Here is a 144,179-nt window from a genome sequence, read left to right on the forward strand (position 1 = left end):
TTGGACTAGATTGGAACGACACATTTGGCTTATCTGAGCAGGATTTAGCAGCACTACATCAAGATCATCACAATCGTGCAGATATTTCACTCCAGGAATATTAGTTTTTGCTAGAAATTACAGTGGACAACCAAAATGGTTAGCAGAGGCTATTGTTGGCAAATTGGGTGTTATGCTATAGGCATTGAAAACTGATGGAGGAATCTGGAAGCGCCATGCTAATCAATTACAGATGAGAATAAATGCACCTGATGTTGTATCTCCACCAACTCCTGTTCAATCAGACCATCTATCAAATACGCTTGCTAAATTGCTGACAGTTTGTAAATACCCGCAACGTGTTAGACACAGCCCTGAGTTTTATACAAGCTCATAAACAACAAATGCTAAGCAAGTAGTAGGTTAAAACTATTGAGGAAGAAGTTGGTATGCACTATCACGAGAGTTCTGTTTTATTCCTGCCCAGACATGTGCAGCTAGTGCTCTATAAATAGCTTATGATGAGTCATCTCCTATCTTTTGCTTACCTACTAGCTGGCCTTGTTAAGTGTAGAGTTGGCTTGTGTTAACTGTGGTTCAGTTGCTAATAAAGCTGTCTAATTAAAATGTTAAATTTGCTTATTGCTTCTCACTACAAGATTTAACAAGTATGAGTGTCGTAAGATAGAAAAAGCCAAGCGCTATGAGATTGTTTTCGACCTCTATCTTACATCCGAATGGCAGTGAATCTTTAAGCCATCCACTAGCTTATCCATACTTAGGACTAACAGTAGGAAATTATGAGCAATCCCCTGTTACTTTACTCAGCAGTTCTATTCGATAAGCTATTAGTCTTGCTGCAATTAAAAAACCACAAATGTTCTGTAAAGAGATCTGAGTGTTTTTAATGATGAAAGAGCAGCAAATAGTTAAAAACTTACCAGTCAGGAAGAATAGGAACCTTGTCTTTGGTATTCCATTAAAAGTGAGCTGCACCACCTCCGTCATTTTCTCCATGGCTATAGCTATGAGTTCTGCATAAGAAATTAATCCAAAAGAGCTACCTTCTATATTGAAACAAGTTTAATTTCTAATAATTAAGAACTAGGCTGAGGTAATCGCCACGTAAATACAATAGTGAGTGTAATATTTATAAATTACTGAACTAAACTACTCAAATCATCAACATTTCAACTGCACTATTTGTCTATAACTGCTTGAAAGCACTTTAATCAAATGTGTATGAGTGAAGCAGCTAAACAAAATACGTTTTCATCTTAATAAACATCAGCGCAAAAATCTGTCTTGTAATGTTACAATATAATAATAATGTACCTACTTTGTATCAAATTTTCAATATCCTGCAGAAGCTCATGCATGTCGGAAACATCTTTAGAGTTGCTAACTTCAACTTGAATGTTGCGACGATCATCTACAAACACAAACTAGAGTGATGCATGAATGAGAGGATTCCTTAAAGGTAAACCAGAAGCTTTGTGGAGCAACGGTAAACCAAGTTACAAAAGATATCTTCAGGAATACGCTATAACAATTGTTAAAATACAGTAACACCAGGTTGTGTGTATAATTCCTTTTTGGTAATTTTTGTTAGAATATTAATGATGAATAAATGCACTGTCCTATTGTTTCTTTTGAGTGTAAATACTAAATAGGTCTGTGGTTCTATGTGTAATGTTAGACTCTGGACCTTGACTTTAATTTCTCCCAAGACAAATTTTGATCATAGACAAAGTGGTACTTTTGCCCCACAAAAATCAGACTGTTGCTATAAAGCAAAATTGAACCAACAAATCAATGCAGATGGGCACTATTATAATTTTCCTTGCAATTTGTTTTGACAGTGTTGCACTTTTGACAATAATAAACCAAAGTATCAATGCTCACAACAAGCAGTGTTAGGATTTCGAGACCTTGAACTTTCTGTAGGTGATTATCTTACAATCGCCAATAACCGCCAGTGGTTTTTTTCCAAGTGTCTGTGAGCTCTATTATCTTTAAAAAGTCAAAATTACAATTTTTTTGGCAATGCTTACTAGCTAAAGCAAAAATAACAATTTGCACCGTAACTCAACTTGTGCACAACTCAAAGTGGACATTATGCGCGTCATGGAAACATAGTGATTATGCTTATATATTTAGCCCTATTTGTTGTGGCTTGTCAAAGTTGAATAAGTGTGTGTCTACTAGGAATATAGTGATAGCTCTTTTTATTAGCTGGGGGCTGAATAAACTCTTCTCTCAGGATTTTAGGGCTTCCTGGCTTGCTACCTGTTTCTGTGAAATGTGTCAGCTGTGAACTTTCTTCCATATGAGTTGATCCTCTGCAAACTGTTTGCTACAAGCTCTTTGGCTATCTTGGACTTGTATTACTCTTCCCTGTATTGGCTTCTGTCTATCTGCCCATCCCCTCTGCGCTTGCTTTGTTGCTCCTACCTCGCTGGCTTGCTGGTCCGGTGTCCTTCTCATTGATTTTGCTCCTCTTTCATACTTGTCCTTGAGTCATTGCCAAATGCCATTAGCCAGTTGTGTTTGACTTGCGGTTCTTGTATCATTATTTGTGTACTATGTATTTTACGATTACTACGGTGAGCTAACATTTCTCACTGATGTTGGAAAACTAAGGCGACATGCAACAATTATTTCAAGTCCAGCTATAAATTGTACAAAACTGGCTATAACTAAAAAACTATTTGCAGTAACATTGTGAAAAATAATTTTGCAGTAAACCTCATCTTAGGACACTGCTAGTTACCTAACTTACACAAGGCAAGAAGAATATTTTTACTCCACACCACTTTTATTACAACTATGTCGTCATTATTTCTCATAAATACGATATCTGAGTTCATGAATCATTCTTATATTTTTCTGCTGCTATTCAGTACAACATTGTCTAGAAAAAAATGATGTTATAAGCTATATCTAAAATATACTAAATAAAATGTTGTAAACAATAGTTTCGCTGATGACTAGTAGCTGATCAATTTTTTATTAAACTTTTATTTTAATAGCGGTAAAGCAGGCTTATATTAACAAAAGCAATTTTCTTTCCTCAAAAGACGAATATTGCATTCGTTAAACACACGTTTCTCAAAAGTTTCTATCAGTACTAGCTTTGTGTATTAGCTGTATTAGTGTATTATTTGTGTAAATCTTTAAAGTTGTTTTTAGTTAGAATGACAAATGTTGTTTTATGTTAAATAAAAATCAATTTTCTGTCCACAGACTTTTGGCACTTTTTTTATTACCTGGGCAACGCCGGTTGTACAGCTAAGTATATTTATTAGCTTACAGTTCTTTCCTTGTAAACCAATTAGTAATTCGTGATTAATTTCACATTTTACAACAAATATTTGTAAGATTACTGTAATATTATTTGTTAGATTATCTGTAAGATTTATCAAGTAAGATTACAAGTGTCAGTTACTCCTTGCTTTCTTCCATTTACATACATTTACATACTTTGAAATATATACAGTCAAACATGGATAACTCGAACTTCACGGGATTGAGCAAAAGTGTTTGAGTAGATATATGGGAAATTTCTAAATAAATTATAATAAATGACTTTAAAAATGTCTATCAAAAAGATTTTATGCATTTAAAATAACAACTCAATTACTTTTTGTGATAACCTATGCACTTTGCTACTCTCAACTCAATGGGGTTGTATAGCCTGCCGTTTTACATTAAACGACTGTAGCGTCCATCTATAAGTCCTCTTCTCTCCATCCACACCATTGGCAAAGCTCACGAGTGCTGCTAAGTTGTGTTGTTTTTTATTCAACATAGTAACACCATTCATTTATGTAATAGCCGCTAATCTACTTCAATTTTACTTGAGCTAATAGAGTTTATTAGACAACTACAGTGACTATATATAAGCAATATTGAAATACGACCATCAGAATCCAAAATCAGCAAAATCCTATAGGTAGCTGAGCGTTCTAAGGATTTCACAGACTGTATGAAGGTCTTTGCCAGTCTTTCTGACCTAATTTCCAGTTCCACTGCATTCTTGCTATTCACACATATTTGTATGGTCGATTGCCTGCATTGATTTTTACAGCTAGTCGTATTACCACTAAATTTCACCATCTTACTTCTATTCGTCAGAGATTACTATCGCCTACACTATACAATGGAAACTACTTCCAAAGGGGTAATAGGGAAATAATTTCTTTCGAAGTTTCTGAAAAACCTTTTTTGGCAACAGGAGCAGCGGTTGCTACGGCAGAAGTCACTACGCCAAACTGGCCGGTGACACCTACAGACCAACAAGAAGTTGTAACACCATGATGAGATGTGCGAATTAAGCCATTTTGGTTTGCTTTTATACAATGTCTGTTGACTCAATAGAGTTCTATGTGTGCATGTATGTATGTGTGTGTGCGTGCGTGTCCTATTTTGTTCGTTGTTGCAACGACGTCAAACTGTTAATGGTGATCTTCCGCTGAAGCATTTGCAATACCTTTACCCTGTGCTATTTAGATATGCCGATATAAGTGATTTCGAATACATATAAATGAATACATGGTGCTTTGGATAAAAGTGCTTAAATACAAGTGCTTACGTGACACTTTCATCCCCCCTTCCTCTCATCGTACATCCGCAACTACAGAGTAAACTATACGAGTACCGCAACTAGTTTCCTCAAGTGCGACTACATGAAATGTGATTTGTTAATTCATGTGTAGTTTTGTTCTTCTGTGCAGCTACCATTTTCTATAGATGTTCTTAAGATTTTTTCATTGCTCCATTTGATCCTTGGCTATTTTGCTTCATTGCCATCCTTGATTAATGCCCCGACAAAATGGATTTTAAGGATCTTAGGAAGATGGTCAATAACAAATAGACTAATTTCCAATAGGATAAACGAGGTGTTCTCCCACCCACAAAAACACCATCGATCCTGAGGCTCCATCACCAACTGTCCACTTTGTACTACTTATGGTACTTGCCAGTGTTCTTGTCAAGCTGTTGACTTTGTGAGCCCTTCTCCTCCTCTTGCGATACTAACTTGGGTTTCTCATCATTTGGAGTTTCTATTAAATGGACAACATTGTTATCATTGCTTTAAAAGAAATAGAGATTGTGAGAAGTGCCCCTCTATTACAAAAAGTTTGTGAATAACTACTGTTTGTTAATTCAGAATCATAATTTACAAAGGTATATGTGTTCTTAAGCCGAGTTGACAATCACTTTCACATCACTTCTTGAAAATGAAAATGGCATGAGAGTTTTTATTGAAAGTAGTAGTGTTTATGGTAGTTTCGCACGCAACTCATTACTGAAAATGTGCCATGCTTGTGAAAATATACAGGCATATCTAGTTTTATATGTATCTAAATAATAAGAAAAAACTGTTTGAAGCAATCTAAAATGGCTGTGAATTCAAATAATTATTTTAAAAACTAAAAATATTTTAATAATACATTTTTTGCATACATTTTTGAAATATCAAACATGCATTATAAAGGTAAATTCCGATTTCTTACATGCAGCCAGCATAGTAGGTATAAAAAGTAACTACAATGTGCTGGTGATGGTTACAACAGTTATGGAGGCCAACTCATACCTAAAAGCTTGTAATTATTCTTTACAAAAGGCTTTCTGTAATGAACATTTGAGACTGTAATAAGCTTATTACTTATACATAAGACTTATTGCTTTATTGATTGTTGGATGACCATAAATGAAGTTATTAACAACATATTGAGCATTTACTAAACATGCTTGTTATATGTATCATGCAGGCTTGGGGCCACTAGTGAGAATTGAGCGCACTGCACTATTTGCTGGCTAGACGACAGTAAGGTGCACTAGGCACTGCACTAGCACTAGTGCATGGCATAGTAATAATATAAAATGCACTAGGCACTGCACTAGCAGAAATTCTTGGGCACTAAGCACTGCACTAGCACTAGTGCATGGCATAGTAATAATATAAAATGCACTAGGCACTGCACTAGCAGAAATTCTTGTGCACTAGGCACTGCACTAGCACTAGTGCATCGAAAAGTGAAGTCAAAAATGCACTAGGCACTGCAACAGCATAAATTCTTGTGCACTAGACATTGCACTAGCACTAGTGCAGTGTAAAATCATAAATGCACTAGGCACTTCACTATTAAACTTTACTAGGCACTAGACCAATGCGCTTTTTTGCTATAGCAGCTGCAAGAATTGTTTGCTAATCAACAGATATCTACTGCTATCCACTGCAATAGTACGATTATAGCCGTGCAAAGGATGTCAGCCATGTATTTGTCAAATAAACTAGCCTCACCTAAAATTTCAAACAAACCATAGACCTACAATAATGCTCAATATTAAATAGTGCAGATGACAACAGATATCAAATAGTGCAATGTATTACAATTACAATAACTAAGTATACTAAGCAAGCATGGAATGGAAGAATTCACATCTTATTACATAAATGTTCTATGTACAACAAGAAAATCTACCCTTGGATAAACCAGTATCATGTAAAGAGTAAGTCATATTGATGGCAAAATTGATAAGCAATATTGTTCAGAGAAGATGTTTATTAGGCCGAAGTAACATTAGCCTTTCAAAGTTGCCGCCAGTCAGTTTAGATCTAGTTTAGACTTGTGCATACTATGTCGCACTAGGCACTGCACTTGCACTAGTGCATTTATGAAAAAGTTTCCAATCCGCACTAGGCATTGCACTAGAGCATTTTATGTTGCACTGTGCACTGCACTTGCACTAGTGCTTTTATGGGAATTTTCTAATCTGCACTAGGCAGTGCACTAGTACATACCATGTCACACTAAGCACTGCACTTGCACTAGTGCACCCAGGGACTCATGTCAAATTTGCACTAGCATTGCACTAGACATTTCTATTTTTAAATTGCACTGCACTATGCACTGCACGAGTGCAGTGCATTAGTGCAGTGCGCATTGCACTGCTAGTGGCCCCAAGCCTGCGTGTAGGTATATGCAACTCGATGCTTCTTCGATTTTTTTCGTTAAGGCAAATTTGTTCCGCCCCACTATTTCAACAATAATTTATCTCGAACTTAAAATTTGGCAATTTGTGTACGGATTATCGACTTTATTAAAATATATACGTCGCTGAACTCGCCATTCGTATCCAGTTATCCGTATTTGTTTTTCAGTATTTCCGGTATCCGTTATAATAAAAATGATTTGCAAACGGATAAATAATAAAATTTTTGTTAAAAGTTTGAAGTTACAATACATACCAACACTTCCTTCAAATATGTGTTTAGTAAACTAAATTCATTTAAATTAGATTCAGTGATTATGTTACACATTTATCTCAAAGGTAAGATCTCTCCACGTAGTACATTATAGTGTTATATTATCTCGCATATCATAACCACAAAATGCACTTAAGTCATTGTAGGTATACTTATACTTACCAAGGTTAACATAGTATTTTGGTACTAATTTTAATGATGATGATTTTTACCAGGAGGTGATTGCCTTAGATAATGACTATGGGTTTTTATACCACTCTGTGTACGTCTATAAATAGTCTACAATATTTTCGCATGCCAACACTGGTATGCGTAAATTGGCATGCCAATTTTGTAATGCTAATAGTAATCATAGCGAAATAGACTATATTTAGCCATTACTCTCTAAGGATTTCACATTTACATTTAAACACCTTTACATTTTTATTCTTTCCTTCTAATTTATTTCAACAAAATACTTATTTCAAGTTATCAAATTTTGAACTGACAGTTGTTTGAAAACCTTTACAGTTGTTTTATTTATTTTTAAATCAGTTGTCCTGCACGAAACCATTTCCTCATGATATGAAATTTGAAAGTTACAGTTGTTTGAAAAATTTTGAAGACCTTTACAGTTGCTTTTATTTTCTCTTTTAATTTATTTCAACTACACAAAACACTTCTCTCATAAAGCGCTTTACAGTGCCTCGCATTCCGTGTTCACAACTCGAGTTGTGAACACGGAATGCGAGTTTGTAAAAGTAAGACACAATATATTGGTATTACGGTAGCATAACCGTAGATCTGGTTATATTAACAATGGTACATCAGTAGGCACCCGTTAGCTAATAGAAATTAAACTATGTATGTACTGTAAAACTGTTAAACTATGTATGTACTGGGACACTATAATTTGCTGATAGCAAATTATAGTGTCCCAAGTTTGCAACTCGAGTTGTACAACTCGAGTTATATTTACAAACTCAAGTTGGTAAATATAACTCGAGTTGTACAAATCGAGTTACACAACTTGAGTTCATCAAAAATCCAGACCGAGTTCTTTCAACAGCAACTCAAGTTCAACATCTCAGCTTGAGAACATGGAACGCGAAGCACTGCAAGGCACCATACTAAACAACTCATCATTTCATTTTCTCTAGCTATATTTTTATATGGAATTTTTTGGTGCATCATTAAACATCGTTGACATAATTTCTATGTTTGCTCATTTTCGGTGTTCATTCAGTTTTTTGTCAGGTTCTAGAAAAAGAATCCTTTTTTCATTTGAAAAATAAATGGCCCGGCCCCTACATAGATTGTTTTTAGTTTGCTTTTTACATTCTAGAATTGTTTTTGTCTCTTTATACTTATACAAATAAATATGCGCAAATATCGCCAATACATATAATTTAAATATATGTTTAAATTATTATTATTGTTCAATTATTAAATTTTATATAATATGCGCAAGTGCAGTTCTGTAAATGAGACACCCCAATTAGTCACTTTGCTTTTTTACAAACCCCGCGTTAGTTTTGCGTAACACAACTCGAGTTCATCAAAAACCCAGGTCGAGTTCTTTGAACAGCAACTCGAGTTGCAAACACGCAACGCGAGGCACTGTAAGGCGCCATATCTCTCATGATATTTACATGTAGTTTGAAAGTTAGAATGGCAAATGTTGTTATATGTTAAATACAAATCAGTTTTCTGTCTACAGACTTTTTTATCACCTTGACAACGCCGGGTAGCACCGCGAGTATGTATATATAAAATCAAGTGTTTTTGTCGTATGTTCAGTTAATAGCGATTGGTTATCATGTGTCAATTGCTAAAAGTCTATTGGTTACTAAAATATTGTTTCGGCATTGTAGCAGTACGGCGTATCGGAGTTGTATTACTACTTTTACTTCTAGCTGCGAAAGCATTTTGCAAGCTAAGTGTGGAATTGTGATTTATTTTCATCAACAAAAGTAGTTAAACAAAAGAAAAAAGCTGGAAGAGTGATGACGCCCATAATACGGCATAGCATAGCTAATCATGGCGTTGGGCTTGTCGTCATCATGTAATCAACACCAATTTTTATGGGTAATTACGTTTTATTCATTTATTAAAATATGTAATTTAAGTTTTTTCATGTATTGTACCGTTTGGTACTTTGTGTATATATTTTATTATTATTCTTAGCAGTATTATTCTCGCATATTATCTTGTACTTTATTCCTTTTAAAAATCGTATTGCCAAAATTTAATACTAGTTTTTATTCATTATCAATTATATTTTATAGGTGGTGGCTAACTTTTTACTTTCTACTAACGATCTAGGTGGGTGGGCTAAAACAAGCTCGTTTTTAGACATCGCCTTATAGGAAAAATACAAACTTATATAGCGAAGGAAGAACAGAAACTAAGCTACCCAATGGTACCAAGGACATCGAAATTAGACTGACGGCCGCCGAGTTACAGACGTTTGAAGATTGCCATTATAACTCTATATATTAGTAACTAATGGGTAGCCGCATTGTGTACTTGTTACTAACCCAAAGCGCCACCTATATTTCCTGTTTAAGAATGAACTGCATCCTGTTTTGGGCATACTCCTGATTGGCTGTTTTTAGAAATATTGAATTCTGATTAGTCAATACTGCATCTGTTTTCTTGTTTTCTAATTGGCTATCGTTTGATGATGCAGTCCAGCCAATCAGAGTAAAATGTGATTTATATAACCAGCTGCTTTTTGTAAAATAGAATCAGAATATGTGTAGACCTCATACAATTCACAACTCTCTCCCTGCTTAGAAGGTTAGATTGAATTGGCTTTGCACTGCTCTATGTACATGGTCTAGAGTTGGACCAAACAGATTCTAAATTATCATAGGACTAGGTTAGTAAAAGTACTGGCCAGGATCTAGGCTGTACTCCTGCAGTGGGAATAACCCCATGATCAGTGGACGGATTGCCTCTCATCCCCAACACTAGTTTTATTGAGCAGCGGGCAGGCACGCCCCACTCAATAATTGGCAAACCGTGGCTAGAGAGGCCCCTTTGCTATAGCACTTAGTGCTAGACCGTGGCTGGAGTAACACACCTGGTAACAAGTATAGTGGGCAGGATCTAGCCCCTTGCTTGTAGGCAAAACTCTGGCAAGACTGGATTAGGTCTACCAAGAGACTGTGGTTAAGTAAACTAGAGACAAAGTTACAAATTTAGCTATAGACCAAGACTCTGCTCGAATTCCCGAGTACATATTCTACCTGTTGTGAACGAGCCTGTGATCTATAACAGTATTTCAAAATAATGTATGTTTTGTTAATAATTAATATTAGTTATTGCACATGTTTTTCTTTTTGAAAGTATCTAAAAGCCCTTCATTTAGTACCTATTTTTTAAATTTGTCATTTTCAAATGTGTCGTTTCAATTTATACGCCTTCAATTTCCAGTTCGGCTTTTATTTGCTTTGATAAGTCGTAAGGTCAATTAATACAAAATGTTGGCATATACCTTTTAGCCCTTTGATCATTGATCTTAGCACCTCAAAGATATTTGTTTACCCTAAAGCGCTTCAATGATGCATTTAATTCCGATATTTCATTTTTACCTTTGTACTAGTATCGATGTAATCAAAATTTTGATGGATAGCTAGCTTCTTCTGGAGCAGTAACCTATGTTATACACACTTCTATGTATTTATTGTTAGTATTAATTCAACCTACTCATGATTTTATTTTTCTTCAGCTTATAATACCTGTATAAGTCTCAAATCATTTTCATTGCTATCACTGTAGTTATACAAATTTTATGTAGCTAGTATTTGCTAATCATTCCACATTTAAACACTTTTAGTGTTGTTTTATTTCTTCTCTAAACTTATTTGAACTGCACAACATACACTTTTCTTATGATATGAAGTTTTAGAGGATTTGCATTTTCTTCCAATGAACTTGCGTTGCAACAATAAAATTTCTGGCTATTACGCATCTATATGTATATCACTCAAAGTTTGTCATCTGTCGTCTTTTTTCTGTCGACCTTCGTTATGTCCAGCTACAACTATTAAAATTTTGAAATTAAAATTTTGACGAATATTGCAAAGGCAGCCTTGTAATCCAGCACTTTAACCACAAGACCTCAAAAGCTCTTACAATTGATTGCTCTTACTGCATAACGTATACAGACAGTTCCCTGCTTACGAACGAGTTACGTTCCGGATGATCGTTCGTAAGGTGACTTTGTTAGTAAGTTGCTTCAGTACTATATTTTGTATTATAATATATGTTTAAGGCCTATATAAGTATATTGAAGGTTTATATAAGTATGTTTAAGGCTTATATAAGTAACCTGTATTAGTTTGTTCTGAAAAGAAAATTTAATAAAATAGAGAGAATACTGTGGTGAACGCCGGGCCATGACACTGCATTTCTTATTTATTGTATGTGTTGTCCTCTTTTATTATTTCGTTGTTTAATCATTATGCTATCACTTATCGTTGTTGTCGTTTTTTGTATGTGTTGTCCTTTTATTGTATCGTTGTTTCACTCGTTATGCTATTGTTATATCGGATATCCCGCCATAACACTGTCACATATCATCACTTATATTGTTGTCATACTAACGCGCTAGCGGTCCTATTTATTCACCTTGTTAGCCGGTGTTCTTGCCGTTAGCCGGAACGGTTGATATTATTGTATATAAAGAAGCGCGCTCATTTAGTTGAGCAGAGCAGATAGCTGTACGCTCCTCGGCTAGTGAAATTTCCTTCACTACTAAAAAGCTGAATGAAACTACACGCACTCTCTTCTCTTTATTTATTAGTCTAGATCATGCCAAGTAAAGGCTGGCAAATCCCTTTACAATACGTACAGTAAAAATAAAAAACTTCTTTGCGCACTGGAGATACGTTCACGCATTTATGCACTGCAACGAACTGGGCAGAGGAAGGTGAATGCTGGGTGGTGCTTCTGAGTAGTGCCTCTTTCTGCCGCTAATACGTCAGTAATACCGTCCGTATTACCGGCAGACATACGCGCAGACCTGTTCGTATGTACCGTTGTTCATAACTCGAATGTTCGTAAGTAAGGACCGTCTGTACATCCTTTTCTGTTTTCACACCCAAAATGACGTATTAATTGAAACTATGAATTCTACCAACTTTATGAAATACAATGCTTTTTCGTCTTTGCTGTACTAAGGCTAATTTGTTTTCCGCAAAACGACATCAAGAATAATTTTTCTTGAAATTAAAATTTGGCGATTATATCTCAGTTCAGCATCATCCATTATATTTAAAACGGATTCGAAAACAGATAATTGACAAATCTTTGGTTAAAAGGTTACTAAAATCCAAACGTAAACTTTTTTCATGTTTGTTTTTAGTAAGTTAAATTCATATAAGTTAGATTCAGTGTTTATGTTACATTTATTTATTTATTTGTTTATTGTCTTGAAGGTTAGAACTCAGCACGTAGTACATTGTAATGTTACATTTTTTGCAGATCATAACAACAAAATTTACTAAAGTTATTGTAAGTAACTACAAGTACTAAGGTTAACATAATGTTCTGTTACTATTTTTTAATGATGATGATTTGTAACAGGCAGTGACTGCATTAGATAATTACTATGGATTTCTATACCACTATATACGTCTATACGATATTTTCGCCTTATGATGCCAACACTAAAACGAACTTAAATCATAAAATCCTGTACCAAGTAATTTTTCATTGAAGTCGCAGCAGAACAGACTATATTTAGCCATAACTTGCTAACGATTTCACATTTAAATTCAAACACCTTTACAATTTTATTTTCCCTCCTAATTTATTTCAACAAAACACCTCTTTCATGATATGAAATTTAAAAGTTGTAGTTGTTTGAAAAAGTTTGAAAACCTTTACAGTCGTTTCCATTTTTTATCTTAATTCATTTGAATTGCACAAAAATATTTTCTCATGATATGAAGTTTAAAAGTTAGAATGGTAAATGTTGTATACGGCTCAATAAAAATAAATTTTCTGTTCAGACTTTTTTATTACTCCAGCAACGCCGGGTAGTATAGCTAGTTTCTATTTAAATTAGAATCATTGGAATGATGCAAGAATTGGCGTCGCACCATGCCAATTTTTGCATGCTAACACTGAAATGAACTAAAATCATATAATTGTATACCAAACCATTTTTTATTTTAATTGTAGCAAAACAAACTATATTTAGCCATTGCTAATGATTTCACATTTAAACACTAACATTGTTATTTTTCTTCCTAATTTTGTTCAACGAAACACTTATTTTAAGTTATTAAACTTGAAACTTACAGTTATTTGAAAAAGCTTGAAAACCTTTACAGTTGTTTTATTTTTTCTGCTAATTTATTTGAACTGCCGAAAAATGCTTTTCTTATGGTATGAAGTTCAAAAGTTAGAATGGTAAATGTTGTACATGTTAAATACAAACAAATTTACTGCCCAAAGATTTTTTTTATTACCCGGGCAACGCTGGGTAATACAGCCAGTATATGTATAAATCTGTGTTTATTTGTCTTGCCTTGGTTTTTTGCTGGTTTGTTTATCTGTTGTCCCTGTGTCCAGTTATAGCAATTAAAATTTAGAAATTAAAAATCTGCATGGCACTGCAATTCAACTCGCTACTTTCAAATAGTAAGTCCACAAACAAACGTGCCGGAAGTCGGCAAACTACGGCTGGCTGGTCAGATCCGGCATGTTGTTCTTTTTAACTTTTTTAAAAATTAGTACAGATTAAGGTTTGATGTGAAAGATTGTCTTCATTTTAACCCTTAGCATACCAATCAGAACTTACTCTTTGATAGACGTGTCTAAAATCTTTCAATTTATATAGAAATTTGTATGATAAGCTGTACACAAACACAACCTGTACTACTATTTTAAAGCTATTATTCAAGCTGAGCACACATGAGCAAGCTCTACAGGCTGATAAAGCTTGCGTTTTGGGAAAGTAATGAAAAGTATTCATAAAAGCTACATAAGGCGTAAGAAAATTTCTGCTTTCATTAAAAATTCGTTTGGATGCTTATTTTCACTAATGCAGCAGCGAAAAAAAATATTTTAGGACAGAAGACACTTGAGAAGAACTTCAGAAATAAAATGAAGCTGAAATGTCAAAGTAGAAGCAGCAGTCAGATTGCAGCGGGTCGCTTATTTATGGTTTTAAAAATCTAGTTTTTACCGCAAATTGAAACAAACAAATGAATTACTGCAATGAGCTTTTATGAGAATTTTGTTAGCTATATTTTCGGAGTCCAAAATCCGGTAAAATACAGATTAAAAATAAAAAAATATACTTATACATGAACTTTCAAAAATATGCAACTCGCATTGTAAGATATTCATATATGTGAGCTGCAAGCAAAATATATTAGCTAATAGAAAAATTTCTCAGGTTTTTGATGCATATTTATTTCATGCTCTATGGCATTTTAAGTGGGATGTGCCGATTTTCTTATACCGTTTCATATCTCAGACGCCATTATCTGAACTGGGCTTACAATGGATCGAGGCTCATATCTCTTTTTCTATTGCATCTAGACAGCCAGATTTTGCGGCAAACTGTAGCAAACACAACTATATGTGCAAAGGGTTTCTATACAACATTGTTGATCATATTTGATCTTTTTTTAAGTTACCGTAAAACCTGTATTTGAACGTCACCTTTATTTGAAAACCACCTTTATTTGACTGCTGCTGGGAGAAGGGTTAAAAATATCCCTTTGACATTTTGAATCTTTTCGAGTCTATGATAGCAAGAGATCAGTACAAAAGTGTGTACAAAACTGTACTAATTATGACTCGATTACATCAATAACAATTAATTCTTTCATAGTTTCTGTTTGTATCAAAGTCCGCTGTTCAACTCCAAGTCTAGGTTTTTTGTTCAAAACTTTGATCGCAATACTATAGAAATAATTAGTAACTGTAGCAGAGTGTTAGTAAATACTTTTTTAATGTGGTCGTGATATTTCGATGTATGTGGGGAAAAGTTTTTGCATTTATGATGGAAAATGTGCTACCATGTTTTGAAGCTAAAACTTTGAGGCTATTTTGATTACACGCGGTTTCTCTTTATTTGCGCTAGAAGTTTCTATTCAAAATGGCATCGCATAAAGGTTTAGATCTGCTAAAAAATTGTTTGAACACTAATATCGACTAGCTCAACTGTTTAAAAAATGAGTTGAAGTCAGAGGACATTGTGGAAGGTATTGAACAGTCAGAAAAAAACATGAAATGGTTTCAAACAGAAGCAACAATAAGAACGCAACTGGCCGAGCAAACGATGCTAATAGTTTTGTTTTAAAAGTGTTAATATTTGTTGATGCATGTATTATAATTATGTTTTGTTTATCTCTCTTGTTTTGGAATATATACTTGTAGCGTTTAATAATTATTATTATAAAGCTTATAAAATTTGCAGATTTATAGCATATTATTTGATAGCATAACTGTGGTAATTTGAACTCAGCTTACAATGAATCATCACTCATTACGCCTGTTCTATTGCACATAAAAAGCCAGTTTTGGCTGCAAACTGTAGCAAACATATATTTATAAGTGCAATGAGCTTTTATGCATATGTTAAATCTATATATATATTTTTCGAAGTATGTCCATGTGTCCTGTATCGAATATCTGCCGGTTTTCCGGCTATAGATTTTAAAATCTTGGTTTCCGCATTCTGATGGATTGGAACTCAAGATGGTAGTTTAATTGACGAGCGTTTAATCCGGATGTTCTACCACTGAGCTAGAACGCCATAGTCATTAGATACGTTTTCGTATAAAATACGTAGCACGCGCGTGCTACGTATTTTAGCTTTTGGTTTTTCACCAAAGGTTTTGAGATTTGTTAGCCTCAGAGCTCAAACACAGATTCGGCTCTTGACTAAACTGAAGCATGCGCATTGCAATTAGCAAAGCTTCGGAAACGCTTGGAAATGGATAAGCATTTTGCGCTCCATAAATTCTTTACAAAAAGTGAGGAACCATGCGGGATGACGCCTCCTCTACCGAACAAATTTGCTAGGGAGTTAACCCTTCCGGTCGAGTTACTCTAAATTGTTTTGGAGGATGAGTCTCATGTAAAGATTTAAAGTAAACAGGCCATTGCTATTTATATTTTCTTTGATTTTTGATTTAAGTATCTGTTGCATTTCTTTGCTCTTTCATTATCTATTTTTGCAATTTTTAGTATTGTATTTTAACCTTTAATGCTTTAGATGTTGTAAAAGCCAGACGTACGAAATGTTTACTTTTACTTTCTTTTTCCATCATCATAAATATAAAACATTTTATTAAAATTAAAAACGAACTATATATATCCGTTTCTATTAATATTATGCAGTATACAGTACAGCTTATGGTGTAAAATGTTGAAAACATACTTTACCGAAGTATATCACCGAATTTACCCTAGTTTTCCTCATCTTGGAACGGATTAAAATCTACATAATTTTATTTTAGTGGGAAAAGTTGTTTCAGATCTCGAAAAACTTGATTAGCAACGCTAGAACAACCTAACACAACCTAACGGGTAACACATAACAACCTTTTAGACGAATTATGTTTGAGAACCGAGGTTCCACTGTACGTTACTAAAAGCTATATGTCGCTGAAAGTTATGAACTTTTTAATTTACAGTGGTTTAAAAACATTTACAGTTGTTTTATTTATTTTTAAATTAGTTGTCCTGCACAAAACCTTTTCCTCATGTTATGAAGTTTGAAAGTTACAGTTGTTAAGTAAAAATGTAAAGTTGTTAAGTTAAAGATGTAAAGTAAACAGGCCATTGCTGTTTATATTTTCTTTTTCTTACGATTTTTGATGCAGCTATCTGTTGCATTTTATGCTGTTTCATTATCTATTTTTGCAATTTTTAGTATTGTATTTGAACCGTTAATGCTTTGGATGCTTTAAAAGCCAAGCGTACAAAATGTTTACTTCTGCTTTCTTTTGCCATCATCATAAATATAAAACATTTTATTAAAATTAAACACGATCTACATATACCCGTTTCTATTTATAGTATGCAGTATACAGTACAGCTTATGGTGAAAAATGTTGAAAAAAATACTGTACCGAGGTATATCTCCGAATTTACTCAAGTTTTTCTCATTTTGAAACGAATTAAAATCTACATAATTTTATTTTAATGGGAAAAATTGTTTCGGATCCCGAAAAACTCGGTGAGCAATGCTAGAACAGTTCCGCTAGAATAGGTTGAACTGTACATTATTAAAAGCTATACGTCGCTGAAAGTTATGAACTTTTAAATTTACAGTGGTTTGAAAACCTTTTCCTCATGATATGAAGCTTTAAAATTTTTATATAGGCCGTAATAAATGTTATCACTCGTAAAACGCGTTGTCCGTGATCTCAACTTTAGGGATTTTACTCTATTATTAAATCGCATAGACATCGATATTTGGACTAAATTAATTAACATCATTACTTTAATGAATTACTCGATCGACACGTACGTTTTATTGGCGAACAACATAATTGTAAAAATTGCCGTGATGTTACTGCGAAGGTCACTCCGAGTTTTCTTGGCATCAGGTAGTTAAAGTTCTACGGAGGAAGATCGGAGAATGGAGGTAAATTAATCTTTTACTTTGAGTCTCCTATAGAGTTTCCTGTTGAGTTTACATTCAGATTATATTTCCCTGTTTGAGGCTAAAATGTAATTTTCTGCGCGTGCGAGATACGTATGTACAGTGAGTTCTTGACGGCTTCTTTTTAATATTTAGCATCTAGCAATACAATGGCTTAGATTGATGAATATACTAAAGTTAATATTTTATAACTCATTAATACATGTACTAATTAATAAAATTATAACTTTTTGCTATCACTAATCATCGTTTTAGATGTTTTTATCAGTTCACCTATAGCTACATTTGCTTCAAATTTTCTGTGGAAGTTTTATCTAGTAAATTAGGTTTATGATTTGACTTTGGATGTTCACTTTTCACTTGTAGAAAGTGAAGAAAATCGATGGATCAATCCAAATCATTAACTTCCAGAACCAAAGCTTCGAATCGTTGGCTTGGCGTACTTGTGCCTTTGTTAAACATTTATTCGTTTTTAAAATTACACTCGCAATCTATCAAACTCCCAATTTAAAAGCTTTCAGTAGATACGCTTTAGAATGACATAATCTATGAATGACATATTTTTATTGCATTCGTTTTACTGATTACAGGATGTTTATGTGGTGCCACCCGCCGAAGCAGCTTTGTCAGTGTGGAAACTGCCATAAAGGGGAAAGAGAGACTTAAATGTGTCCTGCATAAACCATGATGTTTTGTTTGAGTTTGTTGCAGTAGATGAATTTGTCTTATTGTATCAGCTAAAACTATGTGAGTGGCCACGACTTGGTGAATATATTTAATAAAAGCTTAATGCCGAGATGAAAATCTTTTTGCTTGTAAAAATTATATAATAAAAAAATATTGTTGAAGATAATGCAAAACATGGTTTGCAGAATATTGTAGTGAATTGGATACGGTATATGGATGTCCGCAGAACTGGAGAATGTGAGTTCAAATCCAGTTTGCAGCAGACTTCTCATCCTTAAAACTCTATCCCTATGTATATTCTTTTCAAAGATGCAGCTTGCTCATTTTACTTACGATAGTAAGAAACTAGTTTTCAGTGTGGGTAATGACATACAGCCCCGTTCCAAGGATAGGCGACGGACATAATGTGGGTGGGGCCTTTGAGAGGCTGTACATATATCGTTAGTGCAGGTAGCGGCGGAACTGTGCTGATACAAAGACCTTATTCTACATAGTTTGCTTGACAGAATTACCATAGACCGGAGGAATTGGTAGTCGGTACTCAAATGTTTACACAGCATTTGGAGAAAGTGAGTAAGAACAAATTTTCAATTTTCATTATATGAGGCGTTTGAGACATTGGTAATAATGTATCTGTAGCTGGATTTAAAATTTTATTCTAGCCAACACGAGCAAATACAGATAAAATATATGCCAATAGAGCCGCGTAGGACTAGACTTTTATCGCAAATAGCCGATGTGAATACGAGATATATAGACAGGTTGTATCACGCGTGACATCATTTTGGGCAAGTCTGGGCATGGTTTTTTGGCCTGAGCATTTTTACTGTGATCAGATTTTTTCGATTTTAATCTTCAAATATCTTGGCAATGAGATCGCCTAACACAACAAACAACATATCAACTGATAGAGAAAAAAAAGGCTCTCTTTTAAGATCAACTCAAATTTGACGCAACCACATCTTTAAAGATATGTTGCGTCAAACAGGTCGATTTAATGAAATTAAAACCAATAAAAGGCTAAAACATCAGCTACAACTTTATGCCATTTTTTTCTTTGTAGACTAACCCTGTCTAGAGATATATGCGTTTGAATGAGGCCATCTGTTAAAAAGCTCAGATTCTAGCGGGTGCTTCATTCGTGACGTAACGAGTGATACATCCGAAAAGAGTCCACGAGTGATAAATATGAGATCTCTTCATTAGCCAATCATCAGCACAAAATTGTTATTTAGGTCATATTAAATATTATCGCTTGTAAAACGGGTTGTCTGTGATTTTGAAGATTCTGGTTATTAGGGATCTTACTCTATTACTAGTTAGTCACGCGCATTGACTTGTAGTAGATTCTACTAGCTACGTGCATCAACATCGATATTTATTTGACATCGTTAATTTACTGAATTACTGCACTAACACGTTTTATTGACAAACAACAGAATTGTAACAATGCGAAGGTGACTCAAAATTTGCTGAGCGTCAGGTGATTAAAGATTGGGGCAGACCGGTTATGGTTAGAGCTGACAGGCATCAACAGCGTTTTGCTTCAGAGAAAGATAGGAGAATGGAGGTAATCTAATTTTCAACTATGAGTATCCTTTGCATATATTCTAAACTAACGGTAATAATTTTATTACTCATGAATACATCAACTAATAAGTAAAATTATAACTTTTTGCCAACACTAATCATTGTTTCACAACTTTTTATCGTTTCATTTTTGTCATTTTTAGCTAGTAAATTGGATTTATGATTTGACTTTAGATGTTCACTTCTCACTTGTAGAAAGTGAAAAAATTGATTGATCAATGCACATCTTTAACTTACAGAACCAAAGCTTTGAATCGTTGGCTTGGCGTACTTACGCTTTTGTTAAACGTTTATTCATTTTTTAAAATTACACTCGCAATCTATTTAACTCCCAATTTGAAAGCTTTCAGTAGATACGCGTTAGAATGACATATCTATGAATGACATATATTTATTGCATTTATGTTTTACAAGATGTTCATGTGGTCCCACCAGCCGAAGCAGCTTTGTCAGTCTGGAAACTATTGTTTATGTAGTTTTTTATGGAAATCCCAATATCATGGACACAGTTTGAAGTTGTTTCCTCATGTGAACCAAAGGAGAGGCAACTCCCGATAATACTCTTGTTTAATCTGTGCAAACCTCTTTTACTTTTCTGTTTCCTGTTCTCTCTGTATTTAACTGTTTGGACGAATGCAAAACTATGACAGCCTAATCTTAATTAACTAGTAACTTTCTACAGAAACTGCCATAAATGGGAAAGAGCGACTTGAATGTGTGCTGCGTAAACCATGATGTATTGTTTGAGTTTGCTGCAGTAGATGAATTTGTCCTATAGTATGAGCTGAAACTATGTGAGTGGTCACGACTTGGATGGATATTTTTAATAAGCTATACGCCGAGATGAAAATTTTTTGCTTGTAAAACTTATATAATAAAATAATATTGTTGAAGATAATGCAAAACATGATTTGCAGAATATTGAATACATCATAGCCCCGTTGACCCTGTACTGAAATCTTGTCTAATATATGGATTTATGAAGTGCAATCAGAGATGCATAAACAGGCACTTTTGCATAGCTCGACTATTCGTTTAGTACTTGAATCAACTAATCAAATGTAACCAGTGAATTTTTTTCTACAAATTGATACAAATAATGATGTAGTTGGTTTCGCCACATATTCTTTTCAAAGACGCAGCTTGCTTATTTTACATAGTAAGAAACTAGTTTTTGGTGTGGGCAATGATATACAGCCCCCTCCCCCCCCCCAGAATAGGCGGCGGGCATCATGTGGGCGGGACTTTGGGGAGCTGTATATCATTAGTGTGGGTAGTGACGGAACTGTGCCGATACAAAGACCTTATTCTACGTAGTTTGTTTGACATAATTACCGATGACCGGCAGAATTGGTAGTTAGTACTGAGATGCTTACACAGCATTTAGAAGAAGCTAACATGACAAGTTTTTAATTTTCCTTGTTTGAGGCGTTTGAGACATTGGTAATAATGTATCTGTAGCTGGATTTAACAGTTTATTTTATCCAACATGAGCGTATACAAGATAAAATATATGCCAATAGAGCCGCGTAGGACTAGACTTTTATCGCAATAGCCGATGTGAATACGAGAGATAGAGACAGGTTGTATCACGCGTTACATCATTTTGGGCAAGTCTGGGCATGTTTTTTCGCCTGAGCGTTTTTACCGCAATCAAATTTTTTCGATTTTAATCTTCAAATATCTTGACAATGAGATCGCCTAACACAACAAACAACATATCAACTGATAGACAAAGAGAAATACTTTCTTTTAAAATCAACTCAAATTTGAGGCAACCGCATCTTTAGGCCTTTTGGTTTTTCTTTATCCGATGTCTGTTGACTCAATAGAATTATACGCCTGTTGCTTTTTAGTAAATGACTGTAGCGATTGCGTGCATGTATGTGGGTGGATGTGCGCGTGTGGATGTGAGTGTGCGTATCATTTTTGTCGTTGTAGCAACGGCGTCCAACCGTTAACGGCGTTCTTCCATTGAGCCATTTGTAATACCTGTACCCTGTGTTATTTAGATATGCCGATAGAAGTGATTTCGAGTACATGCAAATGTATACAGGTGCTTTGGATACAAAAGCTTGAATACAAATGCTTACATGACGCTTTCAATTTCCCTCCTTTTTCATCGTACATCCACAACTACAGAGTAAATTATAGGAGTACCGCAACTAGTTTCCTCAAGTGCGACCACATGAAATGTGATTTGTTAATTCATGTGAAGTTTTGTTCTCCTGTGCAACTACCGTTTTTTATAGATGTTCTTAAGATTTTTTCATTGCTCCATTTGATCCTTCGCTAATTTGCTTCATTGCCATCCTTGACTAACGCCCCAACAAAATGGGTTTTAAGGATCTTAGGAAGATGGTCAATAACAAATAGGCTAATTTCCAGTAGAATAAACGAGGTGCTTTCCCACCCACAAAAACACCGCCAATCCTGAGGCTCCATCACCAACCGCCCACTTTGTACTACTTATGGTACTTGCCAGTGTTCTTGTCAAGCTGTTGACTTTGTGAGCCCTTCTCCTCCTCTTGCGATACTGACTGGGGTTTCTCATCATTTGGAGTCTCTATTAAATGGACAACATTGTTATCATTGCTTTAAAAGAAATAGAGATTGTGAGAAGTATCCCTCTATTACAAACAGTTTGTGAATAACTACTGTTTGTTAATTCAGAATCATAATTTACTAGGGTATATGTGTTCTTAAGCCGTGTTGACAATCACTTTAACTTATGAAAGGTAAAAAATTGTTCATGAAAATTAAGACTGCATGAGAGTTTTTATTGAAAGTAGTTTTTATTAATGGTAGTTTTGCATGCAACTCATTATTAAAAATGTGCCATGTTTGTGAAAATGTGCCATGCTTGTGAAAATATGCAAGCATATCTAGTCTAATGTTTATCTAACTGATCAGAAAAAATTGCTTAAAAGCAATCTAAGATGGCTGTTAAATTCTTTGTGTCTGAAATCAAATAATATATTTTAAAAACTAAAAACATTTCAATAATACATTTCTTACATACATTTTTTGCAATGTAAACATGTTTTGTAAAGGTAAACTCAGATGACTTACATGTAGCCAGCAAAGTAGGTGTGAAAAATAAATATCATGTGCTGGTGATGGTTTGAACAATTATGAAGGCCAGTGGGTAGCTAAAAGTCTGCAGTGACTCTCTAGAAAACGCTGTCCGTGATAAACAATCGAGACTGTATAAGTACTGTAGTTGCTTTATTGATTGTGGGATGATCATAAATGAAGTTGTTAACAACATATTGAGCATTTACTAATCATGCTTGTTATATGCATGACAAGGGGTTATAACAGCCAACACATAAAGATGAAATATGTCAAAGATTTCCAGTCATGTTTTTGAAAATACAGTGTGGTAGCCTCTGCAACTAAGCTAGCGTATGTGATTGCTTACCTAATCGTTGCAAAACTATACTAGTCTCTCAGACATAGGAAATCTCAAAACACTTGAAATCTGAAATAAGAGTTAACACCTCAACATCGTACTCCTGCTAGCGACAACGAAGTTTTATCTATCTTGTGAAATACCAATATTTTTTAATCCAATCAGCTGTATTCTTGTTTAAATGCGTGTTAAAGATGTAGTTGCATCAAAAAGGTCGACTTAATGAAATAAGACTAACAAAAGGCAAAAACATCAGCTACAATTTGATGCCATTTTTGTCTTTTTAGACTAACCCTGTCCAGAGATATATGCGTTTGAATGGGTCCATCTTTTAAAAAGCTCAGACTCGAGCGGGGTGCTTCATTCGTGACGTAACGAGTTATACATCTGAAAAGAGTCCATGAGCGATAAATATAAGATTATTTCATTAGCCAATCATTCGCACAAAATTTTTATATAGGTCATATTACATGTTATCGCTCGCAAAACGGTTTGTCTCTGATTTCGAAAATTCTTGTTGTTAGGGATTTTACTCTATTACTAGTTAGTTACGCGCATCAACTAATAGTAGATTCTAGTAGCTACGTGCATTGACATCGATATTTAATTTACTGATTTAATTTACATCGTTATTTTACTGAATTACTGCACCGACACTTTTTATTGACTAAAAACAGAATGGTAACAATGCTCAGTTCAGCGAAGGTGACTCAAAGTTTTCTGAGTGTCAAGTGATTAAAGATTGGGGCAGACAGGTTAGGGTTAGAGCTGACAGGCGTCAGCAGTGTATGCTGCAGAGAAAGATAGGAGAATGGAAGTAAATTTATCTTCAACTTTAAATATAATTTACATATATTTTAAACTAACAGTAATAATTTTAGTCCTCATGAATACATCAGATAATAAGTAAAATTATAACTTGTTGCTATCACAAATCATCGTTTCATAACTTTTTAATCGTTTGACAACTTTTTATCGTTTCACCTAGCTATAACGTTTGCTGAAAAGTTTCTTTCGCATTTCTAGCTAGTAAATTAGATTCATGATTAGAATTTGTTTATTTCTCACCTGTAGAATGTGAGGAACATCGATTGATCAATGCTCATATTCAACTCTCAGAAATAAAGCTTCGAACTGCTGGCTTTGCATTTTTATGCTTTTGTTAAATATTTATTCATTTTGCAAATTACACTCGCATTCTATCTAAATCTCAAATTGAAAGCTCTCAGTAAATACGCGCTTGAGCGACATATATATGAATGACATTTATTACATTTGTTTTTTGTTACAGGATGTTTACAGCAGTCGAGTCGGTTTGGAAACTGCCATAAATGGGATAGAGAGACACGAATGTGTGCTGCACCAACCATAATATGTTTTGTTTGAGTTTGCTGCAGTAGATTAATTTGTCCTATTATATGAGCTGAAACTATGTGAATGGCCACGACTTGGATGGATGTTTTTAATAAAAACCGTATGCTGAGATGAAAATTTTTTGGCTTGTAAAAATTATATAATAAAATAATATTGTTGAAGACAATGCAAAACATGATTTGCATAACATATTGAATACATCATAGCCCTGTTGCCATCTGTGCTGAAATCATCTCTGATATATGGATTTATGAAGTGTAATCAGAGCTGTATTGGCAGATACTTCTGCATAGCTTGACTCAATTGCAACAGACCAAATACTAGCTTCAACAAATTTTATGCTCCACCCTACTAAGTGAAAACAGGTGAGTCCACAAACCGCCAACCAGGTGCAAGAATGGCTTTAGCAATCCTTTGCCGGAATCATTGGGTTAATTCATTTCAATGAAATTGATGTTGTTTTGCATTCACTATTTCGGTCAACTCATAAAACCATTTGTTTTGTACTTGAATTAACTAATCGAATGTGACCAGTAAATTTTTTCTACTAACTGATACGATACTGATAATGACTAGATAACAATGACTATACATGACTTTTTGGGATGCAGTTGGTTTCGCCATATATTCGAACATATTATTTTCAAAGATGGCGGCGTGCTTATCTTGTTTAGTAGCTAGTTTCCAGTGTGGGTAGCATCTGAGAACATAACTGATACAAAGGCCGCAATGTAATAAGTTAACTTGACGACCTAATTACCGTAGACCTAATTACCGTACTCAGATGTTTACACAGCATTTAGAAGCTAATATGACAAGTTTTTAATTTTCCTTGTTTGAGGCGTTTGAGACATTGGTAATAATGTAACTGTAGCTGGATTTAAAATTTTATTCTAGCCAACATGAGCAAATACAAAATAAAATATATGCCAATAGAGCCGCGTAGGGCTATACTTTTATTCGAATACGAGAGATAGAGACAGGTTGTATCAATCGTTACATCATTTTGGGCCAGTTTTTTTGGCCTGAGCGTTTTTCCAGCAACCAATTTTCTTTCAATTTTAATTTTCAAATATCTTGACAATGATATCGCCTAACACAACAAACAACATATCAACTGAAAGACAAAAAAATGCTTCCATTTGAAATCAACTAAAATTTGACGGAATCGCATCTTTAAGGTCACAAGCAACAACCAAAGATCGCAAACAAATGCAAATGTTCGCTATATATATTACTTTGCTATGTTACGGTTACCTTTTGGCAGAATCGAGTTGATATTTCAGTGCAGATTTTTTTTCAGGAGCAATATATTTTACAGGATCAATGCAAGGGCAATATATAAATGTAGGTTACTGCAGCTGATACCAGTCTAAGAATATAGCATTATAGAACTCTTAAATCTACATATTTAAGAAAAAGTGTTTTATGGAAGAAAATGCTACTTTTTCACTCACCTTCAACTGGTTGTTGAGAAGGCCCTCCCTCAGTCACTAACAATAAATGAAAAATAGCACATAGTGTAAGCCTGGCTATGGTAAGATCAGAATAGTAATTAAATAGCAAAACAAGAGGAAAAAAACTTTTGCTGTCACTAAAAATAAAATGTTGCTCATTCACTGGTGATTCATTAAAATTTACAAAGCTGTTTACAATACTGGGTCGTGTTCTGTAATAACAATTGTAAACCAAATAAAATAAGAAATAACTTGTACAATAACCAGAAACCAAGGACTGTTGACAAGTCGGGTCAGCAGAAACCATCTTCCACCACTGCGAGCCTAGTTCGGGCGGCCACCTAAACAGGCTAAGAGAGCCGACTCAGCACGCCATGGTGGAGCCATAAGCTGCTACTGCAAGAAAATGCTATGGAGGTGGAACGGTTGGTTCGTATTGCATATTAAAACCAGCCCGATACACACCCAGCCCACATGATGGTGGAAATCTGATGCAACTCACTCAACAACCCTCTACAGCGTACAGTATATTTTGTGCGCATATAAATACGAGAGATCAGTTATTTAAAAATATGTATACCTATATATGTTCTTAATATACACAATATAATCTTTCAATAACTGAATTTTCAATTATTGCAGTAAAAAACATTTTTGGAAGTTAAATTATGTTGATAATTTGTACCACATGGAAGGGATGTTTGCTGTTTATTACATGATTCAGTCATTATAACCAATTTTTTTAGCTCCTTTTGTAGAAGAAATAAAGTGCATCAGCAACATGGCTCTAATGTGACCTAATTTGCTAACTTACATTTGGTGATGTGGCCCAACATGCTGACACGTATTTTGTACAAAAAAGTAACTTATGACTGAGCAGTATATTTCACATTCTTCTGCAACAAAGTAAAAATGGATTGTTTCTATATATCTTTCTTGACAGTGATTGTTACTTGTTGTTACGTGGTTGTTACTGAACTTGTTGCTGTAATTTTCATTGTTAACAGAAAACAAATCAATAATATGCTTTCAAAAAAGGGAAATTCGTGATAAAGTGATAAACATTCCCAATGTTCTCCCGAGAGGTTAAAAAATCTTATAGCTTCTACCTACCTTCAACAGTGGTTGATGATTTTTTGCCAGAAATGCCATCCTCATTGTCCGCCATGTTTGTCTCCAGTCAATAAAATTGATGAGGATTAGTCTGGAGACTGTTAATTTTTGTCTTGACCAACCTGTATAGTGTCAAATATAAACTAAACACATAAAATTTAACAATGTGAAGTGGATTTGCATTAGAAGGAAATCATCGCTAAATGATGCTACAATAACTAGATGACAATTAACATCGCGTCAAGGTGGTAAATCATAATCTCACTTTCCTTTAATGAGCTGCAAACAATGAAGACATATTATAACTAGAAATTCCCCTGTCATACAGCCCACGACCAAAGTGATAATGGAAAAAGATAGGGTACTGCTGGTTGAGAAATGCAATATTAGCAGTCAAATGGCACTGCAGTGCAATAGGAGAACTGCAATGGTAGATGTAATGTACTGGGTGCTATTATGTACAACAAACAGCAATAATGAAAGGAAAAGATTATATGTTTATATCTCTTCCCTGCAATAGGAGAAATGCAATATTAGAAGTAAAATGGCAAGCTGCTGTATAATATACACAGGCTGGGGGGCTGTATATCATTAGTCATAGCAACCAATATCAAGAAGTTGTGATATTTATCTAAATTTCTGTATTTGTATCTAAAAATTATGCTGAATTTAAAAATCTAAACAGATTTTAGCTGGTTGTCATAGAAATAGATGTATATCTATAAGAAAATGTAGGCATATTACTTAATTTTGCAGATATTAAAAACGGCTTGCAGTGCCGCGATATTGGGCACAACCGCAGTATCATCAACAAAATCTTTAGAAAAATAATAACAGTAACATATTGCACACCGTCGGTCACTATATACTTTGATCTTGTAAATTCAAATGGTTATTCTTATAATTAAATCTTTTAATAAACTTATAAAATCGAATAATTATTCTTATAATTAAATATTGTAATAATCTTATACATGTAAGAATCATTGGAAAAATATCATCGTCATTTCCTTCACTTTCACTGCTTTAGACATCAGTTGGAATACCAAAGTATTTATTTGAAATGTCCAAAATGTCAGAGTCCGGTAGAGTCGGCAAAAAAGAAACGATTACTTTTCAGTACTTCTACGTTAATTACAGAAACCTTCGGCAATTGGACAATGCCATAGACTGGTGAAATGTACATGTTTTTCTCGTGAAATGCACACGACTTAATGGTTCTACTCTCTGTCACACGGCCTCATCGGTGTTTTGTTGGCCGGTCTTAATTTTGATTAAAAAAGACTTCTCAAGTTCTTATTGTGATTTTAGGCCAAATTAATCTGTCTATTTATGTATAATCCGATCAGATGGGTTAGTTTTAGGATATTGCGTCAACTTTTCAAAGACTTGGTAACATATTTAAATAGGTTTAGATGTGTTTTGTATCATTATTATACTTAAACGACTTTACACAAAAATGGTTAAATTTTTTGATGGGATTTCGGTACAAGGGTTTGGTAACGGGATGGGTAAGGGTTTTTCGGGAGTTGTGTGCGCATATGCATTTATCATAAAGCTCCCAAACAATCGCTTCGCTCATGTTTGGTCGTGGGATTACATTTATAGAATTCGTAAGTGGTGGACTATTTGCTGTGTACAATCATGTTAGTGCCAACAGCATTCAGTTGACAAGCGTAGGATAACAACCAGTCAAAGGGCAACTGACGTCAATTGGCCCATACTTGCCAAGTAGTTGAGAAAAAAAGCGTGAGATTGACGGTAAATGTAGTAGTTGAATCTGAAGCCTAGATTTCTTTCTGAAGTTCTTTTTTCTTCATTAGTACAGTATGTACCTACGTAGGAGGCCCTTCCACGATTTTATTCAATGTTTAGGTACTCTACTATCAATGTGAGGTCATGGTCGCTTGCCAACGATATGTCACAGTTCCATGTATAATCTTTGTTTATTGATGAAAAACTGTGAAGCAAATCGTTAGACATCAATGTTGCTAAATCTAAATAGCCCAGGTTTTATGGCAAACATACGGTTTAATTGCGATCTGTTTCATTGTTGCTAACTTTGTATGATGATGAGGGCTCAAAACTAGTAAACAAAGGGAAAACGACAAGTAGAAAAATTAAACCACTACCTTTATTGAAAAAGCTGGAGGAAAACGGGAGACTTTGTGCAAAATGGAGACTGACTTAAAAAAACTGGAGGGTCCCGACCAAACCGGGAGACTTAGTATGGATTGGCCTGTATCGACAATTGGCTTAAAAAGTTGATAATGATACCAATTCTTAATTGCACAGTATCTTTCAGTACTCACCCTTATGTTACCTTGCTGCTCCTTTCTAGATCCTCTCTGTAGTGCTCTCGCTGTCTCCTGGACGCTGTAGTCAACTGCCTTCTCTCTAACAATTGTTTCTATTTGTCTTGATCTCTTTTTTGTCTATCATAGTTACTTTAGTTGAACTCTTTGTTTGAGCTTTCGTAACTTTTTACTTTTAATTGTGTTGTTCAGCAGCATCTATGGGTGAAAATAATTTGGCTAATGAAAGGCTGTTTTGTACCTAAAAATGTCAAATAACACATTTGTTATGTATATCAATAATTCTATTGTAAGCATTTGAAGAGTGCTAATTCAGTTTATAATACCCTGCAGGGCTGCATTACTCAATCTCAGCAATCTATTGGTGAGGTTGTCACAGGTACCCCTCGCTATACCACCTACTTCTTTCCACTATGTATATATAGGCTGCCATGACCACCAATGCAACAGATTCACAAACCTTTAGGAGTTACCTATTGCTAGCCTTTGATTGTCAACTTTGGTAATTTGTGGTAAATCTGATAAATTGACCTAAACTAGGGATTTTATCATCCAACTCAATATGTTAAAAAATCTCACACCTTTTTCATTAGGAACTATCTTGAGCCATACTAACTTTATTGTAAACCTGAAATGTGATTTCAATGAGGAAAGATGTGAGCAAAGAGGCTACTTATTTTATAGTGTGTCTGATTTTACTGAGCAGTCGTCTTTCGAAGCGATGAATTTACTAACCAAAAAACAGAAATGTATTTATAAATTTAGGAAACTTACTTCATAAAACTTCACTTGTTTAAGCTAATTGAAATACTCAAAGACAACAATACGCTAATTATGAAGTTAATAAAACAACTAGAGCTACTTACGAGGAACCCATTGGCTGTCAGAGTTAACAAGTGCAGGCAGGGTATGTGTAAATGTAAATGCGGTTGGCATAAAGCTTCTTCAAGCATCGCAGCATTATACATCATTCCTCTGCATACTCATGCAGTTATCTGCATACTGCATAATATAAAACAGTACTTAATATTTTTCTCCTTTTAGTTTTAGAAACAAAGATAAAAAAAATAGAATGAAGCGGTAATAATGACAACAGCAGAAAAATAATGCTTTTCTTGAAATTAAAACAAAAAACAGAACAACTGTGGATGGTTTCCAGAGCACTCATAGTGACACCTTCACTTTTAATTACCTGAGCTTAAAGATTTCTGGCATGTGACATTAAATATGGCTAAATATTAGTTTTTGTCTTATAAGTAATTGCTAACATCTGAAGTATCATAGTATCTGAAGTTACAAACCAGTTTTGTAAATCAGTACATATGTAGGCAATTCTTCACATAATTTGGTTATACGGGCTCAAGTAATGGTAGGCAGCGCTTCATATTTCCTTTATTTGGTTTTAAAATGGTGGATTCAAAGCAGAATAGTATGGCTGACAGGAATTGTAAAAAAAATCACAAGACGTTACTTTTATTCTCTGGTTTATTATTAAACTAAATTCATATGTTTTAATTCTCAGAAAACATTGTTGCTTCCTTAAGTAGTAGTATAGCAAACTATGTCTTGCAAAATCTTCACTGATGCACATATTGACTTTTATTTTATCCTAACTGTGATCATGAAACTGTCAAGACTAAAAACAATTACCGTATGTTCAACAATTTGCAAATGAGCAACTTGTAAGTAAGCATAAAATACAATTGAAACCCACAAAGCAAAGTTACATGCATATACACAAATGCAGCAAGTAACACTAGAAAGCATTAAGAGACAATAGGGGTAACTCGGCAAAGGATAGAAGAGGAGAATAAAATAAAACATACTTGTTGGTTTCCTCAAATCAACAAGTATGTTTTACTACACAATGTAGTTAAATATGGCCTAACTCTACCAAATCCCATCACGAACTGAGCATCAGCGTCTGCTTACAAAAGACGTTACTTAAGCCAACGAAGAGTGTCAGTGAGTGAAGTTGCAGCTGTACTTTAGCCAGCAGGTCAAGTAAAATACATGTTTAAGTGTTCGTTTGTAATTGTACCACACTTAGTAATACAGTAGGCCTCCTACAACGTAAATAAACCATTCTAGGAACGTTTAGCTATAAAGATTTCATGTTATATAAACAGTAAAAAACATGTAAATTGCATATTCCGTTCCAAGATTTTTCCAAACTCATCCCTATTGCTATGCAAAAATGAAAAACTTGACTTAACCCTTTTAATTTGTGGGCTGTACTGTAACTGCAGTATTATTGGTTTGCATCGACAACTATTCTCCTTTTTCTGATCAAGCTCTCTGCTTTTATAGACCTTTGATTGCGGCAATTTTCACAATAAGTTGATAGGGAGCATGAGAATATGAGAATAAACATGAGAATATCTCTGATATTCATTTACAACGATTTGCTTATTTTTCTTAGCAAAATTGCTTATTTTTTCTTTATTAGCAAAGTCTTTTACTAAAGTAAAACTAATAACAAATATTTTATATGTCTACAATAGCGTAAAACAACAAAATATGTGTACTGTAAAAAGTAGTACTATCTGTCCGCTGTCTATCTGTATCCAGGGGTCAAGGTTAAAATAAAAGAGAACTTTTGACGATATTCCAACTCGTTGCTTTCAGATTGGTGGACAGACGTTTTAACATCTGCACCAATAGATCGTCTTTGTATGAACAATTGCGTGACTATCCTATTCTTTTTTCTGTCGACACATCTGACGATCTATCACAACAAACTAGCATGTCAGGAAAGTTGTATATATATTAGTTATAACGCTTTACGCGTGTCATTATTTCTTTCGCAAATGTGGGGAGATAAAGTAACATTCAAATCAAATTTGAAAACTCGCCCAACTTGACACTACGCTATATGAAATTTTTTATGTAGTATGAAGCAAAAACTTCACATAAATTCTTTACGTTATCTGGAAATTATGTTATAGGAAGTATACATTATAAGAGCAACTACTGTATCTAGCATTCTACATTGATGACGGGCTCACTGGTTGGCCCACTGGGTGTACACGTAATATTGTAAGTCTATGAAACTTTTTGCGTTACCTTTCGTATTGATCATTTCCTTTCAGTCATCGCCTCCAACTCTTGCTGAACCACCTACTGCTGTGCCTGATGATGTAAAAGAGATGGTCCAGGCTGTGACAGGTGCAGTAGCGGAAGAACCTATTGCAGAAAAAGAAGAAAGATAGAAGATAAGATAGCTCTGTTGACCCTCTGCCAGCTGTTTCTCGACGCGGGAAAAGGAACACAACTATAAGTAGATTAAGCCATCAAGTCTTTGGAACTGAATGTGCAAGTGACCAACAGGTCTGTAGTAGTTGGGAGAGTTGTGTCGGTCTCCCTGTTTTGCAGAAATTTCTTTCACGCAGGGTTAACCATTTATTGTTTAATAGTTAGCCTCATGACCTACTTGAACACACTGAAGGGGTATATGTCCATGTGTTTGTCTCAAATAAACTGGCTGTAAAAAACTCATTTGCCAAATATATTGTGCCAGTTGTTTGTAGAAAGAAGAGAAAGTCTCTCCACATGTGCAGAAAGACTGCCAAGAGGTTTTCCTCGTATCGAGACTAAGAGAAGCTATTTAAAAAATAATGGTTGATGGGAGCTCACAGTGGTCAATAGAGCTGAAATTCTGTGTCAGGGTTTACAGTGTTAGTTTACACAAATTATATTTACATAGAGGAGTAATTTAAAAGAGTAATTTAAAAGAGTAAAATAAACCAATAGTAATGATAGAAACAGAATATTACATTAGATTGTGAAACAAACTCTGATCACACGTCTTCTACACAACTCTTTCAATTCAATAAAAGCCTTGCACAGATGTGTGAATGTATATGAGTTGACTAACGATATGCTCCTCTACAATATCCACAAAAACACTGCTTAAACACTTGGCAGACATTAATGGAGACAATTTCGGGAATTTTCTTTAATGTAAAATAAAAGACTAGCCTTAGGCCCGACTATGCGCGAGCAGACGGGAAGCAGAAAATGTTACAGGATTCCTTTTTAAAAGTTAATATTTATTAACTTCTGCTAAATTTGTTTTTAAATAACTTATCTTGAGTTGCTTTGTTATTTTAAACAATTTACATTTTTATTATGAATTGAATCATATGTTGTTAGGGCTTGCAGATTTATTTTCAGCAATCAGCAAATCACAGCTAAGGTATAGGCATAACTCTCAAGCACTGTTATTACAAGCCGAATGTTTACCATTTAAGTGTTTCATAAAAGACAGAAAGCTATAATAACAATAAGGCTCAGATCAGCAAGCAACAGCTCAGCCAAGTCAACAAGTGGGAGTCGCCTCCTGGCACATGAAAGCTTTCGCTAGGCTAGTGTTTGAGAGTGAGTTAATGAAAATAAGGTTGCATACCTTTGTGAGGCGCCTTACACACTGTGAAGATTTGTCAAAATAAGAACTATTGTAATATTTGACCTCAGCCGAATCAAATTGCCAAGCAGCCTAAAATGAAAATCACAATGTAAACATTCTGACTAGCTAATGAATGCATTAGCAATATTGTGACAGCTTTTACTTAATCTCAGCTCACTTAAAACATTCAAGGTTTTTGCATCTCGCGTAAAAAGTTGTCAATGCAAATATCAAATTAAAAGGTCTACAGCCCAATATTATATAAAGATCTTGTTATGGAAATGTCACAATTCATAACTATGTGTTATATATGCGTCTATGCACATTATAGGTTCCGAGGCTACGAGGGGCTCGCTAAAACCCTAATAAGGATTACAACATCACAGGACGTAAAAGGGAAGTCTTACTATATATATACTGCGAGACCAGACGTTTCTTTACATGCGATTCTTCTTATTGGTAAATGACCAGTAGGAATCCAACACTATAAACTATGTACAAGTAATGTCAACAGTTGTTATGGAATACCAGCTACAAACAGCTAGGATAACTAAACAAATGAGCTAATCAATGATATAACAATACACCTAAAAAAAGATTATTGCTGCATTCAAAAGTTTTATCAAAATGCTTATGATTCAAAATTTTAGTTCATTCCAAGTCAAATTACAAATTCTGAACAAAAACACATTTTAAAAAGTCTTTCTCTGTGACTCAGACTCCGTATTACATGCTTTATTTGTGAAAATAGCAAGCTATGAAAGTTATAAAACAAGACTCCCGTTATGGTCAATCCTATGAAGCCAAAATCTGTGTCTGAATGGCGTTCTCTATTAAACAAACATATCTATTGATTATTCTCTGATGTCCTCAACTTAAGTAAGTTAGACTATTTTTTAGGTATGAGTCTCTCTACGTAATAACTCCCCTTCAGATCAGTTAACTGCAAAATATTCATAATGTAAAAATTGAATGACCTATCTTTTATAAGTTGTACTCCTGATTTTATAATGTAAGTGAACCTATGCTTAGCACTTAAAGATCTGGTTGCGTCAAAAAGGTCAATTTAATGAAATTAATACCAATAAAAGACTAAAACATCAGCCACAATCTGATGTCATTTTTGTCTTTGTAGATTAACCTTGTCCAGAGATATATGGGTTTGAATGAGGCCATCTTTTAAAATGCCCAGATTCCAGCGGGTGCTTTATTCATGACGTAACGAGTATAATACATGTGAAAAGAATCCACGAGCGATAAATATAAGATCTCTTCTTTTTATATAGGTCAAAATTTTTATATAGGTCATGTTAAATGTTATCGCTCATAAACTGGTTTGTCTGTGATGTCGAGGATTCTCGATGTTAGGGAGATTACTCTATTACTAGTTAGCCTAGTTACACTAGTAGACAGTGTACTAGTTGTACTACTAGTTACACTAGTAGTTACACTAGTTACTACTAGTAGATTCTACTAGCAGATTCTAGTAGCTACATGCATCGACATATTTATTTTACATTAACCATCAGACAGGTTATGCTTAGAGCTGACAGGCATCAGTAGCGTTATGCTGCAGAGGAAGATAGGAGAAGGGAGGTAAATTTATCTTCAACTTTGAGTATCCTATACATATATTCTATGCTAACGGTAATAATTTTAGTACTCATGAATACATCTACTAATAAGTAAAATTATAACTTTTTGCTATCACGAATCATCGTTGCATAACTTTTTAATCGTTTCGCAACTTTTTATCATTTCACCTAGCTATAAAATTTTCTTTGGCATTTTCAGCTGATAAATTAGATTTATGATTAGAATTTATGTTCAGTGTGTAAAAAGTGAGAAAAATTGATTGATCAATGCTCATCTTCAACTCTCAGAAACAAAGCTTCAAATTGTTGGCTTGGCGCATTTATGCTTTTGTTAAACATTTATTCGTTTTGAAAATTACACTCGCAATTTATCTAACTCTCAAATTGAAAGCTTTCAGTAGATACACGTTAGAACGACATATAATATGAATGACATTTATTACATTTGTTTTAACGTAGCAGGATGTTTATGTTTACAGGGTCACTAGAGGAGCAGTCGTGTCGGTCTGGAAACTGCCATAAATGGGAAAGAGAGACATGAATGTGTGTTGCACCAACCATAATGTTTTGTTTCAGTTTGCTGCAGTAGATTAATTTGTCCTATTATACGACTTGGATGAATGTTTTTAATAAAAACGTTGTGCTGTGATGAAAATTTTTTGGCTTGTAAAAATTATATAATAAAACAATATTGTTGAAGACAATGCAAAACTTGATTTGCAGAACATATTGAATACATTATAGCAATGTTAACATCTGTGCTAAAATCTTCTCTGATATATGGATTTATGAAGTGTAATCCGAGCTGTATTGGCAGGTGCTTCTGCATAGCTTGACTCAATTTCAACGGACCAAATACGTATTGTGTTCAAAAGAATTTATGCTCCACCCTATTAAGTGAAAACAGGTGAGTCCACAAACCGCCAACCAGGTGCAAGAATGGCTTTAGTAATCCTTTGCCAGAATAAGTGGGGTAATTGATTTCAACGAACTTCACGTTGTTTTGCGTTCACTATTTCGGTCAACTCATAAAACCATTTGTTTTGTACTTGAATTAACTAAACGAATAGACCAGTAAAATCTTCTACAAATTGATACTAATAATGACTACATAACGTAGACTATGACTTTTTAGGATGCAGTTGGTTTTGCCATATATTTGAACATATTATTTCCAAAAATGGCGACGTGCCTATTTTATTTAGTAGCTAGTTTCCGGTGTGCATGTAGCGACTGAGAACTTAGCTGATACAAAGGCCATGATGAAATAAGCTAACTCAATGACCTAATTACCGTAGACTGGTAGAACTGGTAGTCGGTACTCAAATGTTTACACAGCATTTAGAGGAAGTTAATATGAAAAGTTTTCAATTTCCCTTATGTGAGGCATTGGAAACATTCATAATAATGTATCTGTAGCTGGATTTAAAATTTTATTTTAGCCAACATAAGCAAATACAAAATAAAATATATGCCAATAGAGCCGTGTAGGACTAGACTTTTATCGCATTAGCCGATGAGAATACAAGAGATAGAAACAGGTTGTATCACGCGTTACATCATTTTAGGCAAGTCTGGGCATGTTTTTTTGGCCTGAGCATTTTTACCGCGATCAATTTTTTCAATTTTAATCTTCAAATATCTTGACAATGAGATCGCCTAACACAACAAACAACATATCAACTGATAGACAAAAAAAATGCTTTAATTTAAAATCAACTCAAATTTGACGCAACCACATCTTTAAAACTGCAAATAGCGTAAGCAATATGTTGAACATAGCATAATACAGCATATGATTAGAACACTAGATACTGGTGCATTAGATATGTGTTGATGTGAAATTTGTGTACATGGTAAAACACCACTAGCAAGCATTAAAGTACAAATACATAGTGTTATAGTACCAAAATAGTTTCAAAGAATTATACCATTGTGAATAACACTTTTGTCAGGAACTTTTTCTTTGCAAATTAAATAGGTGAATCATTAATTTGCAAATACTGTAAGAAAACACAACTCCGCATAGCTTGGCCAGCGAGGTGGGGAAATTCAGAAGCAATAGTTGCGCTAACTCGCAGCTAAAACTCTAAATTTGCAATTTAAGTTAAATTTGCAATCATAGCAAACTTATGCCTGAAATGAAACCATGCGAAAGTGCAAATCATTTTCTTTTCCAGTTAGCTAGCGCATACGCTATAAATCCTAGTTAGATTTTTACTTTCCTCCTTGAGTGCTGTAGCCTATATATAGTTATTTTGTCATACTAAAATATCATCAAGGCAAACTGTCTAGATATACATCTTGTTTTATATTAAATCAGGCAGTTTTCTACTGCAATAACAGTTATGACAGTAGTTAAACTTTGAGATCATGTAACACTATAATTAACGGCAAGCAAACTGGAGAAAGGTTTTATAAGGTCATTAGTCAATTTCATGAAATAGATGGAATTGAATGGCTGAGATAGAATGCACTTAGAAAATACTTTAAAGACATGCTGAAAACTACTTATTTTGTGTGCTTTTGTAGCCTCCACCCATAAAACAACCTGATTAAATGTTACTCTTTGCCTGTAATAATTCGGAAAAAGTATAAGAGTCAAATACCTATGGTTAACATGAAAATATATTACTGTATCACCCTGCATTTTGACGCTTAACCTAGTTAATTTTGTCAGTCTCATTGGGCCAAGAAAAAGCAACTCCAGTCTTACAGTTTGGAGTTTATTTGGCTCAGATTTTTATGGCCAAGCAGTCTGCAACTGGTAGTATTAAATTTATTCTAATCTTTGGAATTAAAGCTGACGAGTGTAATCAGATTCATAGTGTATTCAATGAATCAGATTGACATGCACACTCGCAAATTCTTTTTACATTTTGAGTAAAGAGAAGTAGCAAATGATGGTAAAAAGCTTGATAAAGACTTCCGTTAGCTGAGACTACAACGGATGTTGAACCATGCATACACATACGTAAACTGCGCCACCCAGATGACAGTCTAAAATTTCGCTACCCCGATTTTAAATGGTTCCATTTTAGATTAATCTTTGACTTTTTACGCTACTAGAAAACAGACCATTTTCATAAGGTGTTACATCGAGATAGTTTGAGGGAAGTGTGAAGAAGGTGTGATGACGGCAAAGTTTATACATTTTGCAAAACTGGTTACGATAAGGGCAACTTTATTTCATTCCGGAGAAACTTTCTCATGCATTGACTTCTCGTTGTTCATTAAGCATGCTCATAAGCCCAGGTTGCAAGGTTTTTTGTGGAGTGGTAAATACCATTGGGACAAATATGGTTTTACCATCCGCCCTGAATAACCTGAAATGTATGGGGAAAAAATTCAAAGGTTGAACTGGAGCAATAAATTCGTACTATAATGCTTTTTACTGTTTCTCTATGGTCTAAAGTATTTCCACTGAAACTAAAAGCTTTGAAAGCATTTTAGCAAGCTAGCAGATGTCTTTCACAGTTCCACTAGCCATAGTCAAAGACTTTTTTCAAATTGAGTAAACCTCGATGCATGACACCAAAGCAAGAGTGAAGCAAGACGCAATTCCAGGCAAATGGTGACAAAGACTGTCCTCTTCCCAGAACTTTTATAGCCAAGTTATATACGTTTGTAGTTATTAATCAAATAATTAATTAGGCATTTCACTTTGAAGTTATTATCAGTAGCTAGAAATAGTACTATCAAAGGATTATCACTTTATTACAGATCATGACTAGGCATCCTGTGAGCATTAAATTGTAAGAGCTTTCATTCGAGTAAAATTCTTTTCAACTGATATTTAAATTGAGCGAAATACTTTAGCAAAGTACAGGATGATTGTAACAATAAATCTAATCCTTGTTATCTAGATTGATAAGATGAGCTAAACTTTCAATACAGAATGAGCGTTGGTTCTTGGCTATTCTAAGTTGTTAAACATGTGTTACTTGGTGGGATAGAACTAACAAAAGTTCATCAATTTGTTAATTATTTGCAGTTTAGATTCCTGAAAGGTTGATAAACAACACAAACCCACATTTTTTTGTAAAACTTTAAAATTTGCCATGTTTTTTATAAAAATACAATTTACCACTTTGTCCTATTTTTCCCACTGTATCTACCGGTAACTACCAATTCTTCCCAATTGTCAGAAATGAAATCAATAATTCCCGGGAAAAATCCAATCCTGACGCAAGCAGTATCAAAGGTGAATGATAAGCACAAAATATTGCTGTTACATAGCAGAATTTCAACTTCACTAACTGACCAAAGTTCTGCTTCTTGTAATGCATACCATTGCTAGGGTTTTTATATCCAATTCTTGTAGATTTTAGTTACAACAGCTTAATATCATTCATCCATAAAAAACTTACTATCAGTATAGTTCTGGGTTTGGTTACCTAAGTTTTTAAGAGCATATTGTTAAGGATTTAAGGAATTTCATTTGATTGCTCGTAACACTTTTTACGATTGTAGCTTTTACTATGATTGATTGATTTATTGAAGTTGATTGCCAATCAAATTTTTATATAGTTCATATGTATATATTATATATATACTGGATATATATTGAGTACTCTAATATATTGAGTAACTATATATTGAGTACTCTAATATAATAATATATAATATTATTATACTATAATATACTCTAATATATATATATATATATATATATATATATAGGTATATATATATATATATGTATATATATATATATATATATATATAGGTATATATATATTAGAGTTGCCCCGATTTCAATATCGGAATCGGCGCTGATATGGTTGTTAAGTATCTGAATCGTTTTCTGAAGATCTTTTCTTAAAAAATCGGAAACTTCAGATACTTTTTGCAGATAAACTATTTAGCAGAAAACCGTATTTTAGCCTGCTACACTGATAAAAAAAATCATCAGCTGCAAGTTCCTTACTTTTACCTAATGAATTCCAGGCTTGTCGCACAATCTATTTCATGTCTATATCCTGATAAACATCAACACAGCCGAGGAATCTTTTGGCTTTAGTCAGGACGTAATCACCAAGTGCGGTATTTCCCAATTACAGCGATATGATTTATTGCAGCCAATCACGAACAAGAGACCAATGATTGGAAACAAGAATGCGTGCGGTGTAGCATTTGTAAGTAATTTGAGCAGCCGATGCATAAAGTTATCTACGTATCTCTCTTGATCCTGATACAATGTATCATTTGCATCGCATAAAATAACCTCAGTGGCTTTTCGGTATTTAGCCTGTCCTCCATCATCTGTGGCAAGTGAATCCTTCCTCAGTACAACTGGCTACGTCGCTAGTGATGGAAGATAAGGACGTCTCACTGAGATAATTGAATCACTAACGGTAATTTAGAGAAATGTTTATTTGCTCTAAACTTGTACCGGTGCATCAGTTCGTTCAGCAATAGAAGACAGACTCTATTATCACAGAGAAACCTGTACCACTAACAGTAATTACCATTATTAATAGCAGATTACAAGAAACATGGGTTGTTTTGTTACTAGATGCACGGTATGTCAGTATGTGAATATATATACATGTATATCTTTTTCCATGAATACAAACAAATAAATACATCAATATTTATCTTTTTTTGCATTATATTTGTATAATAAAATTAAAAATTATCTATGCAACACAAAAGATCTGAATCGGTATCTGAATCGGATTATTTTTCAATAAGAATCGGTAGATCGGATCAGTATCTGAATCGGCTGGTGAAGTTAGAATCGGGGCATCTCTAATACATGTATATATATATATATATACACTGTATATATATATATATATACACTGTATATATATATACACTGTATATATATATATATACAACTTACAACTTGTAACAAAATTCACATTACAGTTATTTGGTAACAAAAAATTCACCATGTCTTACTCTGTTGTGTTGTAAGTGCCAAATATGTGGAAATGTGATTACAAGCTCTTAAAAGCTCAAAAACGAAAAGCCGCCGTAGGTTGGAATCCTTTTATTTCTCTGACGTAGTCATGAAATTTAGTTATTGTTTTGTCACGTGATGTTCTCACGTGAATTGAAAGGCCAATACAAAGCTCAATATGAAACTTATGGTAACACTACTTTATGACAAACACTTCAGGTTTTACCGAAGACCCCGTATCAAATCTAGATGCTTGCTACTTTACAGTTTTGCCTCGGTTTGGTCTAATCGGCAAGTTGACATCTGATCATGTGACCCAATACTTCGCAAATAATTTCTGCAACACTTTTCGATTATCACAAGTTACCAACAGGCTCGTCATGATTATCAGACAATGATATGTACTCCTTCAAGCTAGGGCCAAAAAAATAAAACGAATTTTAACGGTAATGTTATAAGATATCACTGCTAAAAGTGACAGCATTCCAATGATGATAAAACAGACGCATAAGAACAATAGACATGGTTTTATTGAATGCGTGAAGTATATTTGTGAAAATATTTCGACGAATAAGGTTGCATGAAAGTGTAAACAGAAACCATCTACCACAACTACGTCACATTTGAGCTGTTTTGGAAAAAAATCCGAACTACGGCGGCCTCGTGTGGCTGCGATTAACTGTTCGTTTTTGAGCTTTTAAGAGCTTGTAATCACATTTCCACATATTTTGCACCTACAACACAACAGAGTAAGACATGGTGAATCTTTTCAAATAACTGTAATGTGAATTTTGTTGCAAGTCAACCTTTTTAACAAAAAGTGGATAAATAAAAGCTCTGTGAAAATAGTTATGCATATCTATGACAACAAACTTCTCGTTATGAAAACAACGTACAATATAAAAACGTTAAAATAGTTAAGGCTAGATGGTGAATAGTATTCTTGGTCAGAGGATGGTAGGTGTGGTTTGGGTTTTTTTGCGGAGAAAAAGTTCTTAGATCAGTGCAGAGGTTATTAAACAAATTTAGCAGGTTACTGTGAGTTTATTGTGGTTTATGGCATCAGTGATATAAACTCCCACAGGTGTGGAGGTTTTATATCATTGATAGCACTAGGTAATTTAAATCTGATCCTGGTTTTGTGATCATGGTTAACGTTTTGAAAGCTATAGCTGAGATATTTAGGGCAGTTATTGCCCAGTTATTGTGGAGTATTGAGTGAGCAGTGAGGCAGAAAAAGAACTGTGATAGCTTAGGTAAGGGAAAAACACCAGTAGTGCTTGTAACATCAACATCTAATAGAGATTATACAGTCATACCTGCCAACTGTCCCGCATTGGGCATGAGACTCACGCAATCACCCCAAAAAAAAAAAAAGGCGTGAGAAATGCATGAGATCTTTGATATCATTGATACATCAATTACCCAAACCCCAAAACCAAATCTCACGCCATGCCCCACTGTTGGGTTGGCATGTCTGCATACCTGCCAACTCTCACGTATTGGGCGTGAGACTAACGCAATCACCCCAAAGAAAAAATGAAAATGCGTGAGATTTTTGCCCCAATTTCCACAACTTTATATATACTATCATTGATACATCAACTGCCCCAAAACCAAATCTCACGCATTGCCCCACTCTTGGGTTGGCAGGTCTGCATGTCTGTATAAAGTCATTGGTAGTTTAATAGGAATACTTACGGCTATTAACGTTGTGTGAAGAATTTTGTAAATATGACAGCTATTATAATTCTTGAATTAGATTGTTTAGGTTATGTTAGATAGCTTAATTGTCTTTCGACTTTCGGAATATGGTAATTGGTAATTTGAGTTATTTGTACATGTATTAAATTCATCTGCGTAACCTAAGCAGTCTTTATTGCGAATTATTTGATGCCCCGCACTTCTTCAACGTTTTTCAGTAACACTTCTCAGATATTTTGACAAATTCCATTACTGACATTTCTACAACTTTTCTAAGCATTGGGGTCAGATCTAAAAAAGATAACGATTTGTGAGTTTCTAGCCGCAATTCCTAACTCGGTTGCGGAATGTACACAGAAATAAATTTTGGCGCCTACAATATAACTGCACGTTGACAAGGTCGTTTCTATGGAACTACAAAACTGCTAATGCTAGTTGTACTGCGTAGTTGTAGTAGGCCGTTGTTGTAAATGGTTTTTAGTATACTCTTGAATAGAGCCTCTACATTGATAATATTATTACAAACTATTACGTATGTACTACATTGCAAAACAGTTATTTTATATGACTACAGCAGGTTTTGGCTTGCCCACAAAACAGTTATACTTTTTCTTCTAATTACAATACAGATTAGAACCTGACTTTTCAGCAAATATTAGCCTAGCTACAAAACAGTTATATTTCTATTAAATACATGTTAGAACCGACTTTTCAGCAATTATTAGCCTAGCTACAAAACAGTTATATTTCTATTAAATACATATTGGAACCTGACTTTTCAGCAAATATTAGCCCAGCTACAAAACAGTTATATTTCTATTAAATACATGTTAGAACCGACTTTTCAGCAATTATTAGCCTAGCTACAAAACAGTTATATTTCTATTAAATACATATTGGAACCTGACTTTTCAGCAAATATTAGCCCAGCTACAAAACAGTTATATTTCTATTAAATACATGTTAGAACCTGACTTTTCAGCAATTATTAGCCCAGCTACAAAACAGTTATATTTCTATTAAATACATATTTGAACCTGACTTCAGCAAATTTTAGCCTAGCTACAAAACAGTTATCTTATTTCAACTTTGTGCACTTGAACAGCAAGTATTAGCCGGCTACATAAAAGTTTTATGACTTCATACAAACTCAAGCTTAGAGTTATGAGAAGGTATTGTCATTGTATGTTGTATGTAAAAGTTAGATATTATTTAGGTTTACATAGCATCTCTCAACGAAATATAATATGTACCAAATAGAAAAACCGTTGAAAAAGTTGAATACACCAAGTTGCAAAATTGTATAAAGAAAAAGTACACACTGAGTACAGCTGAGTACACACATCCTTGATGCATATTCCACTAATGCAAACAAACTGACTAGAAATACAGGATGGCTAAACTATATAATTGTATGCAACATAAAAGTTAATAAAACAGTAGTTACTACTGAATCAGGGCATCAAATAACAGGTAATACACGATAATAGTCCGGTGTGAACCAACAATAAAATTTTGTTTTAAAACATATTGAAGAAATGCCAGTTATCCGCATACATGTGTACATTGGAAAGCATAACAGGAAAACATATGTTAAGCTATGCGTAATGGATTTTTCCATACCATAATATGCTGGAGATAGCCTACTATTGTCATCTTCTGGAGTTAACTTCTTACACCATGACTCGTAAGCTTCTAGTACAGCTGGACTCAGTCTAATAAGTTGCCGACTAATGACCTGATAGTCAGAGCTACTCTCTTTAAGATAATATAAAATGGTCTCATTTACCATCTGAATACCATCATACATTCCAGATATATGCTCCTGTCGACAATGTTCATAATCTCCAGCTGGAACTACATTAAATACACCATAACTAGTATGGTGTGTTTTATAGCCCTTCAGGTACTTGATTTTATAATACTAATTAATTTTTATCTAATAATTTTTGAATTTCGAGTGGCGCTCCCGCAATGCATCGGAGCTCATAACTCCACTTTCAATGCTCTTTGACGACCAATTTTTTTTGCAAATTGTTGAGAACCTATGAATCTGTGCAAGTATTATTTATACAACATTGTCAATTACCTTTATCAATTAGGAAAATACAATTGAAAATGGTGTATAAAAAAAATTAATAGCTTCAACGAATTGAGACTTTTGCTGGAAAGCATTTGCAAGCTATCTGCATAGAAAAAATATCAGCTTGTAGAGAAATTTCTCAGCTTTCCTATGCATATTAATTTATGTAACTATCAGAATTGTGATGTAAGTTACTGCAGTTGCTATGCAGTCATGCCGAAGGCTCAAATCGCCCTAGTATTTGCCTCCGTACACTGGTATTTTCCCGGCCGTAAGCGCGCCGTAGCCAAAGAACATGCATTAGTATATATAAAGCAGGTAATGTCTGTAGATACCAACACTATACTATTTAAAGATATCAGAATAGTATTCTCATGCTCTAGATTGGTGATCACAGAAAAATAATTTTTATGTATTAACCCTTTGACCAGGTATAAGCCCCCCAAAAACAACCGAGACTCGTGTAATTTATTTTCGAAAATTCAATAAAATCGATATTTTATGAACATGCATAGCTCAAATCTTAAATTTAGTTCAATGAACAAAATTTTTTGTACATATACATTTATTCACATATCTACTACTCAAAAAAAATTACAACCATGTGCAATTGTCCCTGTATGAAATGCTTGGAAGCATCTTTTTCGGTAGAGTCAAATGCTATAACGTAGCCGTGCGAGCCACCATAACGATCGTTTTCTCTGCATATTCCAAGTATATTATAAGTCCAAAAAAGTTTACATCACTTCTATCATTTGAATTAATTTCATTCTGATCAGACAAAAAATCACTAACGATCGCAGGATAAAATAATCTTTTATTTTACCGTTTTGAAAGTTGAGCCGATGTTGACTGGTTTTTCCAACTTTTAATCTTTTCCAAGGAATCGCGATTTGTTTAGCTTTTAGCACAAAGCAACGCCTCTCAGATAATCGTTTCATATTGTAAATCATTGACTGATATCTTGTTGATGATATTTAAAACTTACTAGTGTTCATATCCTTTGTTTAACGTTACTAGACGACAGCTTTATAAACGTCTACCAAAATAGACATAAATGTCGTTTCCCCACGCAACCGGTAAACGACATTCTGGTCGTTTCCCCTGTCAAAGGGTTAACATGATACAAATATAAAACTTGTTAGCCTGTATGTGGCTTACATCTTCAACCTACCTGCTTCCATAGAGAGCTTGATATCCGCCAATGCTCGACCATCTTCCTAACATAAATAAAGACAACTGGTTAAAAACGAAATTCAATGCAAAAATTTTAAAAAGTTGTTAGTTCAGGTTGAAAAAATTAAACCAAATAAGTGAGGAAGTATCTTAACATCTATTTACATACAAGATATACAGATGTGCTAAATCTGCTGGGAATAGTTATTGTTTCACATACCTTTATACTTGCCAATAATTCTTTACGGTATGTGGAAGGATTTAAAGACATATCACCATCTTTTCTATTTTCTAGCTCAAACGATTCAACATATCGTTGCGCATGCTGAAAATATTAATAACATTATAAAAATGGAGATTCTTAGAATTATTCTTTAATAAGTTTACAACAACAAAAATGTGCCAAATATCTAGAAAGTTCAAGATTATTGCATAACCCCCTACAAGGAAACACACTAATTTTGCTGAAAAAACATTGTGGTTAACAGTGAAAATTGACAGAATAGGACTAGGTTCCTTAGTAATAGTTAATGTGTAGATAAATAATCCAACCAGACGTTTCCTACTGATAATTGTTGAAGTCTTGAGACCTCTATGAATGAGAGTGTCACTCACCTTGATAACATACAGTCCACAGCTTCACCTTGGTAACATACAGTCCACAGCTTACACAATCTTTCTGTTGCATAGCCGCCATCTCACTATCTGTCACAGCATAATCAGCAAACCTCTTATCAACAGAAATAAGCTTCCTGCAAATATTGTTGCTAACAGTGAGTTTTTGGATTAAACCATTTATGCTAGAATGCAAAGGCAATAACTGTTGCTTTTTGTAAGATTTACCGACAAACCTAGTGAAGAATTTCATGCTCACCTTTTTTCAATGGTCTGTTGTCCTTTGTAAGAAAGAGAGTCCATTGAATGAATTTTTCTAAGTTTCCTATCTACCAGCTGCAAACAGAGTACCATATACAACTTGTATATAAAGCTATGCAAGCTAATGTAAGTTGCATGTTAAAGATACACGCAGAGCAAGTATTCCCGTGCCTACAAAACAGTTATCTTATTCAAGTTACACGCTATATAAACGATGTGCTGTTTTAAATTTTTAAAACAATTATAATAACTATGCACAGCCATGCAACACTAATTGTTCTCAAAATTAATATCTTGACATAGTCTTTTAGTATAAAAGTGCAGCATAAGAATACTAACCATTAGGGAGTAGTGAATTCGCTCAGAATCATGTCTTGGTACTATAATAATGTCAGCAGGCTGGTCTAATGCGTTAGTGAGACTATCATGGATTAGTAGAGCAAGAAACTGAAAATAAACATTTGATAAAGATTAAAAAAAGTTAACGAATAATACAATATGGCAAAATCTTTTCTGCTCCGTTGAGCGTTGCATAATAAGTTTATAAAATATATATTTTGTTGATGTAGCAAAAATTATGATAAAATTAATCCCATGATGAACTTTTACCGCTGATTAAATGAAATAGAGATATTTTGACAGCATCACGTCACATCAACTTCAGATCACAACCTCAGAAAGACATACCTTGATTGTTGATTTCGACTTGGAAATCGCCAGTTTTATGCCAACATTTACCACCTAAAATAAGTAAAATAAAATCTAAAACTTGGTCCAATATTTCCAAGGAAAATTACAATTAGAAATTAACCGGACTGCACTAGAAGACACTGTTGCAACACAAACTGTCATCAAGAACATAGTTGCTTATAAAACATCTGTCTAGGATCTATTTTTAGCAGCGTAACAGAGCAGTAAACCTTTTTGGTATTTTTTCAATGTATTATGTTTTTGTCACTCGTTTATATATACCTTATATTTCTAGTATTTAGAATAAATCTAGGCATTTTCAGCACCAGCAAAACACCAGTAACCATTCTTTAATGCCAGTAATCATTCTTATTTTTTAAGAAGAGTTTTGACTGCAAGCATGCAGCACGATGCTGGCCCTACGATGCCGCTCGCTTTAGAAATGCAAAAAAGAAACAAATATTGCCCCCTAGAGCAGGACGTTTAACACTGATGTCAAAGGTTTTTTAAAAGCTATACAAAACTATTTTCTTACGTCCATGGTACTACTGATTACATATAATCGCCAACACAGCTACACAGTTTTCAAACCGAGTTAGGAACTGCGGTCTAGAAACTCACAAATCGTTATCTTTTTTAGATCTGACCAAGCATCGGACTAACGTGAAGCATTTATCACACCTACCCACTACGGTAGTTTATAAGTTCTAATTATGTTTTGTGTTTATGATTTATTTTTTGTATGATTATTTCATGATAGTATCAAAAATATAATTTAGTTGCGATACACTACCAGATTTGTATATAATATAGGGTCATATCCAAGTCTTGAGCGTTGCTGCAAAAAGTGGCTGACGGTACTTCACTACACAGTTGAATACTAAATGAATGTATAGTATAATTAAAGTACAAACTAATGTTTCTATAACTCAAGAATAGTATCAAGTCTTTGCACTCGCATGGGTATGCAAAAAGGGATGACATTAATGATCATAAGTACCTGACACCCGGGCGCATATTGATGGGGAACACGCTGTTGGGTTCGGCTTTGCGGGCACGTCTCGGGCTTGCCCGTCGTACGTGTTCTTCGATCTGTGACGGTCTCGCAATTTTGTCTAGGGCTATTGCCAGGAGCCAGCCACCGCGGATGGTGGCTGGCGATAGCACTGGCAATATTTACATGTTGTTTAAATTATCTTGCCTGCATGTACAGGTTTTTTTTATTGAGAATATGTTTAATTTTAAAGTATTTTCCCAATATAACAAAAAAGTAACTAACATATGGAATAGACCGAAAGAAAATGCTACTGTTGCTGCGCCTCGCGGTCAAAAACATGGAAATTTATTTTATAGTCGAGACTACGTACGGCTCTGTTACAACGTGGGTGATTGCGAAGCCCTGTATTGCATTGTGGGTTCAACGTCTAAAGGCGTCATTGGCTGAACGCATAAAATACAAATATCTATTGGATATGCTCGTAGCCACATTTGCTTACTAGCGTGTTGCGCTGGAATGGTATCTTAGATACTACGACGAGGCGTTGCTAGGCTTTTGTAACAACCGTGTAAACACATCGTTTCGTCGCTTCAAAAGTGTTGGCGCAGCCAATTCAGTCGTCGCCATATCTCTTCTAGTCGGTTGTAATAAGGTTTTTAGTATACTTTTTATAATGGGTGACGTACCTCCTCCTTCCGAACCAGTTTCAAAAGAAATTGAGTTTATGAATGCCAAATCCTACCTTCTGACAAGAAGCAATAAGACAGGAGGAAATTTGTAAGTTCAACTGTAGTCATAGTTTAGCACGCATATTGTTTTTACGCATTACCTACGCCTCGCTTTCAACGTGTTTCTGCATAACTTCGGTTTTTTAATTCATTGTCAAGCTGGAAAGTGTTGTTTTTAACTTGAATTCCTAATTCCAGTTGATTATTTTTCCACGGATGTTCTTAGAAGGAATAAACGGATGAGGGAACTCCTATATTATTAAAAAGCCTCTTTTTCTCGTTTTTGTGTAACGAATGTTACATTTCAGTTTTTTTCTAAAAACAGTTATGAAATGGTTTCACAAAAATCTCTTCTAGTTCTCGAAAAAAAATGAGCAGTAATATACTTAGCTTCCTATTGCAGGTAATTAAAGACATTGACTTTGTTTTATATGATAATAGTGTTTAGCTCCATTAATATCAGAATTTAATCTGTCCCACAGATCAGCAATAATTTAATGATATTTAAAAGTCAGATTGTGAGTTATTTAGCCTCGGGTGTTTTTTTTTGTCTACTGCAGTGCAATAAGAATAGCAGCTTCTCAGAATTTTACAAGTTCCCAACTAACTTTTTGAAACACAAAAACACAGACTAATATTTATATATCTAGTGTGAATATCATAACAAAGTATATTGTTGTAGATATGACCACTTGAGCAAGGTGCTGACAAAGGTGCTTGATGAAAGACCTAACGATGTCGTAGATATATTTGAAGATATTAGCAAAGAAACCAAACGATCACAGTTTGTATCTGATGTTGATACTGTTCAAGACAAAATCGACCGATCAACAGAAGTTGCTCTTTGTCAAATACAAGAAAAACTCTTCAAGGTGTATATCAGTTGACTAACATTAATACTAAATAACGAATCAAATAAATAATCAGTTATAATGAAATAAATAATAAAAAACCAATCTTATTTGATATCAACAATGATCAATTATGGTGATTTAGAAAGGAGACGGAGAAGAAGAGGTAGAAGCGCAGGAAGAAGATGTCGACACTCCTCTCCCAAATCTCATGGAGTTGTCTTTCTATTTTGAACAAGCTGGAATTGGGATGAACAGAGAAGAGTGTTACAGAATGTGGCTAGCTTTGAAAAGTTTGGTTGACAACCACTTGCTGCAGCATGTCAGGTACTATCCTACGTCTTATATAGTATGTTTGTTATGCACCCTTGCGTTGACCTAAAAATTGAGGCTCACAACAGCATGATTAGACCAACTGTAGTGTCATTCTTTGATATTGTTGTGTAGGTTGTGGGGTAAAATATTAGGAACAGAACAGAATTATTACATCGCAGAGGTGGAGTATCGAGAAGGAGAGGAAGATGAAGAGGAAGAAGAGGAAGAGGTGAGATTTGTTTAATTACATAAAACCACTGTTGGCAACTTTGATAAAAATTATTTGTTTTTTACCTTGTTACAAGCTACTTCATTTTTTTTTACAGCTTTTGCTTTTTCAACGGCTGCAGGTAGTAGCTGCTTCGTCGTGATGCCCTATTCTTTGTATTATATTTAATCCTTAAACATATGACCTTGACCTGACTTTCATTTACTTCTTTTTATTTTTGTATGTTTTCTAACATTTTTGAGCATGTTATTAGAATAAAGCTGTATAATCGCATCATCAAATTATATTGTCTTTGCCATTTCTACTTGCGTTTTAATCAACAGGCAGAGCCAGAACAGGAAGAAGAGACAACCGAAAAAGAGGAAGGAGACGATGATGAAGAAACGGAAGAAGATGACACTCCAAAGCCGGCATGGAAACCACCTCCGGTAACTCCAAAAGAAGAGGCCAGAACAGGCGCCAACAAAAAAACATACTTCGTTTGCAATGAACGTAAGTTTTTCTGTACAAAAATGAGCTTGATGATAAATAAAGTTCACCCAAAGTTGTATAGGAATCAAGCTAAGTGAAGTTTAATTTGTAGAATTTTTTTGTCTATGGGCAAGCTCTGACTGTATTGACAAATATCTGTAGGATAGATTGCTGAATAAATTTTGATAACTGTTGTAGAATAATATTTAGAAAATAGTTTTAGGTTTTGTTCCATTTACGGCGGCCAACTTGTAAGTTAAACATATAAGTTAAGAAAGCAAGCGAAACTGTGAATATTTTTGAACATAAAAGAGTCTGGTAAATAAGATGAACAAAAATATCAGAGAAACTTTATTTCAATTGTTCTGATACCAATTAGCTCTCCAAAAGCTGTCTTACATTATTGACATATGTGTATCCAATATTACAATAAAGCAAAATTAATGTTAAACGATAGACAACAATTTAAAAAATAGCAGCTGGTTTTATAGTAAGAATAACAGGTTGAAATGTTGCACTTTTTGTAGGAAACATTTATGATCTATTAACAAGAATACACTGTTACGTTGAAATTATTATAACTCGTATTTCGCAGTAGGTAAAATCGAATTTGTAAAGTTGTTTATTTGGACTGTCTTTAGCTGGCAAACCTTGGAAGAAGCTGCCAAACGTCACTCCTCAACAGCTGAGTGTTGCAAGAAAAATTAAAAAGTTTCTAACCGGTCGCCTAGATTCACCCGTCGTGAGTTATCCTCCCTTCCCTGGAAATGAATCCAACTACCTCAGAGCGCAGATTGCTAGAATCAGGTAAGGATAGTTTTAGGTAAGTAAGTTATGTATGTACTACTGCTGGACTGTATTTCTGATCTCTTATTCTCTCTTGTAAGTCGACCTCTTTAAAATGATGGATGTTCACTATAATTTAATTTGCTATAATTTGCTATTATTATAAACTGTTAATCAAAAAATAAATATAGCTTCAGTTGGTTTATGAACCTATGAGTAGTTACAAAAACAAAGAGATGTGTAAATATATGGTCCAGCGTTCTCTTGTACATAGAGCGCCGCAGCTATTTTCTTAATAAAGTGTTGAGCTGTAAATCTATTTCCTGTTGACAGCGCGGGCACACATGTCTTCCCTTATGACTACTACCATTTTATCTGTTTCTTGTTGACAGCGCAGGCACATATGTCTCCCCTCATGACTACTACTAGTTTATTTGTTTCTTGTTGACAGCGTGGGCACACATGTCTTCCCTTATGACTACTACCATTTTATCTGTTTCTTGTTGACAGCGTGGGCACACATGTCTTCCCTCATGACTACTACCATTTTATCTGTTTCTTGTTGACAGCGCGGGCACATCTGTCTCTCCTCATGACTATTACTAGTTTATGTGTTTCCTGTTGACAGCGCAGGCACACATTTCTCCCCTCATGACTACTACTTCATCTGTTTCCTGTTGACAGCGCAGGCACACATGTCTCCCTTCATTACTACTACTAGTTTATCTGTTTCCTGTTGACAGCGCAGGCACACATGTCTCTCCTCATGACTACTACCAGTTTGATGCCGAAGAAGAGGAGGAAGAAGAGGAGACACAGAGAGATAACTTTGTAGAAAACCTTGACTTTGAAGGAATTCCCGTGAGAGATCTTTGTGATCCAACACTGCAGAACTGGGTGCACCATGTGCAGCACATTCTACCGCAGGTGTGATTAAAGTTTGGCTGGAATCATTCGTTGATAATCAAAATTATGGCCTCTTACCATTCTAATAATTAACTAAAAAAGTTTCATATGCCTGATATTTTGAACAGGGTAGGTGCACGTGGTGGAACCCTGTACAGACAAACGAAGATGACTTTGAGGAGGAAAGTCAAGAGGAGGAAAAAGAGGAAGTGGACGAACCAGAACCAGAGGTCGGACCACCACTACTCACACCACTGAGTGAGGATGCTGAGATAGACAGCATGCCTCCATGGACAGCCAAACTTTCTACTAATATAATTCCTCAATACGCCATAGCAGTGCTGAAGAGTAACCTCTGGCCAGGAGCTTATGCCTTCTGCTTCGAAAAGTATGCTTAGTAATTCCAGGCCTTTTGATTGCAAGTTTAATAATTTCCTAACCATCTATACATGAAATAACTATAAATATTATTAAATTTTCCATCAAAATTCATGTAAATTGTATCATGCATGAGCTCATTGCTTATAAGGTTAGAAGCATTGTCATTGCGACCAACAAAAGGAGCGCACAAATAGAAATATAGCGAGTATGATTGCAAATCTTAACTAATTGCTGCAATCAGTTGCAATTTTGTTATCTAACTTAATTAGCGGTATATTAAGTTGTAGCTATATACATGTATCTCACAGTTTTATAGCACCGATATTCAGTAAATTTGTATTGTGCTAATGCTTTACACAAGCCAGGTTAATATGTACTCACTATTTTTTATTTAAATAATGGTATTTGATTGGTTGTAATATCTATACTGGTTGTATGTCGACTAACTAAATTCTGAATCTAAAGCTCTTTTTCAACTTTCTTAAATATTAGTTTCAAAATAATTATTGTATTGACTCATTTGTGCTTTAAGGAAACTTTCAACCGCATAATGTGGGTTTGTTGCAAAAAGGTTAACCAATGATATGCAATAAATGAAAAAGTGCATCAAATAAACACCAAAATGGTGAACTTTGCTGATGTTATGAGAGCCTGTACTAATATCAGCCCACCTGAATATGTCTTTCTTCCTCTTAAATAACAACCCCGTTGCGTTAAATACTCAAGTACATGTAGATGTAAGTCAAGTAAATGTAACTTGTACGCTTTTACTTTTTTAGGAAGTTTGAGAACGTATATTTCGGTTGGGGTCACAAATATTCAGCAGAAAATTTCAACCCAACTCCGGTGCCCGCTATCATGGAGGAGTTCCCGAGTGGTCCAGAGATAACAGAAGTTGAAGATCCTACCCCTGAGGAAGAGGCAGCATTGAGAGCGGCGCAAGCTGATGCTGCTGAGGCAGCCGAAGAGATTGAAGAGGAAGAAGGAGAGGAAGAAGAAGATGATGGCTAGACCACTTGCAAATTTACACTATACTCTGTACATAATATCAGACATAATATTAAAGTGCGCTCTCTCTTAATAATAGTTATTTGACATTATCAAAGATCTGATCTTTTTTCAAATTATATAAAAATGCATGATTTTTATTGAAGAGTTGGTGTTGTTGCATAATAGCCACAGTTTAGATGTGTCATCAGTTAGTAGGTTGATTAGTTAGCTGGTCGGTTGGTTAGTTGCTTAGATAGCTAGTTGGTTGGTTCTCTCGATGGTTTGCCAGAACTGAACTGAAATCAAAGGGTTCACTTTCACTCCTCAGTCGCTGAATCCTTCAAGTACTTAAGTCAAGTGGGCAACTACCAAGACTTTTCATTGGTTGGCTTTTTACATTAGTAATAATTTTAATAGATGAAACTAGCGGCACCTAAGTTGGAAGTAAATTAAAGGCCTAGCGTAATGCCAGATTCCATATTAAAGGAGAACAAAGCTCAAGTACATAAGAAATGCTTCTTTCTCTGCTGATTTACTCCTAGGCTAGCTAGATTGGAATATAAAATATATAGTTTTGGTATATAAAGATGTATAACTAAGGTATGTACATGTATATAAAAGAAGATAAGTGAGGGATATAAAGGTATACAACTAAGGTATATGAAGATACACAACAGAAATGTATAAAAGCACTAAAAGTCTGGATAAGGCTTCCGGTAAGATCCGTCGGTGTAAGAAACAAGCTGTAGCTTTTATGCTCCCACGAAGGAGAGCGAGAGTATCTAGTTTGAACTGGTTGTGGCCATTTAGCTTTAAACTAAAAGCTTTATGTATTGCTTTAGAGCATATCTAATACCGTAAAACTGCCATGCCAGTAAAACTGCCACTGCCATGAATGCCATGCGCTCTATTTTTCAACCCTTTTCCTATAGTGGCACTCTATTAGAGGTGGTGTTCTATTAGAGGTGGCGTTCAAATAAAGGTTTTATGGTACGTGCTTTTCAAGAATATTGTCACTAAATAGTGGAACCACTACATGTGAGGTTCCCTTCATTTATCAAAGTTTGACAAAAGTTAAACCACAAAAAATGGTAGACCTAACCTAGCTTAAGTACATTTCAGGGAAGAAAAATATGTACAAGCCGTCGTGTATGCACCCTCTTATTCAACTCATAGACATATTTTTCTAAAAATAAAACGGTTGGGTGGTCTTGCTTGGTCTTTTTGACATATTTTACCATACTATGTTATAGCTAGATGCATATTTAGTATTGGAATTGTCAGCCCTCTTTTTAAAGTGGTGCTTTACAAATTCAAACAGCTGCCTTACACAATAGAGCCTTTTGGTCAGTAACTTCTTTATATATTTTAAAATTAGTCATTTTGGCTCAAGCCTAATTATGCAAATACACAAATAGATCAGCTGTATTTTTTATGTTTAAAAAGCTTGGAAAGGTAAACGTTAATTGCGAATACACAGGCCCTTAGAGCTTAGCAATAACTGCAAGATAAGGTTGACCACGCGAGTTAGAGATAACACTAGTTAAGCCACATTAAACAAACATGGCATCCAAGCACAGATATGAAAGAAGCTGTTGCCTAACAACACAAAACACATCACACAACATATTCATAGCGTCAGGTGGAGAGAGAGTAAGTTTCGATTTTTATTCTATAACATGGCTGAAGTTGAAGCTGATGATCCTTGCTCTAAGGAGTTGGAGTTCCAAAGTGCTAAGGCATACCTACTCACCAGAAGTTCCAAATCTGGGGGCAGTCTGTAAGTTGATACTATCTAACAACATTTTTAGTTATATATGTAACTTAAAAGTTTGTGGAGTCAGACCGGTTTGCCTTTTGGAACTTGTAGTTACCTGAGGCTTTCCTAACACAGCAGCAAAATGAGATTCTATGTAGTTCTTGGTTATCTTGCAACGAGTTCAGAATAAAACTAGAAGAATGCCCAAAACTAAGTTTATTTTCAATAATATAGCCTGCAGGTTGCTGTTTAAGAGTCTGGTTCACCAGCCATACGGAGTTTTAAAACCAAATCTTTTTGTTGACATGACAAAAGGTACAAAGCATATGGGTGTAAAATTTGGACAGAATTGAGCAAAAAATGTGGAAACGCATAGCATTTAGATGAACTAACAGTCACACACCACATCGCTTGCACAACACAACCACATCGCTTGCACAACACAACCACATCGTTTGCACAACACAACCACAGCGCTTGCACAATTCAACCACATCACTTGCACAACACAACCACATCGCTTGCACAACACAACCACATTGCATGCACAACTCAACCACATCGCTTGCACAACACACCACATCACTTGCACAACACAACCACATCGCTTGCACAACACACCACATCGCTTGCGCAACACAACCACATCGCTTGCACAACACAACCACATGGCTTGCACAACACACCACATCGCTTGCACAACACAACCACATCGCTTGCACGACACACAAAGATAAAGTGGGTTTTATTAGATTTAGGTTTTATATAGATTTCATATACAGAGATATAATGCATCATGTATTCTATGTCATATTTTCATATATATTATGTCATATTCGAAATGTTTGGAAAATTTCTTTTTCTAGCAAAAATCTTGAAATTTTATAGAACCATTCAGTTGAGCTAACGAGCCAGAATTATTTTTAGATTTTATGATTTTTTTAACCTTTCAACATTTGGCTTCACAAGGAAAACAATCATCATTATTAGCTATTTTCTATTTAATTTAACATAGATATGAACATTTGAGCAAGGTGATCTCCAATGTACTCGGTGAGCGGCCCAATGACGCTTTAGATGTATTCGAAGATGTCAGTCGAGAAGTAAAACGAAAAACATTTTGTGGAGAAGACACTTTGAGAGATAAGATGGACATATCCACAGAGGTTGCTTTTAGTCAGATTCAGGAGAAATTATACAAGGTGAGACAATTTAAAATATTTGCTAAATTTGCTTTCATTCAGATTCAAGAAAAATTATACACCTTACGACAATCTAAAATATTCACTGAAATTACTTTTGGTCAGATCCAAGAGAAATTATACAAGGTGAAACAATTTGAAATTATAAATAAATTTTTAACTTTTGCATCTTCATCTTTAAATGGCATTTGACATTTTTTTTAGCTAGAATTTTTTTTTAGGTAAAAGAGAATTATGAAGCTCTAGGTTTTTAACAGTCGGTGGAAAGTTGTTAATATGATCAGTGGAGCTGCTTTTATGTGCAAAACTAGGCTTTAACGTGTTAACTAATTGAAGGCTGTTCGCGTAAATTTGAGAATAACCAGTACAGAGATGAACCTTTTACATTAATGAGCTTGACATTAAAGTTGTATCACCAGCCATTGGTAGCTTTTCTCCTCCAACCATAGTCTCCATAGCTAATGGGGGAATATATCACTATATTACCCTATTAGGTAATAAGAGACTATATTACGTTAAACAGAAAATGAATTAGTGATCCAATAAGAAGTAAGAAGAATCTAGTAAGAAGGGTTAATGCGCACACAAAACTGATAGCAGAGGTTCTCATAACATACTGGAGAGGCTGTGCTTAGCTCCCTATCCATTAGTACCTAAAATATAAGAACATTTAGAATATATTTAGAACATATTAGAATCGGTATTAAGACGGTATTCTTTTGCTAATTCAGTCAGTAATTATGATAGTAACTCATGAATACAACTTTTGCCTTTTTCTTGTCCTTGCTTGATATACATGTACATGGCGTAATGACATAATAGTTTGCAATTTAATAGGCTTATAAATGTTCTTTCACATACTTAATCATTTTCTTCTTGTTCGTTTGCCATAAATAAGGTGTTTTCAAATTTCTGCTAACTGTACGTTATTTTGCACAAGACAGGCAGCATGATGAATATAAGTGGACTTGAAATAATTCTCATTACTGGATATGTCAAAAACTCCATTACCTGAATTAGTAATGTAGTAAATTTGCTAAGGAGTAACAGTAGCCTAGTGTCTAGAGCTCTTGACCTCTTGGCAAAAGGTTAGGGTTCAGTTTCAAAAAGGTTACTGGTGATAGCAAAATGGGCATCTCACTTCTTTCTCTCTCTCTCTCCCACCCCCTCATCTCTCCTAGACCATTCCGCCCCTCACTCCTACTCCCTCTTTCTCTCTCCAGCTCTCTTTCTCCTTTCTTATCTTTTTCTTCTTCCCTTTCTTTCTTGTCTTCACTCTTCCTCGCTTTCTTTTGGTTTTGTTTTCTGGCTATTTCTCTCTCTTACAAATAAACAAAACGGAATTGTCTTGGTAAACAAAAAGGTGTGGTACTTGTTTGTAAATGTCAATATTTATCTATCTTTGCTTTAGCACTTGTGAGTGTACATAGATTGTAATCTTATATTCATAAGTGAATGAAAGAGTAACTTGGATCTATGCACAGTTCCTTAATCTAGCCAATCTTTTGTAGAACAACACAGTTGAAGAGGAGCCAGAACTGAGCCAGGACGATGAAGTGGAGACTCCTCTCCCCAACATCATGGAGTTGTCTTACTATTTTGAGCAGGCTGGAGTTGGGATGAACAGAGAGGAGTTTTTCAAAATATGGCTAGCGCTGAAACAGCTAGTGGATACGCACCCGCTAGAACATGTCAGGTGTGAGACATAGACTATTTTCTAGTAGATGTCTGTTGACACTATCTGGTTAAGTTTCCGATATACATGTAAAACGGTTTAGATGCAGTGTCTATAATACTCAAAGACAAGTCTAGCCTCACTCATAATTTAGCTTGTAGCGGGCACCGAATTGTCAAAGAATTTAATTGCTACAAGATGAGCATCAAAAAAGTGATACTTGAAAATTAACTTTTCACCATTTTTATTGCATGCTATAGTTGGTATAAAACTTCAGACTGCATTGTCTCTAAAAGTCTGGTTTTATAGCAAAGTTACCGAGTTTTATCGAAAAACTTTGAAAGCTTTATAAAATATTTTGTGACTTTACATTATTCCGAAGATCAACAGAATATAATAACTGCATAATTTATTAAATATCTCCAATCCAAATTGAAAAACAGCCTGTTTAGTTATAAGAAACTTCAGTTTTGTGCGATAAAAAAAATCTAATTTTTATAATTAATAAATTTTAAAATGTCAGGTGATGATGAAATGCACTCTCTTTATCATGGAAATTACTAAAACTAAAACTTCTACTAAAACTTGTTGACAAAATGAAATAGTAGAGCTTTGCTTTGACTGCTTCTTTTAGTAGGACGAGAGCTTTTAAAGTTGATATCTATTATTTGGTGTTGGTTTAAGGTTTTGGGGGAAGATTCTAGGTACAGAACAGAACTACTATGTAGCAGAGGTTGAGTTCAGGCATGGGGAGGAGGAGGAACAAGAATCTGAGGTAGGGCTCAGTTTGTCAATCAATAGATTTCATCGTAAACTACACGACCAGATTTGCTTTTGTTGGCATTTGCCGGCAAGGTTGTGGCAGAATTTAAAGTAAATGAATAATTAATTGGTTGTTTGAAACTACACTAATAATTAAATTAATTAATTTTAGGTTTGGAAACTTGCATTAACTGCTAAATTAATAAACTATTTTTTGTGTAAGCAATAAATTATCAAATTAGTTTGAAAATTAATTACACCAATGATCAAATTAATTTTGGTACAATCTAAATTAAATTGATACATTGGTTTAACAAATGAATCTTCTGATAGTTATATTATTAAATTATGTGTTAAATTATCAAATTGTTGCTGAAATATTTACATTAATAATTAAATCATCTAATTTCTGTAATAACTAAATTGTGTATTGAGTTATCAAATCAGCTTGGAAAACATTTATATTAAAAATTAAATTAACAAATTAAATTTTCTTGAATTAAATTATGCATTACATTGACCACAACCCGGATGGCTAGTGAAATAAAGTTAAGACCAAGATAAATGTTTTATATAACAGAGTTGTAGAAACTCATTGAACCTTGGCTGGTCTAGAACGTTCTACAGCACGTCTTGTTCAGATGATCTACATAATTGTTGAAAATTTGGTGATGCAGTTCTTTTCAATTCTTGTCTATCCAATCGTTTGCATTTCTTTAAAAGTTTCATTCCATCAAGATTCAAAAAACAGAATAACTGAGACTATTAAATTGTATATATTAATCACTTTCATGTACATAGTCTTTAAAAGTTATGTGGGTGTCGGTAATGTACCCATTGGAGAAATTTGACGATTCTGCAGTTGATTTTATGTTCAGAGTAACTTTGTAGCAATAAGTGTTTTTATTCGGCGTGTATCTGTTTACCTTAGGCCTTCGTTTAGTTTGGTTATTTGGTAATCTAATGGGTAAACACATTTGTTTTCTTGAAAGGTGTGATTATACATTTTGGGTAAATATTCTCAATCTTACATGTGTCTTCACAGGATAGAAGCTCTTGACACGTTGAATAAGCCATATACCATAAAGGGCCCAATAATCTATAAATACATAGCCTAGCTTTTCGTGATCAATCTTTTGTTATATAGAAACCTATAACAGCTTTGTGTTTATAGAGTACTCCGCTAGTATATAATACATATGTTATATATAGTATAGTATTCCAAAGTAGTGTGTTAAAGCTGCCAAATAGTGCTCAATGAGTGATCAGAGCTTAAATATAAAATTTATCCATGTAAAACCTTAGATAAAAACAACTTCATTACTATTAGTTTCATGTCTGTTACGCAGACAATCATCAGATAAAATTGTTTTGGTCCAACTGAGTTATATATAAGGAAGGTGTAATTACTATAACGACTGATAGCTATGTAATTGCATTTCGTAGTGTGTATTTAGCAGAATGTCGGCATGTGGAAGCTAGCTCATTACGCTTGTTGAGTGAGCTCATTTCTGGCTTTGTGAGGATGATATACTTTTCTGATATGCATAGGTTACAACGCTTGGTGGCTGGGTCGTATGGCCTTGCGTGTTGAATGATTTTCCATTTAATCGTATATGGTGTGTTCAGGCCTTTTAGCTGCCAGATGTAGTTACTAAGCTCTGTGGCAGATTGCTTGTCCTGGTGCCTGAAAGATGATATGTGGCCGCTGAATCGTGTCTTAAAGGAATTTTCTGTGAGGCCAATATAACTTTCTGTAGGTTTGCTACCGTCGTCTGCGGTGACTACAGCTTGGTAAATGAGCGACTTGCTAAGACAGTTTCCTTCGAGAGGGCATTCATTTGGTGCGCGACAGTTGCATGTTTTGTTGTTTGCTGGGTGCGTCGAGGCGTTGTTCAAAAGCTTCTTATTGTGATTGTTGATGGTTTGTTTGATGTTAGGCATGCAGCTGTAGCCAATCTTTGTGTTGTTTCTATTAAATAGCTTTCTTAGAGGGTGATTGCTCGGAAAAGATTTATTTAATATTTTGATGAATGTCTGACCGATGTTATTTGCCACGTTTCTGCTATATGGTGGGTTGAACCATGTGATTTTTCTTCGTCGCCTGTGTTGTTTAGTTGGTGTAGTGGTTTCATGGGGTGTGAATTTCAGCTGGTGTGTATATCCGCTTGTTGCCAATGCCTGCTGGTACGGTGGTGCTGCTCGGTTGAACTCACTAGCATCGGATGAGATTGCTGATAGTCGGTGGTTGATTGCTTGAGGTAGCTGCTTTATAATGCAGGGTGGGTGGTTGGATTGAGTGTGGATGTATGACGGGATGTTATTGGGTTTGTTGTACGGTGAGTATTTCCCAGTTGTTAGGTCGAATGTGACGTCTAGGAAGTGTGTCACTTTTTTGTTGGTTTCGGCTGTGATGTTTAGTCCGTGCTTCTTGAATATAAGGCAGAGGTCTTTTTTTAGTTTTTCGGCTTGGCGGGGTGTAGATCTTGTTACTGCTAAACCGTCATCTCTATACAGTCCTAGGTTGATGCTGTGCTTTTTACTGATCTCGTGTAGTAAGAATGAGCCAATTAATTCACACGTTTCTGCTCCGTCGTAACTCCCCATTGTCACGTCAAAATGGGAGTTTTCTCCCTTTTTGCCCCACGTTGTATTTCCGTTGAATAACACTGATTGTTTGGTGTGCATGATGATGTCTGTGTCCTCAGGTGTAATGTTATCGTAGTTCGATGCAAATTTCAATGCTGATTGGAGGAGTTCGGCTGAGATAGAGCACCGTACAACAAACCCAATAACATCTATATTATACACACCAGCTGATATACACACCAGCTGAAATTCACACCCCATGAAACCACTACACCAACTAAACAACACAGGCGACGAAGAAAAATCACATGGTTCAACCCACCATATAGCAGAAACGTGGCAAATAACATCGGTCAGACATTCATCAAAATATTAAATAAATCTTTTCCGAGCAATCACCCTCTAAGAAAGCTATTTAATAGAAACAACACAAAGATTGGCTACAGCTGCATGCCTAACATCAAACAAACCATCAACAATCACAATAAGAAGCTTTTGAACAACGCCTCGACGCACCCAGCAAACAACAAAACATGCAACTGTCGCGCACCAAATGAATGCCCTCTCGAAGGAAACTGTCTTAGCAAGTCGCTCATTTACCAAGCTGTAGTCACCGCAGACGACGGTAGCAAACCTACAGAAAGTTATATTGGCCTCACAGAAAATTCCTTTAAGACACGATTCAGCGGCCACATATCATCTTTCAGGCACCAGGACAAGCAATCTGCCACAGAGCTTAGTAACTACATCTGGCAGCTAAAAGGCCTGAACACACCATATACGATTAAATGGAAAATCATTCAACACGCAAGGCCATACGACCCAGCCACCAAGCGTTGTAACCTATGCATATCAGAAAAGTATATCATCCTCACAAAGCCAGAAATGAGCTCACTCAACAAGCGTAATGAGCTAGCTTCCACATGCCGACATTCTGCTAAATACACACTACGAAATGCAATTACATAGCTATCAGTCGTTATAGTAATTACACCTTCCTTATATATAACTCAGTTGGACCAAAACAATTTTATCTGATGATTGTCTGCGTAACAGACATGAAACTAATAGTAATGAAGTTGTTTTTTATCTAAGGTTTTACATGAATAAATTTTATATATAGTATAGTATAATATATATGATAGATAATCATATATAATACATATACTATATTTTACCAGTATATATAATATAAAGTATATATACTATATTATATATATACTGCTATATATACTATATATAGAAAATAACTAGATTGTTTAAATAGGTTAATGGTACTTATCTTGGTGTATGCACTAGTCAGCTGGAGACCGGTAGTGACTCGAGAGGGAAACGTCAACCTGGAAAACATGAGTATAATTAAGGTATTCCAACACCTTGATTATTTAAAACATCTCACCAATTTTAGAGTGTAAAGTGCAGTTAGCAGAAGGCCTGAGTATTAAACCATATGCATAATATATATAATATTATTATATAAATATAAAACACTTCAATAAAGATATTCAGAATATCCCATTAACTATCCATAATTTAAACTGAAACTAAACTAAAGCCTGTTACTTACACGAGCCTGTAAGTCCTCGGCGCTTAGCTGAGCAGCAACGTGATTGAATTCAGCCCTTCAGTTTCAAAGTCTGCATACTGCAAGTATTCACTTATAATAAGTGTATAATAAATAGGATAATTTATGCAGTAGGACCTAGTGGTAGACTTCAAGCTCATAGTAATATGCGTATAGCATAGGTTGTTGGTTGTCAGCCGAACATATTAATATTCGAAATATCAATATCTTCCGAATATTGATACTCGGAATCAATGTTTCGAATATAATAAGATAAAATATAAGACACAGCCAAATGTTTTATTCATATGACTCATGTAAATAACTGCAGCTAATACACTATACAATGCTATATTGTAATGCTACCTCTGTAATCACGAGATGTATGGCAGTTATCTCTGTGATTACAGAAACTATATATATGCGCTATCAGTGGGATCACTGAATTAGCAGCCATCTTTGTTTTTGTATCATTCTTTTCTACCAACTCAGCTATTCAGCAGATGATTGTGGGATCAAAAAGTATATAGCAACCATCAGTATGATCACAAGCTGTGTATGATAGCAGATATTAGTGTGATCACAAGGTACATACGCAGCAGATATTAGTGTGATCACAAGGTAAATACGCAGCAGACATTAGTGTGATCACAAGGTACATACGCAGCAGACATTAGTGTGATCACAAGGTACATACACAGCAGATATTAGTGTGATCACAAGGTACATATGCAGCAGACATTAGTGTGATCATAGTGTTCATGACCAGCTTTGATGTGATCACAGGGTGAAGCAGAACAACAGGAAGAGGAGGCAAGTGATGGCAGCGAAACAGAGGATGAAGGATCACAACATTTTGATGAAGTTCCTAAACCAGCCTGGCAGCCTTCACAACTGACACCCCCTGAAGAACCAAAATCTGGGGCTAACAAGAAAACCTATTTTGTCTGCAATGACCGTAAGCTCGGCATTTTTCTACAATTTTCACAACTTTTACATGGAAGTTATCTATTCACTCTGTACACAAATGCATTACATTCTGTAAATTTTAATATAACAATAATTATATTTTACAACGGTGCAGATAATTACATATTAAAAATACCAAACCCTTGGGCTATGAAAGAGAAGTTAGCTCAAAGAGTTTGTGGTTGAACAGCACTCAGAGTCATTAATCTTTTAGGCTTGACTGCTGTCGCACCCTTCACTTTGTTTCATGCAATCCTGAACACTGAGATTATAATGATGTAAAAATATGTAGAAAAAGTATTTTAATCATTTATGTGCTAACACAGAAATTATCAATTAGTTTATGTTGACTTGATTAAAATAATCAAAACTACTTGAAAGCACTTGATGCAAGAGGCTTTAATATTTTTTCATCTCTTTTGCATGTCTCTCTGAAGCATTTCTGCTTCAGTCCTAAATAATAAAAATTTATCACAAAGATCTTTACAAATTTGCTTATGAATACTTTTATCAGCTGTGCATAACTGAGGGTAATTCAAGAATGAGTTCCAAACAATAACCAATCTTTTCATTGCGGCTCAAACTATCCCTCTGTTTTAAACATGTGGGTCCGCAAGCTAGGCTTGAGAACGAGTACGGTAAGCCTTGTTCTTACACGGAAGCCTATGTGGTCATCTTTCCAAATACAGTGGATGTTTACATGCGATAGATGATCTTATTTTCATTGCAGCCGGGAAGCCATGGAGAAAACTTCCAAACGTTACACCGCAACAAATAACAGTGGCGCGACAAATTAAGAAATTCTTTACAGGCAGATTAGATGCTTATATTGTGAGTTATCCTCCTTTTCCAGGAAATGAATCCAACTATCTCCGAGCACAGATTGCTAGGATCAGGTGTGTACCAAGGCACATTGTAATATATGAGAAAAAGCTGAAGCGATTCTTTAAAAATTCTCATAGTTCTAAAGGCAGAGGTCAGGTCTAAAACAGTTGTTTTGTAAAACCATTTTAGCACATATAGATGACATAAATGTTAATGACCTTGACATTGCACATTTTTATAGAGTTTCTGGGCAATCACTCATGCCAGTAAGGCGAAACGTAAATGACTGCTGCTTGTTTATCGGCTCGTTGAAATTGGGTCACTAAACAATACATTTAAAGCATTTTCACAAAGTGTTCGTGAGTCAAGGATCTTTGAATTCTGCTACTTTGACAATGTTTGCTTTTCAACATTGGTCAGAGTTTAAGAAAAGTATTGTGATCTTTTAAAACTTGGAGTTGTCTACACTACTTTGTTTACACGGTCTCTTAAAGCATTGGGAGTTCATTAATCAGCATGTGTAATGACAACTAAAGCTTTTATCAATAAATACATAACCTTACTCTTAGCAATTAAATTTTCTGTAATGAAGCATTTTAAAAGCATACTTTTTCGTGTTAATATATATAAACCATTTTGATTTAATCTCCAGACAACCAACTGTTCATTTGGACTCAGCAGTAATGCACAAAGTGGCGTGAGAGGACAAACCCTAGAGATGATGTCAAAAATCTGCATCAGTATTTAAAGTGCATGTCTTGCACCATTCAATTGTGCACTAGCTGTTAAACCCCGCTTGGCACACCGTAGTGTGGTTTAATCTATCAGATTGCTAAACCAAAGAAAGCATTGGGAGGATATACTATATAATGAGAAGGCCAATTAGTTTGTCATATTAACTTCAAATACTCCAATAATTAGAGATGCAGCTTTATCTTATCCCTGCAAAAGTTCCCAGCTTTAGGAATAGAACTCAATGATTGATGCCTGACTTCGCTGACTTCCTGTTGTAGTGCAGGCACCCACATCTCACCCCTTGACTTTTACCAGTTTAACGAGGACGATATGTCGGATGTCGATGAGGAACAGCTAGAAAATTTTGTAGAGAATTTAGATTTTGAAGAGATCTCAGTGAAGAACCTGTGTGATCCTTCACTTGGAAACTGGGTTCACCATGAGCAGCATATTCTGCCTCAGGTAACTACTTGTGTTCACTGATATTATGGTACCAAGGCTATTCTGTTAATTTTCGTTATTTTTGCTTTATTTACACTTCTAAAAAAATCATCTTACTTAACATCATTAGGTATCGCATGTCTTGTTTTGCTGGTAAGTGCCCATGCTTTTGAAACAGGAGTTGCCTTCACTCTAATGTTTGAAAAGCAACATTGAGTAAACAGTATACACTGTCCAGTACTACACTCATGCTTTAAATGTAGCATGTGAGCTTCAAAGGTCCTACAGACTTCAGCTATTAGTTTCTTCTGCTTGTTTTCACCTTGAGTATCTCATCAAAATTACAACACTTGATATATTCCCAAAATGGAATTGTTTGCCCCACGGAATAATACCGCGTTTATGGGTGAGCCTCTGAAAGTCACACCGGTTTCACAAGGTGATCCTGCTAAATAATACAGTGTCAGCTAAAGCCAGAGGTCTAAAAATACATATAAAAATAGATATAAAAAAGTAAAAATGTAACTATAAAAGCTTTAGTTATTTTCAAATAGTTTTGTATCGCACTGCAACATTCCAACATTTGAACTACTACCGGTATATACTTTGTAGCTGACCCATTTAAAGGTATATTACATTATTGTACACTCTGTTGTAGCTGCCCCATTCACAGGTATATTACATTATTGTACACTCTGTTGTAGCTGACCCATTTACAGGTATATTACATTATTGTACACTCTGTTGTAGCTGACCAATTAAAGGTATATTACATTATTGTACACTCTGCTGTAGCTGACCCATTCACAGGTATATTACATTATTGTACACTCGGTGACTTGTTTGCCCTCTTCAACCGTATCACTGCGTAGAGCAATGATATGAATTTATTTAAAACTGCATATATAGACTGATGCTTTCCAGACTCTACTGACCAACCACACATGCTGATAATTTTTTATACAAAATCGCTTTTTAGTTATGAATGAAGTTATATGTTGAAAAGTATTTTTCAAGTTATTCCATCTTAATTGGCCCCAAAAAACTTTTCAGATGATAGGTTAATCAATACGACAATAGATTAGCTAAATTTAGCAATGAAGCTATTATGCTTATCAAAAAATGTTGTCTAACATCACGACTTATCAGTTCTGGTATAAGTATCCAAAACTATTAACAAGAGCAAATGTTTCAATTACTCACGAAAAAATTGTCCAATAAAATGCTTGGCGCTAATAAAATTAGCCACTGAGGTGTGAAAAGTTCAAAAGTATTTTGAACAACCATCAACATGTTGGGCCTCATTCTAGTAATCTTGGAAGTGGATAATGAGCCCATCCGTACCGCACCAGTGTAGCCATCCGGCCTTCACCTTTACCGCATATGTTACTGCAATTTGTTAAAGGTTGACTTGCAACAAAATTCACATTACAGTTATTTGGTATCAAAAGATTCTGTTGTGTTGTAGGTGCAAAATATGTGGAAATGTGATTACAAGCTCTTAAAAGTTCAAAAACAAACAGTTAATCGCAGCCACACGAGACCGTCGTAGTTTGGATTCTCTTTCCAAAACAGCTCAAATGGGACGTAGTTGTTACAATATGGTTTCTGTTTACACTTTCATGCAACCTCATTTGTCGAAATATTTTCACAAATATACTTCACGCATTCAATAGAACCATGTCTATTGTTCTTACGCGTCTATTTTATCATCATTGTAATGCTGTCACTTTTAGCACTGATATCTTATTACTTACCGTAAAAATTCATTTAATTTTTTAATCTTAGCTCGAAGGAGTACATATCATTGTCTGATAGTCATGACGAGCCTGTTGGTCACCTGTGATAATCGAAAAGTGCTGCAGAAATTATTTGCGAAGTATTGGGTCACATGATCAGATTACGACTTGACGATTAGATCAAGCCGAAACAAAACTGTAAAGTAGCGAGCATCTATATTTGATACGGAGTCTACGGTAAAACCCGAAGTGTTTGTCATAAACTAGTGCTACGATAAGTTTTACAATGAGCTTTTTATTGGCCTTCTAATTCAGGTGAGAACATCACGTGACAAAACAATAACCAAATGTAATGACTATATACGTCAGAGAAATAAAGAGATTCCAATCTACGGCTGCTTTTCGTTTTTGAGCTTTTAAGAGCTTGTAATCACATTTCCACATATTTGGCACCTACAACACAACAGAGTAAGACATGGTGAATATTTTGATACCAAATAACTGTAATGTGAATTTTGTTGCACGCCAACCTTTAAAGCTTTACGCATAAAAATCTTTTGGTCAGGGTCGATGTGTGTGGTGGAATCCCGTGGGAGAGACAGAAGAGGAGGAAAGTGATGACGATGAAGCGAAGGAGGAACAAATGGATGAACCAGAACCTGAAGTGGGACCACCACTACTCACACCACTGAGTGAGGATGCTGAGATAGACGGCATGCCTCCATGGACAGCTAAACCTTCTACCAACATAATTCCTCAATACGCCATAGCAGTGCTGAAGAGTAACCTCTGGCCAGGAGCTTATGCCTTTGCTCATGCCAAGTATGTAACAGTTACAATAATAAGAGCCGTGTTAGTCCGTCTATTCGAAGCCACACTAAGAGCGTTAGAAAAAGTTTGCCAGACCCAGAAATCGAACTCGTATATTCTGTTTTGAATACAAGTTGGCTACTATCTGCACCACTCGACCACCTTGCTGCATGAAAAAAAGTGGAGCCCATAGTTATTTTCATCTATGGAGCCCATAGTTATCATCTTTTATGGCGCATTAGACCGCCAGTGTGTAACATAATTATTAATTGTTAACACAATATTGTTGATATGTATGCCTATATAAAATAAAATACATGTAGCCTAACAATAAACTAATTTCATAATGGCTTACATGAAAAGCGAAAGTGTACTGAATCGTAAATGTTGATTTTTAAACAAGTCATAAACAGGTATAATAAGAAAAGGTTAATTAAAAGTCTTTAAATGAATAATAGTGTATTATAATTTCTGAGTGATCACCAGGTGTGCTGAGAAAGCACAGGAAATATGTACAGTATCTGCATGCAGTATTTTTTTCAGCCTGCGACTGTTGCTTCAGTAAGATGGATAGACAAATTATATATATAGCAAAGATTTGGAGATTTCACCTAAATTTTCCGTTTATGACTTCGAAAAATGTGTAAAACCAATTGTTCAATTAATTTAAATAATGTTGTTTTGTCTATCAATACAAAAAAGTGATCATTAAGGTGCCATTTTTAAGACCTTCGCATGAATAGTTTTAACAGAAAATTAATAATTTTTAACTACAAGAACTGCATTTCTTAGTTCAGAGTAGTAAACTTTTATTTTGTTTGAAGCAAAACAATTTATTTCTGGTTTTTTCTCACTCAGAAATTTTGAGAATCTCTACATTGGCTGGGGTCATAAATACTCCGAATTCAGTCCGGCAGCCGTGGAGCCCCCGATGCAGGAGTATGAAAGTGGGACTGAGGTTACAGAAATAGAAGACCCTTCAACAGAAGAGGAGAAGGCTGTGGCAGACTTAAAGGCGGAGGAGCACGAAGCCGAGGAGATGGGGGAGCACGACCAAGATGAGGACGATTAGCTATAATACCACTCAACCAAATTAAGTGAAGAAACTTTTAAAGAACCCACACAAACTATAAGCAAATTTAATTAGAAATTCCGGTATTTTTTATCATTTGCGATTGTTTTACATGTTTGAGGTGATCTGACTGCCAGGTTGTTTCAAAATTCAAATCGACAAAACTTGATCGCAGTTAAAACACTCAAAAAATGTTCAAAATACTCAGAAAAAAATACAGGCGAAATCACCTCATTAGTTGACATCATTTCGATAGTCGATATCGGCTATTGCATTCAAGTTGCAGTGTTACACGTCTCTATTCGGTTGGTTTGTTTGCAACTATAGGCATCATTATCACACTTTTACTTGATCTGAGCGTTTCAATTGCGAACAACTTTTATCAATTTTAATCTTGAAACATCCTGGCAGTCAGATCACCTCAAAAATTAAAAACAATCACAAATGATAGAAAAATAGCGATATTTTCTAATAAAATGTACTAATATTTTGTGTAATTTATTATTAAAGCGCAGCTAGTTCCTAAAATCTGTTTCTACTAGCTCGTGGAGCAAATAAGTTGACACAACAGATATAAAGATTGATCAAGACCAAAAACAAGACCAATTGGTCAGTCAGTTCTCCAGAGATCATCAGCTCATAAAACTTTTTAGAGCTAAGATAGATTTTGGGTCTACACATATTGTGAAGTATTGCTGGAAAACGGGCAGCTTTAGACATTGATGTGTAGTTTTTGCTCATCAAACATTGAAGTATAATATTGTTTCATTACTTTTTGTGTTTTTTTGGAATAAAAAACAATTTTATTACGAATTCATTAATAAGTCTTTGATCCTTTAGCCAGCCGTGATTGGTCAGACAATTTTTTGTTTGAATTACATTTATGGCAGCAGTAATAATTAAAACAACAGACATACTACAATAAGATAAAGAATGTACTATAAGAGCAGTAAAACAACATTCAAATCATAAACAATATTTCAACCGCAGTAATACGAGAAATGTCACTAGCTGAGTGAACATGCACGACTCTTTGAATATGAAGTGGAGTGTTTATGAACCAACACTTTCCAATATTATACTAAATTCTGTAATTTATGCCACCAGAAAAAAATTACTTCATATTTATAAACCTGTTATAAACTATTATATATTATAACAATATAATATTATATGCATAATATATAATATTACAATTTATGTAATGTTTATAACTATTATAAACTCTATTATTAACCTTAACTTTTCATGCAAAATTAAGAGGCAAACATGAGCCAGATTAGTTTGTAGGTTATTATTATGTGACTGAGTATAACATAAATGGAGTAACAGCGGTGGGTAAGATCATTACTCTGACGGTCAAGGAAATGACAACTCCAAGAACCTCTTGTTGCCTTTGTTACATTATTTTAGACCACTGACACACGCATTCTCTGTTTTCTGTAGAAAAGTTTTAAATACCTGAACTTAGCTCTGACCTGACAAAGGAACCTCATCCTTTTCACAACATGTAGTTTGTGCATGTCACAGACAACCCTAAAGAGTTTGTAAAGCCGTACAAGTGAAGGAGTAGACGACACCAAACAAAGTCAATAGCAGATAGTAAACAATATCAAAAATATATTCTCTTCTTTATCATGCTGATTAAAATCTTGGTAAAATTTAAAGTAAATTACAATCTTTTTTAAAATTATTGTGATTGAAGCATAAATAGATTAAAATGAATAACAGGCAGAAATGACCGAGCATCCTGGATGATAGTAGCTGATTGTGATTAATGAAAATACAAAAGTTCCCAACGACAAAATTGTAAATACCACAACTATTCTAAACCAGCATAAGTATCATTTCCTAAAGTAGAGATTGCTTCGCACCAAAAATAATAAAACGTTACAATATATAATTTTGGCAAATCCTAAAGTAAATTCAAAGCCACTCCTTTATGGCTAAGACAAAACTATTCATTTGAGCACATTTTTGATAGAGAACCCAACCAAGCAATATACAGTGATAGAGTAGACAACTCCAAATTTAAGGCTTTTGATAAAACTGACTAAAAATTATGGAGTAGAGTAAACAGGTTGAACCAACAGTCACACAGAAATGCTAAATAAAAAAATAAAATTGGAGTTGTCTACACTCACCAATGCCTTTGACCTTCACAGCATAATGACATGTTAGAGTGAGATTCTTGCGAATGACTAAATGTAAAATCATGTTCACCACTTTTTAAAATGATCTACCAGCCAGAAGATGATGACATACATTATATTCCTGTCACCAAGGCTATAAGGCCTTAGGATTGATGCTGAGCAATCATCGTACATCGCTCGAGGCCTTCTCTGTGCTCCGCCTCACCATCGTTTGGTCTCATATACCGGATACACAACGTGTAGACTGGGAATGTGGCAGCATTCGTTACAAAGGCTCTCGTCAAAGTAGGGCTCAGCCCTCGAAAGAACACCGAGTAACCATCTTGAGCTACTGAGTGTCTGATGCAATCTATATACCCAGAGTATTTGTAGTGAAATTTTCCATCGACGTAAAGGCCATCTTTTTGTATTCTCGTTTTGAGCACATCAATTGGATAATTGGAAAACCAAGAAGAGCAACCGGCCACGCCTCCCGCCATAAGCAGCACGTATGTTGGGCTATCTTTAGAGCCGTTTGGACTGAACAAACGACAAAGATACTCGTAAGTAGCGAAATAGACACCAAACGCTGGCAGCTCCCGTAGAGTCGTGGCGGTAAGCCCTCTGTATATGCCTCGAATGCCTTCAGCTTGGTAAATCTTTCTTCCGCAGTCGAGAGCAGAAGTATATACCTTTTTGTTAATGTGCCTTTCACCTTCACCCTGTGACTGCATACGTATCTTTACCAACTCCATGGGACTGGTTATCCAGCACTGAGAGAGACCTGCAGTACAAATCCATTATGTTCATCAATTGTCTCTCAGCTGACTCTAGTTCATACTCAATGCTAGATGCTAATTGGCTTGAAATGTTCGTGCAATGTGTAGACAATTTCTATTTTAGTTGAAGATGGTTGGCAAGACAATACAGACAATAGATAAAGTAGACACCCCAATAAAGTAAACCTTTGACCTAAATTCTATTGAACATAAAGAATTTGTGTAATTACTTTGCTTCATACTATATGTACGTAAGAAATTCATATAACGTAAAGTGTCAAGTTGGTACAAGTTCTCAAATTCGATTTTAATAACGAGAGTGCCATAGCTAGCCTGAAAAAAGTATCATTTTCTGCATTGCTCCACTTGGAAAACAAAGCGATGTAAAATTACCATATTCGCAAACCCTAAACCAATTATAAGTGATACGGATAAAAGAAAAAGTTATTAATACAGATCAATAATATCGATGTTACTGCATAATCATCAAATTTAAAAGTTACGATCATTTTTTTCTAATTTGGAAAGACCGAAGAGATGAGTTTGGAAAGATCTTCAAACAGATTAAGTTATTAACATGTATTTTACGCTTCGTATAACATAACATTCTAGGCCTGCAACATAAACGTTCTCAAAACCGATTATATCTGTTGTAGTGGCGTCTGCTGTACGACATCAAAATTCCTGTACGTGCCAGTTTGAGCTCTGCTACCAATCTTAGATAAAAGTGGAACGAGACACGAGACATATCGAGTATGAACCTGTCTCATCCCGGATCGATCTCGTCCCGACCTAACTATTGCCAAACTCGAGACAGGAAATAGAACTAAAGAGCCTGCGAACGACTGTTAAAACATGGCTGCAGAAGAAAAAAAAAGTTGCCGGAAATAAAGTAAGACCTATTTGATAGATGGTAAAAATATACATGTACAAAGCAATATGTTTATAATAATTATTATCAATCAAGATTAAAATTCTTAGAAATATATAACTTCGCTATTCTAGAGCAGTTTGTGTCACTTTTGTTTACAAAAAATACATGCATATCGCTCTGAAAATGTTGTATTTAAATCGTTTACACCAGGTGAAAATTCAATTTAAAAAGAGGTTTATCAATTCCATATACCAAGCGCGCTAGTCCTTGCGTAGTGAAATCATCACCAAATGCTCATTATTTTACTGTCTCGTGTCTCGAATTTTTACAAGACAGTGTCTCGAGTCTCGTCTCGAACTTAAAAACCTGTCTCATTCCGCCTCTAATCTTAGATACAACACACCCGCAAATAAATTCATCAAACTAGATATCAGAAGACAACTCCTAATGCAAACACTCAGTTCAGTTGGCAGCTTATATATATATATATATATATATATATAAGCTGCCAAGTATATATATATATATATATATATATATATATATATATATATATATATATATATGCAGCAGAACCCATTACATACAGCACTAGTAGACATCTTTTAAACAAATTGGCTTTCTCACTCATTTCGCCAGCATTTTTAATCACTGATTCCGACAGATTTTCCAAACAAGTTCAACTTAGACTGTGATCTAACCACTGTTTTGAATCTTCAGCATGAGATAAGCGAGGTGTACCAGGTCTTGTTGATTGTACTCAAAGTGAATGAGAGAAGCTGAAAAATGCTAGCCATTAAACTTTATTACTAATGAAGGGCCGATTCTGCTCCATCTCCCTGTTAGTAAGATATCGGGCCATGACTTAAGGCGTGGTCACACGAGCACCGAACCGACGTAGGATTGGTTCGGAGGCTGCTTCGGTTCGTGACATGTCACACGGCATCCGAAGTCACTTCGCTTCCTAGATACCATACGTATAGAGACAGGACACTGATTCATTAGTAGTTTTTATGTATTTGAGTTGAATATTTCTATTGTAAACAAAAAACTTTGAGGAACAATTATATATTATAATTACACAGCAGATTTATCAGAAGACTGTTCAGCTGCTCAAAATAAATCACTCGATACAGAGATTTTGCCAACCCTTTCTATCAACATAATTATATTTTTTTATTAACATATGAATGTTTTTTTATGCTGAGTACATAACAAACAAAAACAGTCTTTATCATAGTACTGTGGTTTCACATAAATAAATCAGTCAACAATACTTCATCAGGATGAATATGACACATTATTTATATTCTATACGAAAGAAAATCACAACCATTCTCTTACATTTATGCAAAACTTAAGTGCAACATCTTACATTTATGCAACACAATCGCAAGCCCGGGTGAACCTTGTTGTAAATTGCTTCATGTTGTTTATTTAACAAAATAAAAGTATCGTCCCATTTCTACTCACACGCACGTAAGGAGAAATGTGACGCGTGCTCGCTAGAATTCTAGAATTTTAACCAGCCAATAAGAGCAAGGGTTCAGCCACGAAATTTCGAGCAGGACCGAAATGGTTCGTTTCGGCCAGAAATGTCTTCGGCTGAACTTTTTACAGCTGAGAGCGACGTCGTTTTGCGTCATTTAATTCGGTTCGGCGCTCGTGTGACCCCCCCCTTAAGTCTATACAGGCAAGGTCTCTAGGGATCATAATGGTCCTTATATGAAAGGCAGGAATAGCAGAGATATGAATGTGGCTAATGTTTGTGGCCTACACTTGCATCATGCTCCAGAAGCTTCTCTCATTGTGGAAATGCATAGTGTTTACACAGACAAACAGACACACAATGACAAAGTAGTATTTATTAATACAGGTACACAAACATTTAGTCACGGCTAAACAACTTCCCTAGAAGTAAGATGAGACAATTGAATTGTTTTTTTTATCAAGACAATTTTTTAGCAATTGTCTAACTTGATGAAAAAATACATTCAATTCAACCATCACATCTTACTTCCAAGGAAGTTGTTTAGCCGTGACTAAATGTTTGTGTCTATATATTAATGAATCCCAGTTTGTCATTGTCTGTCTGTTAGTCTGCGCTATGTGTTTACACATTTTATGCCCAATTTTATCCAAACTTTCACGCGTATGCTTCGTGCTTTCCGCCAGGTCACCAACAATGTTTGGTTTCAAAATTACCAAATCTATGCATCGAATAATCCTCCACAAGACTCGACTATAAAAACACATGACAATGATTCGATCCATCTTCATATTTCGGGTAGCTTCATGAGGGAATGGATTCTATGAAAGCAACCCACCAACCTTTAAGTATAAAAACCCAGTGATACTTGTGTTACAGGTGTCAAAATCTTGCGTAAACTATGTCTATAATATTTGTATTTATTCTTACACACATCGGGTTTAGTGAAACGCGAGATGCATGATGAATTGCGTGACGCTGCGTGAAGGCTAAAATCATGCTAGATCGCCATAAAATTGCTCCCAATGGCTTACCATATGCATTTTAAATAATATCTCAACAAACCAGTAATTTTCTTTCAAAGTTTAAATTATTTTCAAGCTAATACAGGTCGAAATGATTTTCAAGCATGTGTAAATATGACTCCTGAAAATTTCTAATAGATTTTAAAGTGTTTTTAGCTAGTTTTAATACATTTTGAACCAATTTGGACTCTCACATTTTTCTAGTTTGAGGAAAATCTCAAAAAACTAGAAAATACTTTAAAATCTATTAGAAATTGTCAGGAGTAATATTCACACATGCTTAAAAAACACTTTTAGCCTTCACCCAGTGTCACACAATTTTTCACGCATCACGAGTTTTACTAGACCCGTTATTTGGTAGTGAACGGGAAAATGCACCATTGTCTTTGTGTTTTTCATTAGGTCGACGTTGTGCAGTTACTGCGTTAAATAAAACAACCACCATACAAAATATAAATCTGTTAAAATGTTATTGTATATCCGCTGGTCCAAATATTAGACTTTGGTGATGCTTTTCCAAATAAGATTATAACAGTAATTATGGCTGTACATCATATTAAATAATATATATAATTGGTTTTGCGTACAAATATGAAGAAATTATTGCAATGCATTTAAAAACTTTTCAAGTCCACACAAACGATAAAATCAATTTTTACTTTATTTATCAATATTTTATAATATTGAGCATGAATTGCTCAAACATTGACAAACATCATTTTTATTCCGTGACACCAACGTACTACATCCATTATTGTATGTTTCTGTTTATAAACGTTCTGTTACTACAACCTTCAATTCACTATCCCAACTCCTCAATACTATTAGATTGCCAACTTTTAAAACACATCCGTTCAACTCACTCAATAATTCATGATTTCTGTCTTTTTGCATGTAGCAAAAAACATTATTTCGTTGATGGCTACCAGTGCCAATAAAAAGCTACATGTACATATTTTCTGCACATGTCAAGTATTGACAGCAAAACCTGCTGCAAAGTGGCCCTGTAAAATGGCAGCAACAGTTATTTTTTGTGTGGTCTATTTATTGACAGCGAACTCGTACAGCCATATGGGAACACTACGATGAATACCCTCTAGTATTTATGCATTCATCAATGATGCTACAACTGAGGCGGTGAACCGCGCTGGTCTAATGAATATCTTATATAACAGAGTGCATTGCTCAATGATTCACAATGAAGTAAGTCAATAGAAATTGATTCACGCTCAGTTGTGATGCAATAGTGCGTGTGTAGGCTGATAATGAACAAACATTAAATGTATGTCATACTACACACAACAACACGCGGCGTGTAAATGTATATTAGTAAGCTCTGAAACAAGAGGAAGTGCGCTTTACAAGACTGCGTATTGACCCGTATATTTAGTAGAAAGACTGGGTATTTTCCATACAGCAAAGCGTGCGGTTCTTGTAATGATTCAAGTATGTAAACATCATTAAATTACCGCTAGCTTAAAATAGCCTTGAGGGAGATGAGATTATGCACAGACATAGCCGCTCATTACCGTTACCAAAATAAACATGTGATACAAGGTTTAATGATGAGCTTACAAACATGTAGTAGATTGTATCAGAAAGTATCCTATTTGTTCTAGTACTTGAGATTGTTTTTTATGTTTGAGGTGATCTGACCAGGATGTTTCAAGATTAAGATTCTCGCAAAACCTCATCGCAATTAAGAAAAAGAAAAGATGTGTGAAATGATGTCACTGAGTTGTTATTGTTATAATAGTTGATATCGGCTATTGCATTGAAACCGCAATGTTACGAGTCTCTATTCTGTCGGTCTCTTGGCAACTATACACATAATAATCGTACTTTCGCTTGATCTGAGCATTTTAACCGCAACCAAGAGGCCTTGAAATCTTGAAGCATCCTGACAATCAGACCACTTCAAACATCAAAATGATAGAAAAATACTGATACTTTCTGATAAAATTTACTAAAATTTTGTGAATGTTCATCTTTAATAGCAGAAATCTACATGTCCAACAATATAATACACACACGCACACACACACGCACACTATGAATGTTTATGATATAGCATGACTCAGACTTTATTAACAACTAGTTTCCACTGAATCTATAGAAAAGGCAAATACATAATTGTAGGGCTTTTTTGGAATAATTCCATGACTGGTCAGTGTAATTTAGTATTTCTATAAAGATCCGCCCTTTACTCACAAATTAAACTAAAAACGCATTGCGCAGAAATAGCATGTGTGGCAATATAAACTGACAAATAGCCAAGTTCATTGACAAACAGGATACTCCCGATACCAAGTTTAATATGGACATGTCCATAAATAATAATTTGACATTTAGAGTTACAGTATTTGAAGCCACTAAGCATGCACATTTGCTCCCATTATAAAATTTTTTGAATTAATCGATGCAGTACTTTCTTGGCTTTCAGATAATATAAAATTTACTGCCTTCAAAATATTGGTTCCGGAGCTATGAGGTGCAACATGCGTAAATGATGGGACATCACAAAATGTCCTATCATTTTCCCATCATGTAATGTTTTTTTTATAGTTCATTTGCAATAATTTCCGATAAAAACAATTTTTTGATAAATAATTTTTATTCCTTGAGGTAGTTCAAGAAACTAAAAGTGTAAACATTATACTTGGCTCTAATTGCCTTAGCTAATGAGAGATAAGCATTATGACAGTACTCCAACTGAACGCAGACACGTACCTGTATATGTAGTTGCCATTACTCAAGCGTAAATAACATGAAAATGTAAATGATGCTTCTCGCAGCAGCGTCAAATGTAAGCATGAACTTCCCTATCCTCCGTGTCACCCCTTCAATCAAAGGCCATGCTGCCAATATGTACACTAAACATTGAAGCTCACAAGTTTCTTACCGGCTGCGGTTCCCGCCAGAAAATGGGAGGTCAGCGAGTCATCCATTCTCCGGAGAATGTTACCCTGTACTCCAAACACAACCGCATTTATGAGAGTCAGAGAGTAGAGGGGGCTGCTTACTCCTTTGTATAGCCCCTTGGGGCCTTCTTTACGGATGGTCGTCCGGAAGCAGTCAAGGGCATTGCGGTAGAGTGGGTTCTTACTACTCTGCCCCTGCAGCCGAACCTAAAAAAAACTCAGGCTATTTCATAGATATAAATTTATGGCAGTTCCATGGTTATATAGATCTCAACACATTTAACCCCGGTAACTAGTTCAACTGAACTAATAGGCTCCCTCAGGAAGTCAATGATTTGAGAACAGATTAATATGATTGCTTTGAGAGTCAACTAGCAGCGCGTGCCACAAAAACTCACAAGGCATGAGCTACTTTTAAATGAGCCAATGAAAACGAAATAAAACTATTCCTATTACAAGCATTAGATGTCACAAGCCGATCCGCCTGTTTCCGTTCACAGAGTTGTAGTGTTACAATTTTTACTGTTTTTCTCAGCAACCAGAAATCGTGTTTTTGAGCTTGAATACGAATGAAAATGGCAAGAGCTGCTAGAAAAATACAGTGAAACATGGATAACTCGCCCTCGGATATAGCGAACACATGGTTAACTCGACTGGATTTGCTTGGTCCGTTCCCACGCAATGATAAATGGCTCTATATAACTCGAACTCAACACTGTTAATTCGAACTGTTTTTTGCCCAACGGCTACCAAAACGGTTGCTATCGCTTTAGAAAATCACTTTATTTCGAGCCATAGAGGTAAACCTGAACTTTTCGTAATTCATAAGCGTCGTTACTACCTCCATCGGCAAAATATTTTTGTCAACGACTGTTCTAAAGGTTTGGTGAAATTTGATTTATACGTACTACTATACGATGAATAGCACGGGCTAGCCGGGTCACAGGCGCAAGTATTTTCGCCACGCACATACAAAACAAAAACAGCATGTTGTTTTTGTTTTGTATTTGCGTGGCGAAAATCCTTGAGTGCGTGACCCGGCTAGCCCGTGACGAATAGTTTTCCGACGTGGATTCCGAGTTGAATCAACGTCGGAATGTTGAATGTTTAAAACGTCTTAAAAATTGTAATTAAACGTATACGCCGTCTTAGCTAAAAAAAACTATTCATCGTTTGACCTAAACACAGAATACGTGTGTACATTCAATAAGTATCCATTCAAAAAGCGTTAGTGATATACAATGTACCGTTAAACCTCGTAAAACTTTTAATTGAACTGCCTCGGAGTGTTGCTCTTAACGAATCCCAGGTAAAGTAAAGTAATCTTTGGATAAACTTCAAGAAAAATCGGCAAAATTGATCGTGGGTAAAACGCTCAAAAGAAAAAGATGTCTTTTCTTTTGAGCATTTCAGCAACGATCAAGTTTTGCCAATGTCAATCTAAAAAACGTCCTGGCAATAACATCACCTCAAACAACAAACCAATCTCAAGTGATAGAAAAATCTCTATACTTTTTGATAAAAAACGTTTTAAACTTTACATTAAAGCATTTAATTTGAAACAAGCCATTTGTGCTTTTGATTTATATTATAGTTTGTATATGTTCATGTATCTACTAATAAATAAGTAAATACATGGACTTGTGACAGTGCTCTGATAACTTGAACACTCTGATAATTCGAACACTTTTGCTCGGTCCCTTGAAGTTTGAGTTATCCGAGTTTCACTGTACTTTCATATTTCACACTTCATAGCTCACTAATCGCGTACTTGTTTGGCGGCAAGTAGAATGGTGGGTTGCTTCATGAATGTTCTAGAACAACTTCTTACATTGCGCACCAGTGTAGCTAGAGCCATGCAACATTAGCATAATAGTTTCCAAGACTTCTGTCCGACTTTAACTGGGAATGTATTTTGTGAACTCCGCAAAGACGGGAGATAACGCAGCTGATCTTGTTTCAAACAAACTATGGTTTCCAATGGCCTTGACGAACCAATGAACCCATATGCACCAGTTAAAACATGAAACTGAAAATAGCACATGACCGAATGGCGAGTGCCAATCCTTCAGCGAATTGAGAAACTAACCAATGAAACTGCCATGCATGAATGCGGATATCCGAAACCATTATCTGATGATCATAGAGTCAAAAGGAGGACAGTTGCACTAACTTGAATGCTATGATAACAACCCCAACTTACAAAGTTATGACATAATGAAATGTTTACCACAATGTGGCCCAATTCTTCTCACATGAGTGAAATGCTCTTTCATCATCTAGTAATCTACTGGAGTAGTAAACAAAAAGTGTGATGCAACACAGCCCAGAGTGGCCACTGATAGGACCGCTCTACATAGCTGTTATCTCTCATTCCAATAATATCTCATGTGATAAACTGGAGTGTAGAGTAAAGTACTCACCTTGACCGTGTCAAAAGGATGGCCTACGAAAACTCCAGCAACCCCTAAAATATAGATATCAGCATTTACTAGACAGGACTGTAACTCGACCGGTTACTCGCCTAAAGACTGGTTCACACTGACGATTATGATACACTGAGTTTCACACTACTGAGGAATCTTAACACCTATGGTGAAGAGGAAATTGTACCAACACAATTAATACCCCGTACTTAAGTACAATGACCGAATATATGCTGTCTTGGGACAATAGTACCAAAGCACTGAGATTGGCAGAGTTCCAATAAACATATGGGGGGGCCGTAGCTTGAAACCTTGTATGGAAAAGAGAAGCGTAGGACATAAACTTGGCACATATTCTTCACAAAACAAAAACTATTCAATTATTTCACATATTTAGGTCAACATATTGCGCCAAAAACAGCTGATGAATGGATGTGATAAGAATTGAACTATGGTACATATGCTTAGTCATAAAATACTTGTAAACCATCCTCCTCAGCTAGGCGCAAAGATTTCCGCATAGAAATCACAAGTAATTTTGGAAATCATCTAATTTTTCTATGCAATTCTCTAAGCAATTCACCATTTTATAATTACACTAGGAAAAAAATTAACAGATTGGCAGTGTATGTCTTGAACAGTTTTTCATCCTCTACATAAGCCTACCTATATGCTGCTGGCCATCTCCTTGCATAGCAGCATTCCATCTAAGCATTTGATAAACATAAGTCGCTGCATACCGAAAAAGCTGGAGGTCATGAACAGGATATGTTACGTAAGACAATATTTGAGTTTGAGAACATAAATCTGGACTATAATAGACTTATGCTTGTCATATTATCAATATTAATATGTTCTCACTTGACCAACCATTTATAAGTGCTGTTCACAGCAATTGCGCAGGTAATTGCCATTACTTATTAGATGATTGAAAGCCTACCTGCTAAACAGCCTGCTACGAAATCAGCGGAGTGGTCCATTCACTGTAGTTTACTCAACACTGCATGCTATTTAAATAGCAAATCACTCACAATTGGGCTTTTCTTCTTATCGGTGCAACCTGTGACCTGTGTTGAACCTTTACCTGCAGAAGGCATTCATTGTATGACCTAATATCACCTATTGAACTATAGGAGTTAGGCTTGGATAGCTACTATAACAGCTTGCAGTTATGCAACAATGTAATTGGATTAGCTAAGAACACAAGCTTTAGAAAAGAGTAAAATGAAACCTGTAGCAGGGGTGAAAGCATATAGAAAGTATATACAGGGCCGTATTGTTCTATGAGGCAGCCTCTGCTGTGCAGAGGCAAAATTTCAGCACCCAGAACGACCAAACGGTATTTTCTTGTTGTTTAGTGTAGACAATGTTCGGACGAAAGGTGCGAACATAGCGTGCAGAGCCCGTTTTCAGGATATTACTAGTGGTTGCAAATCCAGCGAATCCGTTTTGACACCATTTTTTTACTGCTGCGAAGGGAACGGAAAACAGACGTTTCGGTTTTGTCTGTTCTGGATTCACATATTTAATAATAACGATTAGGTTTAAATGTGCTAGACGCTGTTGAACTGAAGAAGAGTTTTGATTTTGACGACTACCATAAATTCTGGTCTTCAAAACATCTACTTCCACTTAAGATGAATATTTTGATAGTTATGGGAAACCAATTACTTGCGGGATCCTGTAGAGTAATTCATTGTTGGCTTTACTAGCCTTATTGCAGTTTTACGAAATATTCTGACGATAGTGGATAGTCACTGGGCTGATTAAAATTAGCAAATGATATTTAAAATGTTTTCTTTATTATTAATGTTATATCGACGCTGTGCGAAGCAGACGTGTTTAGAACTATCTTGAAACTTTCAAGAAAAAAATGATTTTGCCGCGAGCTTTCTTCCTATTGTTCATATATCGAGTATGCTTGCTAATCTTTTTCACACTATTTTTTACATGAAAACATCTACTTCATTGCAAAAAAATAAATTCAGGATTTTCTGAGGCTGCATACACGTAACAGCTAATTTAAACTTTTCGTAATTTTGTGTCTTTTTTAATATGTGCTTGACAAGCTCTAGTCACATATTATATGTCTATAATTTGTTTGTTTAGTGAGCTATGTTATTATCTATATTTGCATGGAAATATTTATTGCATAGTTTTTATTTTACGCTCACTCGTTGAACCTGTTTATCCATGGGTTAGGGTAGTACCATCAGCACCAAACCTGATCACCCAAGGCGTGAGAAGAATCTCCAACTTTGTTAAATTCTAAGTCCACCATCTTCAAATTTAAATAATCTTTAGGAAAGAACTCTGATATCACATTGAACTTTGAGTCACTCAGTGACTGGTGCTCTTATTATAGATCTAGATAGCTTAAGTTAGTTTCATTGTTCTACCATTATTTCTTCTCAGCAGAATCACAAACCTTCTAATATTCAATTTTAAATAATCTTTAGTCTTTTATTTATAGATTTGCTGTTTAGAGTTTATTATCAAATCTTAATCAATAGTCATAATATTTTTCTTTTTTACCCCTGGCACAAGTTTACATCCCACATGCCATGTATTTAATAATTCGTATGGAAGGCGATACACAGCAATCTTCATGATCTTTGAGAAATCTTTTTAGTATTATGCTTGCTTGTATAAGTTGCAATAATACAATTAAAACTGCTCTCAAATAGGGTTTCTTGTGTGTGTTCTGTAAATTTTATTCGATATTCGGGAGGGCGTTGCACACCTCTCGAACCCACCCCGCCAGCCGCTCGGGCCTACAGCCCTCACAAACCGCCTAAGGGGCTACTCAAGATATTGGCAGAGGCCCCTAAAAATGAACAATACAGCCCTGAACATATATACCGGTATATATACACATGCAGACCTTCCAAAACATCTCCCTATGTCTTTGATCCGGTGATTTAAGGAAGGGATTTTTATGAAAATTAGATATTATAAAGGTGATAGCCCATCCGAGATGTTTCAACAGTCTGTCCAAAAGTTTAGTGAAAGATACATCACAGAGCATCTTTCAAACTCTTTCACAATCTGAGACATCACAGAGTAATGTTCAGCCCTGCTGGTGTCAAACAATGTCAATTAAACAAAGATTGAATTTCACTCTTTGAGGTTATGCTGATCAAGTATATGCTAAGATAAGCTAAATAAAAAAGTAATCATGTCAAGAAAAACCATCATAGACAGAGCATTTAAAACTGACCGTGTAAAAAAGACCTAAGCTCCAATCACATACCTCGCTCGACATAGAAATAAGAATATTTCGTTGATTATTAAGATTATGTTCTGCATAGTGTTTTTGCTTTACATACTACGGTATACCATACCTGCTAGTTATAACAACAACTATCATCAAACCTGTAATTAAGTTGAATATGACTTTCATCGTTTGTATCCGCGACCATTACTCCATAAGTTATACCAGTGGGAGCACATACAAACGATGAAAACCATCTTCAAAATACATACTGGAGATACATTAATAAAGCAAGTATGAACAGCAAAAATTTAGTTTTACTATATGGTAGACCTACCAATAGTTTCGCCAACCAATATGACAGTGTCCGCGTTGTAACGTTCAACGCTCAGCGCTATTGCAGAACATGTGGCTTGGTTTCCTTCCCGTCTTTGTATAGTGTTTGTGAAAATTGTGAATCTCTAAGCCCTAGCAACTAACCGCAAACGTTGTGCAACACCGATGACGGACCGCGACACCGTAAAACAATAAACTAGCGCACTTGATCTAGCGAGCGCAATAACAATTGTTTTATATATTTGCCGAACCTCGCTTGTTTGCTTGTTATGTATACATTTTTGCATTGTTCCACGTCCAAGCGGCATTACTTGTTACCAATTACAAATATAAGGAAGAGCTAGTACAATAAACTATGCACAAGCTATATTAGTCAATTTGTTTTAGTCGAAATGTGGACAATTAACGAGAATTGCACATCTTCAGGCTATTGACGCAAACATCCACTTGCATAAAATTTATTCATATTTTGAAGAATACTCGAAATAGTATTTTATCACGATGACACGAATACATCAATTTGGTTTTTGTTAGGTTATGTGATGTCTATCAGATTGGTCCTCTTACAATCTTGCAATACCTGACCTGTGTTTCTCAAAATTGTGCCACATATAACGTCAGCGTCATAACTTGTAGATAGCTGTTGTATGAAGTTTGTTGTTGAATTCGTACAAAACAAGCTACTGCTAGACCACGAGTGTCATGCATACGTGGACGAACTCTTGCCAAAGCTATTAAAGCGTATTCTTACGCAAGACTCACATCTCGTTCCTCCCCAATAACTGATAAGAATAAAGCAGTTATTATCTCTACTAAAAAACATAGCCCAAAGTAACAAGCTAAAACAGAGATAATTGCATGAAAAAAAATATAACAACATCTCATTGTATTATTACGACATAAACTAAAAACTAACATTTTAAAACAAGATACTCTTGTTTAACTAAAACTTTCTAAAGATAAAACACAACATAATTTTACACCTGCGATACACTTGATATCTGGGGCCATTTGACCAGCTAGTGTTGTATAAATGAATGAACTTACGTGTATTGATCCGAAAAAGAGCGTCCGTCGTTCATTACACTTCTTTATATCCTCCCCCATATTATCTTATACTACCTAATCTATTAGCTTTACCCACTAGCCTTATTCGCTAGCTTTATCCCGCTTTATTCACTCACCGTAATTGCCAAGACCGCCTATACTGCTTGTGAGCCAAGACCACCTGTGAGCTCAGAGGCCAATATAGCCTGAGCCTAGCAAATCCTATAATACAACAGCTAGGACATATCATAATCATTGAAACGTACCGGTGACCGTCTAATGAGCCCAGAGCGCTTGATAACGCCCTCAACGTGCTAAATTCCGGGCAGCGAACACAACACGGTAAGGTCAACAAAATCAGTGCCCAACTGTCTGGGATTTGCACATCCACAACATGTGGCTCAATCTGTGTTTTCTTATGGAATATGCTTGCTCTCAGTTTTTGATATTCATCACAGCCTTGTTCCTCTTTAACTGTCTTACTAAACCCAATGCTTTACTGTCGTGACATAATATGTGACCACGATCAGTGGATATCATATATGACCTATTATTATACAAGTCTGAAATAAGATCCGAAGTCCAATCACCTCTAGCAGTCTTAAAATGGCAAGCCTGGCCTTCAATCAAATGTTTTTGGTCTGGTCTACTATGAGCATCAGGATATAACTCAATTTTACTCTGATGGTCACCTAACAAGTGCCTGACCACAGCTAAGTCATACCTTCTGACTAGATACTTACTCTGAGGAGCTGAAGACGCATCAATCAACTTCCTACCCCGAAGCATCTCAGCAGGAGATGGCAGTTTATCAGCTATGGGTGTACTGAGTATGGGTGTCAATCTAGTCAGCAAGTCTTTACCCTTTTTAGCACAACCTTTCAACATAGACTCGACCATCCCTACAGTTCTTTCTGCTTGGCCATTGCCTCATGCAAAGGTGAGCTGGTGGTGTGTCTGCCACTCATTGTGTCTGACACACACACTGGTGGTGTGTCTGAACTGCTTGAACTCCGCATTTGCCAACTATGGTCCATTGTCTGACAAGCTTTTTTGGTAGATCAAAATCCCTGAACACCTCAGCACAAACTGATGATTGCCAAACTACCTGTGCCTTGTTCCAACGGTTTCATGATTGGCAACTTGGTGAGATAATCAACTACCAAGAGATAATCATCACCTACAATTGAAAACAAATTGACTCTTAAAACTTGAAATGGCTAAGCAGGGATAGCCATCAGCAGCAATGGCTCCTTCTTTCATTTATTTCATTTCCTCACTAGATAGACATCTGTCTTCAATTATTTTTCAACCCTGGCCAAAACAAGAGTTTGAAGCCCTTGGTAATGGTTTGGCTACGCCTTGATATGCATGTACAATGAGTCCATAACTTCACTATCTAGTGATGTTAGAATCACGAGGCTTGCATAATAGAAAACCACTCCTACTATTGAAAGCTGATCTTGAAGAGCTCAATAAGTGGATGGCTTTACTCGCCCACAACTTTTTGCAAGCGGACCACCCATTTGTGATATAATTCATCGCTACATCTAATTCTTCATTCTCTTTTCTAATATTTATAAGCTTGTCCATCCCCTTCTCAGACCTAAGAGCAAACCAACAGCAAATGGTCAGAACCCAAATCTTCAAAACAGTCAGTGTCAAATGGACAAGACCTGGGTAACATGTCAGCAAGAACAAGTTCATTCTCTGACCAAAACTTGATCTCCAACGGAACCGGATACAACAATAACTTCAAATGCATTGCAGCCCACCTAGGTAACATCCGATTGATTTTCTTCTGAAAAAAGCCAAGCAAAGGCCGATGATCAGTCTCTACCACTACAGCATCTTTCCCAGAGTAATACCTGAAATGCTTGCAAGCGAATAACACAGCTAATAGCTCTTCAATTTGGGAGTACTGCTGCTGACAATCAGTCATTTGTTTTTTCAGCAAACTATACTGGTCTCCGATTGTGAAGAATAACAGGCTCAGTGCTTTGTGAATAACTATCAGCAGACAACACTCTTGGCTGGCCCTCAAAGGTTGCCAATGTAAGATATAGACAAATTGCCTGCCTAATCTTTTGAAAAGCCTTTACCTGATGCTGTTCCCAAAAAAATGGACACCTTCTTCCGCGAACTTGACGAAGCAAATAACTAAGCTCGGACAACTTTGGAACAAACTTTGCAAGATAGTTTACAAAGCCAAGGAAACGCTTTACAGTTTTCTTTCTTTCCGAACTGCCATGCGTTGTACCGAATCCACATTAAAACGAGAAGGGCTAATTTCAGATGAAGACAACTCGTCACCTAAGAAAGATCTGTGTGACTCTCCCAGTACACTTATAGCCTGATTCAATGTTATCTTAGCATGGCTACAGCGCTTTAGGACTCGCTCTAAGATTATGTTGTGTTCAGCTAATGAACTTGCATGAATTGAAATATCATCTATATATACCTTGGCTCTGGTGATCCTAGCCAGAAACTCAACCATCACCCAATAAAATTCCTCTGGCGGTTTGCGTATACCTATGAAGAGCCTCACATATTTGAACTTTCTAAAATAGGTTAAGAAGCATGTGAGCATTGATAAATGCTCATTTAGACTTACTTGATAAAATCCTTGATTAGCGTTTAAAGTACTAAAAAACCGTGAGCCTGATATCTGTCAAAATATCTCTGTCGTTGTGGGTAGCGTGCAAGTTTCTTACTAACTGACTGTTTAGATACTGTGGATCTAAACATATGTGAATGTCTCTTGAAGGTTTGTTCACAATCACAATATGATTTAACCACTGAGTGGGCTCATTGTCTCGCACAATGGCGCCTGATTTCTCTAATTTATGTAACTCTTTTTTCAGTTTACTCCTGATTGCTCGGGAAATATTGCGTCGAGGTATGGTGTTGGGAACATCAGAATCGTTGATCACCAGTTTTACTGTAATTTTCAGATTACCTGGACCATCAAAAGCTTTAGCATACTGTTAGCTCTACCTAAACTAGTCTTACTTTTAACTCGTTGGTTAGCAACAGTTTAACTTCATGACTAACATCCTTGACAAGGCCTGAACTGATACCAAAGATTTAATGGCAGGCATTCCCAATAATGTTGTTACATTATTCCGATCAAGGATGTAAAATTAGTTATTATAGCGAATCCGCTCGGAACAGCCACAGAAAATCTCCCCTCACAACTGTGATCCGATGACCATCAAAACCCGGCAACGCGACTCTCGACCCAGCAACTTTGTTCAAGCCAAGATATATAAATATATTTTACATCATATTTACTTCGGCACCTGCATCTATCTTAACTGGAGTAATTTGGTCACAGATATCAAGATCAATGACCCACTGGTTGGACCTCTTCACACTATCAGAAGAAAAACATCTTTTTTGCCATGCTTAACATAAATACTACCACATACAAAACTGATCTTCACTATCATCTGTGTAAATTACTAACATTCTGTAACATTTGTGTAACATTACTAGCATTACATTAAGGCTTATCACACTTATTTTAAAAATGCCCAAGGAGGTCACAGTTCTAGCAGTCATTGTTATAAGTCCTGCAGTTCTCTGCAGCGTGTGAATAATCACAATAGTCGCAGTTTGTTATATTGCTAGACTTATTAGCTGCACTTTTCCGTTGGCTATCACTTCTCTGTTGTTTTTTGTTATAACCACTTCTGCCTTCACCATCTGCTTCAGCCACTGACCATCCCTAACCTTAGACTTCTCCTGAAGATCTCCATCGACCTCAGCTTCCTGGCTACAGAAAATAATTTCTTTAGCTCTCAGCTTGAGCTCAATGTCATCATGTCACATCAGTATCAATATGCAGCTCCCGAGGGAGAGAGAGCTTTGTCAGACATGCCTGTTAACAGCCTAGTACGAAGTATTTCCTGCTTCAGTACCGCACCCCATTGAAATTTGCCAACGAAATTGTGATGCGCCTGAACAAACTGTTCATTGGTCTCACTAACCTATTGGACGCTAGAAGCAAAGATCACATCATAGTACAAATAGTTGTTTCTTGGATTAAAGTACTGACTAAATACCTCTAAAGTTTTGTCTTAAATGATTTTGTCTACATCCTCAGCTGGAATATGATCTGCAACTTCTCTAGCTGCACGAACTACTGAGTCTCTATCTGTTTTGCTTCCTCACCCATAAAATACATAAGTTAACTCGTCTTTCAGGATATTTATCGTCCAAACCAGATGAAATTCTAAATCTGTTGAACCGCTTAATCCATTTTGGCCGTGCAGAAGTGCTATTGCTAAAGTCCAAGTTTTTAGACTGCTTAATGCTATTCATCTTGATGACCAATCCTTATCTCTGAATGTATGTTCACTACTGGTAGGACTGCTACTAGTTATCAATGGATTCTGTGCAGGAACGAATAATCTACTAGTGTGGTAAACACTGCTATTTTCTTGTTGATTCTACCCTACTCGCAACACCATGTCATAAGTTGTGGATAGCTGTGCAAAGCTATCAAAGTGTATTCCTAAACAAGACTCACAGTCAGCTTAATATCTTGCCAATATATTGGGTTTTTCATCTTCATCATCTGCGACAATTCCGTAGTCTCACTACTTCCGCTCCTTAAACTTTTCCCAGAGAATTTACTAAAACGTGTCACTCCCTATCCTGGGAGATCATCTTTGATTTCCCTACGCTAATACCTGACTTATCCACGTCTGACTGCAGATTTTTCCTCCGTGTAAACTTAGCGCTCCTCTTCTCACCTTGAGTTGTCTAAAGTATAATGCCATAGCAGTATTGACAGTTGCAATATTTCATGGCAGAATTGCCAGGTGATTTTTGTAAATTTGTAATGTTGGTACTCACTATTGACAATCAGTTGCAAGTGAAGTCAAATGCTATGTACCAATGGTAGTGATTAAAGCAGAAAAAGAGAAATCTATTTTAGTTGGCCAATTGTTTAGTTTATAAGACACGCGTTGTTCATCAATCGCCTTACTCTAGGGACGTTGACATGCATAAAGTGTATTTACATAATCAATAGTTAGTTCTTTACTGTCTTCATGGTTAACCATGTTTGAGCTCAGTATTGAGCAAACACACAAGGGAATTTTACCATAACACCAGTTGTGTAATGTGCATAGAAATGTTGGCTTGATTAAACTGTTTTGCCTACCTAACTGATGTGAGCCATCAAAGAGTCAGCAACTCTGCGGGTGGAGTTACACTGCTTTTGCTACCTTAAGATAATGTTAAACACTTGAAAATAGATTAATAAACAGTTACTGAATTTTTAGCAATATGGATGCTCCTCTTTTTTACAGTTTATCTGCTAGGGCGCTACCATTTACTACATAAACATTAGTGTGTATGCAAAAATGCTATATTTTGCATACACAGTATATTATAGTTTTTAACATGTTTTTATGTAACTGCTGCTTTTTAATATTTTTGATAGTTATATATATGTAGTATATTTTTTAGTAATTTTATTGTTTGCTCAGTTTAGTATACTAATACTTACAATACATACAAATATATGTGGAGATACAGCACTACCCGTATCAATAGATAATGCAAACTATTGAAACGCAGAGTGCTATCGGTAAATAAGGACTGCCATACGACATTAATTCGTTTCGGTGTTGGCATCGTAAGGCCTAAATGTTGTGTAGAGAGGTATAAAGACCCATAGTAATTATGAATTGCAAACATCCCCTGGTAGAAAACATCAAAAATTTATATACGTGCTGCTGTACATAATAAAAATTAGGAATAAAATATTATGTTAACCATAGTAACTATAGTTACCTATAGTAGCTTTAGTGTATTTAGTGGTTATCATCTGCAATAAAATGTTACATTACATTGTACTATGTGCAGCACGTACCGTAGGGAGTTTTTACCTTTGAGACAGTTGTATAACATGAACTTTGAATTTAACTTAAATAAATTTAACTTCATAAACACAAACATAAAGCTACATTTTAATGTGTATTTTACTAAACTGAACTTTAATTTTGTCATCATCTAAAACTTTATCACCTGTTTTCGGTTTCATTCTCACTATAACTTATAACAAATAACGTTACACCGAGAAAGAGCTTTGAAATATTATTGATTTATGTTATTCCAAAATAACACCAGATCCCAATGTTTCTTTTAGTCTAAAATGATGCCGACCCCCAGAAAAACTTGTGTGTATTGTTAATGCAATTAGTCTGTGGTCATTTGTGGCTAAAGACTTTGAAAAGGAGTCTGTTGCTCAACAGACTCCTTTTAAATGTCCTTAGTCGCAATAGATTAGTGATCTACACAATAGATTAGTGATCTACACAATAGATTAGTGATCTACACAATATATTAGTGATCTACACTCTTTATGGCGCATACATATATAATTCGACTGTAAATGAGATGATGAGATTTTAATGACTGTGGGTTTAAATCTAACAACACAAGTCAAGTAACTAACCAATAACTTTTGATTACACAGCCATACAAAAATATAAGCTCAAGTTGAAAGTCACTAGAGAACAAACGTTTTTTAACCGTTGACTTTGGCAAATGAGGATACTATGTATATTTTCATACTGTAGTTTTGTTATACCATCTTATTATAATATTGTAATACATTAATATATATAATATTAATATCCTAAGGTATTATAACATGTCTATTTTATAGTTCAATGATAGTGATTGTATTATGCTACTATCATATTATACTGTAAAAGGTTTTGAAAACTTGTTAGAAACTATATATAAAATAAAGGCATATAGAAAATTTGAAATAAAACTAAGTTGTGTTTGTTTTTGTTCACAGTTTGGTTATGTGAGAATATGAACCGGAATTTAAAATAAAATGATGAGCAGTAAGGTCATGGTAAATTAATGGTGAACATTTAAAAAAAAACTGCTTCATTTATATAATTTTTATTGTTATATTTTTGATATATACTCGTCTCATCACTTATGCAGACGAGATTTGACTGCTTTAAGAATTCCTGCATGTCATATGTTGTAAATTATTAGCTCATGCATAAGATATAGCTCGCTATTTTACGTCTCTAATTAAGTTTGATGATGATTATAAATTCAAATTGGACTTTATGGGGAATTCCAATTTCATCAGGTTTCTCAAACCATTAGGTATGTCTGTGGAATCTTTATTTTTATGGACTTGATAAGCCAATAATAAAGCTTGTCTAATAATTTCAAGAAATAGTCATAAGAGTCGGCTCAACAGAGGCTGCCAAAGGGTATTGCTGATGGTTCAGTCTAGAGCTATTCAGATTGATGACTAATATCATTATCTACATTTACGACCTTATTTTTAGAGCTAGTTCAATCATCTTTTAAAGCACAAATACAAAATACTAACAAATACAGGCTTATTCAATATGGCAAGCCACTCAGTGACGAAAATTTGGAAAGCATAACAAATGGTCTCTTCTATAACACTCTTAGGTAGTTAGTTTTAGTTTGTAATTATCAGATATATTGTTAACTGATTTGTAAGTGATGCATGATCTCATGATCATCTCTCTTCATAACATATCACTCGACATTCAAGTAGTGTTAATGATTCATCAACTGCACCTATGATTCTATAAGTACAGTTGATGAACAAGTACAACTAACCTTCTGTAGATTTTAAGTTTTCGATTTTTTTGTTCCTAAAAACATCTCCACAACCAATTTTGTGTTCATACCGTACCAAGAAATAGATCTGTCATGCTGGATGTGACTTGACCACATGCGTTTCAAAATTATGAAATTGGCCAAGATTAGTCAAAAATATGCATACTAGTTAGATGTATGAAATTAGCATTAGTTAGTTATCGGTAGTATTAAAGATTTGCTTTATATAGCCGCTAAAATATTAGGCTGAATTAGTTCGATAGTATAAAGGTTCAGACGCACTAGGCGATTTTATCACGAGCGTCATGAGGAGGGGGGAGATATCGCTGGCGTGTGCATAAACACACTTGAGCGATTCACTCGCAAACGATATAATGGGCACGCCCACAAACTGCCAATAAAATTCCGTATCATTAGTTTTTTCGGAGTTGCTAATAAATTTAGGTTAGTCAATATGGCGCCGTCTAGTCGACAACGTAAACAAGTTACGCATTTGTTATTAAACCTATCTCACTTTCACGGATTGTACACTGCCTACACTACAAGAAGACATGAGAAAAAACGATTGTTGTATTTTTAACTGTAGTATTTTTTACTCTTTTTATACATTTTTTATTCTGTAGTGGTTTTTTTATGGTTTATTAAATATTTACTGTTCTCAAGATGGCCAACCTGCGCAACGATTGACTCCAGATGCTGGTTTTCAACTCGGTTTTTTTGTTTGTTATGGTGCACAGGACTGGGAGTGCTATTATTAAATTTATGAACAATTCAGTGTTCATTCTGAAGATGTTTCAATCGTAACAAAATAGCCAATTGTCGCTGCTGTATGTTGGAGAACATTGATAAGAAATAATTACCGCCATAAAATTGCATTCTGGTAAAAACTAACCAATCGAAATGCATCTCGCTAGCGATAAAGTTGTGTAGAGAAAGTCTAATGTTATCGCTCTGCATGAGCACGCTGAGGGAATTCTAGCGCAGATTAGCGCTAGATATCGCTCTGAACATCGCCTAGTGTGTTTTCACCTTAAATGTGGGAAGAAAAATTGTGCCAAATCTAAATCTTGAGGTTTTTGTGTTAAAAATCAGCAAGCGTAAAATCACTTTTGTTGTGTGATTGAGTTGTATTGATTGCTTATTAGGACATGTACACTTATTCCACTTATACCATGTCTTCCACTACCATATTTGCTAGTGAACGACAGTTGCTGGTGTTTCAGTGTCCACTGAGCATGTCCAAGATCAAGTTGTAGAACAGGCGAAAACATGAGTCTGCTAAAACACTCTCTTCTCATGAAGAATGCTGCCGGATCATTATTGAAGACATGCGTATGCAAGGCTCAGCAGCCTCAAACAGGTGATCGTATTTCATTTTGCTCATTTGATGACCCTGCATACTGTTTATACCATGGTTAAGGAAATATTTCATTGCAGATGCTAGCTGGGGTTTATAGTCATAGTGTAAATCAGTTCTGTGTGTTATTTATTGGGTCAATTTACTAGCGGGTCTATGAACTAGCCTCATGTCAGTATGATCACTTGAAGTAAATATATATATATATGTAATGGATAATGATCAACAAACTACTAGTGATTTCGGTTGGAACTCGGGCTGATCGATTTTATTCTGTGATCTATGTTGTGAATATTGGTCTCAACATTTTTGCTGAAGGTCAAAACCAAAGGGCAGTGCATGTTTGTGGCTTTAGAAAAAAGAGAGATAGTTTTAGAAGTCAAGTTCACATACCGAGTTTTACTAAATCATCCATCATAACAGCCTTTAAAATAAAACTTAAATTACGAACTATTTAATTTGTCACGTTGAGTTTTGATGTGAATTTTAAGCAAGCGATTTACATTTGCTTGACTACTTCATACCTGAGAATTGTAAAGGGCTAAAATCTCTAGCTATCTTCTAGAATCTAGCCTAAATCTCTCATAACTGTTAGTCAACAGTAAATAAGGTATTTTATTTATATAATGAGAACTTTAAATTCTTTGAGTTTTCATTCTTGATATTCTTTCTACAGGTTTATTACATGGTTTATAATCACGTATAATAGTTTGATGAAAGAGTTCTGAGAGCAATCAGAGTTTTTCACATAACTCGAAAAATTGCAGAAGTTTCATCTCTAATATTTGTCACAATAAGTTTGTTGCAATGAATCAAAAAGTAGTATACATTTGCAGGACTGGTTACGACTAAGCCGCTAGATATTGGTGAACTCACTCTACAGCTGACCAGAACTTCCATCAGATCTGGCTCAACGTTCACCAACAGTAAGTGAACAAGCATTCACTTGTTTTGTCTTAGTTTATTTAAAAACTTTCATATTGTCTTTAGGCCTCCCATACTTTGTTTTCATAGTGCGGATAATGTGGATTTGGAGGTGTGGGCACATTGAGAGACCCTGCGGAAAGTGTTTAAATTCGGGCATTGTGGATTAATGCAGGCGATTTGTCCAGAAAAATAAGGATTTCTGCATCTGAGGTCAAATCGGCCCACGCGCAACTGCTCCAATCGAATTAGGAATGGCTAAAATATGGTAACGTTTAAAATGGAATAGCTTGAGCGACATTTTTCTGAGCATCATTCGTCAATCGCTGTTTTCATCTTTCGCAAGCATGAAACATTCAGAAACGATGTGAGTAACAAAACTTGCTTCGCTTGCGAGTTTTTGCCGTTTCTAACTTGCAGATAACGCAACGGAGACATGGTTATAGAAAGCTGAATTTCTATGCCAATCTTGCCTTGAATTGGCTGCATGAGAATAAAATTTCTTTGATCAACTTTTTGATGTCCACTCTTTTAATGATATAATACACGCAAGAGCTGCAGAAGGAATCTTTACCACTCCTTTTGTAATTCTTGAGGTTTGTTGTGTTTATATAGTGCCATTGGATCAGCTCTGGGCAGGAGCGCTTGGAGTTAGTAATGCTGGCAAGAAGAAAGGTAGAGGGAAGCGTGGCTCCGCAAGGAAACAAGCTAATATTCATGCTGGAAAGTTCTTAGGCTACTGTAAGTATTTTATAGGTCAGAGTTTGATATTGATAAAGACGTAACAAGCGACTGTCAAAACTCATTTAAAGGTCGCTCGATGTCTTTAGAATACAAAGTCAGTCATTTTGCTCATAGGCTAGAGTCCTTGTGAGATCCTTAAATTTACAGAAACATGAAGATTTGGTTCTTCAAGGAAGGATTTTATTTAATGTTTGTGAAAAACATTGAATAAAAATGGTACATATCAAAGATATCAGTTGTGAATGATATCATGCTTGGTCCACTTGTTATATTTCTACTGTGTTCCTTCATATTAGTTTGGATTTGCTATAGTATGAAATTTATTTGTCATAATTCTTATTTAACATTACAATCGTAGAGATTGGCTACCAGTCAATTTTAAAATACAAATAACCTCAAAAGGGAGTCGCTGGCATCATGGAAACTTCTATAATGGACTAAACACCTAAAATATGCTCCTTAACATAACCCGTGAACCTAGTTCAGTTCAAACATAGCCATAAAATTTATGAAATTTGGCTACCTCTGCACTCTCAGTGTATGAACACACATATTCACTTATTTCTACCAAACAATAACGAATCCTTTGATTTATAATCCCATGTGTTGAAACACGGCGATTGCTCAACTCAGCTACAGAAATTAGGTGATCTGAAACTTCAGTAAACAGACTGGAATGCATTTTTTTAAATGTGTAGGTGTGTCATAATATATTAGGGTTTATTTATCGGCTGAAAGCTATCTTAATTTAGCTTGTGATTTTATGTATATTATTTACCAGCTGGCCTATCATAACAAAGGTTTGGTTTGTTTTACAAGCATTATTACTTGGTAACACTCAATCGTTCACCCTATTTATCCAAGTCTGCTACATTGGCCACAGAGCATACAACATTTCTGGTTTATTGCAGTGATTTTATTAAGATGAATAGTTATGAAGACTATATAGTTGTAGGTCTGCCTAAGAAATGTCTGGAAAATTTGCCTAAAACTCTAAAATCTTGTTTTCTGCAGCCAAATCAAAAAACTTCTTGTATCCTGGTCTCAACTCGAAGCTCATGGCAGGAAATACTGTAGTTAAGATGGTGGAAGTGGAAAAACCACCTGGAGAATCTGAGCGGCTCCTTGAAATTCGAAACAAAGCAAATAAGGTAAATAAATACTGTAGATGGTCTTATAACATAAATTCCATTTAATGTAAAAAATTTATGTGAAGCTTTTGCTTCGTATGGCGTACAGACTCCGTGTAACGTAAAGTGTGAAGTCGTCTTCAGTTCACAAATTCGATTTGAATAATGTCTTTTTGTCCCACTTGAGAGATAAAACGATGTATTTTTTATTATCTTTGTTATATATACTAGCTCCCTGACAGTGTAGTTCGCCAAGAGAACTTGACATTTGTGTCGATAAAACACAGATAATTGATAGCTGTGCAAGTATTCGGTCGGAGTGTCAGTCCACCAATCTTAATGTTGCTAGCTGGAGTATTGTTGGAAGCTATCTTTTATTTTAAACTTGAACCTGCTCGACGGACAGACTTATAGACACCGCTCTTATTATAGTAAAATTATATTTTTGTTTTAGCCACAAAACATTTGTATTGTTTTCCTTTTGAAACATAGACTTTGCTGTTTAGAATAAAAGAAAAATTCAAAGTAAGTTTACATAGAAGGTATGTGTTCTCAACTCATCTTAGCAGTAGAATTACTGCTAAGATGGACCATGAATCGGGTGAACGTGATAAGAAGGAAAAAAGTTATTGATACAAACCAATAATGCTAGTTACAATAAAGTCATTAAATTAAAGGGTGGACTCTAGTCTTTTTTCTGCTTCAAGGATCAATACGGGAGTTTGGGAAGATGGAACTGATTAGGCAATTTACATGTATTTTACTGTTCGTATAACACAAACTCCGTAAAACGTAGGTACACGTTTCCAAAACAGATTATTTACTTTGTAGGAGTGTCTAGTGTCTACTGTATAGCTTCGTGCCTTAAAGCTATTTACTAGAGTTGTCAGTCATTTTTTGTGAGAACACAACTCTCAAATACATAATTTGCCAAATTTATTAAGGTTCTCATCCCACCGTAAAGAGCAGCGATGGTACAACCGGTGACTGCCAAGAACCAGTTGGCCGGCAAAAATTTTTCTGCTGGTGATGGCCGCCGGCAAAGTTCAGCAAGTTAAACTTTTCTATGGTTTCAGGCGTAAGTTACAGGATGTCGCCGGTAAAAGCACTGTGCACTGGCAGCACGCATTTCCAGAATGCGTTGTTCATACAATTTCCACGAAGGGTTTGGGATAAAATTTAGCAATACACCGACTTTTTCCCCAGGACTAAAGGAGTTAATACTACCTTGACTCGGAAACATATGTAATATCTTAACTCCAGAAAAGATATCGTTGACAATTATTTAATTGTATGATCATTGCCAGTACCGTAGGCGCTGAAAACATGCAGCCTCCTCGAGGACCACTGAAAACCACAAGCACACCGCCGGCTGTTCACGGTGGGGTGAGAACCAGGCTTAACTTTGTGTAATCAATACTGCTACAGCTGCATCTCACTGTCCAGTCGAGAGTAGAGAGTATTTTAAAAACAGTAGGCCTACCTTATTTACGGTAGACTCGGCGGTGCAGAAGATTTAGTGGGTTTAACTGTACATTTTACTTTTGGCAGTTTTTTATTTGTCGAAAAGAGTTAAGGGGCTTCTACTGAAGTTTTAGTTGCTCTATTTGGATTTTAGTTTGTGAGGATGAAGAGTTTTCCATTGGAAAGAGGTTGGTCTGGCAGAAAGATGGCAGGCGTATCCGCCGGCAAGCCGCACAAACACCAAGGCTGTGAGTACCCTTATGTTTGTACCTTCTCTTGGTATCTGTTTTGGCCCAGGATTTATGGTCTCCTTCAGTGCACTCTCTAAATTTGTTTTTTTTTGTAAAGGACCAGAAATGCCAGAAGTAAATACGGTGATCGTTTAGATTGGCAAAGACGAGTGAGCATAGTTGCAGCATAATGTATAAATATTTAAATCTCATAAAAGGTAACTCTGAAATTTATATTTATTTTTTAATAATGCCGAAATATGGAACAGCAAAAAACGTGTTTGACTAAAGTTATTTCCATCTCAGTAAATCCGTTGACCGGGATTTTTCATTTTCATTTAGATAGCCTGTGGGTGATTGTTTAACCAAGTACTAGACAGGGTTTTGGAACCAAATATTTTAGCGATGGGACGAAAGACATATTGCATGTGCGTGTTAAGTTTGGATGAAATCGGCCAAAAATTGTGGAAAACCATAGCATTTACTAACCATAGCAAACTAATCGACAGGCACTATGACAAAGTAGAATTTAGCAAAATATATTTCTTTTGTTTTCTGTGATGCTTTTGGGTGATGACTGCCAGCAGTTATGCTCTGTAGTCATCAGCTATGCTGACACTCCTAATACTAGTAGACCTTTTGATAGCAGCCTCATGTAGAGTGTTATGCAAATCATACCGCAATGATATCAGCACTAGGTATCACGTTATGTAGCTATATTTTATTATTAACAACCTTGACTGTTGTACTAAGTGAAACATTCTCATATCAAACAGCGCAGTTAAATGTATATATTAGCCTTAGGTAGAGAACTCGTACACATCATTTTGTGAGATCAGTTCTGGTTCTCGGTTCTGAGTTTAACCTAACGATATGCTATCTAAGCAGCCTACATTAGCAGCTTAGGGATAAGTTGCCGAGAGATGACGATAAAATATTAAGTGTAAGCTGCTCAGCTTCAATAGCTAATTGTAAAACTACCATGCCTCGCTCTTTTACATTTTTTAAAGTAGTTGTCTTCTGCTACACCGTTATTCCACTCACACATAGTATTACCATGCTCTGTTCTTAACCGTATCCTAGCAAGATGGTACTCCGTTAAGGACACGTATTCTAACAGAACCTGCCATATATTAGGACTGATTATATTACTAAGTTTTTTCGTCATTTAGTTACAGCCTTCTACAGAGTATATCTATCTGAATTGAGTCAGAGTAGTCATTCCCACAACTTTTTAAAAATGTATTGTTTCCCTTGTTTTGTTAATTAATGTTTATATAATTATAAATAGTGCCTCAAATTTTTCAATAAGAAATTCACAAAAAACTGTTATTTCAAGTTATGGTATCAGGAAAAACTAAAAAGATTGGACTAAAAAAAACTATTCGATTGGCTCTGTTATACTCTGCTCTTTGGCTCTCACTACTAGTACTCTTTGAATCTTATTTATACTTTACTATTTGGGCTTCTCTTAAAGATGAACTAACCCAAAATTTGTGTTGATTTTATCAGAAATTATCAGTATTTTCTATCATTTGCGATTGTTTTTGATGTTTGAGGTGATCTGACTGCCAGGATGTTTTAAGTTTAAAATTGATAAAACTTGATGGCGGTTGAATTTCTCAGAAGAAAAATACATGACGAAATGACGTCACCAGTGGCTTGGCAGCCTGTCTCTCTTGTTATTGATATCTGCTGATGCGTTCAAGTAGCAACATTCCGTATCTCTGTTCTGTCAGCCTTCGCAACTATGGATGCCATACTTGCACTTTTGTTTGACCAGAGCGCTTCAACCACAATCAATTTTTGTCGATTGTATTCGTGAAACTTCCTGGCAGTCAGATCACCTCAAACATCATAAAGAATCGCAAATGGTAGAAAAACCTTTGACACATTTTGATAACTTTTCGTTTCGTGTAAGTTCACCTATAACGACAGCTCACTTAACGACGATTTTGAGTAACTATGTGAAAAATTGTACAAACTGTTAAGACTATTCATTCAGATGCAGAATGAAAAGAGAAAGATAATATATTTCATGAAATTATTAAATTGACTATATATGTATGGATATTACACATGTATGTTAGTTGCGACTTTGTTTTTATGCACATACAGTATCGGGTGTTAGACTAATATCAGCCGTAGTTGAAGCATTACAGTTATGATATTATGGTATGTACAAATGCTACATAAGAAGAGAAATGCCAAGAAAATGAACATAAAGAATAGGTAAAAATACATTACATTTACCACAATGTACTCTATGGTAGCCCAAAATCTTTGACTTGCAAAAATTAAACTAATTTTTATGCTAGGTTTTGAGATACATGTATAAGTGCTCAAAGTGACAGCATTACAATGATGATGAAATAGACACGTAAGGACGATAGACATGGTTTTATCGAATGCGTGAAGTATATTTGTGAAAATATTTTGATGAAAGTGTAAACAGAAGCCATCGTGTTCAATTACGTCGCATTTGAGCCATTTTGGAGAGAGATTCTAATCTACGGCGCTTTTGTGATGGCTGCGATTAACTGTTCGTTTTTTTAGCTTTTAAGAGCTTGTAATCACATTTCTACATATTTTGCACTTACAACACAACAGAGTAAGACATGATGAATCTTTTGGTACCGAATAACTGTAATGTGAATTTTGTTGCAAGTAAACTTTTAATGAAACAGAATAAGCTCAAATTTGATGTACTTACAAGTTTACACTTAATTCTAAAGAAGCAAATAGGGAGTAGGGAAAAGGGGAAAAATACAGTGTGAATAGGGAATGCAATAGACTTTCACGGAGGATTGTTTAACAATGAAATTGCTTAACGACAGGATCTTCAGAATTTAAACTGGTCGTTAAGTAAGGGCTAGCTATACTATGATGATCTTACAATATATGCAGACATGCAAGCTTCCATTGTCTGCTTCCAGATGTGAGGTTCGAGCTCCCATTCATTGACAGTCTCCCAAATCATATTTGCTATACATCAGGTATCACTCGTAATACATTGTTTCTAGATACGTTCGATGGCTTTGATTCACGAGTGCTCGAGTTTAAGGTGGTTTGTCACATGACCGGTCACCTGGGCAGAAAACACAGTCACAGCGCTCTTGTCGCTGTCGGTAATGGAAAGGGGTTGATTGGAACTGCTGTGGCAAGGTCGAGTCTCGCGAGTCCAGCTATCAGGAAGGTTGGTTTACATTGCTCTATGTTTCTCGAGCATTCATGCTAAGTTTGTAAGCGGTGTGACTTTATTAAAAAATTGTTGATAAAAAACTCAGTAGAATTACATTTTTCCATTTTTTTCTGTGACTGTTTACCTCCTGATGTCAGCAGTGGTTGCAGCGAATGTTTTCTCTGGTTTAGAAGTTGTGTTGCTCTTGCTGATGTATCTAGATACCACTGACACTCGCTTAAATGTGTCTAAACAAAGCAGATGATAAGGCTGGTACACAGTGTGTCGCTGTATGTCAGGGTTTTTCTCTCGACAATTCTTTGTTGATTATTTGCACCGTAAATCCATGAAATTGTCGAGGCAATGCGAATACTATAAAAAATATTGCAGCTGTCAAAGTTGCCTGATAGTTCATCAAGCATTCACAACAGCCTGTGCAGTGTGTACCACTTCCGTGATGGTTAATGGTTGTTTTGAGTTATGAGTGGCTGTTCTGAGTTGTGAATGGCTGTTCTGAGTTGTGAATGGCTGTTCTGAGTTGTGAGTGGCTGTTCTGAGTTGTGAATGGCTGTTCTGTGTTGTGAATGGCTGTTCTGAGTTGTGAATGGCTGTTCTGAGTTGTGAATGGCTGTTCTGAGTTGTGAATGGCTGTTCTGAGTTGTGAATGGCTGTTCTGAGTTGTGAATGGCTGTTCTGAGTTGTGAATGGCTGTTCTGAGTTGTGAATGGTTGTTCTGGGTTGTGAATGGTTGTTCTGGGTTGTGAATGGCTGTTCTGAGTTGTGAATGGCTGTTCTGAGTTGTGAGTGGCTGTTCTGAGTTGTGAATGGTTGTTCTGAGTTGTGAATGGCTGTTCTGAGTTGTGAATGGCTGTTCTGTGTTGTGAATGGCTGTTCTGTGTTGTGAATGGCTGTTCTGAGTTGTGAATGGCTGTTGTAAATTTCTTTTCATGATAGTTGCTGCGAGACTAGGATTTCATGGTTTCCGAGACCACGTTGCGTAATGAGGACACAGTGTCGCGGACAATTCGCTGATGTAAACGCGGGTGGGTTTGTGATAGTGTGAACGTTGTTATCACAGACAATCGCCGAAGTATTGTGTGATTAACGCCGACATACTTATACAGTGCCGTAATACTTAGACTTGAATACTTATTCACACTGCCGAAATACAGTGCGAGCCAGCTTTTAGAAGATTACTCATATGCTTTTGGTAGTTGTTCTCTCTTTATTATTGATGGTAAGAAAAGATGATTCTTTAACATGTTTATATTTCCTTAAAACTAACAGATTGTCATCATCTTCCATGATATGTGCTTAATTTCAGGTAAGATTTATTTTAATTATTTTTTATGAGCTCAAGGGATTTTTTTCAACCCAAGATTTTAATTGCAGCTTTTTAATTGCAACGTTTAAAATTTAAGACCACCTTTTCCATAGGCTAAGAACGTTGCTGGCCAGAAGCTGCAATATATTAATTTAAAAGACAATAGAACCATATGGCATCCATTTTACTCCGAAGTTGGTGCTACAAGAATATTTGCCACTCCGATGCCAGAAGGTGAGTCGGCTGTTTATTGCTGCCTCTTTGCTTTTGCTTAGAATGCTAAACCTTGTTGGAGTCTAAATTAGTTATGAATCCATAAGCCTTTCTTTATTTATTTCCTTTAAACCATGTTATTCATTGAATAATAATAATTATTATTAATGCTACTCAAGTATATACTATTGTATCCATGGTTGAGTGCTATGGTTACAATTATTATTCCTCTTTATAATAATATTGTCATCACCTATTGTTTCTATTATTTAATTTGCGAGAAACGCTGTGAATCTCTTGAACAGCTGTCACTTGTGAAACTGATGACAGCTACTTTATCGACACCTACAATATATTATCTAATAAATATAAAGTGTTCGTAAGTTGCTGCAGAGATAATTTCAATGACTTTATTTATCTGATATCTATCAATAAAGTTCTTATTGTGATATATTAGTATAGTATAATATTTAGTGTTATTACTAAATAACACTATATATAATATTTAGTGTTATTTAGTAATAACACTAAATATTATATATAGTGTTATTAAAATGTAATACATTGTTGTTATTTCATGATAGCCTTTGAAGCTTAAGCCTGTATTCTAGTATTAATGACAGCGTTCAGAGACAACTAGCTGTAAACCAGGTGATGCAAGGGATTTCTTTTATTTTTAATTAGATAGGTAGCAGGTGGGTGTTGAAGAGGCTGCTTCACCGGCTCCAGGCAGAGTTTTGAAGCCAAATATTTTTTAGCGACCTGGAGGAAATCACAGATCGTATGGGTGTGAAGTTTAGATGAAATAGACCAAAAACATACAAAACGCATAGTATTCACACAGACTAACGGACAGACAGACGCACAGACAAACTTGGATGTATTAATATAGATACGTAAACATTTAGTCAAAGCTAAACAACTTCCTTAGAAGTAAAGGCTGGTTCAGACTATATCATAGTATTTCGGTGTTGACGCCACAATACATAGGTGATCGTCGATGATAATCATTTTCACACTATCACATACCCATCCGTGTTTGCATCAAGAAATAATGGTTTCATTTATCTTTTTAAATTTTCGCGAAGAAACCTCTTTGTTTTCGCTGGCTGAAATAAAAAACTAGTCCCGCAGCGACTATCATGAGCGGATATGAATAAATCGCTCTATCCACGACTGCGAATTACCGTCGCGGAAATAGATCACATTTGAAAGGTGGTTGTTGATGCTCGGCGAAATATCGGGAAAGTTTGACAGCTGTAAACTTTCCTGACGTGTCCGCAATGCTTCGTGGATACCATTAATTCACGGCTCACATAATTGACGATGAACGCCGAAAAGGAAACGCTGACAAACGGCGATATAGTGTGAACCGGCCTTTGTTGTGATGGTTATATTAAATTTTGTTTTTCATCAAGTTGGACAATTGCTAAAAAATTGTTTTGATTAAAAATAAAATTCAATAAAACTCAATTCAAGCACTACCTCTTACTTTTATGGAAGTTGTTTTGCCATGAAGCATATGTGTTTGTGTGACCAAAAACGTCTTAATGCATAGCGGTTACACAGACAGACGCACAATGACAAAGTGTATATATTAATATAGATGTCTGTGATGCGTCTATGGCTACTCCTTTAGTAAGGTAGATGTTGTATGGCGGTGTTGTACCTGATCATTGATCTTTGCTTTATTAAAGCATCTTCATAACATCCATCATTGAGACAATTGGTTCACTTGGCCTGCTTTATCATTGCCATTTTGTTATATAGTAAGTAATATTTGCTACAGCACTGTAAGCACTGTATGTTATGTGCTGGGAATCCATGAGCGATATTTGGATATTGCTAGCTGTATCTCTCAGAAACAATAACAAGTACGTTATATTTCTAGGTCATGGTCTCGTCTGTCACAGGGCCATCAAGACTATAGCGACCTGCATTGGCATTAAAGATATATATGTCAAGGTTGAAGGACGTACAAAAAATATTCAGAATGTAACTGAAGCTTTTCTCAGTGGACTGCTTAAAATGGTAAGTTGAGTGCAGAATATATGACCTATAAGCCTTGTTTTTGTAGGAACAAAAAATGACTACAATATTTGACTATGGCCAATGACTACAATATTTGATTCACTGCATTGCTTTAGCTGAATAAACTGTCTCAAGTCTAATTTCATCGATAATGACAATACATAACCAGATGATGCGGTTAGAACAATTCTATTGAATACCTGTTAATAAATAACAAGCTGGTCCAGAAATATTTGTCTCCTGAATCTTGTTGGTGTACCAGGCTCAAAGCCTAAAAGCGTTTTGCCGGTTTGAACCATTGAGGGGTTTATGTTAATTCCCTTATCAAACACAGGAGAAATAAGGCTATTGATAACTCAGCTATATGCACACAAGTTAGCTATTAGTTGTTGAAAAAGTTGTACGATTGAGTAGAACCCTTAAACCACTAATTGAGACCTTTGAACTATATAGTTAACCAGGTATATATAGGTAACCAGGTATATATAGGTAACCAGGTATATATATAGGTAACCAGGTATATATAGGTAACCAGTATATATAGGTAACCAGGTATATATATAGGTAACCAGGTATATATAGGTAACCAGGTATATATAGGTAACCAGGTATATATAGGTAACCAGGTATATATATAGGTAACCAGGTATATATAGGTAACCAGGTATATATATAGGTAACCAGGTATATATATAGGTAACCGGGTATATATAGGTAACCAGGTATATATAGGTAACCAGGTATATATATAGGTAACCAGGTATATATAGGTAACCAGGTATATATAGGTAACCAGTATATATAGGTAACCAGGTATATATATAGGTAACCAGGTATATATATAGGTAACCAGGTATATATATATAGGTAACCAGGTATATATAGGTAACCAGGTATATATATAGGTAACCAGTATATATTTATAAATGTTGTTTAGACTTTGAGTGGATCTACGTATATAGCCAGTGGTGATATATACATGGATGCTAGTTCTTGTTTGTAACAATGATAATCATGGTTGTACACCAGATGTTCATATATACACAATACATATTATACAAATACATATATACATATATATATATATATATAATATACATGTGTATATAGTATTTATATTGTGTATATATTTTTATATTAAAGTGTGTAGCTTTTTTGATTAAAAATGTGTAGCTTTTTTGTTCTGACCAGTTAGTATACTGGTGTGTTTCTATGACGATACACTTGCTATCAGTTAATGTAGAAGATGGTTGAATATGTTATTGTCAATACCTAGCATAGTTCCTCATTCTTGTTGTCAAAACAATATCTAGTCTACATACAACAGGTTACTGTTACCGTTTCCACATCCTTTATCTATTGCCATTAGCTTTCAGTAACCGGCTAATTGTCAAAACTTCCATCCAGCAGGTTGAAAGGGTGCCGCAACCGTTTCCAAACCGTTATAAATAAACATTAATTAGCGTGAAACACGTAACATTCGAGTGGTTCTCATTTAATGGCGAGGTCGCCTTACAGGAACTCGGAGTGACAACTGCATTGTGAAAGTTGTCAAATTTATAAGCTAATATTTGCTATAGTTGAAACATTAAAAAAGGCTTATTGTGCCTACAAATGCTAAATAAAAAAAAGAAATACAATGAAAGTAAACATAAAGAATGGGTAGATTTATTTATATGTTCGTACACACGCAAAGCTTAATGAAACAAAGTTAAAATTTAATTTATTTTTAAAAGGCTACATTTATTAATAAAAAAGCTAGTAGGAAGTAGAGAAAGAAAAAAGATAAGAAGTACTGTACAGTGTAAATAACCTATACATATGCTATACAGTAGCCTGCTACCAAGTAGAATATTTATTACGAAGGCTGGAAGGGTAGAGGGTTGGTTTCATGAGGTAATCCCGTCAGACAGGATCTTCAGAACATAACCGGGTTGTTAAGGGAAGGCAACTTTTCATCAAAGCGACAGATATATAAGTGTTTGTTGATGTCATCTTCTAGCTTATAGTTACAAGTTATTGTCAATGGATGTTCAAAGGTTGGGGGTTGTTTTCGAAGGAATCGCTTCACGACGGGGTCTCCAGGATATAACGCGGTCATTCAACGAAAACAGCTGTTTGTGCATGTGTTGCGGTTAGAACGATATTAAAATTGTTTTAGAATACTCTGGCCTGAAGCCTGTCACCTAGAGACCCTATTTATGAGGTAATATTGAACCTCCACCTTTGAAATCCACCTTTTTTGGATTTAGTATTGCTAGTGTTTGATGCTTAGGAAGTTGGGTAAACAAGATGACATGTAGCATGAGGTGGTCTAGTGGAACCTTCCTCTAAACCTTCCTGTAACATTTTAGCGTGTTGTCACAGCTAAGATTAACACTTTCAAGTTCACACTACTTTCTGTAATGTTGTAATATTAACAGTTGACAGGAGAACATACCAGACGAGGGCTTTGTCTAACTGACATGGTCTCCTAAAAAGCCCCCCCATCCCCCTCCCCTGTCTCCTTTCCTCGATAAAAAATAAAGAAGTCTGATATTGCCCTTTGTACTATTTCAGGAAACCCATCAGGAACTTGCAGACAAGACAAAGTACTATGTGGTAGAGCTCAGTGATAACTACAAAGTACCGACTGTTCTCGCTGAACCGAGTGATGGAGAGATCAATGATGTTCCTATTGAAAACTTTGCCATCGAGCGTCACTACATGGGTATTTGACTTGATTCGTTTTCTTTTTATGTTTATTATGCAGTTGTAATTTTGTATTGTTTTAAAGTTTATGTTGTGGTTTTTGCTAGACTGCCCCTTTCTGTTTTCATTCTTCATGAAGGTTAGATTATAGAACGTACGACCGATGTCAGTTTGTTTTATCCAATCAAAATCATTAGAGATGAATTTATCCTCAAACCTTCTAACTGAAGAGCATATCAGGTTTCCGGAAAGGGAACAAACATTAACTTTTCCATAATTTTGTAGTTGAGATATTCGTTTTGAAATAAAAATGATCGCCTTTGGTCTTTTAACTATGGGTACCATGAGTAGCGTCGTATGACTCTGCACAGTGTTGGCGTGTGGCCAAAAGCCGCTTCGTTCGGTTTCCGTAGACTTTACACAAAATGTTATATCGCCTCGCCTTCTATTATTCAAAATGCTTTTGTAATAATACTGATAACTCACCCGACTCGAACACGCTCACAGTATAAGAGAAAATAGCTGAAAAACTGTCCGAGTTTATAATCAGCACAATTGTGGCATTTTTATGTATTTCAACCGATGTCAAATTTTATGCTTACGAATTTGATACCAAACTATTTTTCATAGACCGTGTGGTTCAAAAGTCATAACAGTTTATGTGCTACCTTGTCAAATATTAAGTTTTGCCAGATATTTGTGTTCTGGTAAGAAAATTAGTTTGGTAGCGAAGGAGTTAAATTCCTGAACAATTATCCAGATGTTTTGGTCACCTTGTTGTTTGAAGAGCTTGACGATATGGCGATTTTTAAGTTAGGCGATTTGAAAATCATCACCATTTAAAGAGATATGTACTGCCAATCGTATAAACGATATAATCGCGTAATGGCTATTTGTCTAATACCTGACAATTTTCGGAGAGAGAAATACTCGAACTAAAACGCATAGGCCTTTTAGTCTTTCTTCAACTTTCAATTATTGCAAACAAAAAGCAGTTTTTTTTTAAGTTTTGTTACATAATAATATTGTGATATATCGCAAATCATCTATTTGCAATATTGAATCGAGTCATCTGGCTATTTATGAAAATTGTGAAGTTCTTGTTGGCTGTACACTCTCCACTCTAAGTGGTTAAGTATCCCAGTTGACTCTTATTAGATGGGAAGACTATACTGAGGAAGCCTAAACTGCCAGCGTTCTTTGAGAAGACCAATAGATACAAGCATCGAGATAGAACAGTATTTCAGAAGATGAGAAACCAGGCTGATCTGCAGATACTCAGGAAAGCTGCCGCTATTGAATGAAGGGGTACATCATGTTTTTGGAGTTGTGTTTCCGCCGATAAGTTTGACCATAAGTGACTATTTGCAACTTTGGTACCTCTATGAAACGCTTGCACAGAAAGCTAGGACTAAATTTGTGTATAGTTATATCTTCTGTCATAAACCCTTCCTACATTATGTGTTTAATGTATCTATAAGGTAAATAAAGGGTTCGAGCGAAACAGTTTTTAACTGCACATATTTAATGGAAATATGTATTTAGTTATCTAAATTAAACATAGTTGATGAATGTATTTCATATAAGAACATTGAGTATTGCAAAAAGTTGTTAATGGAAAAATATACATTACTGCTTTAGAATAAAAAATAAAAAAATTAGAATTACTCTGCAGACATAATAATATAAATATACATGATTTATGCATTCAATATGAAAAAAAGCTTTGAAAGCATAGCCTATGGTTGTTACACCGCGCAGGTAGAATTGTGCCTAGCCAAAATCTGACTGGAAATGTCGGCACAAAATCGGCAGGCTAAAAAATGAGAATGTTAAAGATCCTGTTACATACATGAATGAAATATTTAATCAGGCTTTTGATTACAAAGTCAGTAGTACGTGTTACAACTGCGTGCTCAAGTATTGATGCATTTGATTTCAGTACAAAACATCTGAATAGTCCCTTTTATGTGGCAAAATGGTTCCACTAATAATGTTTGATTTTTTGCCATAGTTACTATTTTCACATCACAGACTATTCTGCTGTGAGATGGTACAGGTATGTCACATCTCAACAATGGTCATCACACTTGTGGTTCGGCAATGTCTCAAGGTAGAGTTTACCGATGTGTTCTTCTATCTTCTCCGCTACATCGAGCCTGTGAATCTTAACTGCCATGGCCACAAATGATTTGATACAACCGTGCGAGTGCTCCTCCCATACTCTGAGCAGCTCTTTAGTTGGGGAGGTGCATTCTTCCATCACCTAAACATTAATTGCAGTATTGTTAGATTGAAATTTCAAATAATTGTTTGCAGCAGAAAGTTACTAGAATGAAAAACTTGAACCATGCCGTTAAATTTGGTACATTACTGTCCTACTGGAAACCAATTGAAATGGCGAATGGTTATGCCAAGAGAACCATATCTAAATTAAGCTGGCAGAAATTACTCTGGTATATTTATTTGTGTTTTAAATTATTTCCATCAATACTCAACATTTTGAATCTTTGCGTTTATGCTGATACAATTAGGGGATGTTTATGCCCAGCTTAAACGCTGAATTAATTTGGGAATCTCAATATGCCATTTTACTAAATGTCACACTGCCTAAGCTGAAGCTCTTAAAAATGAGTGAAATAGTGCAAAGAAATCTTTACTGTTCGCAGAATTACAAAACTTAGTCAATTTTGATCCACTAGAGGCCTTCCTTGCTTAAATGTGCTTCCCAAACAAGTTGAAAGCACCTGCAACTGACTGCCAGGACTAGTAACAATAAAATGGCAACTTGTGCCCCTAGCAGCTGCTGTCGGTTAGTTCCAAAAAAGAGCGATGTTCAACTTTGCTGCGCTATGGCACAAAGGTTCCACAGACCAAACATTTTCATTATTCATTTTTACATTTGCCTAATATGCATTGTGCAGGTGAAAGTCAGTAGTTTTACGGTGCAAAACTGCTGCTGAGTTGACTACACGACACGGTAATGACGTCAACCTTTTATTGAGAGCAGCCATTTAACAGTAACTGATGTTCTGTAGCAGTCTGACCATATGGTCAGCAACTGCACAGCTCTATGTGAACTCAAGAAACCTTTTAGAGCAGCGTTTGACTATATGAGACTGTTGCGGAGGTCTCACAGCCTGTACAGTCACTTTATCGAGATAAAAAAGTGAATAGACCGAGATCTTTAGAAGCTAATGATAACGCAGCTGATGACAGAGACAAACAAAGAAGTATGTACAATGTACTTGTTTTTTTTAAATGAATTGTAAAATGATGTTATCTCAGTTTACCAAAAATTATCGTTGAGGTGACCAAAAACAAACAAGTCTTTAAACTGCATCACTCATACTGACTCAGCAAAATGGCTTCGTCTGATTGGTCAGAGCTGAATAAAAACAATCCAATATGAGCAGTCTTATGATCCTACCTTTACAGTATCAGGAGGAAGTCCAAGTTCTGTGGCCATTTTCTTCCAGTCGTTACCATCGGGATGAGCTTTATCCAGAAGTAGGATTATGTCCCATTTCAAGCTCTCACTAAATACGCTTCTCTTCTTCCCATTGGTTACTCCATTTGACATCTAAACCAATATAGCTTCTTTTGAGAAATACAAATGCATTTTATAAGCATTTACACTTAGTGACAGTCTGCTTCATGTCATTTTTACACACGTTTAAAATTCTCTGGAAGGCTTCACATATCTTCATCCAACATTTCATCTTTGTAAATTCTATTTTACGCCAATTAACAGTTTCAAGATCTTACATGGTTTGTGTCTTTGTTTTTTGTGTAACAACTACAGATTTCCAATTTATCTCAGCTTTCGGGATGTGAAATTATTACATACAATTTTTAACAATTATTTTGAAAATATTATAGCTTTTTATCCTTTAACTATGTTCTACATAATATTTATTCTCTTAATAGTAAAAAGTGTTTCTAATGTTATATGTCAAACCACTTATTTGATTTCAATGACTATCTGTTGCCCTTTTTGATGTTTCGGGCATTACATAATTTGGAAAACATTTTTGTTTAGAATAAAATTATAGCCAGCAAAAAAATAAAAAACATTTAAAGTGATTTTAAGTTAATAATTTAACACTTTGAAGAGTGGGCCCAAGTTAACGCGGAAATATGTTTTTCCTCCTGATCCTAGGATCCTGATCCAGTTTCGCTTTGTTTTCGTGTACTTCCTGTTTACAAAACAGAAAATTTTAGTAGCAGTGTGTGGTATACATGTATGAATTTAGTATAATTACAAATTTTTAAGTTAATTGAACTATTAGTTTTCCAGATAACATTTTCGCCATTTTATGGCGAAAATACTGGCGACACTTGTATTCGTGCAACAATTTTAAAATGGCTGCCAATAGAACGCTAGTTCTGTTTGCATTTCCATATCTTCAGTTTACGTTGAATTATGAAACTTTAATGACTCTGTGCAACATGTTAACAATGTAATTCAAAATTTCAAGGTTATTAGACTATTATTTCTTGAGATATTGCCAAAATAAATAGGACACTTCTACCAGACCAAACATGAAAAACAAGGCTGCTGACACAACAGTAATTTTTTGTTTTTTCAGTTTGTGCAACATTACGAAATTTAGATCGCTTTATGAGACGTATATTGTCAGTATAATTCAGCAGTTTCAAGCAAATTAAACAATTAGTTCTGGAGAAATTGCCAAAATACCGAGGAAATATTTAACTGAAAAGAAATAACAAATTGCTGTTGCCAGAACAGTAGTTTCTAATGACATACTGGTTGAAATTCTTAGTAATAAAAATAACAACTAGGCCAGGGATAGCCAAATGATTTTGGCCATGATCCACTTCAGCCAAATCTGACAAATTAAAGATCCACAACAAGCTGAAGACGTGCACTTTTAATTTTTACCATACGTAAACATGCAATTACTTGTGCACATCTTAACACAAGGTCTCAAACACGATTTGAAAACTTTTTGTTTATATAAATAATTTGACTATAAATCAGTGAATGAATGTACTGCAGTAAATATGTTTGATATCAGTGAGAAAAATGATGAGTTGGCTTTGACTTCATAATACTATTAAAACACGGTTTTTTGCTACTTCTACCTACTCTTAAAGTTCACGAAGATGAGTATTTGTGAACCGTGTCCTATGGTTGCTTTTTACAAAATTCATTGCTAAAAACAATGAATTTATAAAAATTCTAAGAAATGTTGACAAAGATTCCTTTTAATTCAAATTTAAAAAAACACTTGAAAAATTATTTTCGACTGTCAACTTGAAAGATCCACAAAAAACTACAAAGATCCGGATCTAGATCTGCCATTTGGCCATAGCTGAACTAGGCAAAGTTAGCTAAAAAGCTTTTGATCCTCAGCATCAAAAGCTTTTGATCCTCAGCATCAAAAGCTTTACACTAAAACTATTTGTTTTTCTGTTCATCAGAAGATATACACTCGATCAGACTCGATGTACATCAACCATTATGTTTCTTCGGTTATCTCTAAATCATCGCATTTTTAAAAGAAAACCAAAAACAAACTGTTTACAATATTTAATGTCTATTCTTTTCTGAAACAATCTACAAGCTTGGCACCGCAGAATCAACTTTAGTTCAAAAGAATTGTGTTATTCTAAGTGCATTCACAGAAGATTGAAAGTTGTTAATAGGTTCTAGGATCAGGGTGCTTGCTACTTTATACAACAAAGTTGAGTTTGAAAGTGTTAATACGTTCTAGGATCAGGGTGCTTGCTACTTTATACAACAAAGTTGAGTTTGAAAGTGTTAATACGTTCTAGGATCAGGGGGCTTGCTACTTTATACAACAAAGTTGAGTTTGAAAGTGTTAATACGTTCTAGGATCAGGGGGCTTGCTACTTTATACAACAAAGTTGAGTTTGAAAGTGTTAATATGTTCTAGGATCAAGGGGGCTTGCTACTTTATACAACAAAGTTGAGTTTGAAAGTGTTAATACGTTCTAGGATCAGGGGGCTTGCTACTTTATACAACAAAGTTGAGTTTGAAAGTGTTAATACGTTCTAGGATCAGGGGGCTTGCTACTTTATACAACAAAGTTGAGTTTGAAAGTGTTAATACGTTCTAGGATCAGGGGGCTTGCTACTTTATACAACAAAGTTGAGTTTGAAAGTGTTAATACGTTCTAGGATCAGGGGGCTTGCTACTTTATACAACAAAGTTGAGTTTGAAAGTGTTAATACGTTCTAGGATCAGGGGGCTTGCTACTTTATACAACAAAGTTGAGTTTGAAAGTGTTAATACGTTCTAGGATCAAGGGGGCTTGCTACTTTATACAACAAAGTTGAGTTTGAAAGTGTTAATACGTTCTAGGATCAGGGGGCTTGCTACTTTATACAACAAAGTTGAGTTTGAAAGTGTTAATATGTTCTAGGATCAGGGTGCTTGCTACTTTATACAACAAAGTTGAGTTTGAAAGTGTTAAAGGGGCTGACACTGTAAAAGCGATGTTAGTGTATGTTTCTTCTAAAAAAATTTCACGTCTAATTTGTGAGCCTCAGTTCCAAAATAGTAGAACATTTTTTCATTTCTAGAGACCTTTGCAGCTATGAGTACTGTACAACAGGCTATGAGTACTGTATAACAGGGCTCGCAGCTTACCTGAGACTTGCATTTGGAAGACAAAGCGATTTTGTATTTAGGAGAAGTTGTGCCAGCTTGCCATCCACAGAGGTCACATGACACATCGTGATTGGAATCTTTTCCTTTGAGATTGAACGTTACAGGCCAATTGGAATTGTGCCAAGCATCCAGAAATGAGATCTAAAGTTTATCATAAACAGTTGGTAATATTAACCATAGATAACTTTAACAGGCATCAAATCAGCAAAAAACTGCAAATTAAAAGGATGAAAAACAAGTGATAGTAATTTAGGAAATTGAGTTGGAGTCAGCTTCCATGTTCATCCTAATAGAATTATATTTATTAAAAGCAAGCTAATCATTTTGCGTTATTCAAGTAATTCAAATCCTTAACTTTATGCATATCTTCATTAGACAAATGTGTAATGGAAGTGTAGGCTATTAATAACTTAATAGCCTACACTTCAGGTTTGCTTTCATCCACAAATAATTTGTTTACATATATCGCCATATGAAATGAATTGTGTTTAGTGTTAATTGAAAATATGAATAAAATATAATTGTATTTCATGATTGGTGAAAAGGAATGACAAAGACACTTGAAAAGCTCTCATTTTAGTTAATAAACCTTTTTTATCTTCAACAGATTAACTGGCAACTTTTAAGATTTTTTAGGCATCTCTGCGGGTTGGTAATTATTCCCTGGCTTCACTAAACCTTACCGTAACTTTCCATATTATAATTTACTAGAAAAGTTGGGAGCAGGTTTTAAAGAATAATAGTAATAAGTTATAATAATATAATAATTAATAGGTTTTCAATAATAATATTTTTAATAATAATAAATAATATATCTCGAAGATGGAGCACAGTGTCTGCTTGCTACTGCAAGCCGAAACAGTTTGGTTTTAAGAGCATTATTATACAAACATTGGTTCTTATTTTCTTGGAAGAACATTTTTGAGTCTAGTGGTAAGGGAACCTCGATGATTGGAGATGTACCCAGTTACAGAGAGCAATTTAAGATTGGATATCATTACTGTTACCAACAGTGGCCTTTTTGGGACTTGAACTTTAGCCTGTTATTTCCAGGCCAGACATTCTAGACCACTATGTAACAGCTCGCCTCAAACATATAGACAGAGGGCTAACACTACACACCTGTGGTAGAGGGTTGGGACTTTGGTTGCAGGTATCTGAGAGTCCTTCTGCGAGAAGTTTAATCGATTGTCCATTTGACTCTACATTCAAGACTGAGGGGCAAGGATCTCCTGTCTGAGAACAAAGAGGGTGCATCAGTTGAACACTCGTATCATAAACTAGAAGTCTAGAAACAGGGTTAATTTTAATGAACTTTCCTTTAAAAAACTCACCATCTTATTTCCTTGCAACGGTCTAAGAAGTCTCACATATAGACTTCATTAATTAGTTTAACGTCAGTTACAAAAACAATCTCAAGGCCAGTGTACTTTATCATATAATTGATGGTATCTGTTTGGTGTCAAGTGGTCCATAACACAAATATTAATAATATTCTTACAAGAGCTTCTCCTATCTGTCTCCTAGTATAGCCAGAATATTCATAGCAGAACTATAAATGGTAGTGAATGAATCGTGCCAATTCATAAGCTTATAGCAAATTCAAGGAGAACTTACGCCCTTCAAAAGCATTTACATAAAATCTTTGGCCGTTGTGATTGGATGAAAAGTACATTGAGCAAGTCCTACTTAAAATATTAACAAGTTAATAACAGAGAGTAAATGCAAAATGTTTCATGACTCATTTAATATATTTGCATTTTTTTACATAAATTATATAAGGTGTTGGGCATATAATTAATAAATTGGAGTTTTGGTCAGGAGAAGGAACAATGGACATGAAAACCTAGTTGATTGTAAGATTCGCTGTATAAAGTTTAGGCCTGTTTAAAAGCATTTAGGTTACTATATTTTAGCCATAAACATTGATAACTTTATAGCACAACCATAGATGTAACCAAATATATTTTATACAATAAATGGCTTATTTTTTGTTTGGTATTATTTTTACTCTTGCTACCACCGGCGAGACTAAAGGTTTGAAAATTTGACTCTCTGCAGCTATTTTTCTAATCATTTGTTGCGTTGTAGGAGTTGGGAAATTTGCAATGTTATGATCCTTATAGGTTTTTGTTTTTGCCTATTTATCAAACCAGTTACAAATCTTTTCATATTCCCAAGTTATTCATAGTGTACTCATCATAACATCTACGAAAACACACAAAAATACTATAGTAACGAAAAGGATTTTATATAAGTCGCAAAACTATTAAAGATACACAAATTTCTATGAAATACAAAAAAGATAATTTAATATGATATGACATGACATAATATACCATAACATGATATAATAAATATAATACAATGCGGCGTAATGGAAAATATTATACCATAATATAATAATATTGTATACTACTATTTATATCCAGCAACTTATAAACACAAAGTATTTTTTATCTGGAGAAGAGAATTGTTGATTACACCAGTTTCCATATCTAAATAAGGAGCGGAAGTCATTCAATTAGATTTGATTTGAATATTTGGTAGTGAACGGGAAAATGCACCATTGTCTTTGTGTTTTTCATTAGGTCAACGTTGTGCAGTTACTGCGTTAAATAAAACAACCACCATATAAAATATAAATCTGTTAAAATGTTATTTTATATCTGCTGGTCCAAATATTACACGTTGGTGATGCTTTTCCAAATAAGATTATAACAGTAATTATGGCTGTACATCATATTAAATAATATATATAATTGGTTTTGTGTACAAATGTGAAGAAATTATTGCAATGTATTTAAAAACTTTTCAAGTCCACACAAACGATAAAATAAATTTTTACTTTATTTATCAATATTTTATAATATTGAGCATGGATTGCTCAAACATTGACAAACATCGTTTTTATTCCGTGACACCAACATATTACATTCACCATTGTATGTTTTAGTTTATGAACTTTCTGTTACTACAACCTTCAATTCACTATCCCAACTCTTTAGCAATACTATTACATTACCATATTTTAAAATCCTTTGTTCAACTCACCCTGTAAATCCCGGTTTCTATGTTTTCATTTTTGTTTTGGCATGTAAATAAAAACATTATTCTGTTGATTACTAATGCAAATAAAAAGGGATGTGTATACTAATATTTTTGTTTCAGACATTTCTGCAAAGCTCTCAGCTACTTGGCAATACAGCATCATCTTTATGATCTCACGAGCCTCTACTGCTGGGAGAAGGGATTTTTCTATTCAAATCATTTCAAGTGCACCGATCTCACTCGGCATACTTCAGGTGCTTTTAAAATGTGGAAAAGGCGTGTCAGTAGCCTGTCATCGTGTCTTGAGAACAATGATACCGTAATCCTTTAACTTGGAAAGTTAAAAGAATTTGCATAAAGGCTTAAAAGTGGGAATAATATTTAAAAGCTTTGCCAAATAATCTGTCAATCCCTAACCATGGCAAGTGGCACATTCTACTATGTCAAGAAATTTTTATTACAAACTCTGAAAATATGTTTTCAATGTCAATAACAGCACCGTGATGCTTGATAAGGTTTTAGCTGTCATGGACAGGAGTCTCCTAGCATGAATCTAATTAGGGGTTAACCCATGGAGGTGAATACACTGGAGATATGATTGCACTCAAATGCATATAATATTCATTATATACGTGTTCACCTCTGCAACTGGTGTGCGATTTTTAAGTGCTCAGTTTGCAAGAGGCTAAAGACCTTGTAAAGGGTGTCAAAATAGTCTCAGGGTCAGCAGAACTATCTTAAAGATGAAAATAAACAAAATTTTAGTAAATTTTATCAGAAAGTTTGGGTATTTTTCTATCATTTGCGATTGTTTTTGTTGTTTGAGGTTATCTACCTGCCAGAATGTTTCAAGATAAAAATCAACAAAATTTGTTCGTGATTAAAACACTCAGAGCGAGTGAAAGTTCGATTATGAAATTTATAGCTGCAAAGAGACTGACAGAATAGAGATGGGTAACACTGTAACTTGAATGCAATAGTTGATATCAACTATCGAAATGATACCAACTAGCGACGTCATTTTGCACAGATGTTTTTTGAGCATTTTAAGCGCTATCAAGTTTTGTTGATTTTAATCTTGAAGCGTCCTAATGGCCATGTCACTTCAAACATCAAAAACATTCGCAAATAATAAAAAAATGTTGATACTTTCTGATGAAATTACTAAAATTTTGTGCCAGTTCATCTTTAATACGTATCTGAAAAATATCAGCTGAGGTTGCTGCCACCTAAAGTTCAGCATAATTGAAGATGACTATAGCTTGTTGCTAAACTGCAAGGCTATACCATGCTAGCAAGGTGGATATGATGTCTGAGTCACACTTCTTTAGTTACACTTCAAACTGAACCTGTATTTGCATGTTTTTGTCTTTTTGTTTTTGCCAATATAAATACTGAACATTTTTGGCATAATTGGTTTCAACATCTCACTTCCTTCCAGTGAGTTGAGGCTGCTAAAACTATGGTTGTAGCCTACTTTTGATGGCAAATTTACGATCAGCTCGATTATATATGAAGCAAATATTGGAACAGATCTATTTTTTTCAAGTCGAGATTCGGCCGATGTTTTTACCTTATATGTACAACCTACACACCATGCACAAGTACCGTTCAAGTGATAAACAGCTGTGTACCTGATGGCTGTTTCTCTGATGATATGCATTGACGCAATAAACTGAGAATGAGGTTGGCTGTTGCTCCGGAGCTAAGGCTATCAGCTTCTTGCGCTTGCATGCTACCTTTTCGTCTTTAGCAGTACCCGTCACGCAGTACATGGTGAAGTGGTTAACACAGAGTTGGATTTCATGTTTGTCTGTGGAAACATTCAATATGTAGGTCTGTACTACTCACTAAGAGTTAGCTGCTGTGCCCAGATATAAGTTAGTGGAAACAATTCTATACAAATATATCAAATGCACAATCAAATAAGATGTTCAATATTTGAATCAAAGATATTCAGCAAAAATATAACCCTAAATAAAAGTTTTATTATACATCTTTGTGAATTATACATAATAATTGTACATTAATGTAAATATCAGTGTTAATAAATTAATAAATAAATTAATCCATCCTACTTTGTGTTTCAGACCCAGCGAAATGGAATTTTCGCAAAACTAAAACTAATTTTTTACAGTATGAGCCATAACTTTAACAGCAGAGATGCTGTTTTAATTTTTGTGACTACAATGCATCTTAGAATATGTATACATGCATACTTATATCATAAATTACCTATACAGTTCTGAAATCTGTAAGGGGTCAATGTGAAAGGAGCAGCGATGCGTAAATGTGGTGTGAATCTAAGAGATAAAGTTAACGCTAACTATTCTTGAGCCAATAATTCCCGGGATAGCAAAACGATGGAAAGTGCTTATTGCAAGTTTTCTTTGGATCAAAGAGGAGGGATGGTCAAATACCAACCAATAGTTAAAAAGATTTTTTTATCGCTGACATCAACCAACTGGTTACTAGGGGATTTTCATACCAATAGACCGTGTACTCTAGATTCCTTAAGGACAATACTGACAGTTTATTGCTATAGGCAATAGAGCAAAGCCTCGATAGCTGAAGCCACGCCGTAGGAGAGATTACTCAATATGAATACAGTAAAATATTCATTGTTACTATAACTTGCCATCAGCCATGACCACTTTCTAAAGAAACGCGATATTTTCTAATATTTGACACTAGTAAAAACTATGTCTTTATCCTTCTTCAGCAACTCAAAAAACTAAAAGTTAAAGCTTCATTGTTTTAGCAAATACCAACTTTTATTATAGCTCTTAAAATTACTTATACTTAAAAATCTTTACAAATAAAATGCTATATTTGACTATAGCTAACATTGAAAACTACTTGTTAGCAAGACAGAAATGTTAAAGTGTGCCGTAGAAATTGCTGCCAGATTGAGATCAAAGGTGCGTCAGCAGCATCACTTACATATTTCACAAAAGATGCCATGCTCACCTATCAGAACACAAGTTATAATCAGGTCTCTAGTCGACTTATCTTTAAAGTGTCTGGAGACGGAACAACCAAGTCGTAAAAAGGCAAATAGCCTAATCGCCCTTTAAAATTGTTGATCTCGAATCGATGCCGAGTTATATTTCCAAGTGTATTTAACAAAAATGATGTTAGGATTTAAAAATGAGTTTTTTTGCAGGAACGTCATTCACTTTTCTCTGCCACTCAGTTTGCTTCTTCGTAATTGCCAGTGTTTCAATTTTTACAAGAATCAAAACATGCAAATTTCAGAAATTTTTCACAATAATAACTTTTCCATATTTTAATTTACCACAAAACATAATTTAGAGTTGTCTCCCTTAGTCTGTGTTTTAGTGAATGTTCAAATGCTGCTGACCGCACACAGTTAGTGCTGCCTATGCACTACTTTGTGAAAGTGTATGAAATGAAAAATGTCTTTATTGTATTTTTAAGACAGCAAAACATTGGAGTCTTTTCTTGTGGTTTTTTTACAATATTTAAATACACTTAATAAAAGTACAAATAAAAACAGTGTGAACTTTGTCGACTTTTGAACTGTTGCTATTGCACTTTAATCCTGATAAACATTAGCATATAATAGCGTTAAATTCCTTAACAATGTATACTTGAGCCATTAGGTTTGACAGAAACTCACCCCCTAATTGTTTGGCTGACAGAATCGAATGAATATTAGTCTTTCATAATAAAAATCTTTCAAAATTTTTTGATAAAAGCAAATGACATCATTGCTCATTGAATTAAGTGTTGGTCATAATTAGCCAACAATCAGCTATATAGCGCTGACTATAGCGATTACTTTCTGTCAGTGGCTTTGCTACTTCTAATGAGTTGAGTAAATAATTCAACAAGGAAACTTGTATTACTAAAATGAAGTTGTCTGTGCTTGAAACATGAAGATTTTAGTGCCTTAGTCATACCTCCACCAAACCACACAACATGCTGATTTTTCTACACAAAGACCCAAACATAGTTCAACTCTCACCTCACAGTTTTTATTTGAAATGATTTAATTGCATGAAATCAAGATGCCACTGTGATACAAATGCGACATTTTGAGTTCTGATTACGAATCTTATGCTAGTATAGCTATGCCATACCAGCATCTACCAAATACATGTAAGTATGGTTCATAGAAATAATAGGACCAACTGGAAGAATAAGGAACTCGTGTACCCACAACAGGAGCAATCATGTACGATGTGCTTAGAGAGTAAGTACTTAGTTTAATTTTTAGGGACAACTTTCTTCCGGTGTCTAATCTTTGAGTTGGGCCGTTTTAATTTTATGCGTTTTAATGGCAGCAACAGTTTTATGTAAACAACCTAAATTAGAAGTTTTAAATGCACTGTTACAATCACATATCATGAAATTTACAAATTGTTATGTTTATCTATCTTTCATTTTATCAGCTGTTTGTTACTGCAAAGTAAATACTTATGTTTTGAGCACTTCCTATAAAATGGACAATATCAGCCGGTGTCAAATAGTTAGGTGGTTGCACTTCTTTAGGTATCCCAGAGAGGCAGCCAATAGGAAAGCATATATGGATAATATCAGCCAATAGGAAAGCATATATGGATAAAAACTAAAAAAACTTTAACTAACAACTTCTTCAACTATCAAATACTCTCTACCCAAAGTGGATACAGCTAGTTTGCTAGTACAGCCTGTAGCTATCAAAGTTTCTTGATCTGTTTTCTTAAAGTTTGATGCGGGGATGTTGGCAATGAGTAGGGAGGAGGGGGAATTGTCCCCCTTTCCATTAGTTGGGCCTGAGGCAGAAGACAAGAAGTGAGACAAGAGATGGTTGTGACCCGCAGCAACTATTTTCTTTGAATGTACACCAATATTCAGTAGTTAAGTCTTTGAATGTACACCAATATTCAGTAGTTAAGTCTTTCACTACCAAATTAATTTCTTAAATTATGTAATTCTGTAAATTATCTCTAAAATTACGCATTCTTTAAAATGTAATTAATTGTGTTTTATCACATAAAAATTACTAACAAAATTAGGTATTCTGTAGAACCTAATATTCGACACGGGTGTATCTAAAATGTGATAGCTTTTGAACCGCATGGTCTATAAAAAATATTTGTACTCCAAATTAATCAGCATAATTTTTACATCAGCTGATCTCATGAAAAACACCTCAAATGCGTTGCAGAATGGGAATGAACACTTTTTCAGTCATTTTCGGAATGACCGTGAGCATGTACGAGTCTGACGACTTATTAATATTATTATAGTCTACGGCATTATTATTACTGATAAAAATATAAATAATTGCTCTTAGTAGTACTACTGTTCAATATAAATCACCCAAAGTTCACATACCCAAAACTGGTATAAATTCGTGGCTGTAATGAGTCTAGTACGACTGGTCATTGTTACGAAGAAATTGCAACAAAAAGAAGCTTTTGCAAAGTGAAACTCAGGAGGGTTATAAACATATAAACAGATAACTGTTTCCTTTCATTTAAGTACATTTATGACAGGTTAATTTATTACCTATTCACTAATTAGAAATGATTTGTAAGAAACCTGCTAAGGCCTCATCATGCAGCTCTCGGCCATAAAGAAATGCTTTGCCGAGCCGAACTACACGGCTCATCCCCAGTGGTTTCACTCTCTTCTATTCATTCCCAAGGGCCAGTCTGAGATGTTATAAAACGCACCTTTTCCACTGAATTACACATTACTAAAAAACTACCCCTTATTACGTCATCACCATGGATTAATTGCCCCATTTTTTGGCCCATGACTATTCCTTGTGTGGAACTCAATGAGACAGGTTTGGCCCCCAACCACTGCACTAAGCTAAAAAATATACTCTTTTTTTATGAAAACACTCCAGAATGCCTGGCCTCCAAAGAAACAACGGCCAAAACGTGCTTTTTTTGCCGAGCCCTTGGAGGTGAAAGTTGAGAGTGAAACCCCAAGGGGCTGGTCGTAGCGAAAGAGTTAAGGATATCGTGGACAGATAACTTACAACCAATTTGTTATTTTACTGATAAATTAAAGTTTTATTTTATAGATACTTTTTTATCAGAATAGCATCTGTGTAAAGTCTAAAAGAATAAGACACAGGCTAGAAAGTAAATTAAAAATGTTTTGGAAGTTGGAATCAAAAATATACTGTAACTAACTCACTTATCAACCGAGACTCATAGCCACCAATCTGTAAGACTTTCCAGTCTGTCTCGGGTGACTCGACATCCGTCTCGCTAGCCAAAATGTTTATCTTCCAGCTATCTTGTATTTGCGCGGCGCAGTGAGGAAGGGTGAGGGTCACAGGCTGTTTAAATTCTGTGCCACTCGGCTGACAGAATATAACAGGTGTCAGTAAAGCCTCCTCCTCTGAGAGCTACAAAATCAAAAAACTTATTAAGAAAACGCTATGCGTCTGATTAACTAGTTTGACATGCTTCTAAAATATAGCTAAAAACAACTTTTTTATTCAAAACTAGCAGTAAACTTGGAAATGCCTGGATTTATTATTTCCAATCAGATAGTCTGCATGTTGGTGTTCAAGAGGCTGGTCTTCAGTAACCTGATGGAATTTTAAATTCAAATATTTTAGCGACCTGGCGTAAGGCACAGAGAATATGCATGTGAAGTTTGGAATTTTCCAAACTTTTCCGAAATTTTCTAAGGAAAAAAAATTTGTAAACACAAAGTGTTTACACAAAATAAAAGACATGCGCAATGACAAAGAGGAACTTATTTATAGTACATAGATTATTCAGTACACAAAATCTTTTAAAACTGCTATCAGATACATTTAATTTTATTTAAATTATTGGTACTAAAAACCTGTAAATTTTCCAAAAAAAGGTCACCTCAGAAGGTAAGACTGACTCGCACTATGAAAGCATGATAGTACAAGCGACTCATCTACAACAGTCTTATACGTACCTGTGGAAGATGTTTAGGGTCAAAGGTAACACCAAGTATAACCTCGACCTTCTCATGAAGAGCATGAGGAGGTATGGTGAGCTGGACTCCGCTAGACAAAACCATTTCCCCTCCTGATTGTCCAATCACTGCAGACTTGCAGCTGGTGTAGGTAGAGCATCCCACCAGGCTTCCAATGTCGCTCACTAAAATATGGAAGGTTGTTGAGCTTTCATGGCTAGTAGAATAGGCAGCTTCTATGAGTATCTGTATACTCCCTGTTTACTCCAAAAATTAAAGAGCGCCTACTGCCAGCATATCTTGTCAGCATATGCCATCAACATACATCGCCAGCATATGCCATCAGCATATACCGTCAGCATATACCGTCAGCATATACCGTCAGCATATACCGTCAGCATATACCGTCAGCATATAGTGTCAGGTATACTGTCAGCATAGACTGTCAACATATACTGCCAGCATATACTGTCATCAGCATTTACTGTCAGCATATACAAAAAACTGGCAGAGAAGCAAACAGCGTCCGAAAAGTATAAGTAGCAATATAAAATTGGTTCATAGTTTTCAGTAATTTATTAATACCAAAAAGTGCAATAACTATTGTGTTTTAAAAATAAAATTGTTTTTTAGTCATGAATCACAATTCATAGGCAAAAAATAAGAAAGTCACATGATCAAAAACCTCAGCATATAATGGATGTCTAAAGATTTTCTATATGTAAGGGGTACTCTATATGGCTACACATGATGTATTGGGATAACAATCATGAACTCTTCATAGTTTTAGAATAAATATATTAGTTTCACCTTGACTAGAGTACACCTTGGTGAACAATAACTGAGATGGGCCCAAATCTTTATGAATATTTTAATGTTTTTAGGCTACGACATGACAACTGAACACTTCCCTTCATAACAAAGCGTTTGGTTTGTAATGAAAATTTTATTGGGTTCGTTCACGGATCATTGATGGAGTAAGTACCGTTTCAAATGCATATTGCTGTAAGGGGTAATTAGAAGCCAACTCCAAGGATACAGATAAGTACAGGACTACCATTAAGATACTCGTGTCTGGCTGGTAGTCACTTGACACTGAGTATGTGTTACTCAAAACAACTACTAGTTCCTGCCGCATTTACATCCTTGTTGAGCGGCACTTCCTTATTCAACTAAAAACATTCATTTAGTTCCCTGTTGCTCTCTTTAGCATTGGAGCTGCAACTAATGATTAAATCGAATAGATTTACCAGATGTGCTATATATAGCTTATTTTAGCAGCTGTGATGCAGTGGCTAGGGTGCTGACTCGTGGTCAGTAGGTCGGTAGTTGAAGTCACGCAGGAACCATTAGTGGTATCTGGAAGGGCATCAACCACAAGTGCTATGTTATGTCAGTCCAAAGTATGTAGACCCGTAAAAAAGCTCCAGGTAACTTTCTCTGAGAGGTAGGTATTTACTATAATCAATTTGAGTTTTTTTAGATTGAGCTAACTTTGCAGGAACAAACAAATACAATATGCATTCAGTTACTTTTTGTTTGCTAATGACTGTCACAGGAAACTTGTCACGTAATTTCGCATTTTAGTTTTGAATTACAGAAATGGGTTTGTCATTATAAGGGCGTCAGTAATTCCAAGGTCAAGCTTGATTAATTTTCTTTAACCCCGCAAGCACTTTATTATCCAAAGTGGCAGCGTAAGCTATTCCCGGAAACAGTTGTCTTCATCCTTTAGTTGAACACATTTCAAAGACCTGATAGTTATTCCTTCTGCTCATTCTTAAGTTTGGTTAAATTCCTGCATGTGATTTTTTCCTTCATAACTCTTCATGGACTGAAAATATTTGCAATAAAACTGACGTCAGCTTGCACCTTGGTCAATTGAGATTTAGTGTGAGTTCCCTCACACTGGCAGGAATAGTGTTAGGTACTAATGCTATCGACAGGACAGTAACTCCTATTCCATTATAAGTATTTTATAAGAAGTATTCTTTATAGGAATTGATGCGCTGATATATTTGATAAAACTTTGGATGTCAAACATCCAGGATTTTGTTCCTAATGCTATTGCTTGCGTGTTGCTTGTGTAGTGCTTGTGTATTGCTTGTGTATTGCTTGTGTATTGCTTGTGTATTGCTTGTGTAATGCTTGTGCATTGCTTGTATATTGCTTGTGTAATGCTTGTGCATTGCTTGTGTATTGCTTGTGTATTGCTTGTGTATTGCTTGTGTATTGCTTGTGTATTGCTTGCGTGTCATTGGCTAACACGAGACCTTTGGCTTTTTAAAAAACAAAGGAAGAGATAATCTGCCACAATTAATTTTTCATTTAATAAAGTTAAAAATAGTCTTGACCTATTAACTTCTATAGACAGCTTGGGCTGGTATTATTATAAATAGGAACTATAAATAGGAACTTCATGCCAAACGTTGTAAAGAAAACTTCACTGAGGTTTTTTGCTTTTTCAGTCCATTCAACATGAGCATCAGATACCCTCTAGACAGCAACAGCTAGTTTGACTTATAAATATAATAATAGTTAATAGAGTTATTTAATAGAGTTATTTAATAGAGTTAATAAAGTTCTATAGCTGCCAGTTGCAACTTTATCAGCAGTTCTCTTAAGCGGGCCTTCAAATTCTTTGCCCTACACATACCTGGAAGGCCTCAGTAACCATGACACAATTTAAAAACTCATTTATAAGCGTACACTTACATAGTTCTACGCGTATCTAAGTCTATGCGTGCCCATAAAAGTGGAGTTATCTTTTATATGTCAATTTTAGTAATAAATGACCGGTAATTACTTTGTTGAAGATATTTGTTTAAATCAAATAAAACTACCCTCAATTACTGAGGTCATGAGTAGACTAAATTCGTTTAAACTCGTAATTAATAAATTAATACAACTAACTAATGAATCTCACTCACTAAGTTATTTTCATGATATAGTAATTGAAGGTTAGCCGACAGCACAACTTTTATTGCATTAACAGCAGCAAATAACATTACAAATTAAGGTTTTAATAACATTTTGGTGTAATCTTGCTAAATACCACGTTTTATTAACATTTTTGAGTCATGTAAATGGGCAGAAAGGTTCTTTACAAAATACAGAAACAGACAGAAACAGCTGTGACACTATAAAGTTATTATATTAAAATTTAGAATATCTAAAAACGACTGCCTTACGTAACAGGCTGCATCATGAGTGTTTTTGTCTCCAAAACTGGTTTTATGTTTTTCTAACATCAAAATCACTATTGAAAAATGAAATACCATTATTATATTAGTGCAAATAGATATAATTTTAAGATGCTGTCAGTTAACCTTTAATACTATTATGTTCACTCACTGTAGAATAGCTGCAGTCAACTCATTGTATTGTGGTAATTACCTTTTAAGGCAACTTTTTATTAAAACATTCAAATTATAAAACAAATGTTCTTGTTAAATGGTTCAGAAATGTGAGCCGAGAGAATTCTATGTGAAAAGAATAAAAATGTTTTTGTATTTTAAAATTTCAGTCAAAAATCAAAAAGCAAGTTAATACACAAGTCTTCAACTTTCCTTTCTCACCATGACAACCATTTAAATAACTATTTTTTTAAGTAACTATTTAAATATCTTCTCCATAAAATAGGTTTAAAACAATTTTATAGATTAGAAGACAATAATTTACATCTAAGTAACTTATTGACTACTTTCAAATAAAGGCGTTAAAATTATGAAAGCAAGCTTTGTAGGAAAACACTTTTAAAGCTTTCGGAGGTGTTGAAAACAGTTAGGAACTTTACAATAAAAATCTTTTGTCTGGTTTTATTAGAAATTATTTGATCGATTTTTTTGAAATAGATAGCCTAAAGAGTTTTCCCTATAAATCTTCGCTGCTGAGATTCGTTATGATGTCAATATTTATATTATATTGATGATACTATCGATACACTAACTATGTGAGCTGCTTACACAAATGTCTTCCACTCACATTTAGACAATGGTTTGTCCTGTGGTCTGATATTCAGCTTCACTTTATTGCTCAGAGCTGAAAGTGTTTTCTTAACCTGGTTTCTTCGCTTGTGAGTGCCATTCATGTGGGCCGACTCGTACTCATCTCTCTTGTAGGCTTCATTCTCTGCACAAGATACAACAACAGAAATGATATTGCATTCATTTTATGGTATCAAGTACAGTAGGCGCTCCTATAACATATAAATTCCAGATAACTTACAAAATATCTGAGACATTTTTGCTTCCTACAACTTAAAACATTTCATATAACGTAAAGTGCCAAGTGTGGTGAGTTTTCCAATTCAATTTGAATGTTAGTTTATTTTGCCGCAATTGCAAGAGAAAAGACGCCTTCTGTATATCATTATATATAGCTTTCGTGCCATTCTAGTTCGTCGTTGTAAATCGTTAAATGTGTCAACAAAAAATCGAATAGGATAGCTGCGCAATTGTTCATAAATACAAAGGCCATGATTGGCTCAGGTGTTACAGCGTCGGTCTATCAGTCTTAATGTCACGAGTTGGAGTATTGCCAAAAAATTATCTTTATCCTAACCTTGACCTCTAGGATAGTGATAGGTAAAACTGCTTTTTATAGTAAAATATATTGTTTTTTGTCTTATTGTAGACGTACCAAATATTTGATATTAGTCATACTTTGCAGAGTAGACTTCGCTGTTCAGAAAAAATAAGCAAATCCTTGTAAATGAGCGTCGAAAATGTGCAGTCCCTATTAAGTTGTTGTATATTTACCGCAATCATGGTCTATAAAACCAGTGAGGTTGATCATAAAAAGGAGAAAGTTGTTTATGCAAATCAATAATTTTGTAGTTTCGGTACAGCTGACAAATTAAAAGAGTTGAGTGAATTTTTTCCTTCTTGCATGGCCAAAGAGGTGAGTTTGGAAAGATCTTGGAATGGATTAGGCAATTTACATGTATTTACTGTGCTTTTAACGTAAATTCCCTATAACGTAAACGTTCTTGGAATGGATTATTTATGTTATAGGAGCTCTACTGTATTCTCAGCCGAATCGGAAAATCAATTTTATTTGCTGAAATCTTTCTAGAATATCGTTTGCTAGTTATTAGTGGTAAATATGATGGTTATCTACAGTACTTGATGTTGTACCAAATCATTGTCATAAAATGATGCTCTGAACACGAACTACGAAAACAAGAAAATTCTCGAAAACGAAAAAACGCTAAATTTTCACAGACTTCGTGCATTTACAAGTTAATTTAGTGTCTGCACTGTTTACTACATAATCTACGCTCCGATTATCATGAGGCACATGTATTCGCAACTCTTAATCAACAAGTTTTTTCTACCATACTTCAAAGAGAAAAGAAATACAGATGTACCTAAAAATCATTAGAAGTAGAATAAATATTATATAATACTTTATAATTTGAGTTCAAGCAAAATAGTTTCCAAATTATGCCAAACAAAAATCGTAACAAATTAAGAAAAAAGGGCGACAGTCTGTCAATGAAATTAAATAAATAGTTTGACAAATAGTGCTTAAAATACCTTTATTTGTAAAGAGAATGAATATCAGGTGGAAGACTGCTAAAGCAGCTACTGTAGCAATGATATTATCAAATGCTGCTGTTGGCATGGAAAACTAGCTCAGTGTTTGTGAGAGCTCCAGCAGGTATATGTTACAGATGAGTGAAGGTTTATATGCCTGCACTAATCAGTGAACCAATGGTCTGTATTGCGTTTGCACCAGTCTTAAGGTCCGGCCACACGTAACGAATTATTCGTTCAATCTGACCGAATTCCCGAATTTCACAGAACTCACAGATTTATTCGGCCGAATATCACAGAATCGTCTGAGCTGTGCGTGCACACCAAATTCGTCAACGAAACGCTTTTAATTGGCTAACCAATTTTTTTAGCGAGCACGATTCTAGTAGCTTTGACAAGGGGTATAGTCCAAGACACGTACGACGACACACAATAAAAGTATTACCGCGATATGACTTTATACATACGATGCAACTGCCTATATGCGCTAGAGATAGCGACTGTTTTTGCGACGGAGCTTTTGCTGCATAAAAAGAAATTATTATTGAAAAAGAAACAATTTATAGCTTCTAAAACATCTAAAATAAAATACTGGATACACGATGAGTAGTTCCTGCCATGGTGAACCAACGAGAGAGAACCAACAATAGTCCATATATAGGCAGTTGTATCGTATGTATAAAGTCATATCGCGGTGATACTTTTATTGTGTGTCGTCGTACGTGTCTTGGACTATAGCACTTGTCAAAACTACTAGAATCGTGCTCGCTAAAAAAATTGGTTAGCCAATTAAAAGCGTTTCGTTGACGAATTCGGTGTGCACGCACAGCTCAGACGATTCTGGGATATTCGGCCGAATAAATCTGTGAGTTCTGTGAAATTCGTGAATTCGGTCAGATTGAACGAATAATTCGTTACGTGTGGCCGGACCTTTACAGTGACTAATACAAGCTTTACACTTGACACTCATAGTAGGTAGTTGTTGTGAGACACTTGTTGACAGTTAAAATTTTTTAACTGTCTGTATCGTGCATGATTCACGCCTATGCGCCTGGTCATAGGTCTGATGTCTGACAGTTTTACATGTGAACAACAATCATTAGGCCTATGAATCAGACTTGACTACAGCTTTTAAAACTTTAAAGTTGCACATCCAAAAGCCTTTTTTTCAAAACTGGTAGCTGCAAGGAGATTTGCCAACTATAAGACCTCTGGTGAAGCCTTAGTTCTGCTGTAATGGCAGCGAGACGTATAAATGACTCATGGAGACAACAGGTATGAAGATTTTTAATATACCAAAGGTTAACTCTTATTGGTTAGTTGAATTGAATGAACAGTCTAGACTGTATGTGAGCGCTCTTTTGACCTCAGACCAAGTGTGTATCATTAAAGACCAGAAATTGAGTCATTACTGTTTTGCCGAGAAGAATTTAGTCTGGGTCAGTTGGCACCCATCTATTAGTATTAAGAATAAAAACTAAATTACTTTAGCCTTAGTTCTGCATTAGCCGTTTGTGGTTGGACTTACCGAAAGAGAAGGTAGGATCTAGTCCAGAGATGATGATGTCATCCAAGGCTAAGGAATCTCTGTGACCTTTGGCTTCTAAAACAAAGATATGTTTATTGTTACTGAGTGATTGAAGTTTAATTAAATGGGGAAATTAGGAGACTCCACCGGATGGAGCCTTGAGAAGAGATCTTTTTAATTAAGATAACAAAAAAATTAAATGCTAATCAATTCTAACGGCATTTATATACTGTTTTATAGTCTGAAAGTTTAATTAATGTTGCAATTTAGTCGATCCAAGTAGCCATACGGCTGATTGCTATAGTGAAGGAAGTGACCGTGTCAGACCCCTTATCATTTATATGTTATTATTTTATTTAGCCGATCCAAGTAGCCATACGGCTGATTGCTATAGTGAAAGAAGTGACTGTGTCAGACCCCTTATCATTTATATGTTATTATTTTATTTAGTCAAATTAAACTTGTATTAAACAAGGAACTTTGAACAAAATTTAGAATGTATGATAATAGATTAATATTAACTTTATAATACTTTATTTACGCAGACCATGAAACAAAAAGACAACAAATAATAGTGAGATTATATGTATTGAAAGAAAAAACTCTTTTTGCATAACGCTGTTCTATAATGTATATTGGCATGGTTTTGCTGTCTGGTATTTGTTGTAGTGGTATTTTGTGGAAGTAGGAATGCAATGAATTGTCAGGCAGATTAGCGATACTATTTGAACATTTTAAACAGCAAACATCTAGAAACACATTTAGCTCCTCGGCATTAAGGAAGGGTACATTTAGACTCTGGTCATAACTGTCCATATCAGTGAGCATAACTAAAGCATAATTTTTGAAAGCACCCAACTATTTATTTAGAAGATAATATTTAGATGAATATTCAGAAGATATCAGTTCTGGATACTTGCCAAGAGTATAAGCTGTCAGTTTTAAGAGAGACCAGAAGTTTCCATCAATAATGCACATTTTCTTGACTAAAAAAACAACTATGCTTTTGAATAAAAAGTTTTTTATTTGCTTTACTGATTTACTGATTACTGATGTATACAAACAATATGTCATTTTTGTGTAAAAAAATACATGAAAGTAACTTAAGAAAAAAAAGATAATACTACCTGCTATTCATATGTCATGCTGACCCGACAGCTGCTAAACGTGGAAGGATTTCAGTCAACCTGCTGCAGCTAACGCAGCAGTCAGAAACCTGCTCTCAGTGAACTCTTAAGTCTCTGTTTTAAGTTGTTATTAAGTGCTTTGTTGTCTTTAATAGCTGTTAAACTTTTTGTCATAAGACAGCAATTCTGTTACGGTAGCCTGTTAGTTTACATTTTTAAATTGAATATAAAGATTTGCTGTTGAAACTATTTACAGATATTAGAGTATTGTAACATTTGTAGCGATGAAAATGCAAACAATGATCTTATAACAACAATTTCTATGGATTGATGATCAAAACATTGTTTATAGTGCAAGGATTTGTTTGTAAATAAAAAAAATCTAACATGCTAATTTGAAAAAAGTTGAAAAACCAAACTCACTAGTTCATTTAAGAGCAGAAAATATTTGCAAACTTTCTATGAGATCAGATTTATTGATCGATTTTATCGATCGATTTTATCGATCACTTTTTATCGATCAGTAATTATACCTCCAGTGCTCTCCTGAGCAGTATCGGAAGTGTCGGAAGGCTGACCACTTTCAAGATGAGAGGAGATAACTTCCTTGAGCGCAATGACATCATCACTTGACAGTTCTCCAAAGAGATGTATTCTTTGCAACTCTCCGGTGATGCCTGGATAGCTGGCTGTTACCCTCTGCTTGGTGAACCTGGAATCAAACATTCAAGTCTGAAAACATGACCTCTTTAGAGTAGCTAGATCAAATACATTCAGAAAGATGATTTCTGATGGTAATATATATTATCAGGGTAGTGAGGAATTCAGGTTTACACTTTTGCAGTTGAATGACACGCAATTTACATAAGACAATAGCATTTATCTTGTTGCAACATTAAGAAGATAAATTTCTTCATCCCGAAAAGGTTGTCGTGTTTAAAAAGTATTCATGAGCTGTTAGCTAGGGTTCAACTTAAATTCTTTCTACAGTTTAGGAAGCCGTTGTCCTTGACCCAAATTGGATCAATAAAAATCGATACATTCAATGATTGATAAAATATGCATTTTGGTCATTTAACATGTGAGAATTTAGGCTATGATACTGTTCACAGGGAACTGAAGAGATATGTTGATCAACCTTGGCCTTTGACACGCTTAAGTTAAAGAACTTAGCACATTGGTGGATGTCCCATGTACAAAACCAGTTTAAATTATCGACAAACCAAATCGTCATAGTTTTAGAACCTCATAAAAATTTCGTGATTGCCATGATCAACAGCTAACTATATCAACAGTCTATCAATATCTTAACGTTTTAACTTGGGTAACATTTTTGTTGATGAACTGGATAAGATTCTTTATATTTCACGGGATATCTACAGGGATAATAGTGTTTTTGGTTATGTAATATATTTAAGTACATTGTACAACTGTCAGATTGACATCAATCTGACAGTTGCATAAAACCACATTTGGAAATTGAAAAAAATATTGCATCATAGATGATTTGAACTCATGACATTTGGTTTACTAGTCCGACACCTACAAAGCTAGTCTAATTGTCCGCATTTCATCATATCATAATAGTTGTGGAGATTCTTATACCCAACAACACTTTATCTGCACACCTGATGGTCTCCCATGACACTGGCAGGTTACTAGTATATATAATAGAGATACCATGGAAATAGTAATTGATAAAAGGCACATGTAGGTCCACCACTACTTCCTTACTGACTGGCTTAAGCGGTTGTACATTTTCAACAGGTCATTGATCTTATAAATGGCTGGCGATGTCATTACCTTTTTGGCATTACACAACTCAAACTTGGCAGTAACTTTAGTGCTTGTAAAAATAGTATTTTTCCCAATAAGCTTAAACATGGCTTTGATTTCTTATTACAGCCTAAGTAAGAGGGAAACATCACATTTTCTTTTTTTTGCATTAAACAAGCTCATAAAATTGTGTTGTACAGTGACAGCAGTTCTTTTAGTTCTTTTTACTCTGACAGCGTTTTTACATAAGAACTTGCACAAAATCTCAGTAGATTTGATTAGAAATCATCAGTATTTTTATATCATTTGCGATTGTTTTTGATGTTTGAGGTGATCTGATCGCCAGTATGTTTCAAGGTTAAAATCGACAAAACTTCATGGCAGTTAAAACACTCAGATCAAGCAAGAGTGTGATTATGACATTCGTAGTTTCAAAGAGACCGACAGATTAGGGAAGGGTAACGCAGCAACGTAAAAGCAAAAGCTGTTATCAACTATACATGTAGAAACGCTAGCAAATTGTGATGTCATTTTGCACTTATTTTTTTTCTTTCTGAGCGTTTTAACCGCAATCAAGTTTTGTTGATTTTAATCTTAAAACATTTTGGCACTCAGAGCACCCGAAACATTAAAAACAACCGCAAACAGTAGAAAAATAGTGACAATTTCTGATAAAATCGATTAAATTTTTGTGTAAGTCCATCTTCAAGTAGTACTAGTACCTGGCAATCTGGTGCACCAGACTGCTACGAGAGAGATCATTAGGTGTAATAATTATGTGTGCAATCATTCCAAAATATGGTAAGGTAGTTGATTGACGCAGTTGTTAGAGTGTCAGTTTACAATGCTGAATGTTGTGAGTTCGAACCCTGTGTGATATGATGTTTTTTCAAACCCTCAACCGTCATTTTGGATGCACAGACACGGCTCTTATTATAGTAAAGATTAAATTGCTCCAAATTATCTCTGTCTATCCATCGTTTTTTTTGACGCCATCAAGTCGTTTGCACATGCGCTCGTTCATGAAAAAGCCGCCATATTTGTAGAAAACGATCGTTTTTCTTTGATTTATTAGTACTTTTTAGTGTTGTTTTGATACTATAATAAAAAAATTGCAAACAAAAACATTGTTTTAAAATTATCATTGCAAAAGCTTCGTGTTTTTAACGATAAAATTATCTATAAAGATGGCCGACAGCGATAAAATGTCGTCACGAAAAAACGAAGGATAATTGCATTGGCAGCTATATTTAAATCACTTAAATATACACGCCCACAGAGCAGAGTGAGTCCAAGATTCAGTGTAAAAAAGCATTTACTATAAAAATATTTATTTTGTGGTAAGGAGTTTGGGTGTCAAAGCTAGGAAAAGGTCAAGGTTAAGTGGAGACAGCGTCAAATAAGAGGAAAGTTTTAAAAACCAGCAAAAGCCTAATAAGAGATGAAGGCTTGCAATAATGTAGAGGATTCCTTAGTTCAAAGAATGCTGACCTAGGATTCACCTAGTCACTGTCCTAGTAGTCGTGTAATCAGTTATGGCACTTATGACACTAAGGTGCACTTGAGTGCAGCTGAGTAAGGGCCAGTTAAACTCATATCTGGGATACTGAAAAAAATTCAGCAATAGGATGTCCATGTTCCAGTTTTTCAGGTAACGCGAAAATATTTTAAAAATGTATTATTTATAATGGCAGGTTAGAGTTGACAAACAGAATTATCATGAATATAGGACACAAACTCACAGAAAGTAACCTCTTTTGCAATGCTCCTGAAATTATTTCTGTGGTCAGCGTTTTTCTTTGGTAATTCATCACTTGTTGACAGAGTTAGCTACGTCTGCTAAATATTTTACCAACATTTCCACTTTTTAAATTTTGAAAGATATTTCATAGGCCAGCTTACATTCCATTATTTTAATAAAAGGAAGGAAAGTTTTTCCAAACCGGCAAGTCCATACTAAAATTTGCATATCTTGCAACATCATAGATCAATTTACTACTCAAAAAATTTATATGACTCTAATGCAAATACACAATGTTATTTGGAACAAATGAGGTACAAATTACGCTAGGAGTTGTGTTATCCATTCCACGTTAGTTGAAAAGGCAGCTGGTGAGCCTAAAGAACCATTTATAAGTTGCATAGCTGTGACAGTCAACCAGAGCAGATAGCAAAAAGGTCGGTCTCTGCTATAAGAGCCGTGTCTGTCCGTCTGTTCTTTTGTTTGTTCGTTTGTCGAAAGCCACGATTAGATGTTGGGAAAAATATGGCGTCGAATGGGATTCGAAATCGTCTTGATAAAACTTCAAATTAGAATATGTGCCAGTTGGTTCACGACATGCAATAAGATCGATTGTTATTAACTGGCTCATGATGTCATGTTTAAGCTATGAAGAATGTAATATCTTTGCCAGAACCATGTCAAGGTTAGAAGAATGTAAAGCTGAATTTAATAGCTTTATATTTTTGTTTTGCTTTGTTTTCTTTAGTTTTACCAGGTTGATTAACTCTTTTGCTAACTAACATCGCTATTCTGACGCAATTAATTCAAACGAATTTTCGGAAATTTGATATACCACTAGTATTTATGCAATATCCCGATAATCAATGCAGATATTGTTTTCCTGTAAGTTGCATATTATTAAGAACAAAATTCTCTACAAGATAAGTACAAAATCTTTAGTGAACTCAACTCTCAAATAATCTCTGACGCTTCCTTTGCATTAAACAAACACGGTGACTTTCTTATTGCCATGACAATAGCGATCTGGTTTTCCCGTTTTGAAAAATAAGTAGAAGTGGAATTGCTTAGCAAAAAGATTTTTGATTGGTGCACGGGATTGGCAACAAGGTTGTTACATTGGAGACAGAGTTTGATTAGCCTAGCTAATGTGTAGGCTTCGTAATGAAAATAAAAGTGAAACACTATTGATTAGCCAATACATCGGCTTACGGTCTGTACTTCTTTGATAGCGAAAGAGTTCAATATTTGGTTAATTAAAATTTTTGGCTTTTCAGCATTGCGACTAACTCTGGTATCGGCTTTTTTCATGAGTCATGCTTTCTCGACAAGATCGATCTTAGAGATCTAATCACAACAATTACGTCAAACAACTACGATAAAATGTTGCTGACACAATACCTGCTCATGTCTATATTTGTGCTGACTTCCTTGTATATCAACATTTTGTCAATCAAAGGTATGTCATGGACAGGCTCACAGTGTACTTGGTTTATCAAAGAAGCATCTCCTATTATTCTACCATGGAGTAATCTGATAAAAATGTTGCAAAAATAAAATATAGATGAGGTAGCGATTCTGGCGTCTCATATCTTGTTCAACGAGCTGACAATAAAATAACTAAGAATTCGGTTTCTTGTACATTGCTGCGACTTGCAAGCAATAACAAGCAACATAATATCGAGAACATAGGAGGTCCTTAGCAGCACCTTTCCGAAAAATGTGGCTGTAACTAACACTTAAATCAGTTATTGTTAGATGGAAAATTATGGTTTCAACCATATTTGGGCATCTTCCAGATCTGACTTAAAAGTTTATTTTTAAATCTACCCAGTTTAGTCTCTCCTTTCAACTTGTAGGTAATTCAAAACAGCGAAAGTTATGACAGGTAAAAAGAGCTTGTTGTATCGATTGTGTTTTTAAGAGACCGATATTGAAACCCTGTAAAAAGCCTTCAAGACTTTGAAAGTTAGCAGACCAATCTTTATTTTGAGTACAAAATAGGAATCAGCATGTCTGATTTACCTAATAAATGATGAAAGCTGTTCGTGGCAGTTATGGTTAAGACTCCATATTTATGGTGATAAGCGCAGCAGTCTGGTTTCTTATGCAAAAACACCGATAATGGCAAGAGACAAAAGTGAAGATTTGATTTTTTTGTATATTTTTATGATGGAGCATCACAATTTTATTTGGGCATCTTGGAATATCAAGAATAAGGAAGGCCATGGGATCCATTCCTCATTATTTCTCTGCTAGTGGGGGTCCTACCACACTAGTGGGGTGCCTACCACACAAAGTTGTCGTCAGAATAGTCACTTTTAAAATCACTGTCGTCACTTTTAAAATCACTGTCGTCCCTTTTAAAATTACTGTCACCTTTTTCAAGTTGGTAACCAAAACAACTTCTTTTTTCACATTCATTATTTTAATACAAATATCCATTCTGGTGGCACTGGATTGCGTTAAAACCCTGAAACTTGCTCAGTTTGAACTTCTGCTAACAAAAAGCATGGCTTAACCAGCGACCTTCACAAACTTATTAGTAATGTTTGGGAGCGTTGCTGATTACTCCCCGAAGAGTGACAGCCATCTCAGGCTTTTAGGGCTAAATTTCTTGTACTGAAAATAGACCGAGATTGTCTTTAATAATCACTGTCAGTTACAGACTTAGAAACGGATTTGCTGTCAATGTCGTGGCATTTAATTGCTGTTTACTTTAATTATTTGGCAGTCTATAAATGCTGGACCAGATGCTTCAGACCAAAACTATTGAAGTTTCGGTTGAACGTGTTGATTTATGGACAAATACGGGTAAGTTAGTAAAGGTGCCGCTACACGTAACAAATTTTTTGTTGGTTATAACCGTAATCCCGAAATGATTGAAACACACAGAATTATTCTGCGCTGCTAGAATCGTGCTAGCGAGCACGATTCTAGCAGCTTTGCAATTAGTATAGTCCAAGAGACGTATAATGACACACAATAAAAGTATAAGTGCAATTCAACATAGTACACACGATGCAACTGCTTAGGTTGCGTTATTGTATGTATTTATTGTTTGGACGCTATAGCTACAAATTGTTTATGTTTTAAATGTATTTCCTTTTTAGCAGCAAAAGTTTTGTGGTAGAAAATGTTGCCATCTTTAGCGCAATCAAATCGGTTGCATCTTATTTACTATGGTGAATTTCTGTAATACATTTATTGAGTGTCGCATTATGTTCTCGGACTACATAAGTTATTTTGCTAGAGTCGTGCTCGCTCACCAAGAATAGCGCAACTCAAGCAGTTACATTGTGTTTTCTATGTTGAATTGCTTTCATACTTTTATTGCGTGTCACGATACATGTCTTGGACTATACTAAATGCTAAAGCTGCTAGAATCACGCGCGCTAGTAATTTGTTGACAGTAATCTGTTAACAGCATTTCGTCGACGAACTCGGTGGGCATGCACAGCTCAAATAATTCTGTGAATTTCGACCGATTAATTCTGCGTTTTTCGTGATTTCGGCCAGAACTCAGAACCAATGAAAAATTTGTTACGTGTCGCCGTACCTTTAGTAATCCTACTTACGCAATCATCATCACCTCGTCACCTACATTGATAAACGGTCGTCTCGTCTGTCACTTTTTAAATATCCCTGTCGTCGGGTCATCAGAATCGTCACAAAACATGGGAGGACCCCCACTAGTAGAGGTGATTTGACTTGCAGGGAAAGAGAACAAGATAACAATCATCTTGCAACACTGTGGGAACTTCATCACTCTGAGATAGAAATCTTTGATTTCCTTAGCCATTCACTCATCTACACTAATAGACCCCATCGTGTTATTGGCATGAACACATACAGCAATGCTGTCGATCCGATCGCTAAATAGAAACCCACTTCAATGCTAATTCTATCACCGACTATTTGCATGTCACGAGAAGTTCACAAATAGGCTATAATCTAGATAATGCCTCGGGCTAGTGCCTTATTCCTACTGAGCATATTTGTTTTATATCATAAAGATTTACTCAGCTCGTGATGCATTATCGAGTTGCTAGGCGACCATGCCCCCCCAGTAGCCTTATGTTTAACTGAATCACGGTTTGTTTGTCAAAATGTCTACTGACATCGATAAAGATCTCATATCAAAGAGTGTGAACCCAGTAAACTCTTAGCCTGAGAACTAAAAATGACTAATTATTCATATTTGGTGCTTTGTCTCAAATAATACCAAGAAGAGATAATACATGAAAATATAGTGTTTTCTCTAACTTATATGTGAAAACCTTAAGAGAGGGTACAAGAATTATATTGTGCATGTATTTAAAATCTTTTTCATACAACTACTGGTCAATGTTTTATAAATAATATACAAACATCACCTATTTAAAAAGATCTCAGTCAACAGTTTCGAGTAATAAATTAAAAGACATATACTTATCTGCTGCCAACAAAACCTAGCCGGCCCAGCTATCACCACAAAAGCTACCATAATTTTTCTGCAACTATGAGTAATACACAATATGAATATAAATTTTATATGCTTGCCAGATATGTGTAACTCCCTACAAGTAGGGCCATAACTCCCTACGAGTAGTGACATAACTCCCTACAAGTAGTGACATAACTCCCTACAAGTAGGGACTGAACTTCTGACAGGCAAAGGTGTAACCCCTGACAAGTAAGGACATAACCTCCTACAAGTAGGGACATACCACATACAAGAAGAGGTATAACCCCTGACAAGCAGGAACATAACTTCCTATGAGTAGGGAATCTAAAAAGCCTCCTACGACATACTTGCTGAAATTCACTGAGCCAATCGCAACAAAGCACTTCCAAGTCCTTGAATTTGCTAAAATCATCGCTAACATCATTCCCAACTAAACACTAGAACTCTCCAACAAATCCTCTCATTATTCCCCCAGTGTGCTTCACTTGTCACTCTCTAGCGCATATTGAGAAAAGGCGGAAGTCTGTGTTGTCGTAGCAAGTGTATACAAAGACCCGTAGCTAGTAATACGAGGTATTTAGGAATGCAGCTAGTTATGCTTGTAGAAATCGAACATAGGGAAGGAGAATAGCAACACCTAAACCCTTCAAGTCAATAAGCAGCACGCCGAGTCTGGGTTATCTAATAGAGCAATCAATCTTGAGTTATGTAAAGAGGCAACACTCGTCACGCGATTTTAGATGCTTGTCAATTTGGATCAGCTTGTATGCTGATAATATTTTAATATGCAAGTATGTAAGAATAGGAGGCCTATCATAGTGATGAGTTGGCTTGTTTCTACCTTCACAGATGACACCTGATATTTTTAACAGAGCCCTAGTGAAATTTGTTACCAAAATGAATCTGCGAAATCAGAAAAGAACCGAAATTCTCTATTCAGAACCCACTTCCTCCTGCAATGAACGAAGTTCATGTGGCGATTTTCATCGTTGCCATCAATCCACAATTTTGATGTTACACGTTACTTTAACTTAGCTGGTTAGTGGCATCTTAGCACACATTTCTAGAGCTTTTCAAGCACATCTAAACCAGCATTCATTCATATTTTTTAAAGTAAGTCAACAATGACTACCTACTCTGT

The 144,179-nt window shown here is 35.2% G+C and overlaps 5 protein-coding genes across 8 annotated transcripts in view; 3 read left to right on the forward strand and 2 right to left on the reverse strand.

The window, feature by feature from the left end:
• Positions 1 to 418: 418 nt before the first annotated feature.
• LOC137401013 (radial spoke head protein 6 homolog A-like) lies at positions 419 to 55,087 on the forward strand. 2 transcript variants are annotated; one of them, XM_068087354.1, is made up of 9 exons: positions 49,833 to 50,044; positions 50,678 to 50,867; positions 50,992 to 51,173; positions 51,294 to 51,390; positions 51,714 to 51,882; positions 52,503 to 52,668; positions 53,391 to 53,574; positions 53,682 to 53,941; positions 54,714 to 55,087. In XM_068087354.1, exons 1-9 carry the CDS (start codon positions 49,941 to 49,943, stop codon positions 54,943 to 54,945), a joined length of 1,584 nt encoding a protein of 527 aa, XP_067943455.1. In that variant the 5' UTR covers positions 49,833 to 49,940; the 3' UTR covers positions 54,946 to 55,087. The 2 variants fall into 2 exon arrangements, with proteins under 2 accessions (XP_067943456.1, XP_067943455.1); XM_068087355.1 differs by lacking the exons at positions 49,833 to 50,044; positions 50,678 to 50,867 and adding an exon at positions 419 to 422 and having other exon boundaries at positions 51,013 to 51,173.
• A 1,508-nt stretch (positions 55,088 to 56,595) lies between these two features.
• LOC137401014 (radial spoke head protein 4 homolog A-like) lies at positions 56,596 to 71,883 on the forward strand. Its single transcript, XM_068087356.1, has 9 exons — positions 56,596 to 56,704; positions 57,699 to 57,885; positions 59,397 to 59,581; positions 60,245 to 60,335; positions 65,262 to 65,433; positions 66,175 to 66,340; positions 67,283 to 67,466; positions 69,750 to 70,006; positions 70,853 to 71,883. Exons 1-9 carry the CDS (start codon positions 56,604 to 56,606, stop codon positions 71,064 to 71,066), a joined length of 1,557 nt encoding a protein of 518 aa, XP_067943457.1. The 5' UTR covers positions 56,596 to 56,603; the 3' UTR covers positions 71,067 to 71,883.
• A 783-nt stretch (positions 71,884 to 72,666) lies between these two features.
• Positions 72,667 to 86,353, reverse strand: LOC137401015 (mitochondrial basic amino acids transporter-like). Its single transcript, XM_068087357.1, has 5 exons — positions 86,264 to 86,353; positions 83,653 to 83,796; positions 82,710 to 82,753; positions 80,268 to 80,493; positions 72,667 to 73,982 (listed from the first exon to the last, which is right to left on the reverse strand). The coding sequence occupies exons 2-5, from the start codon at positions 83,690 to 83,692 to the stop codon at positions 73,363 to 73,365; spliced, it is 930 nt and encodes a 309-aa protein (XP_067943458.1). The 5' UTR covers positions 83,693 to 83,796; positions 86,264 to 86,353; the 3' UTR covers positions 72,667 to 73,362.
• Positions 86,354 to 96,177: 9,824 nt separating this feature from the next.
• Positions 96,178 to 111,723, forward strand: LOC137399278 (small ribosomal subunit protein uS5m-like). The gene is made up of 10 exons (XM_068085313.1): positions 96,178 to 96,310; positions 97,144 to 97,233; positions 97,847 to 97,972; positions 98,990 to 99,126; positions 100,724 to 100,817; positions 103,823 to 103,995; positions 105,418 to 105,538; positions 107,409 to 107,548; positions 110,108 to 110,258; positions 111,398 to 111,723. The coding sequence occupies exons 1-10, from the start codon at positions 96,220 to 96,222 to the stop codon at positions 111,541 to 111,543; spliced, it is 1,269 nt and encodes a 422-aa protein (XP_067941414.1). The 5' UTR covers positions 96,178 to 96,219; the 3' UTR covers positions 111,544 to 111,723.
• Positions 111,724 to 111,754: 31 nt separating this feature from the next.
• The window catches only part of LOC137399277 (UNC5C-like protein), a 46,582-nt gene continuing 14,157 nt past the window's right edge, over positions 111,755 to 144,179 (reverse strand). For all 3 annotated transcript variants that reach the window (XM_068085310.1, XM_068085312.1, XM_068085311.1), the window contains exons 4-13: positions 135,608 to 135,786; positions 133,948 to 134,022; positions 130,864 to 131,010; positions 126,880 to 127,064; positions 126,115 to 126,328; positions 121,587 to 121,765; positions 118,024 to 118,137; positions 116,881 to 117,042; positions 113,670 to 113,822; positions 111,755 to 112,505 (exon numbers count right to left, since the gene is read on the reverse strand). In XM_068085310.1, the coding sequence (XP_067941411.1) occupies positions 112,311 to 112,505; positions 113,670 to 113,822; positions 116,881 to 117,042; positions 118,024 to 118,137; positions 121,587 to 121,765; positions 126,115 to 126,328; positions 126,880 to 127,064; positions 130,864 to 131,010; positions 133,948 to 134,022; positions 135,608 to 135,786 (1,603 nt within the window). In that variant the 3' untranslated portion in view covers positions 111,755 to 112,310. The remainder of the gene's footprint in view (positions 112,506 to 113,669; positions 113,823 to 116,880; positions 117,043 to 118,023; positions 118,138 to 121,586; positions 121,766 to 126,114; positions 126,329 to 126,879; positions 127,065 to 130,863; positions 131,011 to 133,947; positions 134,023 to 135,607; positions 135,787 to 144,179) is intronic.

This window comes from Watersipora subatra, chromosome 7, assembly GCF_963576615.1.
Source record: "Watersipora subatra chromosome 7, tzWatSuba1.1, whole genome shotgun sequence".
NCBI lineage: Eukaryota > Metazoa > Bryozoa > Gymnolaemata > Cheilostomatida > Watersiporidae > Watersipora > Watersipora subatra.

Excerpts from the sequence above, each read along its gene's own strand:
- LOC137401014 (XM_068087356.1), top strand. The coding sequence starts at position 56,604 with ATGGCTGAAGTTGAAGCTGATGATCCTTGCTCTAAGGAGTTGGAGTTC. Across the intron at positions 56,705-57,698 it reads TCCAAATCTGGGGGCAGTCT|ATATGAACATTTGAGCAAGG; the intron begins GTAAGTTGATAC and ends AATTTAACATAG. Across the intron at positions 66,341-67,282 it reads GCACAGATTGCTAGGATCAG|TGCAGGCACCCACATCTCAC; the intron begins GTGTGTACCAAG and ends TTCCTGTTGTAG.
- LOC137401013 (XM_068087354.1), top strand. The coding sequence starts at position 49,941 with ATGGGTGACGTACCTCCTCCTTCCGAACCAGTTTCAAAAGAAATTGAG. Across the intron at positions 51,391-51,713 it reads AAGAGGAAGAAGAGGAAGAG|GCAGAGCCAGAACAGGAAGA; the intron begins GTGAGATTTGTT and ends TTTAATCAACAG. Across the intron at positions 53,942-54,713 it reads TATGCCTTCTGCTTCGAAAA|GAAGTTTGAGAACGTATATT; the intron begins GTATGCTTAGTA and ends TTACTTTTTTAG.
- LOC137401015 (XM_068087357.1), bottom strand. The coding sequence starts at position 83,692 with ATGGACCACTCCGCTGATTTCGTAGCAGGCTGTTTAGCAG. Across the intron at positions 82,754-83,652 it reads CGTAGCAGGCTGTTTAGCAG|GGGTTGCTGGAGTTTTCGTA; the intron begins GTAGGCTTTCAA and ends TCTATATTTTAG. Across the intron at positions 80,494-82,709 it reads ATCCTTTTGACACGGTCAAG|GTTCGGCTGCAGGGGCAGAG; the intron begins GTGAGTACTTTA and ends AGTTTTTTTTAG.
- LOC137399278 (XM_068085313.1), top strand. The coding sequence starts at position 96,220 with ATGAGTCTGCTAAAACACTCTCTTCTCATGAAGAATGCTGCCGGATCA. Across the intron at positions 97,973-98,989 it reads TGGAAAGTTCTTAGGCTACT|CCAAATCAAAAAACTTCTTG; the intron begins GTAAGTATTTTA and ends TGTTTTCTGCAG. Across the intron at positions 100,818-103,822 it reads GCCGCACAAACACCAAGGCT|ATACGTTCGATGGCTTTGAT; the intron begins GTGAGTACCCTT and ends CATTGTTTCTAG.